The sequence below is a fragment of the Herpailurus yagouaroundi genome, unplaced genomic scaffold, assembly GCF_014898765.1.
Source record: "Herpailurus yagouaroundi ecotype Mexico unplaced genomic scaffold, PumYag 182, whole genome shotgun sequence".
Lineage (NCBI taxonomy): Eukaryota > Metazoa > Chordata > Mammalia > Carnivora > Felidae > Herpailurus > Herpailurus yagouaroundi.
The window spans coordinates 23,627,057-23,762,958 of record NW_024412413.1 but is presented as its reverse complement, the minus strand read 5'-3'; the positions used below and the strand labels follow the sequence as shown (position 1 = coordinate 23,762,958).

Sequence of the window (135,902 nt, the reverse complement as noted above, 5' to 3'; positions counted from 1 at the left end):
GAACTAATGGTCCCTAAGGTCTAAATGATTAAACATCTAATTTTTTTAAGTTTTTAATGTTAACTTACTATTGAGAGAGAGACAGAGACAGAGACAGAGAGACAGAGCATGAGTGAAGGAGGGGCAGAGAGAGAGGGAGACACAGCATCCAAAGCAGGCTCCAGGCTCTGAGCTGTCAGCACAGAGCCCAACACAGGGCTCGAACCCACGAATGTGAGATCATGACCTGAGCTGAAATCGGACACCAACCGACTGAGCCACCCAGGCACCCCTAAACATCTAATTTTAAATTAAAATTTTATTTAAAAATTAAAATTTTTTTATTTTTATTTATTTATTTTTTTCAACGTTTATTTATTTTTGGGACAGAGAGAGACAGAGCATGAACGGGGGAGGGGCAGAGAGAGAGGGAGACACAGAATCGGAAACAGGCTCCAGGCTCTGAGCCATCAGCCCAGAGCCTGACGCGGGGCTCGAACTCACGGACCGTGAGATCGTGACCTGGCTGAAGTCGGACGCTTAACCGACTGCGCCACCCAGGCGCCCCTAAAAATTTAAAAATTTTAATTTTAATCTAATTTTAAGTTAAAATTTTAATTTTTTGTGTTTTTCGTAGTAAAATTCATAACACAACTAGAAATAATATTACCTTAAGCTGTCAGTGTTTGATAACCCAACGGTTTCTGAGTCTATTAGTCAAAAAGTGTTTATGGCTGTATAAAATCAACATATGGTTCAATCAGTACCATCAGTGTAGAATTAAATCCAAGCCCACCATATGATTAGTTTTATTTGGAGTGTCATGTCTAATTGGAGAGATTCTAATAGAAAACTCACCCTAAACTATGTGATTTGGAAATAAGAGGAAAAAATCTTCAATGGAATTTTCAGAAATACTATCCAAATTATAATAATAAATTCAGAAAAGACACTCTATCACATTTCCTCTTCCGCCGTCTCTATTACTGAAAACCCTTAAACCATTTCCCATTCCTCTTAGGATAAAAAAAATCAAAACTTCTTAACATAGCCAACCACATTTACTGGTTCTCCAGTTCTATCTTACATCATTCCTCTGCACTACGTTTTTTGGAACAGAAGATCTTTTTTACTTCCCTTAAACTTGGCGTGTGCTTTCTCACCTCAGGGCCTTTGCACCTGTGTTCCCTGCCTGCAGAAATTTGCCCCCCTTTTTTTTTTTTTTTTTGCTTGTTTAACTAATGCTCATCCGTCAGATCTCAATTCAAGCGTCTCCTCTTCAGGGAACCTTTCCCTGGCGTCCTTTACTAGGTGCCCTGTTACATTTTCTCACAGAATCTATGCCTTTCCTTTGCAGTTTTCTTGTCTCCTCTACTAGCCCAATGGTAGTTTTCATGTCTGGTCCATGAGCATGGCTCCTTTTGTATAGTATTCTAGTCCCAGTGCTTATCATAGAACCTATTACATAGTAGGCACTTTATAAATATCCGTTGGAAGAATTAATAATGATACTTAGTATCTATTGGGCACTAAATTTATCAGGCACCTGTGTTATCTTACCACAGGAAAAGCCGATTTTGCTCTTAGAAAATAGGAAGTAAAGCAAAGGAAAAAAAGGAAAGAAGTGAATCTAATTAAGTGTCCTTCAGGAAGAATTTTTGATCTTGTAAAGTTCTGCATATTTACTTCTTACATTGGTTGAATATGAAAGGTACCCAGGAGTCTAGAATTTGCATCAAAACTATATCAACTCTAAAAGTTATAAAAATGAGCAGGGAATATAACGATGGGTTTTAGAAGATGTATTTGGCATTTTCTGCTTATAATTGGATTAGAATTACAAGTAGATCAAAATTTCCCACATATTTCTTATTTCTACCCTTGATCCTATACTAAATCAGAAAGCCTGAGGTAGCAAGGGGGAAATACGTTTTTTTTAAATGCATTGTAATCAGGCCTTTGTCTTCTGGAACCTAATGAGAAGTTTGCTTCGGGTTTTGATTTTTAATTTCTCATATTTATTCCACTTTGCAGTGCCTGCTTGATATGGCCCCACATAGAGCTACTCTGAATTTTGAAAGAAGAAAGTGCAGAAATTAAAAATTATAGAAGGTTAGAGCCAGAAGGGGCTGTAGAAATGATTTGTTCAAAGCCTCTCATTTTGCAGATGAAGAAACTGCTACCCAGAGAGCATATGTATTGGAACAGTGGTAAGAACTCTGGTCTTCAAACCTCCTTCCTAAAGTCCATTCCCAGCCACAGTTGGTCATAGAGAAAGAAAGGGTTAGACCCCTGTTGAACCTTGCATATCAAACTCTTTCTTGTTGCGACACCCGGGTGACTCGGTAGGTTAAGCATCTGACTTCCGCTCAGGTCTTGATCTCACGGTTCCTGGGTTCAAGCCCCACATCGGGCTCTGTGCTGACAGCGCGGAGCCTGGAACCTGCTTCAGATTCTGTGTCTGCCTCTCTCTCTGTCCCTCCACTACTCATGCTCTGTCTCTCAAAATTAAATAAATGTTAGAAAGTTTAAAAGAAAAACTTATTTCTTATTGATTTGACTTAGTGATAGAATGATTTTTAAAAAATCACACCTTGAAAATACATGAAATTTATATAGACACCATCGTAATAGCATAAAAGTATTTTAACTTTTAAATCTATTTTCCTAAAATTTGAATTTTTATATCGTATAGAAGGTACCACTTTGACCCCTTTGGTACCTGTACAGCAGAAAGAGCACGCAGAGCTTTGGCATAAACAGGTCTATGTTCCATTCCTGGCTCTTCCACTTATTAGCTGAAATGCTGGGAAAACTGCTTACACTTAGAACCTTGGTGTCCGTATATGCAAAATTAAAACATTAATACCTGTTTCATAGACTACCCAAAATATTCTTTGGTAACCCAGCATGCAGATAAATGTGTATTTAAGAAATAAAATGTTTTACAGATTGCTACGAGGAGTAGATGATATGCCAGTGCCCGTCCTATGAAAGTTGTCTGCCAAGTCTTCATTTCCTTCCTTTTCTGAAACGAGTGGAGCTGCTCAAGTCAGCTTAGGTGAAATTTTGCTTTTCATCCTACAGAGTCAGGCTATGTGAGATTTCATAGGAAAGGCACCCTTGGAAATATTTCATGTCAGCGTTACCTGACATGGAACACATACGGAGATTTTTTTTTTTTTTGTACTGAGTATTTAAGTGGTTTATAAAGTGACCCCTATGGTGGTTGCTGCTGTAAATGACAGGAAAATGTGCACGCCTTTGTGATTGAAAATTGCTACTTACCGGCACACCAAACTTTCGTTAACGTATTGTTGGAGAGTATTTGCATACTAGGTTTAAAGTTCTGTCAGTTTAATAGATTTGACTATCAACCAGAAAATAACAGATTTTTAGTGTAAACCAGCAAGTCAAATTCAGTCTGCCTCATGAAGCAGATTAAATTCTTTGGAAGGAGGCAATTTCTACATGACGTTCGATGAATATACCACTTCAGGCTGAAATATTGGTTCAAATGTACAGATTCTGGCTTTTTCTGCTTAGAACCCTGTAGCCTTTAAGTACCATAGTAGAACGTAGTAGGACAATTACCACTGTCTTTCTCTAGTTCCCAGAACCATGAAGAAGGAGCTAAATTAGCTTCCAGGTGTCATAATGTTTTTGAAAAGCCATAGAACTAGAAACTTGGAATCTTAGGTTTTCTCCTAGTACTATGTGGCATTGGACAAAACTACTTACCTCTTTCAGTCCTCAGTTTCCTTATTAGTAAAGTCATAGACTTGGGTAGACTCTCACTAAAGGAATACAATTGTGAGTCTGCCTCACTTACTGGAAAGATATCTTTCCAACAGCCATGAGGGTCCAGCACCTGGGATGTCATTGTCCCATAAGGTAGTCTATAATATGTTTGTTTACACCTCATTCTTCTTCCATATAACATGCCTTAAAGCTTTTAAAGACAGCATTTTGCTCCCCCCCCCCCTTCCCACTCTTGTCTTTTCTAGGCCAAATGTCCTTATTACTCTACATACTAATGTGGTTTCAAGTTATCTTACTGACCTGGTTGTGTCCTCTGAATGAGCTCCCAGTGCTCAGCATCCCTTCATTGCCTAGACTCCTTGACTTCAACATAATACTCATTATAGAACTTGCCCAGGGCAGAGGACAGACTACAGTTTTGTAGCTAAAATATCTATCTCTGTTTTCTCCATCTTGTTCACAAGGGGTCTTAAGACAATGACCTGGTAGCCTGGAAAGCCCTTATCAAAGAAAAAAAAATTCCATTCAGGACAACTCATTTTTTTTTTTAAAGAATCTAGGGGGATTTCCAATTATTTCCATTTCCTTTGTGAATTGCTCATAACCTACCTATTCAATCATCTCTATTAGAATTTTCTTTAGAAATTGATGTCAGATTCATTGATTTGTTGGCTCAGGAATCTAACTTTTCTCCTTTTTCTTGGGTATGAATACATTTACCCACATTCCATATCCTGGATTATTTCCCATTTGTCTATTTACACTAAGAGGACCTAAAATGGTCCTATCAGTTCATCACTTTCTTGACTTGAATTTTTTTTCAAAGTCCCTAAATGTTCATTTTTCATAATCTCACCTCTCAATCTCTCTAAATCAGAAACTGCAAAACTAGTGCTTGGAAAATCTGAATTAGAGTGCCTTTGGGTGGGGCATCCATTGTCCAGTCCACTTAATCCTTACCAAGGATTTTTTCTGTTGTGGTAACCTAGCATTTTCATATACACTGGTCCATGAAGTGTTTTGAGTTTGAAACCCTTGTGAGTTATACCTCTTTCAACTTGAAGATTATTTTCCTTAGTAGTGAAAAAGAAAGCACAAACGGGGTTGTTGCCAAAGGCTGCCTTTGTCCACATTGCGCTCTGTCTAGAATCCTCTTCTCCACTTCTTCTAACTGGTAAAATCTTTCCAGCATTATATCATATAATAGCAGTCATAACAACAGCTATTTATTGCACACCTTCTCTAACCTAGGCACTGTGCAGGGAATATGGAAATAATGAGAACTGGTCCCAAGTTCAAACCCTTGGTGCAGCATGAGGAAGTGATATGTAAATCTGTATGTACAATAGGGTGCATACTATGGTGGTTTTGCACATAGACTCAGGAGTCAGACTGCCTAGGTTCTAAACCTGGCCCTGATACCTAGTGACCATTTAGCCTGCAAAAAGTTTGTTAACTGCTCTGTGCCTCAGTTTCCTCATCTATGAATGGGGGATAATAGTAGTCCCCCTTATAGAGTTATTGTAAGGACTCAATGAATTAATGCATATAAAGTGTTTAAAATAGTACCTGGCACATATAAAATCTCAATCGGTGTTTGCCATCATTTTTTATTATTGTTAAAGTATACGTGTAGTAAGAAAAACTTCTCTGACCCTCTTTCTGTCCCCGTAACAATTCCCATGTGTTAGATATTCTTTCTCTTTGCTATATTACTCTGCATACATATTTGTAACAGCCAACGCTGAGATGATATAATGTTATGGTCTCCAAGGTACTGGCTGATAATAAATTGAAATCTGTCCTCTTGTTTGTTTTAAAAAGCTGTTGTTTCAAGGTCACCTTTTCACCGAGTGTTCTCATTCACTGTCTTTGTGGCAGCCCCAATCCCCACCTCTAGTATTCTTTGGACTTTTCTAAATACAGCAACTAAAAGGTTAATTCTTGACATAGCAGGAGGCTTTTAAGGATCCCACCCCAAAGCCAGTTTCCAGTCTCTCATTCTGATTGGCCAGTGCCCCATCTATACAGCTGTAAAATACTTTGAATTTCATCCCTCTGCCATTTATATAGTATATAGGTCCACAACCCTTTATCCATGATTCCAAAATTAGAAAAAAACAAAAACCAAGCTTCTTTCTTTCCTCCTTCCTTCCTTCCTTCCTTCCTTCCTTCCTTCCATCCATCCTTCCTTCCTCCCTCTCTCCGTCTCTCTCTCTCTCCCTCTCTCGCTCCCTCCCTTCCTTCCTCCCTTCCTTCTTTCCTTTCTTTCAATAAACTGATACTAAAACTCATTTGACCATAAATCTTAACCTGCACTGATATATGGAGTTTGCAATCTTTGTTATCCCATTTAGTATTATGTTAATATGTTTTGCTACAAAACTGTTAATAAATTTATCATAAGCACTATCTCAGACTATACATGGATATAATGAAATAAAAGTGGGGGCACCTGGGTGGCTCAGTTGCTTCAGTGTCCAACTTTGGGTCAGGCCATGATCTCATGGTTCGTGAGTTTGAGACCCACATCAGGCTCTGTGCTGACAGCCTTAAGCCTGCTTCAGATACTGTGTATGTCTGTATCTCTCTGCCCCTCCCCTGCTCTCTCTCTCTCTCTCAAAAATAAACATTTAAAAATAATTAAAAAATAAAGGTGTGTACATTGTCTGATATTCCTGAAGTACAAAAAAACCCTGAATTCCAAAACATACCCGGCCCCAAGATTTTCTGATAGATTTATGAATTCTCAGGCTGATACCTTGAATTTAAACCTTACCCTTTCTATATAAATTGTGTGATATTGAACATTTAGTTACCCTCTCTACACATCAGAATCCTCATGTGTAAAGTGGAAATAATATCAGTACCTACTCACAGAATAGCTAGTAGGATTCATTCTATAAGGCATGGAAGTTGCTTACAACAGTGCCCTGTCTCATGGTAAGCACTCATTTATTAGTAACTATTATTTTAAAATTTTGTGATGGGGCGTCTGGGTGGCGCAGTCGGTTGAGCGTCCGACTTCAGCCAGGTCACGATCTCGCGGTCCGTGAGTTTGAGCCCCGCGTCGGGCTCTTGGCTGATGGCTCAGAGCCTGGAGCCTGTTTCCGATTCTGTGTCTCCCTCTCTCTCTGCCCCTCCCCTGTTCATGCTCTGTCTCTCTCTGTCCCAAAAAATAAATAAATGTTGAAAAAAATAAAATAAAATAAAATTTTGTTGTTTTTATTTGAGGGCGAGGTGTGTGCTTTCCAACTTTATCTTTGTCCCTAGTGCACAGTGGGGACTCCAGAAGTGCTCGTTGGGTAACTGCATGAGCGAATGACTCCATTTTGCCTCAAGTAGTGAATTGATCCCTTCCTTGTTGTTCCTCAGAAAAACAGGTTAACCAGGTTAAGAAGCCTGTTTGGTTTTTTACACTTTGCACACACCTTAACTCAATCAGGCCTTTTTCCTCCTGACTGTATCTCATAGCTCTTTGTCCTCCTGTCATTTATATATGCCTTTATTCAATCATGCACTTTGAAAGCATATACTGTCAAGCAGTGCTACTTTCTTCAACTTTTCTTTGTTTTCCCTCGCCTCTTCTCCTTTTTCTTCCTTCTCCTCCTCTTCCTCCTCCTCTTTTTCTTCTTCTTCCTCCTCTCCACTTCCTCTCCTTCTCTTCTTCCTTCTTCAAAACTGAGGTCCTAAGAATTTCTCATTGTCCTGGAGACATCTTCCCTTTTGTGGTCCTCCTGGGGCACAGACACCACCACCACCCACCCCCAGCCTCTGTATTTCCTGCGAGCTTTCTGAAACCCGCATACATAGAGTGCACATTTCTCTTCTGTGGCTATTACAAACCAAAAGAAGTGGGAATGGTCTTGCTAGGATCCCATCATTTTAACCCTGAAAACATTATCTTTGGTACTTAGGTTTCACTTTCGGTTTCCAGTAAAATGTTTAATAGCATCTCAATACATTTTGTTTTGAAAGAATTTAATACTTTTAATTCATTAAGAATTTAATGCTTCCTTAAATCAGAGTGAAGCTTAGGGAATCTGCCCTGATCATTGCTTACTGCATCACGTGAGAAGTGAAATTGTCCTGAAGGTTGACTAGGAGCTATCAGATTGTTCTACTTGGAATAGAAGGAGACTTTTCTAAACAAGTTACTTATTGGAGTTAAAATGAAGCAAAATTCTGAATGTATATTTGATTTTTCCCCCCAATAAACCTGATCCACTTGATCTGAGAAGGTACCAGCATGGGTCTTTGCCAAGAAAAAAACCACCAGAGATAATTAGATAAAATGAACGAGGAGGTACTCATCATCATCATTGGATGTTGGGATTACTCATCACTGGAGTTACTTATCATCATCATGTCTTTCTTCTGTAGTTATTTATTTCATAAATTGTCTTTTCCAGTAGGGAAATATACAAGATACCCCAGTGGCATGATTCCCCCTGTTCCTTTCCTCTTCCATTTTTATCCAAGTCCTTTCTACCTGCAGGTTCATACAGTTCTCTACTGGCATCCTCTTTCTTGACATGTTGTATTTTACTTCCACTTCTTCCATTAAACTTATTTATTTTAGGCAAAGTATACCTTTTCATAATCATGAGTGCTATCATGTCAATCATCAGGAATACGTCAGAATTATATTTGCCTTTTTTGTTGAATTTTCTATTTCAATTGATGGTCTAAATGTTGCTCATTGATATCTCTGTGTTGGAAGGTACATTTATTATTTGTGACACATTTCCTATTACTTGAGAACTCAGGTACCTCATTCCTACCATTCACTAGTAAGCATACATAGATTCTTCTCTACATTTTTGGGCCTTTTACTTTCCTCCTAAGTGATGTTTTATCACCCTTCCCATCTGGTTGAAAAGCCTCTGCTAAGAACGTTCTTTCTAGAACACATTATTCTTTACCAAGAGTCCTTTATGCAGGAAATGTTTACCATGTTCCAGAAAAGCAACCCAGTCCTTGACCCCATATGCATACCTCTCAGGTCCTTAAACTTCCTTGTTGCCAGTGACCTATTTCTACGCTCAGTCTCAGTTATGTACTCTTATGGCCATTACCCTTGGCGTTGATGGAGACTACACTACCTCTGATATCTCAGCTTCAACTATCTCATTTTCTTTTTTTTTTTTTTTAATTTTTTTTAACGTTTATTTATTTTTGAGACAGGGGGAGACAGCATGAACGGGGGAGGGTCAGAGAGAGAGGGAGACACAGAATCTGAAACAGGCTCCAGGCTCTGAGCTGTCAGCACAGAGCCTGACGCAGGGCTTGAACTCACGGACCATGAGATCATGACCTGAGCCGAAGTAGGATGCTTAACCGGCTGAGCCACCCAGGCCCCAACTATCTCATTTTCACACTTCCATTCTCATCCATTCATCTCAGTTCTTCATTCAGTTTCAACCTTATCCAGTCCTAAATTCATGTACCCTAACCATTCTCATTCCTAAGAAGAGAGAGAAGGCTCCTTCTCCCTCCTTCCCAAAATAGAATTCCATAGTCCATTAACATAACCTAGCAAATGCTCCCAGTTCATTGTATCTAATTCTCTTTGGCCTTTTTTTTTTCTTGGCAAAGACCTAGGCTGGTACCTTTTCAAATCAAGTGTATCAAGCTCACTGGGGAAAAAAAACAATCAAATATGCATTCAGAATTTTGCTTCATTTGAAATTCAATATCATAAATCTCAAACTTGCCTGACAACCCTTCTATATTTATCTAGTAAATTCATCTTTTTAACCCATCACTGATAGACTGTCTCCATGACCAAGCTCCTCCAGGCCCTTTTGTTAGTAGGCCCACCTTGGGCTCTGTCCTCGATTCATTTAGTCTAATTTTAGCAAGAATCCTACTGAGTCATTCAGTGAAAATCTATCACCCTTGGTATCTGATCATCCTCAATATCTGATCAAATCCCTCTCCCCCCCCCCCCACCTGCCCCACTCTTGATATTGTATCATGTTGACCTGCCTTCAACAAAAATCCTGTCAAGTTGGTTTAGCCAGAATCCCTTGATGTTGCCTCTTAGTAATTTTCCATCCACTGACCACCCCTCTGTTCATTGGCTATAAATTCCCACTTGTCCTTGTTGTATTCTGAGGCAAGCTGATCTTTCTCCCCTATGCGAAACCTCATTGTGGTGGTCCCTCTCAAAGAAAGTCTTCCCTACTGTCTTTAACAATTGTTATGAATAATTTTTTTAACATAAGAGGACATATTTTTACTTTATTTTTAAACTTCAACATCATCTCTTCTCTCTTTGCTCTTAGCTGATCACCTGGACTCACACTTCAGTTAGAACATAGAAGTTCTTGGTCGGTCAAGAACTTGCCTTGCCCTTCTTACCACCAACTCTACACACCTATCTACTTCTTCACCCGTCTTCTTTCTTCTCTCCTGTTATAATGGTGGAAATTTCTCTTTTCCTAAAAAAGGGCAATCCTTCAACTGATGCTCTAAATCTCATCCCTTCTTGCTTTGTCAAAGACTTGAGTTCTTCCCTCATTCTCTTTCTCCTCAATCAGTAAACACTTCTTTACTGAATGGATTAATCTCATCACTATTAACATGCTCCAGAATTTTACGTATTGAAAAAACGAAGGAAAGCTCCCTTGACTTCATCTCCTCCCCAACCACTACTGTACCGTATACTTTCTTTTATGACCCAGCTTCTTAGAGATTTGCCTAAATGTGAGATCTCCACTTCCTTACCTCCTAGTCATCCCTTAATTCATTCCAGTGTAGCTTCTGCCTCCAACAATCCGTAATGTCACCAATGAACACTTGATCCAAAATACTTTTTATATCCTTGCCTTACTTGACCTCTTAGCAATAGTCCGCACAGTTGACCAATCCTCCTTTCTGAAATAGCCTCTTTTCTTAGCTTCTGAGGCACCACAGTCTCTTTGGGTTTTTTTTTTCCCTACCTCTTTGGTTGTTTTCCAATTCCTCCTTTTGCCATACCTTTATATACTGACATGTCTCAGATCTCTAGCTCAGGACTTGGGTTCTTTCTGTGCAGACTTTTCCCAAGTGATTCTTTTTTCCTGGAAGAGAATAAAATAGTCTTTAAATACTGTCTATAATCTGACTCACAAATTTATGTTCCCAACCAAGACCATGTCTTCAATGTACGTGTAGGTGTCTAAAATCTAACATGTCCAGAACTGAACTTTTGTTCTTCCCACCCCATCAAAGATTTCCCTTCCTTTGTATTCCCCATTTGCAACGACTAGGAATTGTTGGCTTCTCCTCTGACTCACCAGCCACAGCCTATCCATCATCACATGCCGACAGTTGTCCCTCCGCTATCTACTCAAATCTGTCTTCATCTTCTCATGCTGACGTTTCTCCCTAGTCCAGGCCATCAGCATCTCTTTTCTGGGTCTCTGTAGTAATCTCTTAATTTGTTTCCTTGTTTCTACATTTGTCTTGCTCTAGTCTATTTTACTCAAGGCATCCAGAATGATCTTAAAAAATAGAATTTGATACTATCGCTTGTTTGCTTAAAACCCTTCAATGATACTCCTTTATGTTTAGATCTAAATTGACTTCCAGCCACAGTCGTTCCCTGTCTAAACAACTCATAAGCCACCATCACCCTTGCTCACCCTGATGCATTCATAGCGGGCTTCTTTGACTTCTTCAAACATGCAGTGATCATGGCATGATCTCTCTGTATCTGGAACTCCTTCCACACAGCCTGTGTGTGGTAGCTTCGTTCTTTAGGTTTCAGATTACAAAGATCCTTCTCAGAGGCACTATAATTTTCTTTAACACAATTACATATTATATTTGCTCTCTCCTTTTTTTTTCACCTACCTCCTCCCCAGACTAGAAGCTCCACGAAGGCAAGGATAATGTCTCTGTCCACAAGTGAAGATACATCTACCAAAGTGTCTGGTATGTGAGGTGTTTTAAAAGAATTTGTTTAACAGACAAACAAAAAGCAGAAACAGACCCATACGTACAGAGAACCAACCGATGGTTGCCAGAGAGAAGGGAGTGGGGGTGGGTGAAATGGTTAAAGGGAAGTAGGAGGTGCAGGCTTCCAGTTATGAAATGAGTAAGTCACGGAGATTAGAGGCACAGCATAGGGAATACAGTCAATGATATTGTAGTGTCGTATGGTGACAGATGGTACCTACACTTGTAGTGAGCACAACAGAATGTATAGAGTTGTTGGATCACCATGTTGTACACCTGAAACTCATGTAACCTTGTGTCAGCTATACTTCAAGAAGGAAAGAAAGAAAGAAAAAGAAAAAGAAAAGAAATAAAAGCACCAAAAAAAAAAAAAAAAAAAAAAGAAAAGGAAAAGGTTTTGTTCCGTAACTGAATCTGTAAATTCTAGCTGACAAGATCTCTAGTGCTGCCTTGACTCCTGTTTTAGTCTCTATGAAGTTCGGAAGAATGAATCCGAAGATTGGTTTGAGAGTTACATATTATTACTTTGTGTCTTCTCACACTTAACCATGACCTTGGCCAAGATACGTTAAGTCAAGAGAGTCGCTATTTCTTGACCCTCAAAGAGCTTAACTAAAATAGCCGTCCATTTACCATGTCTACCCACCCCACCATCTCTTGGAATTTTTACCATATACATCAATTTATATTTTTCTCTTTCAAAATCCACTTTACAGCTTATTTTCTCTGATGAAAGTGAGATGAAAAGGAGAAGAAGAAATCTTATTATGGCACATAATTTTGTTCACACTGAATAAAAATTCAGAAATAGCTAGCCTATTTAGGCTATATGTTCTTTGGAAATTAAAAAAAAAATAGCATGAGGCTGGGATAAAATATGTGTTGTAATAACCGTAGGGTGAAGTCCATAGATCTATATATCTTCTAGAAACTCAAAGATTTCATTATGAAATATATAAGAATATATTATATCTTAAGTACTTTCATAGAAGTGTCCTTTTTCTAAAATGACAATTATTTTTATACTTATTACCATTTTAATAGCTTATTATATATAAATAGAACATGAACTTTAGCGGTAATTGGCAACGGTGTTATTTTTGTCACAATCTTAAAAAACACATTCAGAGCTAAAAGTTTACTTGTAAAACATCTACAGCATCGTGACAAGAATTCAATATACTTAATAAGTTGTTAGAGTACAGACATTTCTCTTAGGATTATAGCAACCTATGACTAGGATTATTCAGGTGCCAAGATTATTAAATAACATGAGAGTTGGAAGAAAAATCAGTATAACAGTTAACATTCATTTAAATGTTCGGTGTTCATAGGGAGAAGTACCTAAAACAACACAGAACTAAATTAAGGACTGAACCCTCACTTCATGAAGTGCTAGGGAGACATGCGTGTGTTTCTTCCACAAGTTTTTACTGTTTTGCTGTGGACAGTCTGGATTAATTTAAAAATGCAGTGCCCTTTTTTTTTTCTAACAGAAAAAAAAAATAGAATCAGCTGAGAGATAAGAAGAGAATAAACACTGAAATAAACATTGCAGCTCAAACTAAAGTAAGTGAAGTAAGAATGTTTTCATAATGAACTTTTATGTTGAACAAGCCCAGACACTTGGAACAGTGTAAGCTATATTAAACCCTTTTATGAAAAGATTATGTTTTGTATGATGAGTGTTTTAATATAAGTACGGTACACAGCGTAAAATACTACTACATTTAACTCAAAGTAATTACGAGAATTCAGTCAAAATTATTTTCTCCTGCACTTTCACATTGATACAGAAGGAAAAAAAATGCTTCTGGAACCTTTCACCAACATGTCTCTGTTTCAATTATTTTTGGCAGTATATATTGCGTCTCTGCCTCAGCTACCTTTTATATCGACAGTTGGTAGCACAAGCCTTTTAACGCACAAAGGGTAGCAGCTCTTCAGCCAATCTGTGATAAAAGGAAAAAAATGAAATCACTATGGAAACTGCAGGAAGGATCTAAAAGCTCTCTTTATAAAGTAAACGTCTGATGTTTGTGACTGCAGGGGTAAAAAATTCATAAATCTGTATGATGCTATCGTTTCTGATTTGTTATCACTGCAAATGCCAACTCAAAGTAGCCTGACCTTAGCTTCATTAAGTGCCGTCTATTCAGAAATAGTTACTATTCAACAGGAGGAAGACGTGGTCTGCAGAGAGGTCAGGGGTTTAAGGGGATAGTGTGGGACTGAGCGAAGAAACTAATTTGCTTAGAATGTTTCCTTTCTTTTCTCATTTGATTGTCTTTTTCTTTTAAATCACAGTGATTTGATGGAATCAGGCACACCGAATTGTTCTGCTCTGCGTTTGATTTTGATTTGTTTTTCGTTCAGAAATGGAGCAAATCTCAAACCCAAATTCAACTTAGGAAACTATGTCTGTCTGTGATTTTGAATTGAAAAAACAAAATAGCTAGCCTTCTCCTTCCAATCAAAAAGCCAATAAATATGAGGGGGAAGCCATTCTCACTTCAGCACCCTGGACCCCCAGGAGGAAGAAAATGCAGGAAACCGCAGCTACGGAGACAACTGATGAATCTGATCTGACGGGCGGACAGCAACAGACACCTGTGTCATGGAGGAAGTTTCAGGGTGTCTCGACAGTTCTCAGAAGTTAAGTGACTCTCAAAAGATAGTTGTATGGTTGTTTAAATAGGAAGCTTTTTATTTGATAATAGGTCACCTGTGGAGGAGGGACGATGAGGTCAAGAGGACGCTGAAAAATTCTCAAACACAAAAGTCTGCAAATTCAGTAATAGTCTTGACTGAGAGGAAGACGAATATTCAAGTAAGTAGACCAGTTTCAGCATTGCATATGCTACTATGCTTATTTCTCCAGTGTTTACAAGTGAATACTGCTTCATTAGTTAGGTTTTCAGGCAATAGAAACTATGGCTTTTTAAAATTTATTTATTTATTTATTTAGTTAGTTAGTTAGTTAGTTAGTTTATGGCAACTTTACCACAGTTACAATGCATTGAAATGTCAAAGATTGATGTGCATGGTAATTGATTTCCTGTCGTCATGCCGTATTTAGACAATTATAAACATTGCTAATCTAATGTTTCAAGGTACTTATGAACAATTAGTGATTCTGCACTAGCATCTCAAACACACTTTTGATGATAATAATATACTGAGACAAGTTCTATAAATCCTAAAAGGGCTGTTGTGTAAATGATGATTAGGACAAAATTAGTGTTTTTTTTCTCCCCCCCCCCAGTGAAATGATTAAGGCTTTGAAAATGAAAACACAAGTATTTTGGTTGTGAGCATGCAAAAATTCAGCACAATTAGCAGGGAGAAGACATTACTTTATAGTGATATACTTGTTTAAAATGAAAGAATATGACTAACTTTATTGAACTTCTACTACCACTAATGACTAACTCAGCTGTTTGTGTAACCTTTACAGTCTCATATTAGGAGAATGTTAATGGTCAATGATACAGAATCAAATGGAAGTATATGTTTGGGTACCCAAACATAAGTACATGCATACTTTCATTTGAAAATATTTAAATGCCTCATACATATTGACTACACTGATGCTTTTTGTGCATATAATGAAAACCAATTATCTGTGGAGAAAACTTGACTGGGTGGAAGGAAATTAAATTGGTTTTTAAAGACTTTCTTAAACAGCAGTAGCTAGGGAAAGGTCCACTAACATTTTAGCTCAGGATTATAATGACTTTGCTATATTAATAAATCATGTTTTATCCTGACTTTTATCATGGATCAGGCCACTCTCCCAGTCCCTGTGAAGCCTGGAAACCACTGTAGGAGAAGGCAGGTACATCCTAACTCACTCAAAGGATGGGATACAGGACAACGTATGTCTGTTAACAAAAACTTTCAAATTGTAATTCTTGAAGGAAATGGTCATATCCTGGAATATTCTGTGATTTTTTTTTAAAATGCTGTACAGGGAAATCTTTACCAACTTTTCTCCGTAATTCCCTTCTGGGAGTTTCCCAACTTCTATGAAATGCTTTTGTGTTGAGTATCAACTCTCATCAATCAGCTCCATATTACTTTTTTTTTTTCATTGTGCTTAAGTCTGAGACCACTTAGGAGGACATTTATGGAAACATGGAGAAACATTGTTTCACTTACACGTGCAACAATGCAAATTCTTATCCTTTGTTACTATGCAAAATAGTAACATTCTGTTCTCTGTGGGCTCTCAGAGTTGACTTCCAGCAGCTATTGTAAACTAAGGAAGGCAAAATACTTCACTATTACCTCAAAATGTCTGACGGCTTATACTAACTGAAGAGTAAAATATTTCACTGAGTTTTTCTGAAATCAAATATTTAATTAGTTTAAACTGTATGTCAGTAAGTTGGTCAGGTGGACTCTGTGAAGTATATACATTATTGTACTGCAGTGAGGGGCTTGTTAGGGATCAGTGTGCGTCTTTCCCTCTGTTAATTATCCAATGGCTAAACATTAAATATTGCAGGTGTTTGGGTGACGTAAAGTAGTCCCTGATCCTTTCCGTTACATTTTCGTTGCCTTTTCAGAGCAGTGCTCTCAGAAGTAGTGTTTAATTTAGTGGATTAAACCCAACTAGCCTTTACCCCATCCTGGATCTTAAATATTGAAACCTTTAGCTCTTATATTTTATGATATATTTTCTAATTACCCAGTTTTCACAATCACATCTTTAAGGTTTCAGGTTGGAATGTAATCATGGTTAATATTTTACTCACACCCCACAGAAATTTCACCTCTCATGTCTGTCTCTCTCCAACTCTCAAGAAAGTCAGGTTCTGTGGGATAAGTCACCAGGGAATGCCTTCATGACACTGAATACCCGTGGTCTAAAGGGGGTCTTGGAAGTTGTTCGTAGTTTGGTATTATTTTCTTTCCGTTAGAAATACTTTGTAACGCTGCCATTCACTTCCAACTTTGCAACCATCAGAAATCTCAATTGCATATGAGCTTTCACTCTGAAATTTACTTTCTGATCTCAAATCGGCCAACTGAGATAAGACAAAAAGTTTTAATTAGAATTTTAATATGTAACCGAAGGCATTTATAGATCATACACACAGGTGATCTTCTATGTATTTAATAACTGTGTGGAGAACTTAGATAATGTTTAATTTTGTGCAGAGACTATTTTTAACTTTACTGGAATCGGGTTACCTGCAATGTTGCCGGAGCGTCTCTTAGAAGTTTTAACAGTGTGAGGTTTATTGTGTGAATGAGTAACTGTAGGTGTCTCTAGCAAGGCCTGGGGGGGGGGGGGGATTATAAAAATTGGAATATTCTTTAATATAAAGAAGCTGTTCTGTTTTCCTTTCACATTTCTCCTGGAAAATCTAGCTTCACATCCCTCAGTTCAAGCGTTGTAGATGAAAAGAGATAAATGCCCAGCGGAGTACCAGGGGGATTAGCCTCCCCCTTGCTACTATTAATGAGTGGTGCCCCTAACCTCATGTGTTTATTCCTTAAAAACCTAGCACATGAAACAGTTTTTTTTCTTTCAAGAAATAGTTGGCACTTTATCTTGGACTTCTGCTTGACATGAATTATTTGGCAAATTGGGGACTGAAGTGTGAACTATAAACTTGGGACTGTGTAATAGGCTTCAGGGGTATTCTAGGGACAAAGACATCCTGGTAGGGATGTCACAAAAACAAACTTGGTTGAGAAAAAAAATGATCTTTTCCTCTAATTCATGAGACAACAACAAAAAAAATGTATACATTATACAGATACCAGTATCCATACACACACACACACACACACACACACACACACACACACACGCACACATGCACACACACACACACACACACACACACACACACTTTGCTGGAGTGTATCCTCTGTTTTTTATTTACATGTGCACATGAGTCTCATTAATGTTGATAACCCTCTTCATATGCCTCCAGAAAATAATGGACCCCGACTGTGAGAACTGTCTGTATTCAGACATGTTAAGAGCTGAATATTTAAAATCTGTTTGGCACACTAAGCTTGGTTTTCTGAAGACAACAGAAGTTGGACAGAAAGATCAAAGGAAAAAAAAAAAAAACACTGTAAGAGATAATGACATCTGGATGGGGCCTGGGTAATGCTCTAATTAAATGTACTTACACCTAAGTCTTATCACATGCTCAGGAGTGAGAGCTTAGATGCTCCTTTTAAACTGCAGCCTTAGAGGCAGTCATGGGGGCCTTGCCTGGGAGCTGTCACCTCTGCTGTGATCCAGCTCGTTCTATATGTGGACCCAGAATCCATCCTCCTTTCTTTCACTGAATGGGCTTCCGCTATTTTGCTATTCAGATAGTCATGATAAATTAGGTTATCCCTTAAGCTTACAAAGATATGCATGTTCTTTAAAATAGATTTGAAAAAAAATCCGTTTATCCACTTAGAAAAAAACAAGCTACAAGATTTCTTGCCTTGTTGCTGGTCATAGGTAAAGATGAGCTTCATAAGAAACCTTGGATACTTTTTTCCCTGTTTGGGTAGTCATTTGACATCCTTTCCCTTCTGAACATAATAGCAGCTCGCCCTGAGTACAAAACACAAAGTAGACTTTCAGAAGTCACTGAATCAGGCAATTTTAACTTCTAAAAGAGTTTCTAAAGCCTATATTAATTGCACAGAGTTCTTTTTAAATTGGCATGACTTGAACTGATTTCAGAATTCTGGGATTTAGGGCAAGAAAAAGGAGGGAACTGTTTTTTCTAAGTCTTTTTTCTTTCTTTTTTTAAATGGAGTTTTGAAACATCATGATGCAATCTCTGATTAGGATTTTATTTTTTAATAAATAAAACAAACCCTACATATTTAGAAGAAACAATTGGGCAATGCATAGACATAAACTGCATATCTCATTACTATTAACAGCCATGCATAGTTAAACCTCCCCCTATTGCGCAGAGCATTTACCCTCTGGCTTTGTAAAGTGATGCTTGAGTGTGGGTTTTACAAAGGAATTTCATAACCATTTTATAGACTCTGCAGCACACCTACAAAATCAGAATATGCACCACGTTTCTTGGTTATATGGTAACAATTAATGAAATTGGCATTCATTCTAGAAAAAAAGTCTAAAGTGCTTGTATATTGAGTCTTTTGCGGGGTGGGGGGGGGTGGAGAATAAGTCCATCTCTTATTTTAATTCAATGAGAAACTACTTTTTCTTTTTTTTTTCTTTTTCTTTTTCTTTTGTTTTTCCATGCTCTGCCTTCTAATAGTTCCAAACAATCAGATGCAAAGCATTTTGCCTTCTACCACTCCTTAGGAGAAAATTAGTTCATTAATACACAAAGGTGAAAATTAGAAACCCACTGTAATCCAGGAAGGTCCAAGAATTTAAACAATCAAATATACCCTCTGGATCTCAGAATTCATCAGGGAAAATTTAGAACAAGTTATTTTTCTCTGAGCTCCCTTAATTTTGTGTTACTGCCTTAGACATAATTTAAATACTAATAATTTAAATACTGGTGAGGTTTGGGGAAGGCAGATGGTTTTTTTTTGGGGGGGGGGTTGAGAAAGCAGTAAAGTCTAGAAAGAGAGAGTTCAAAACCCTCCAGCCCCTAGGAAAACAGAGGTCTACCAGGTTAGCTTTTTGAGCGGGATGTATTCAATATGCCACACCCCTGTGCAAAAGGTTGGAACCTTTTGGCTAAGGTAACACCACTCATGTTCTGAAGTATATATATTTATATTCAGGGTGCTGTGAATAACCCCAGTTTTTGCCTTCCTTTGAAAATTGGCTGTGCTATTACTCATCTTGGATGTCAAGATTTTCTTCTACTGGCTAGGTCGTCCTGGTTTAATCTAATGTTTCATTTCCTCCCAACAAAATAAGATATTTGCATCAAATTCAGCATTTCAATAACAGTAGTGAAAAGTCCCTCTTTGTAAAAAGATACAGCATTACTTCCTGCCATGAGTTCATCTGCATCACCCCCATTTATTTCTCCTGGGTGATGAGAAGACCTTTTGCATTTGACCAAAAAGCGCTAGTAAATAAGGAGTTAAAATGAAGGCAGGCTCACTGGTTTGCTGAGATCTGTCAGAGTCTGACTGGCTGGCTACATATCTGTCTCTGGAACAATAGGTACCTGTATTCTGCACGGACTGCTGGGCAGCACTGACACTCTGGAGAAGGTCTGCCTCTGTCTGCGCTTTCCTGGTGAGAATCCCCAATGACAGTTCCACTTTTCAGTGGAGGAGAAAAAAAATATCTGTCTACTCTCTTGATGAAGGACAGAGCTTTGATCATTTTTATTCAGGCTTGTCGTGGCCGGAGGTTTTAGGTTCTTAGTCTCAAGTCAGCAGTCTCTCTCTCCCTCTCCGTCTCTCTCTCTCTCTCTCTCTCTCTCTCTCTCTCTCTCACACACACACACACACACACACACACACACACACACATCCACTCCCTCCCGCTCTCTTACTCTTCCTCTCTCTCTCCCTCCCTTATTTCCCCTCATAGGTTCTATGCAGGCAGATGAGTGCCACAGCTGTAACTGAGGCACAGAATGATAAACACAGTGAAGCCAATTTCCAGGATGGCGAGAGGGGGCACCGGAGGTGACAACAATGACAAGGACCCAAGGACCGCCCTTTGGACAAGTTTTAGGTAAGAAAACGTGTACGCCCCGATTCTTGCATTTTTGCACGCTTGTGGCTGAGAGAGACGTTGAGATAGAAAGCGAGTCTCAGTAGGAAAATATTTTCGCGAGGGTATCATCTGTGCTGTCACTTGCCTGCAAACCTGTGTTCTCAGGGCTTTGTGTTACGAGAATCGTTGGAGGTGAGGCGTGAGCAGGGCTGGGCGGACGGGTGAGCTGCTTTTTATGTCTGTCTGCTGACATTTATCATGCTGTTTAAATTTGTATCTGGAAAAAATTCTGTTTGATGATAGTTAGCAATGTTTTGTGCAACGTAGAGCATATGGCAGTGTAGAATTCAAGTGATGCTCTTTCATTCTTAATTTGAAATTATTTTTATACTCAACTGTACTGAGGTCACAGAGTTTTAAAAATTAATGAGATTCCCTGTGGAGTTCAAATAGTAATGTCTACGTGAGCTGACACAAAAAAGATAAGATATAGCTGGTATATGTTTAAGGTGGATTTAACTGTCTTAATGGAACATACTCCATTTGAAATGTATCAATTGTACAATAGTTTATGGAAACCTAAGTATTGGGGGATATTAGTCCTTAAATTTTTTTTAATGACCTGGAGACGTTTTGTCAAAACTAGCTATAGAAGAGGAGTAGATTGTGTGGAGGCATTGCTAAAACTTGATAGACATAATTGTTCTGGCAGTGGAGAATACCTTACACTTTCGAGGAAATGACAAATAATGAATGAACCACATGCTAAAAAATATGCAAGAGTGTGCTTTCATCTTAAGTAATATATAAAAATTCAGGAGATTTTTAGGGTGAAAAACTGCTGGCACGAACAAAGAAGCAAGTGTACCCATAGATGAGAATTCTTTGTCACAAAAATGAATCCCGGGCATGGATTTAGGAGGTTAAGTGATTTCTACATTCTCAGTGCCCCACAGAAGGGGTGAGTCCAGACATTTAAAAATGTACTGAAAACTTTCATTTCCCACAATTTAAAAACATTGTTTATGTTCTTGATACAACACATTGTTTAAATGAAGGGGACTGAAAAGCAGTCTGAGTATACAGTAATCGGGGCTAAAGATGCTTTTTATCTGAGTTCCCCATTTACAAGACCCATTCTGAGCTTCCTGTGATATATTGTTATGTAAATACTGTGCAGCCGGGGAAAGCAGTACTATGGAGATTCAATTTACTTTGAAAGTTGTTCATTATAGCAAGGATGAATGTTATTTATTTGATGTGATTCAAAGGCTGGAAATGACTTTTTCATTGTGGCGCCTTTTGTAATGGGTGCAGGGTGATCTAATCTTTTTAATTTTGGCTTTCACACCAGTGGAGATGAAAAGAGATCTGAACTCATTTATCGGTTGCTAGGTCCTTCTGGAGACCCAAGTCCTGTTCTTGGTTGCTATGGCCAGGCTGACCTCAATCTCTGTGGTTTGGGGGACTTAGGGAGCCTTTTCTCTCTCTTTCTTTCTTTCTTTCTTTCTTTCTTTCTTTCTTTCCTTCCTTTCTTTTTCTTTTTCTTTTTTTTTATTGAGGAGCATGCACCTTGATTTATGTCCAAAATTGTGGCTGAATGTCTTTGTCTGTAAGTGATAAATGGTGCCGAACAATTCATCAGTTCTTACAAGTAAACACCGCTGTCCCACTAAAAATATGTTTTGTTCTGAGTTAATGGTATGGAACAAGGCAGCCTCCACAAACAGCTATCTTTTATTGCGGAGGGGCCTCTGAAACTTGGAGCAAAGTGGAGGAAATTGGCACGTATTTTCTTGTGCATTAGCATTTCACTTGTGACTCGGTGATACCACTTTAGGCGGATTGAGGCTGAGAGGGCAAACCTTCCGTGTCCTCACTTTCTCCCTAGCTGGGGCCGCCTCAGACACAGGCCCTCTCCAGACGCCTGGATTCGGCCGGGGGCCCTCGGAAGTCAGGCGGAGTCCCTGATGGGGATGGGGTGGGCCTCCGCTCTGCAAGCTCCCTGCGCTGAGGCATAAATGGGCAGATGTGGTGCGGCTCTGCTGCCTTCAGTCACGGGCTGGTTCTTTGAGGGAAAGTTGTATCCAATACTGGCGACTCCCAGGGATGTTCTGCTTGTGTGCTCCTTAATGGTCCCTGGATGTGCTTGCATTCTAGAACCTTGTTAAGAAAGGAGCCGCGCTGATTAAGGGATTGTGGAGTATACAGCCGTGCTTAGCAGATGAGCCCTCCTGTATTTCCCGCTCCCTTAAAAAGTGCTTAATTGATGCTGCAGGGAGCATACAGTCCGCTAATAAGATGATGCTGACAAAACAGCTACCAGAACCAGGCACTTACTCCTTATAAGCACCGTCCGCTTCCCTCTGAGAGATTGCAGCTTTGTAGGGTGGTTTTTTCTTTTAATAGTAACATGCTAATGGTTTTTATCCTAAATCAGCCAGCGCTGAGTATCTTCAGGAAAAATGAGTTCCATAAGAAGTGGCATCCTCCTCCAATGGGAAGGTAAAAAATTAAACATTTTTTAAAGTGCAATTTTCAAGCCATTTCATGTACTTCTTGCCAGTAGCATTAGAAAGCCGCTTTCTAAATAAAACTAAGATTTGCGCCATTCTTTCTAGCCATAAGAGGTTTAAAGAAGAGAGTATTAGGGAATTTTATCGTCAGTCATTTTCTAAGGATTGTCTAGCTTTTGTTAGCAAAATGCAATCAGGTACTTCGTATGTTTCCTGTCAGCCTTGAAAACCAGCAGGTTTTTGTTTTTTAGAGGACATTATCCTTGGGGGGATCAATAAAAATGATCTTTATTTTATGTCGATTTTATTCCTAGGACTGGTAAATAAGCACAGGGATTGGGTGATGTCGAAGGTCTTCTGTCAGCCTGAAAATTCCTCAAAGAGCACTAGTTTTCAGAAAGAAGGCATAAGGACGCCTTTATTAGTGTTAATTGAGCTTCTTCAACTGTTCAGCTCTTTTTCGTTGAGCAGCAGTTAAAAGTTCTGTGCTCTGTGGGACAGGTAACCATTGTGGCTGGAAGTCATTTTCAAAAACTGGATTTTTGGAAGTATTTTTTTTTTTAGTGCTTTATGAAGACTTGGGTTTTGCAGAGCCCAATAGGGGCTCCTTAACTTGGGTTTCTCACTTCAGGTCTTCTTGAAGGTAATACTTTATATGAGTGGCTAATTTCACGAGAAATGTTTAATTCTAGGTATCCGAAGGCAAATGTTTCCCAGTGTGTGGTATGTATCTCTGTGTGTATGTGAACATATTTTAATATAAAATGTCTTATAAATTTTACATCGTGCTTTGCTTTGCTGTTATTTCAAAGGATTTAAGTGAATGTTGGATAGCGCTCAATTTCCTGAAATGATTAAATTCCATCTCTGAAGAATCTGGGGAAAAGGCCTATAATGACATTTTGATGACTTTCATTTTAAGGAATAATAGAAATTGAGTAAAATATTTTAATAGCTATTCTCTAATATCTCATTCCAAATACAATGTTTTTATTGCTCATTCTAGCTTACAATTTTCTGGTGATAATAATGTTGGCTGGTAATTGTTTCTTATGTAGAAATCATTCTATCCTTATGTAAAAGTTATTTCAGAAAAGTCTTCATGCATTTATCTCAGCTGAAGCAACCGCATTGAACTCTTGAGATAAAACAGTGAGTATTTCCAGATTCCTCCTATTTTAATTTGGTACTTCCTTACAAGAATTAGGTGTATCTTAAAGGGAGGAATATGACAAATGATAGTTTGTGGTATAAAGAGGGAAAACAATGAGACAAGTCAGGAGAAGGCTGAGAAGACAGAATAAATATTATGCGCTATCACAAAATTGACTTGGCATCTCCCAGATGTCAGGTACTTTTAAAATTTAAAAACAGACTAATATCAAATATATGTATGTAAATATGCAGTCATTATATCTGTCTATATTGAACAGGTAAATGCATGTATGTAAACTTACTGCAATTCCAGCTAATGTTACCAGGAACACCTTAGCACCTCAATTCTTTCAGGAGATGTAGACACGAGTAAAGTTAATCACATAGCTTTTAAAGAATCAAATCTTTTGGGAACTGGAGTTGTGACATGTTAGATCAATTTTCACGTAAGTCAGAATAAAAATCTTAAATCGGGTTTTCTGTGCAAGTTACACAAAGCCATTAGCCTCCAAACTGCGTTGTTCTAAACACTAATTAGAAAAATTTGTATGCAATTTAACTTGATTGTAGTGAATATTTACAGTCAGAATATTACATTATTGCCGAGTTAACACGCCATCCATGCAATTTTTTATAGAAGCAAAATTAAGCTCTACTATCTGCTTATTCTCCTCTCTTAATATGTTTACCAGATTTCCCCAAGTTTGCTTTCTTTTTGCACTTCATACTGCCTTCCAGATACCAGTGTTGCAGGGAAATTAGTTACTCTTAGTTTCTTTCTGCCTACTATAATTCTGGGTTTTGTCTTTTTTGGTATGCCATTATTCTTATCTGTCATCTAGACAGTTATATTGACTTTGAAGCTATTTGTGTGACCTATTCGTCTGTGTTTGGGCGGGAGAAGCTTATTTCATTAGAAATTGTGTATCGAGTGCTGAAAGATTTGAGTTGCCTTTGGGATGTTGTGCAAGGGCCTCATATTGGGATCTAGAGTTTCCCAGTGGTAGCAAGTTACTTGCATAATTCAATAAAATCTTTCCTTCAAGCTACCTTACCTTATTTTCCACCAAGTGGCAAGCCTCAGATTTTCACTGAGCATCATCTAGGAAACTTAGTATGAGAAAAACTGGCAGGGGTGGGACCCTCTTGGATAGCTAGTGAAGGTGTCACTCTAGGTTACTCTTCTGAGATGTTGGCAAGGATACATTGTAAAGTTTTATCTACTGGTGTGTTGTGTTTAATCACCTCTGTGATCCAACAGCAGATTTTAATTTGCATTACCATCAGTCAGATTCTTTTGTTTAAAGAGTACCACAATGATTTAAGAAAATGCAAGCTATGCTAAAAATCTTAATTACACACTCTCTCACTCACTAATAATTAATCGAAGCATTAAAAAAATTTGTTCAGATTTTTAAATGTGAAAATTGTAGCTTGCTTAATGGTATTTATAATTTTTTTTTCATCAGGAGATGGCTCGTATAGAATCATAATCCCTGAGACTCTCTAAAGTTGGTAGACTTTATGATCCTACACCCTATAGTGAACAGAACTGTTTTACATTTTTAATAACATCTCTGAGCCATAATTTATGTTCTTAATGTTGCCTGGCATTATTTAAGCACAACGTACTTGTGATCTATAAATCTTTGAAATTCCTGTATTTTTCTGACGATTGAATTCACAGTTCAACTGCAGACTGAAATATACCATAAGGCTAAGAATTTCCTTAGAGAAAGAAAGACAAGGTAGCAAGCACGCCATGGTCAGGAACATATGGTGTACAGTTAATTATCAAAATCTCAAGGGTTTTAACATAGTTTACTGCAGGCATCTTCAACAATACTGGATTTTCAGAATATGTTTGAAGACGAATTTGATTTGCTAGAAATTTGAAACCGGGAAACCAAATAAATTATTTTTAAAATGTTCTCCCATAAGGATTTAGAAAATATTCATTCATTCATTCCATAAACATTTATTCAGTGCCTGCCTTGTGCCAGACACTATTCTTGTGGCTCTTAATTTAATATTCACCATTAATTCAACAGTCATTATTTGCCTGGTTTTGCAGATTATAGGAGTCTCGCCAGTTAGTCATACCCTATCAGCTAATCACATCACAATCCATATCATTTTGGAACTTGTTCTTCAATGATCTGTTCTTTAAATGGCTTAAAATATATTCTCTGCATATATACCAATTTAGAAGAATATATTGGCAAAGCAGTCAGAATATGTTTTAAGAAGTTATCTTGTCGATGCGTATTTAGAAGTGTCCAAATGCATCCTTCCCCCCCTCAGTAGCTAGGCCCATGATGCAGCAAATACTAAATGGGTTTGTTACATTTGCTTCCTTCTATTGCTGCTCATACTATGTTCAGGGACCTCTAATTCTAATTATTAATGGTTAACATTTATTTTCTATATGCCAGTCAAGGTACTAAATCCTTTACTTTTGTACTCTTGTTTAATCCTTCAATTACATTATGAGAAAGGTGGTGTCACTATCCTTGCTTGTAGAAGAGGAAACTGAGGTTTTGCGAAGTTAACTCCCTCGAGGTCACAGAGCTTGCAAGCAGCTGAGATGACTTAAAATCCAACCGTTTCAGATTCTATTCATCCTTCCAGTCATTCAGCCGATGTTATCGAGCTTTGATGATGTCCTAGGCCTTCTCAACATGTTTAGAATAAAGCAGTGGCTAGAACAGGCAAGCCTCTGCCCTTAGAATAAGAGCACGTAGTCACTTGATACATTCATTATGTTATTTCCCTTTGCATCTATGGATTCCCCAGAACCAATAGCATAAAACATTTGAATTTCAAACCTTCTTTAGACCTCTCACTATTTGGCTTCAGTCTTTCTTTCCAACTGCATTATTTACAGATTTCAAAAGAGGAATTTGCTAACCCGGAAGACCGGTCTGCTCATTGCCTCCGCGAAGTTTGCCTTGTGTTTCCTCCCACCATTGCTGCCCCGAAACACTTTTGCCACTGCTTTCCCAACCCTTCCCATCCTTCTGCGTCTGGGTCAAAGCCCACGGTGCCAACGAAGTGTGTCTTAGAAACGAAATCCTCAAGTTGTTTCATCTGCATTGATCATTTGACACATGGCATTTGCAACAACTAAAGAGATACGAGGCTAGGTAACATTTCACGTGTTTCCTATGTCCTGGCTGCTTTAGTACTTGTACATGTGCCCAGCTGACGCGTTAGCAAAGAGTTCAGGGAACCAGCAGTAAAATAAGAGAAGAAAATAGAAGAGGAAAAGGACTGGAAAGCTTGGAAACAAGAGCCCCCCCGTCTAGCACAGTGCCTGGCATAGAATATGCAGTTAATGTACATTTGAGGCTGGGAAGGGGAGAAGAGCAGCACAAAGGAAGGAGAGACTGACAATAGGAGGAAAGTTAGCAGGGAAAGAGAAAATAATATTCCTAAGTTGATAGCCCCAGGCCTTGAAAGATCTTTAAATACTCAATTGGTGTCAGAGAGCCCATTAAGGAATGCATAGATATGCAAAATCCTGAAAGATACACACTTGCATGTATGTTTTTGCCTTTTCCAGGAATAAACTGTCCCTCTTATCAACATTAATACTTTAGATATGGAATGAACTTTCTGGTGTTTCTAAGAGCAAGGGCAATTGTGTTATGTTTGTGTATGCGTATCATCACTATTCAGGCCCACGGTACAGGGGACTCTAAGTTGGTTGTGTTGTTTTATGCTGTGTATGATTATTTCTCTATCCCTTGGGACATTATTTAGTATCACAGAAATTGCTGGCCACCGGGGGGGCCCCCCCCCCCAAAGAGACTTCCTCTTAACCATCATAAAGTTTTATTGGTTAATACTTTATGTCAGATTTTTTTTTCAATAAAAGCTAAGTTCGGTATTCAAAATCCTAATGCAATGTCCCCTCTACCAACAAGCAACTCTTGTGATTAAGTTTATTTATGTTTTTCCTCCATTGTATTCAAAAGCATAGCCTTGAAATCTCTAGAAAAATATATATGTCTGTATTTTGTGTGGGTTCTCAAATCAAGTGCTTAAGGTAGAAATTTTATTTCATAGGAAAATCCAGGTAGATATTTCTTAAAGCAACTACTATACGTGACCTTTGCCATGGAGTTATTTTACGGGCTCACTATAAGAGCCATGGCTTGTATACGTAGTTATGACTTGTAGGGCTTACTTCAAGGATGGATCACTAATACATAATGTATTTGTACCGTGTATTAATCTCCCTGGGTAAAGTAAGGTAGAAAGGCTGCACCTTGAACCAGGAAACATGATAGCCTGTGTGTACCCTCTACTTTTATGGGAGTACTCTGTTGAAGCAGCCCCATTCTTTGGAAATCCCTACTTGCTAGTTGAGGTAAGTGAGGATAAAGCTTTCTCCGTGAGGCTTTGAGCTACATCCTGCTTTTAGGAAACAAGGAATATTTCCACAGTCTGTATTTGTAGTAGTAGCAGTTGAACAGCCCATGAGAGTTCCAAAAACGAAAATGTGCTCCAAGTGCTTATCACATGCCGTATTGATGTCAGTAAAATGCTGAGGATGAGCTCGTCTCCCCCTTAACCCTGACTTTCCATGGTCCTTTCATTTTGACACTAATTTCAGGCATGAACCTTGGCACTTAGCTATAGTGTGTAATTGTTGGTATCTCGCTGCCACCTGGGTGCACAATGGCGAACAATATTTAGCCCCTGTGATTTGCCATAAGAACACACCACATGCAGTTGGAGAGGGAAATATTTAATCAGCCAATTTTCTCCATGCAGTCGTGATCCGTTGAGTTGGTTGAAGACTCTGTTTTCTCTGAATTGACTGTTTGTTTTGTCACTGCAAAAATAAAACCTTTGGCTCCCTCCCAAATTCTTGTCATGCAAATTGGGGGACGTGGTCTATCAATTTGAATGTCCAAACGAAAAGAAGGTATTTTAACAATGCAAAATTAAAAACTCATTTTGCTCAAAAGATCTTTTTTTAAGTTCCTTGAGTCCTCTGGTTTGTTGGCTCACTGTGGACGTAACATGTGAAAGGCTGTGACGCATGAATGATACTCTTCCATTTTTAGGCATGATGAGGCTGTTGATCTTTAAAATAAATTCCCTTTGGTGACATTTACAAAAATAGTTTCACTTTAGCAGCTTTTAATTTTAATTTTTTTTTTAATTTTTTTTTTCAACATTTATTTATTTTTGGGACAGAGAGAGACAGAGCATGAATGGGGGAGGGGCAGAGAGAGAGGGAGACACAGAATCGGAAACAGGCTCCAGGCTCCGAGCCATCAGCCCAGAGCCCGACGCGGGGCTCGAACTCACGGACCGCGAGATCGTGACCTGGCTGAAGTCGGACGCTTAACCGACTGCGCCACCCAGGCGCCCCTTAATTTTTTAATAAACGACAAAAATGGTATAACTTCCCAGTGACGAGGAAGTCACCTAGGAAGTGGGTACTTACTTAATGGAAACAGGAAATACCCATTGCTTCCCATCAGATGCTGTGCTTATAATCAGTCCAGAGAAATAGCTTTGACTAATAGGAAAATGGTATAAGAATAGGATTGTCTGTCTAAACAGGCAGCATATCATCTTAAAGACTAAGGTCTATTTTTTTAATCCTGGTGCTTTCAAAGTTCTGGAAAGATTTGAATCCAGAACTTAGTCCTCATTATACTTTAATTCTGCTAATTCAGTGTAGTGCAATGTGATCCAGACTAACCTACTTCAATTCACTGTTACTCATTGGATTTCTGATATTTATGAATATTTTAAACTTCCTTCCGTCAATTATCTCTTCGATAGTATTTATTTTTTTGGCTGGGTAAGGATAGTAAGAGATGTTAGTACATAGGACAAAGAATTTCTCATCTTTACCACAGAATATAATCTTTTAAAGAGTTCAGAATTTCTGTGTAGTTTGGGGGCTTTATTGTTTTCATTCTAAGCTGAATTGAAGTTGGTACAGTGTGAGACCTTTCTAACTAAAATGGTATTGTTTTTACTTAGTAATCATGATTATTGTCATAAATTGGGAGAGACTTCAAATCATTTATTTACTCAATTATTCAGTTGGCTTTTTTCCCCCTTAATTATCTTGTCTGACCAGTGTTGCTAAAGGCACTGAGGATTTTACAACAACAGGCAAAAATATGATGTTTCCCTCATCAACTATCATATAATTGGAGAGAGAAAAAGAACTTTCAAGAATTAATTGGATAATATCATAAAATTACTTTTAGCAATCATACTTCAGTTCTGTGAAGAGAGAAGCTATTCCCTCACAGGAAGAAAGCAGTATTAACAATCAAATGTAGCTTTTTGGCTCACAACATTGTTTCAGATTATTTGTTGTGAGAACAGTAATGAGTATGTTCAGAATAAAGGCTAGTTCTTGAAAATGGATTTTACAATTTTCAATTTATTTCATCAGCGAAAAGATTCTCATTTCAAGAAGACTTAAAAAAAAATTAACCATGTCACAGGGTTAGTTATGAACGGTCCAAAACTTACAAATACTTTATTGAAGGTTTATAATAAACAATGTGTGGGTGGGTGGGTGGGGGTGGAGTTTATTTACCATTGCCTCAATTGTACATCATGATAGTCTTTTAAAATTTGGACCCAAATGAAAATTGAAACGTTTTTTGAAATACTTCAACTTCCTTGCTGTCTTGAGAAGACAGACTAACCTATTCTAGGCAATGGAAAATTTTTCAAAGCTGTATTTAACAGTATCCTTAGGTGTGTAAAGCCCTGCCCGGACTTTGTTCCCTGGCAGAAATATTACACCACTCACCCACATGGCTGAAAACACTGGGCCAAGCAACACCTAACATTAAGCAAAGAGCTTTCAGATTTGTTCCTTATTCGTCCTTACCACAATTATAAAATTTGAGGATTTTCAGGAAAAGCAACTTCGGATGTAGGTACTTGCCATTTACCAGGGCAGCCAAAGATCAGCTAGCCAAAAAATTGTTAAACTTTAATTTACAAACCTTGAAGTTGTTGCCCTTAGTTATGTTAAGACCTCCATATTGAAAAGCCCAGTAATAATCCAATTATTCTTACTTTTGATCTTGTGGAGTTTATAGACATAGAGAAAAGAGCCTTGAGCGTTTCTGCCCTCTCTTCTGAGGGAAGGGAAGAAATGGAGACAAATGAGCACCCCAGTCCTAGGAGACATCGCCTGTGGACAGTGTATATAGCATTTGATAAACCAGGAGGACAGATGCCCTCATATTAAGGGACCAGGGGGAGGGTGCAGCAAAGGACTCATTCTCCCGAGTCTCCTATTATGAATGGACTTGTACTAGATGCATCATAGGGAGACTCAGACAGAAGGATACTTAATGATCCCCACTCAGAAAATAGAGAGCAGCTTCCTGTCTAAAAAGTGGCAGCTCTGGGTTCTCAGTGTCTTTGAGAAGCAGGATCCACCATCCGTCTAAACAGATAAAGAGAGCAAAGACACTATGCACCTTCTCTCTGTGACTTGTGAATGCCTTTGGTGTCCCCAAATAAGGAAGTCCTTTCACTGCTGTCTACTCTAAGCTGTATTTCATTTTTGATAGCCATTTGCAGAAGACATTTTCAGACTCCATGATATGTAAAGAAAGTATGTCTGAGAAATTCTTCAGTTATATTTTTCCTACCTCCCCCAGCAGGTGATTTGGAGCATGAAGTTTATAAACTTAGATACCTCCTATCAATCTCTACCTTTAAAACTATACATTAGGGATGCGTGGGCAGCTCAGTCGGTGGAGCGTTCAACTTCGACTCAGGTCATGATCTCGCAGTTGAGGAGTTCGAGCCCCTCGTCAGGCTCCGTGCTGACGGCTTGGAGCCTGAGTTGGATTCTGTCTCTCTCTCTCTCTCTCTTTCTCTCTCTCTCTCTCTCTCTCTGCCCCTCCCCCACTCATGCTCTGTCTCTCTCTGTCTCAAAAATAAGATGAACATTAAAAAAAACTACACATTTAGGCTCACACCATTTGAAGAAAAAAATGAAACCAACAAAAAAACTTGAGAAGGCAAAAGCATTCTGTATTGGGGAACACAATATATGGTTAAATCTGTGAATCAGAAGGGATGAAAGACAGCGTTTAGAAACAAAGAGATCAAGTTTTTATTGAATTATGGATTCATCTATTCTCAGTTTCGCTTCCCAGATCATAATGTCCACTGTCTTCTTAAAATTTGATTTACCTCTAAGTATGGTTCAGCGTAGACATCCTTTCCTTGTTTGCTCTTTCTGGGGATGACACCTTTCTGGCACTTCTCGAGGGTGTTCATACATGACAACTTAACGTTGGTATAATTTGCTTTTTGTCATCCAAGTCTTTACCCCAGAGTATTTTGATTAATAATGCTTCTGATGGCAAATACAAATTCCTGTGCTTCATCTTGAAATATTTAAATATGAAATCAATATTACAGTGCTGTGTCAATGGCCAGGAGCACAGAGCATTTTTCTCACACCTATGGTGAATCCATATCTTGTCAATAATTGACCGTTAGCTTTTCAGGTTCGTGTTCATTTTTTAGGCTACATCAACTGGTCATGTCATTGTTATGTTTGAGCTTAATGTCCTGTGATTTGAGGGTCTCGGATGTTTTTCGAAAGTCTGATATTCTAATATCTGAGCACACACTTTGAAGACAGGGTGATAAGAACTCAGACCTCCTTAAAGGATCATCCAGATGGCAGTTGGAGCATTTTCTCAGTTGATGTCTCCTGTTCTTGTTCACTCTAGGGCCCTAAATTAAGCAGCAACCTTTGAGGCAGGGAGGAGATAGTCTTTGGAATCCAACCAAATTAGATTCAAATCCAAACTTTGCTATTACTTTGGACCAATTGTTTAGCATCTTTGAAACAGTTTTTTTCCTCTGCAAAATGAGGATTCTAACACTCACCTTACTAACACTTCTTGAACATTTCCCACATGCCAGGCATCAGACCGCATGGGCTATAAGGCAAATACTGTTATTATTCATGGTTTACAAATTACCACACTGAGGCTTAGAGAGGTAAAGCAAATCCACTCCAAAATACACATTGGTGCTAAGTAGTGGGGCCTCTTGTTGGTTCTTTTATTTCCGTAGAATTTCTTTTTAAGAAAGGACTTGCAGGGTCAAAAGGTACATACATAATAAATTTAGTTCATTTCTAAACATCTTATAGTTTTAAGCCCTTGACTATGAGAAGCAGTATTAAAGCTGTATTTTATATTTCACCATGTTGCTGCATTGCAGACTGTTGCTGTTTGAGAGTGTTCTTTGTAAGTGGCCGTGGAGAGCTATATGCTATGAGAACTGCTTTATATTTTTCTTCTTGAAGATAGTGATGATGCTCTCATCTTGATGAGCACAGTTCCTTTTCAGTAACGATTCTGGATAAATGGCTGTTGCATGGAATTGAATACTAGCCTACGAGGCAATTGTTATGCCTTAGATGAAGAGTGGATGCCATTTCCAGAAGAGTTTGACATTCTCAAGGAGGAGTTTTATAGCCTTGAAGAATTTTATATTTGTGATTTGTATGGCTCTTGATAAAGAAAAAAGGAGAGTTGTTTCCTGGGAATTTAAAACTTTGATTCTGTTGTGCTTCATCTCCTGCCCATTCCCCATTCACAAGACCCTGCTAACTTCAGCTTCTTCTCCTACTTCATCTGCAGGCTCTTGAAATCTGTGGGATGCCTAAGTGTGTACGGAAACACGGAAATAGCACAGTCCCTTTGGTTAAGAATAACATGTCAGTTTTCTTTTTTTGCTTTTGTGTGCTCTCTGGAGCTCACCCATGCATGATGTTCCAGTTGACTTCAAAGGCAAGTCTGTGGTTGGATTAGCTCCACAGGACAGAAAGCAAGGTAAGAAACAGGCTTAGTGCTTTCAAGGCCCACTGGGGAGCTGATAGAGCCAAGCTATGTGGTTACCAAGACGATTTGTTCATTTATGTCCTCGTGGAAAAACAGGAAAATTCGCATAATACTTTCTATCTTATTGTCACGATTAAAATCATTTTTAAGTGGTGACTGGACAATCCTCAAAAGGTTGCTTTAGAGCTATATAATGCCTATACTTGGGGAGTTTCAAGTCTAATAAAGAAAACATGAATATAACAACGATTCGGAGTGAGAAAGTACTACTAAAGTCACGAAGACATGGAATATGCAAATAGGGTGATTTTAGGGTTAAAAAGGGATGGCCTAGAGAATAGTGTGTGTTTGAGAAATTGCTACTAAGGCACGTTTGCTCTCCAGATTTTGCCAGCAAAAGCAGAGTCCTGACAGAAAGCTAGAGCCAGGTGTTGCTGAGGGAAGTGTGGAGAAGGCATCATCACAAATGAGGGCACACTTTGGGAGAAGGCTGAGAAATGGAAGAGACATGGCTGGACGACGTAGGCATCAAGATGTCATGCTGGAGAAGAATATGGCAGACTGGAAAGGGTGGAGAAGAATATGGCAGGCTGGAAAGGGTGCGGAGGCAAAGCAGATAGGGCAGGGTGAGGTGCCCATGTGGGCTGTGAGGCTGGGGAAACCTCCCAGATGAAACGTCAATGTGGAAACCTAAGGAGGAATTGGAAGACATGAGGTCCATGGAAAAGCATGGGAAACAGCCCTGGTGGTTCTGCTGTGTATTGACAGTAGGCTTATTCAGGACATCTGGAAGCGGCACAAAGGCAGATGAAGAGTCTTAAGCTGAGAAATCAGAGGACCCGCTGAAAGAGGCCACAGTCATCCAGGTGAGGGATCACCAAGCCCTGGACTAACACCGAGGACACCATGTAAAAACGAGGGTAACGTGGTAGTGACGGAGGATATAATCAAACAGAATAACAATTACATCCACAAAACCCAACATCAAAGAAGGAGGGCTCCGAAACAGTAAAGGGTGGAAAGGGACTAATAGTTTGAAGGTCTTGCTTCTCTGATGGAGAAATGATGGATAGAGCAAGTCCAAAGATAGACAGGATCCGAGCAAATCCTAGAAAAAGGACCAGGCATACCTATTGTTATGTTTTTGTTTTTGTTTTGTTTTGTGTTTTTTCTTCTGTCTCTGGAAAGAAGAAGAAAGAAAATAAGATTATTTCTTTGCACTCTGACTTACTCCATTTTATCTCCAGGATCACAAAATATGTATTAGTTAAATTTATATTAAACTACAAGCATTTTTTTAATTTCCTAGTCCCCACCCACTGGAGTTCTTGGAGATCATTTTATTCCCCATTGTCTAGGGAGACACTACAGAGAAACTGCTGTCTTTGTATTACTGAACCTCAGATTGAATCTTGACTGTAGTTATGTTCTTCTAGTGAATAGAGCAGAAACAGAAATGAATCATTTGTCTCCAGAAACTGTCATTCTGACTTTGCTTTTGGAGGCACTGGCATGTGTACTGTGACTGGAACAATCCTGCTTTGATTTGTCATCAAACACTTGTTACTGGACTTTGAAAGGGAAGAAAAATATTGTGAGATTCAAATGAGCTTTTCATTTGGAAAAAGAAAAGGCTATGTGTGTAGCTCTCTCTTCTAATTATTATCAGTAGGTGTTTCTCTCCCAACAAGTATGCCATAATTTTATGACCTCAGTACTGCTCAATATTTGCTTCAGTATCTACAAACCATATTTTGATTTAATTTCCTAAATCTTACAAAATATAACGGAAGTGTCGGTCCTAGTTGTCTTTTGGCTGGAAATTCTAGAAGAGGAAACCATTGAGTGGAAGCACCTCAGTTCAAAGTTACAAGAGAGGCTGAACTTGGAGAAGGAGCTTGTTTAGAAGGTCACAGGCCTACGTAGTGACAGAGCCAGGAAAAGCTCACATCTATTCATGTCTAGATGACCCTCTTTTAACTATGCTGTGCTGTCCCTTTCCAGTGTAGGAATTTCTGTGCTGTAGAAGGCTAACTGCACATATAATTGCCATCCACCAACAAATCAGATTTCACGTGTGATATCTCATAAGGTACCTGCACATCTGTCTCAACAGCATTACGCCAAAGTACCATATAAGCGCTCTGGTAACGACAGGGCTTAAATAGGAGTTAAAGAGGTTTGGTTTTTTTAAATCCTGGGACCAGGGCAAATTGCCCAAGAGGTTTCTCAGCTGGGAATGTGGTATAACAGAAAGCATAAGTAGAAGAGGATAGGAGGGTGGAACAGCCACTGATGGAGCCACGGCTGAGTTTGCTGTGGGCTGGGTTAGCAGTTCAGAACGGCAGTTCAGGGCTGGGTTAGCAGTTTCATTCTTTAGCACAGCACAGTTCATTAGTTCAAGTGTATCCCTGTGTTTCTCCTGTTTTAAGTTTCCTCCCCTTGTCCTGGTTCCTGTCCATCTTCATTCCAATATCTCTCTCCCCATCTCATTCTAACCACTTGAAAATTTGATGTATATGTATTTTGTGCATTTCCTTGTCTCCACTTTGCAGTCCCCAGCATCTGGCACCTGCTCTCAGTTCACAACTGAACTCATGGTTCCTAAATTGCTCAACCAAGTGGGTGTTTTGAGCCTTTCCTGGATCTCTCTGCACATTTGGACTGATGGATCACTCTCTCCTTATATTAAAGTTTCTCTGGTTGTTCCTTCCCCGTCTCTTTTGTGACTGTGTCTTCTTCCTCCTTCTTCCCCAGGGTTCTTCCTCAGCCCATTGCTCCCCTCCCGTATTCTCATCGACTTTCAAGATTTGCAGTTACTCATAATTTTATTTGTAGTTCAAATACCTTTTTTTTTTTCAAATATACAACTGTCTGCTGTATCCATCAGGCACTCTCCAGTTTAATGTGTAAACTGATCTTATCATGGCCCCCCTTAACCTGGTCTCTCATTCTGTGCTCATTCTACATCATATTGTGGAACCACGTCCACGCGTTCACCTGGACTAGACGCCTGAGACTCATTTTTCGTTTCCTTTTCACCACTGTTGTTATCTTCCGTGTCCAGCCCATTGCCAGGACTGGCTCGTCTCCCATCGTAAATACTTCTTGCATTCGTCTGTAATGCCCTTCATTACTACCACTGGTGTAGTTCAGAACGGCTGCTATTTGGCTATGATTTCTCCTTTTCTTGGGCATCTGCATTATTTAAATGGCCTTTCTTCCATCAGCCTTATCACCATCAAGTCCCCCTGACATATTCATCCCAAGGCAGACCTGCCTCTTGCAAGCTTAAAACACGGGTGTGTTTTCCTGCCCTGCTGGATAAAATCCAAAATAGTCCCAACTTAAATTCTAGCCTAAAAAACACTACATCCTGCCCCGCTCATCTTATCTCTAACAATTTCCTGTTTTAAACTTTGCTTTCCAGGCACAGACAACAGCTGGGAATTCTGCCTATGAACCCTATCATTTCTTGGCTTTTTCTGTCTCATTTGCCTTTAAGTCACTTCTCTGTCCTCTGTCCTGGCCCACTCCTAGGTCTCTTTTACTAAACACAAATGTGTCACCTCTTCTAAGAATCCTTCTTTTGTGTGTTTTCTCACCCTCCACCTCAACTATCCTTACCCATGCCCTGAGCATATTCCAGTCATGGCATGAGCTACATCATATTCTAGTTTGTGTTTGTGTGAGCTCTACAGTCGATTGACTGTTGTGAACAACTTGTTAGCAACTGATTTCTTTCAACTAAATTCAGACTGACTTCTTTGGATGAGAACTTGGTAAGTATTGGAAAGATCTCTGTTCCTCTGCTGATTTCGAGTCAGGGAGCTCTTCATGTAAGGAGTTATATGTATATAATTTACCTTTAATTTAATTTTACCTTTCATTCTTTAGCGAGCAGTAACCTAAGTCACAAATATACAAGTATCTTTATTTTACCTTCTCTCCCAACATCCACACTTTACCTACATTTTACTGCCAAAACAAGCTGAAATTGAAAAAGATGAAGTTGGGGCACCTGGGTGGCTCAATCGGCTCAGCCCCATGCGGGGCTCCATGCTCCCTTAAGATTCTCTTTCTCCCTCTCCCTCTTCCCCTCCCCCCCCCGCTCCCCCCTCCAAAAAAAGAAAAAAACAAAAGAAAGAAAGAAAAAGACTAAGTTATTGGCTTGCATGGAACACCCCTGTTCGTTTAGAAGGGTCACAGGAATCTATTTTCTCAGTTTCCAGATCTAGGCTCTTACTGCTTTGTGACATTGCTTCTCTGTGATTTTTAAAACATTTAAAGATACATTTTATATGACCTTCATTCACTCACATGTCTAAAACATTGATTTTACAGGATAGTCCGTTACCATGCCAGAGGAAAAATTTTAAAGCTTTATTTATCCACATACACTTTTTTTCATACCAAGAAGTAGCACACTGAACTTTGCTGTCCCCAAAAATACTATAAATGCTATTTTCTCAGGAAAAAGAGTGAGGTTTATTTTTTGTTAATGAAGTGCCAAACAAGCTAGCCAACTTGCTGGGCATAATTAAATTGGAGCATCTTTGGCAGCACACTATGTAGCTCCCTCCATGCAAATGTTTTGCAAAAATTTAGCTTAAGCAATTTTTTTTTTTTTTTGGACAGATTCTCTTCAGGAAGAGACATTCAGGAATTGGGAGCAGTTCTCCCGATATTATAAACATTTTCAAAGGCTGGTTAAATAAGCTCCATTATTTTCCTAATCACTTAATTCAAGTCTTTTCTTCTATGCCCACCTACACACATTCAAATTTCAGCACTTGACCTATATAGGTGCGAATAAAGTGGTGGCCAAGTTCAGATTTAAAAACGTTGTTTGTAAAGTCCCTCCATTTCTAGTTTATATTCCTTCTTCCTGTGCTTTACAGTACTGTTTATTCACTATCTCTTTTTGTTCTTCCTAGAATCAGAGAGGGAACACACACATTCCTTAAGAAATCACTCTTAGAATATCCTACAGAAATAGATTTCCAAAGAGAACATGCCAAAATGGAAGACAAATAGATACTTTGTTTTTTTTAAGTACACCTTCTGATTTCACTTAATACATTCTCTCTTGTGTCTGCTCACCTCTTCTCTTGTAGCTCAAAAGCAGGCACAGATAATACATAAACAGATGAGCGTGACTATGTCCCAAAGAAATTATTTACACAAACAGGTGGCAGGCTGGATTTGGCCCACTGTCATACTTTGCCAACTCCTCATTTAACTCGGAACTCTTTTATTTTGATTTTTAAAGTCATGGACATGAAAATTAATGCTTCCTTCCTTAGTAAAATTTTATAATCAGAGACAAATACGTGAATTCTTCAATGATTACAAAAGATTAATACTTTTTAACATCTTTTCTATATCTGAAGTTATTGCTTGTACAGTTGCAAGTTTCTTGAGGGAAGTGCAGGGATGATAATTTATCACACACTTTCACCATGACCAAATGCCTGCTTCATGATACAGGCATCTTTTTTTTTTTCTTTTCTTTTCTTTTCTTTCTTTTTGCTTTTCTTTCCTTCTTTCTTTCTTTCTTTCTTTCTTTCTTTCTTTCTTTCTTTCTTTCAAGTGTTTATTTATTTTTGAGAGAGGGAGCATGAGCAGGGAGGTGCAGAGAGAGAGAACAGAGGATCCAAAGCAGGCTCCGCATGCTGACAATGGAGAGCCTGATGTGGGGCTTGAACCAGAAACCATGAGATCACACCCTGAGCTCAAGTCTGAAGCTCAAAGGACTGAGCCTCGCAGGCACCCCCAAGCATATTTTCAAACAAATGAATGAATGATTAAGGCTCTGTATGACAACTGGTAAGTCAAGCTGATCCTGTTGCAGACAAAGTATCAGACCCAATCTTTAAGACTTAGTCCCCTGTGCTCTCCTATTTCCAAAGATGCTGGCTTAAATGCACTGATAATGGTATAAAGAACAAGGCCATGGTCAGTGGCGAAAGTGGTGTGTGCTTCCACCCGAGCCCATGTTCTGCAACAGCTGATCATGGGAATGTTTTATGGTAAGCATGTATGGATAAGATTTTAACAAGTATGGTGTGGTTTTTTCTTTAGCGCTGTAATCTGTCACATTAAAAACAAGAAGGAAAACCCTTTTGCCTGTGAATGTGGGCTGAGGAGCATGATGGATTTACTAGTATTTTTGACTCCTTACATTTGAGGTTATCATGGGCATAGCATCTTGGGTAGAGCTTTGGAAGTACTTGTAACAGATAAGTGGCCATACGCCAAAAAAGATGCTATTTACATAGGTTAAGAATATCTACTCTACAGATCTCAGTGAGCAATAAAGATAGTGGTAGGCTCAATTACAAAAGACCTGTAATTACATTCAACATTCCTTGAGTATAGGTGCCATAACTTGTATTTCTTTAAACTTATGTTTCTTTAAAAATTAATTACAAAAAATAATAATAATCACAGTGAAATTTTAAGAGGGAAAAGGAGCTCCCTCTCCTCCTCCTGCTCCCCCCTCCCTAATTCTACTTCCCTTCCCAGACAGGACATCTATTAACAGATTGAGCCTCATCTTCTTTTTACACTTTATCATACATACACTTTGTTTGTGTGTTTGAAACCTACCTGGGCTATGTTTCTACTAGTTGCTTTTTATCTCTTTGTCTGTCTGTCTATCTATCTATCTGTCTATCTATCTATCTAGTAACCATTCCATGCTAGCTGATTTAAAGCTCCTTCATTCTATTTAGGAAAGGAGTGCCCATTATACAACCACTTTATACTTTTCTCCACTGCCCCCTTTAAGCTGTGTGCTGTGCTTATAGCCGTTCCAAATATACTTGCATTAGAAATTAAGGAGGTGAAAACAGCCCTTTCTGTGTGGAGAAATGAGCGCCAACTGTAATTAATCTAGTTGTACTTTCAGTTGATTTTTGGATGATTGTTGATCGCTTTGTAGAGTTTTATAGCACTCTGCCAAATGTGTCCTGGGTTCTTCCTGTGGCATATTTTTGTATAACTGTGTGTTTATAATTATTCAACCATAAGGACCCATGCCTGCACACGCATGCCCATGCACATGTGCAGATTTGTTTATTTCAAAGAGGCAATTCAGATGGCTAAGCTCAGAGTGGAAATCATCATGACATGAATCTGCCTTTTGTGACAATGGCACCCTAACAGATACAGTGTGCAAACACTGAACTTTCAGAACATTCTACTATCCTGCAATAATTGCTACATGCTTTTGGCCTTATTAACAAGAAGTTTCTTTCCCCTTCTACGTACAGAAACCTTTATACCTTACCATTCAGAGACAGCTATTTTTAAAATTTCCAAATTCACTTGCGGCTCTGTTCACTGCAAGATCTTCCCATCTATTCCAACTGTGTCAAACTATGACAAAAACAGGAGAAAACAAGAATAGACTATACATGTCACTCATGTTGGCTGAGAGTTGAGCTGAGAAAGCAAGAACTGGATGATGGAGGAATAAACATGCCATCGTTTGAAAAAGAACTCTTCTCTTTCAATCTATATATAACATCCATCATAAACTGAGCAAGACTATTGAGAGTAATAATTACAATACTATCTTACACTTGTCTAGTGCCATATAACTTGCAACGTCTTCTTCAAATTTTAACTCATTTCATCTTTCTGACAGTCCCATCAATTAGTCAGGACCGAGCTTATTATTTCCACCTTCTCTCCCAGCCCTGCAGTTACTTCCTGCTGTTCTTTCCAAACCTGGTACATCCGATTCAGAGAAGTAGAACTCCCGGCCTTCAGTGCCACTCAAAAGTCATCATGTTGGGCAATATGCTTGGTGATATGTTACACTGTGTACCTTTCTGTCGTGGTTCACATCGCCCTAGAGAGAATACAAATCACTAATAAGCTGAGGTCAGATAATTTAGAATTATTGAGGTAATGCTACTTTTTTTTTTTTTTTTTAAATAGAGACCTGTAGTAGTATCCCAAATAGGTAGCAGGGATTAATGCCTAGGATTTATTCTCAGTTGTATCGTAGAGTCATTTGGATTCCATCCATTTCTCTAGGAAATTAGCCACTGATAATCATAATTATGACCCCTAGGTGTAGTAAGACAATGAAATGCCTCCTGAATTATTAAGAAGTGTTAATTTATGTCTACTCTGTATGTAGTTTCAAATAGTTTACTGCATTGTCATTTCTTGAAAATTGGTCACCTGTATAGATGATATATACATAAGATTAAATTTTAAGTAATGGTAATATTTCTTTAGAAAAAAGCCCTGTTATCAGTGCTGAATAAACATGCCATTGTTTTATATGGATTTTTTCCCCGAGATTTCTGTTTGATGTCCATCTTGACATATTTCCTCATTAGCTGCAGGTCGTTATTTGAGAAAAAAATAATGCCCAGCATTTGTATCCCATTTTATTATGCTATATATTGCTTTCACTGTCACATACATTGTCCAATTTATTATATAAAATAAGCCTCAGGGAGCGTTGGTGGTTTGTTCAAAGACACATGGCTAATAATAAGTGGTAGAGAAGAAATCCAGTTCCATCTGTCCAAGTCAAGAACTTTGTCCATCAATCTACAGCCATCTTGGAAACCAGTCTCCCAGAATTTACATCAGGAGGTGTCAGCTGGCCGTGGGCCTCTCCACTTGTAAGCCCATCTGGCTGAGTTTCTTTCAAGAGCTTGTCAATGTAGCTAATATCAACCAACAAATCAGAGATTCAGGAAATTTGTTGTGATCCTGATTACAGTGAAAAGGGATAATGTTCCCAGTATTAGATTGCTTTCCATCCACTTGAAGAAGTGCATAGGATACACCATTTTAGAGGCAGATGACTTTATTCATCCTACAATACAACCAAGAACAGACACCTTTGTTAGCTTTCCTTTTTTCTTTTCTTTTCTTTTCTTTCTTTCTTTCTTTCTTTCTTTCTTTCTTTCTTTCTTTCTTTTTCTTTTTTTAACATATATGAGAATAGTAAGCCTTAAAAGGAAATATAGGTGTGGACATTCTCCATTCACCTTGGATACAAAATAGATTTTCAGCCTTTGATGAAAAGAACAGGCAGTGCCCCATTCCAAGGAAAGAGTGTGAAATCAGAGAGAGAACTCTGAAAAAAAGCTCGGGCTTACCCCTCATTCTAATCAGAATGTTTTTAAACAAGCTGCCCGGATATTAAGTGACAGAGCAAAGTCACTGCTTTTATGAAAAGTGGCACGAGAAGGTGAGGGACACCTCTAAGGAAGAAGGGCCTTTGCCATTAATAATTATCTATAAGGAACAAATAGTGCCTGGGAAGTGGGGCTGGATTCAGAGAAATAGAAATCTAAAACATTAGGGAGACCTCTGCTTTTTCATGAGATATTGCTGATGCTGAATGCATATTTCCAACGAGAACAAAGCTGATAACAAAGCCATCTTGCACTCATCCATTCTGGAATATTAAAGAGAAATGTCTCCCATGTTATTAAGCCACTTATAATTATTTCTGACATGTCAAAAATACTGAGGATACAGAGAATAGTCGAAGATTGGGGGTAACATTTTTTTAATATGATGTCAGTCTTCAAAGAATTGAACAAGTGGCCCCAGAAATGATCATTTCTTTAAGTATGACACTGCCACTTAATAAACCAGCAGAGAAAATATTGGAAGGAATTCTGCCAACATTCTGAGACTAGCGTAATTTTGAACAATCAAGCATAATGGCAAGATCAAGCCTCGTGTCAGGCCGTATGACTTGTAATTCTGTGAAATTATAAAACTTGTGAACAAAAGGGAATGAGAAATATGTGACTATGGAATGGAGGTAAAGAATCAGGAAGCATGACATTCCAGTTCTGTCCCCTCTGACCTTACTGATATGCAAATTGGCTCATTATGTCAAATCGGCTGAGTTGAAACAATAAAGGTTTCCTAAGAAAAGAATTTCCAGTTTTACCACAGAAAAAGATAAGTTTTGCATTTGGAATGTCTGAGAGCATCTGAAGTGTTGTCTCATTAAAATTTATGATCAGAATTAATTCACATTCATTTTGTTAAGAACCAAATCACCTGGGTTGAATTTGTGTGGGGAATCTTAAAAACAGATAATGAGAAGCGACAGCAGGTCTACGGAGTGGCCAGTGAGGACCACTCATAAATCTGATTTTTTTCTTTTTCTTTTGTTAACTTTCCATTTGGCGTTTAGAGACTGGTGTTGGGGAATCAAAGTCATTTATTGGCATTTGTGTTTGTTATGAAATAAGTAGAATCTTTTTTTTTTTTTAAATAAGTAGAATCCTTTATAAATCACTCAGGTTGAAGGATTTTAACAGCCTTAAATAAGACCCAAACATGTGGCAATAAGAGAAAATAAGACTGCTGGAAGAAAATAATAATTTTGTGCCTGGTACTGTGCTCAGGTGACTTAATGATACCCGCAGACAGAAAGCCTGAGCATGAGCGTGGAATGGATACCCTTCCCACAAAGTTGCTGAAATGGTCTGTTTCCTTTGCTGTGGATGGCTCATCATCTCAAGTGAGAGACCAAATCGTGGCTGTTAGGCTCCAAATCGTCCCCTATTCTCCACATCCTCTTGGTGGCAAAGGGCTGAGCAGAGCATTTCCTCTTCATTCCCTTGTTGTCCTCGTAGATAATTCCTAGTGGAGGATGCTGGCATCTCTTGCCAGTAAAAGTCGCCGTGCATTTCCTGGCCCTCCATTTCCCTTCTAATTGAATTACTATCAGGAAATGTACTTCTTCTCTAACACTTTAACCACCTTCTTCTACCTCCGTGAGTTCTAATCCTAGAACCATCCCTCACCTGATAATACTATAGGCAGATGAGTATTTCTGGAACACACCTCCTCGCGCATCTACAGAACCAGAGGCTAATTATTGCTAAAATCTCATTTCAGAATGAAAGTCAGCTGGCCTGGGGAGTTTAGGAGTCCATGCCTTCTGAATGTTGATGGCAGTAAGCTTTCATGGGCACAGATGTAGGATTAAAAATGGAGATCTTGTGGGCTTTCTTTCACCATTCCATTTTCTGTCTACTTTCTTTATGCCAGATGAGGCTGCACATTGACCTCTCTATTCAAAAATTTAAATCTTGACTGGGATGCTACACTACACATTAGTACTTCCTTCCCCTCTGGATAGCCATGGAATATGCCATCTCTGAGGTACTGGGACATGAGTCAAAGATTCTTCTCCTCAAGTGGTTCCCAAGTCTCACGGCACCTGAACCACAAAAAGGTAGTTCTGTGCATCCTGGAAGTCTACAGGCAGAAGTTTGAGCTTTACCCAGAATAGCTTCTCTCAGGTTCTTCTGCTGGGCCTCCAGCCTTCTCACTCTCTCTCTGGTGACAGTGTCCATTTTAGAACCAAAAAGAAGAAAAGTTTCAATCTGTTCTTTCTGCTTTGTATAACACTTACCAAATAGCTCAGTGCAGGTGGGTACTCAGTGAGTCATTTTCCTCTAATACTTGTGTTACCCTCTCTTTGCAATGGAAATGTCTATTTCAGGTTCCTAAGCAGCCATTTGTAAATCACCCATGTGCCCTCAAAGAGTTGGGACTGAACCATAAGCCTAAGCTTTTAGAATATAGAGAAGGTAAAGGAGCGAAGAAAGAAACAGACAAGCTGAATATGTGGATAGTTTTACTACTGTTGAAGTGCACAATTGTTAAAATTGCATCCCTGCTGTCCAGGTCTGTCCAGATCAATTTCACTTCAGCAGCTCTGGGCAGAAATCTGGATTGTGTTATAAAAAACAAATAATTAAGCAAACAATCCTTTTATGTGACTTAAAACTTTACTATATAGAAAAATCTATTCTTGGCTTTTGAGGTGTCTGACAACATTGTTAGCTCTGATGACTTTTTGAGTAGTTCTGTCATATTCTGTGATTTGCCTGAGCTCTTGCAACATAAAGGGGAATAAAATTATTTGTGGGATCTGTCACAGTGAATTTTTAAAGCCAAATCGTCCCCAGGCTGAAAGGGTTTCCTGTGACTACAACTGATTTTCCTAAAATCCATGTTAATACTTGCAAACCCAAATGACAAAACTTTTGATTGTTAGTGCTTGGTGGCCGCTGAAGGCTATAGGCTTAGTTGCAGCCACAAACTAGATGTAAGAAAAGCAATGACATGTATTTATTGAGTGCTTGGTTGAATCATTTTACGTGGATTAGTTTATTTAATCCTCATAACTCTAAGCAGTAGTACTATTTTTATTCCCATTTTATAGATGAGGAATCTAAGTCATGGAAAAAACTACCTGCCCAACTTTAGCATCAGGATTTGACCTGAGGAGGCCTGATTCCGTGAGGCAACAATTAGGTACATGCTCTATTCAAAGCCCCTATTTAATTAACAATTTTTATACTAGCATTTTATTCCTTATTTGATATTTTCCACATTCAGTAAGCATCTTCCAGAATTTAAGTTTCAAAGGAGTGAATGGTGGGGGGCCTGCGTGGCTCAGTTGGTTGAGCTTCTGACTCTTGATTTCTGCTCAGGTCCTGATGTCACAATTTGTGAGATCGAGCCCCTGGTCGGTCTCTGTGCTGTCAGTGTGGACCCTGCTTGGGATCCTCTCTCTCCCTCTCTCTGTCTCTCTCCTGCTTATGCTCTCTCTCTCTCTCTCTCTCAAAACAAATGAATAAACGTTAAAAAACAAATTAAGGAGTAAAGGGTATCCTGAAATGATGATCAGTGAGAACTGATTTTGCTTCTGACTACATCTAACTTATTCTGAAAGAAGGAGATAATGGCTCAACATGGAACAAAATGCCTGTGAAGAAGAAGCAGAAAATGAGCCAAGGGGCCAGAACAGTTCATAGAGCGAAGCTTTTAGTTCCAGGCAAATTAATTCCACGCATATAGGAAAGAAAGTACCAATTTATTTTTTTTTTTATTTTTTTTTTCAACGTTTATTTATTTTTGGGACAGAGAGAGACAGAGCATGAACGGGCGAGGGGCAGAGAGAGAGGGAGACACAGAATCGGAAACAGGCTCCAGGCTCCGAGCCATCAGCCCAGAGCCCAACGCGGGGCTCGAACTCACGGACCGCGAGATCGTGACCTGGCTGAAGTCGGACGCTTAACCGACTGCGCCACCCAGGCGCCCCGAAAGTACCAATTTAAAGGCATCACCGTTTGATATAAATCCCTGTCCATAATGACATCACTTTGGCTAGCATGGCTGGGCAAGGACAAGAGCAGCCAAGTAAAGGCATAGACTCTGGAGCCAGACTATCTGGATTCAAATCCTAGCCCCGCCACTTTCTAACCATGTGATCCAGGGCAAGTCCCTCCTTGCCTCCTTGCCTCTTTGACTCTGTGTTCTTATCTGTAAAAGAATAACAGTACTTGCCTTATAGGGTAGTCATGGGGATTCAATGAGATCATGTATATAAGGCATGTAGAAAAGTGCCCAGCCTATGCTAAGTACCAGAAGGATGTTTGCTCTGTATGTCCTTATGAGGTACTCAGTGTGCGACCAAGATACAGACAGTGGTTTTATATTTAGACATTCTTAGGGCTTTCATATAGGAAAAGGACACAGTAGATTTGATTCATCTTAGATGCACTTTGCTAAATAAAGTAATTTTTAGATCACCTAGATTTATTTTAGTTTTAGAATTTGAGTGTTAATTTGTAAGGTCAATCAACTAACCTGTTGCCGTGACTCAGTCTGAAGGTGGAATTTTGCTCCCGGCAAAAGGGGATTTAGCATATAAACTGAACGATTATCAAACAAAGACAGACAGACTGGCCACTATCTTGAAAATGGGAGTGGCACAAAATGGGTGATAATCCTGCCTGCAAAATCCAAGGGATTAGGGAAACCAACCAGGGTTTAGAGTTTGACGTAGCAAATGTATTTTGAGGTGATATTGATAGAAATAAAGTGTAGCTCATAGATTATAGTTTGGATAGACTTCCGCACATTTAAATCTTCCCTCTTGCTTTCTTCAAAGAGTTGGAATGGATGGTCCGTGACAAAGCCTTCCATGAAGGTAAGAGAGGCTTTATTCCTTCAAGGCAATTTGGTCCAACTCTGCTAGTTCATCCATGGGGGAAGCCTGGCAAAATTCCAAAGGTGATTAGTGTTGTATCTATTATTTCACAGGGTGGAGTGTGTTTGGGTAGATGGAGGGGGAAACCTATAATTTCATAGCTGCTGGTTGAACATTTCTGCTAAACTTCTTTTTATTTTAAAAATTGGTGAAAAGATCTCAACATTCAAGATGATACGAGGGCATTGAACTATCCCCAGGATAGAATGTACCCACAGTGGTTGCTAAATCTTGGGGTGGTGCAGGTTGGAAGTCTCTAAAATATTTCCTGCAAAATATGAATTACTGTTTTGGCCCATTTTTCTGGGAGATTTAAATCAACTTTTTAATTACTTGAAGTCTGAAGGTTTTTCCCCATAAATATAAAATCAGAAGTGAAAGCTTAACCTAGACCTTTTAGGAAAAAAGGTTGCATTTTAAAATCATGCCACCACTGTCTTGTTTGGGAAGAATACAAGTTGGGTCCAATCAAATGTTGAGTCATCAACTATTTCAATGCCCATATTCATCATGCCTGAGAAATATAAGCATTCTTATTTTTTTAATAGGCTCTTTGAATCATATTCTAAATGAGTACCATGTAAATAAATTAGCACAACAATCACGCCATGCTTTTTTGTCATCATGGGTCATTTTCATCCGGATGCTTAGTGATTTCATTGCACTTGTGTAATCAGATGAAGAAGCTCCACCACCGGAGCATCCATGGGTCAGCTATGTAGACTCTAGCTGCCAAAGGCGCTTCTCCTTCTGAACAGAGCGCTTTGCTCAGCCAGTGTAGACATGGCCTGATAAACAATGGAACTTCTCCCTTGAGCTGGAGTTTGGATTGATCTAATTCTTTAACTCAAACGTGTGCACAGGTTTGATGAGTGTTTAAATGCCTGCATTTTAGTAAAACAGGAACTTAAATTGACAGTAATGTGAGGAATCGCATAATTTATAATGAACTTGAAAGGCAGGAGCACTCACTGTTGCTCAAGCTAATCAAGGGACTATCAAATCAAGGGTTTAACATGAGCTTAAATATATGTGGCAGGAGGGTTGTTCTTGCAGGCTTATATCTGTCAGATCTTAACACTAAACCTGTCAGGGTGCAACATGGCCGTGTCACTTTTAACCAAGATGTCACATATATTGTGAGAAACAACCTGCTTTGTGTTTTCTTCTCTGGGATTTTACTGGGAAAAGCAAATGTAAAAGGGATTTTTTTTTTTAACACTGCATTTTTATTTTGCAGATTCTCAGGCTGATGGAGAGAGTGACGAGTGGGTTGCCAGCTATAGTCAGCGTGCACAATGGCTGCGGGGAATATATTCAGACATGCCCAAGGAGGTCTGCCCAGGGGGAAACACATACCTTTGAGGTTTAAATCAGGTGTGTGAAGAATGCTAGAACAGTGACTTCTACGATTTTTTGTTTTGGTTTGGTTTTTGCATTTATGTTTTTCAAGGAAAACAGGATGGATGGTGGCTCTTGGCTGTTCCTCAGACTCTTTTAATGCCACGAAATACACCCCAAGTTTAACCTACTCTCTCTCCTAGGATGTGATATAGTCTACTTGCTGCTCAAAAGGGTTGTCCTCTATTTTATCAAAACTTTAGATTTTAAAGAGGTAGTTTTTCATCTTCAAAAAAGGTTTTGATTTTGGAGCTATTTTAAAACTGAGAACTGAAGTTTTTCAGTTTGTTTTTTTACCACTTGTCTATTTGCTGGGAAAAATAAATGCTATTTGTAATATAGGAGTTAGCCACAAGAGACCTAAGAAAAATTATGTTCACATTATCTTTAGAAATACGTGTTCTCATTATCTTTAAAAAGTTGTTAAATGTCTCAGAAATGTCAAGAAGATGTAACATTGTTTAGAAAATATAAACCACATTTCCTTGCAGGATGAAGTTGTGCTTAATAGCTCTGTTTAATTCATTCAGAGACTACACGATTTTTGTTGCTATATTTTGTTAGAAAGGAAGGAGAGGCTGTTTCTACAGGTGTCATAGAAAAATCAATATTGAGCCACGGATTATTGGATCCCATAGAACCATGGAGACTTGGCAGTGAAATTCTTCCAAAGGTGAGTAGGGGCATTGATTTTCCTTCTCATGCCTGAAGAAATATGACACAGGAACGGAGGCTAAATTTAGACTGGAAACAAGTCTGATTTGAAACTATGTGCCTTTAAAAAACTTTGTGACAGTTTTTTTTTTTAATTAAACGAGGAAATTGAATGTGAGCATATAAAATTTTTCTCATATATTTTTCTTAGATTTACTTTTTTTCTTTATTCCTTTGCGTGCTTTTGAAAAAAAAAAAACGACTATTTGACCAACATTTTGTCTATAATTAAGATCCAGTGATTTCCTGTACAACATAAAACAGTCTCGCTCTTAAACCTCTAACCACGACTGCAATAGTCCTTCACCTTCTAAGAAAAAGCATATTATTTATACAATCACACTTAAAAATATGTGCCATGATTTTTAGACGCGTACTTGCTTACTTGTTTCTTTGTTTTACAGTTTCTCCTAGACTTTGAAAAGTTGAAAAGCTCCACATAACGCATTGGTTGTTTTCCTGCATTGCTTAGCATTCCATCCTTGCAGGCAGACGGTGTTCCTAGGTTTGGAAGGATAAATCCCAGGGGAAGTGAGCTGAAGAACATTTCATGCATCACTCATCCTATTATGAGCCCTGTGGTGTTCCATCTCTCTACAAGGTAAGAGATTTATTGTGAGTTGGCTTCTGCCAGTGGAAAATGACATATGCTAGTGGCTCGTGCTTCCCAGTGTGTGCTTGTGGAACTCATAATTGAGAATGTAGCAATTGTTTTATACGCTGAAGAATAATTGGAAAATTTAAGTTACTCATACACGCTCTATCATGCACATCTGTCCCCAGGTAGCATGCGGTTGCCCTATCCTGGGACCCACATTCTGTAGTATTGTCTTCCACATGTGAGGTGGGGTGGCCAATTGGTCATTTTTATAATGAATTTGAGCAGAGTAGATGATCAAGAAGGATAATTCATGTCCTAAAGTAGAAAATGGCCAAATTACCACTTTGCTATGTCTGGGCATAGATACAATTTAAGTTTTAATACTTTGTGGGATCAAGAACTGATCATAAGAAAGTTAAAATATAAAATGCTGGGGAGTTCATAGTAAGCATAGAGTTATATTAATATTAAGCTTTCCTTTCTGCTGTCCAGTGGAAAATTCGTAATTCTTTATCCTTTCCTGAACTTGCAGGCTGGCTGAAACAACAACAGAAATTGGTGTGTAATTCGTATTCTAACTTTGGATCACCTGGTTAATACTCTGACTCTGACTACCCAGAAAGACAATGTTCTATAAGAACTATCTGTTAAAAGGTCTGCTGCTGCATTATTAATAAAATAACAGGGAAAATGCGATGATCTGGATGTCCCATCTGATGAGGTAAGGTTTTATCATGTCCCATAAAATGAGATTACATTTGATTTTATTTATCATTATCCCAGCCCCAAGAAAGTTTGCATTTGTCAATTTGACACAGAAATCTGTAATATAAAGCTTAATATGCACTATCTAAACTGCGACCAATTTCAGGCATTAAAAGCCAGGCTATTTAATGTATTTTATTTATGTGTAAATTACATTATCGTTACTGTTTTTCTATCCTTTTCAGCTTGGAAAATTGTAACTCAGTATATCGCACAACATACTTCAATAAAAATAAATTATGTATATTATAGTTCTTATGGGGGGCAAAGGCATACTATTTTACTGACCTTTGGTGAGGTTTCACTTTTGATGTGTGAATTTTTAAATGTGAACAAACCAAAAACAGTGGCATACTTGGAAGTAATCTAAAGCTAAAATGGGAAATGAAGATTTTGTGGTAAGTGCCAGCCTCGTGTTTGCTATTGCCATACTTCGGCATCTGCCTGAGAAGAAAAAAAAGTACAAAAGACAATGGAGAGATGATGGAGGAGCTGGGCATATGGAAAGTTCCAGGTGCCTGTGGATACAATATGAGGATACTCAAATATCTAGTCCTCTTTTTTTGATACCTATCCTGTAATCCATCAGAGTGGCCACGTGCTCTCTTTGTAGTTCAAAAATATTAGTGTTTTCAACATCAGTGCCCATTATGGCTATACCAAAATCCCCTTCTATGTGTAAAATATATCTTACCCATATCTGAGCAACATGATTGTAGCCCTTCTCTCTTTAGGTTAAGCACATTGTATGACTTCTCTTAAAATGTTGCAAAGATGAATTTCCACTAGATAATTTGTAGTTGGTAAAATATCATGAATTTTTCAGGGGAAAAGTGGCAATTAATGGAAACATAATTATCTTCAATGTGAAAATAGTCTGGGATGCTAACTTTGGCGAGCACAATGTCTCTAACTCATTATCATTTTCTTTGCTTATTTTGTTGTCATTCTTCGGGTTCTTTCTGGATCCATCTCTCTTTTGTTTCCCTTCGACTCCTCTATTGTATTCCAGTTGGCAGTTAAAGAACCGAAACAGCAATAAGACTGCGCAGGCACATTTTCCCAGTGCCACCAACTGGGCGTTAAGCTGACTAACGTTTTGAAAGCCCAGCCCATTTCGTTCACAGCAGGCAAGGCAGGTAAAAGCATTTCTGTATTAAAGTACACACTTTGTTTCTGTGGGTTCTTCTGATCTAAATTGTCTTGTTTGCCAGTTGGGGGGAGAGAGACGAAAAGTAGGTTGGGGACCAAATGTCTGGGGTATTTAATCAAATGCCCAGCAACTCCTGATTATAGGAGGCAGAAATTTCACTTTCCAGGATAACTATGGTGGATTTTGTCAACCCAAATGGGTGTCCACCTTCACCCAGCATGTTATTGGGCTGCTCCCTACCACTGTCTAAATACAAAGCAATGGAAGAATTCCAAATAGTTTTAATAGTAACTCCTGGGTTAGAGGAAGCTACATATGCAGGGTGAAAATTCCCATAAAACATAGGTATACGGGAAGTTCCTCAAACAGTACATTTTACATGTTGTTGTTTTCTTCTACTAGAAGAAGAATGTGAGCATTTATTTCACTATGTTTTGTTAATTTGATTACTGTTTCGTAAGTGGTAAGTATACACCTCCTTAAATGTTTTATGAAGCTCACTTAATCAAGCAAATATGCTAAAGCACATCACTGTATTGATCCCTGACCTTTTGACCCGTCTCTCTGCCATGCTGGCTGCCTTTTTCTCGAGTTCTCCCAAATGAGAGCTTAGGGAGCCGACAGAGTGAGGAGAGGCGTCAGCCTTCTGTCTGAGCAGCAGCAGACTGTAGAGTTGTGTCACTGGAGGGGATTTCCTTGCGAGTGACAAAATTGGGATGAATAATATCAGTTTGCATTTTAAGGAAGCTTATGAGCACTATACTGAATTGTCTAGGAGGGATGAACGTAACATACATTTAAGGCGGGAAGATTAAAGTTCTGAGATGTGTTAGATTACTGCAATAATGCTATCGCTCATTTTATGAATGAATCAACATATTCCCCACCTGGTGCCCACATGCCATATATTGAAATAAATTTAACAGAGCCTCTTTCACTGGAGTCAGAGCCTTTACACACACCATCTTACCACGGAGTAGATCCCTAGTTTGTTTTATGTTCTATGACCATCGTATGGCCATTTCTCACCAAACGGGATCAAAAGTTAATAGAAGGTGCAGTGGAAAAATGCAATAACTTTGTCTTTGAACTTTTAGTGAAAGAAAGAAAGAAGAGAAAGAAAGAAAGAAAGAAAGAAAGAAAGAAAGAAAGAAAGATAGATGACAGTCCATGGATGCCCATACCATGACTATCCATGGAATCTTTTCAAGAATGTGAAGTCCCTTCTACTTTAGCAGTTAGACAAATTCTTCAGCCAATTTGACTTCAACTTGGCAAAGATTTTCTATTTATAAATGTCCCTTGGGGGGTCCATGAGGAATTTCAGATACCCACTTATTTTCTAGAAGAGAGTTCAGAATCAATAAGTTCAAAATATTTTAAAGTTACCATGTACTTTGCTTGAATGAAGCAGCAATGCTGTGGATATGGCCATATCCTTTCAGGCGCTTGACCCGGCTAAACTCCACTGCACTACATGGCCTTCTGGAGGCCCAACAGCATGACGTCTCATATTATTCACTTTCTGGTTTCACAACTCTTTCCCAGGATAGTCATGGTTGGGGCCAAGGGGTACAAGGGTAGGGGATAATTTTTGTGTGTATATTTCTTTTCCAATTTGTTAAGTGAAAAATGCTGGAGAATAAAATGTCCTCCTTTTGTTTATCGTTCAAATAATTGCATGAAATGCGAATCAAAGCATAATGGTCACGGTGAGTGAGGGGAGGAGGCAGTTACCCTTCAGCTACTATGGTTCTCAGGGGCCCACTATACTATCTTAATAAGCTGAAAGGAATGATGTACCATTTCTCTCTAACATGACATAAAGTTCCTTTAAATGGAACAGTTCCTTTAAATGGATTCATTTTTAAATCTGAAAGGCAATGGCCGTGATCCAGGTTGAATACGTGCACACACGTAGTCACATGCATGTACTTCTTGTACACATTTTTTAGCCAAGTAATAAAACTGGTGGAAAGGTGACCACGAGGACTCCTCTAAGGGTCTGGGGGATGGGTGTTACCCTAAACAGGTACAAAGGCAGGTCCGTTTTTTAATTTGAAGCTTTGGGCTTTAGCTTAGAAATTCACTGACATTTTACATCCTGTCTCATTATATGTCAAGATTGTTTTACTTAAAAGAAAGTTTTAATTTGCTTACTGTTGAGTGAATCTGATATTTGAGATGAGTGTGCTGCATTTTCCCTTTCATGAGTCACTCAAAGAACACGTATTGAGCTTCTGCTGTATGCCAGGTACTATTTTACCCCCCTTCTCCAACACCATCACATATCGCAGACACTCCTATTTGAGGCTGAAAAGCACAGAATAGAGACACACAGAGATGTGAAATAGGTGGACTGGTAACAGATCTGTGAATTGTAAATTACTGTAACTCCTTGATACTGGCCACGTTTTTCTACCCAGGGATTTTAGATGATCATTGTCAGAATTTCACAGAAAGCCCCATCAAATCTGTACGTTTTTGTTGAACTTAAAGCAATTCCTTCAAGTTCTAGAGGGTTCCCTTCTTACTTTCGGTTTTTCGGGGACACAGAAAGGTCTTCGTTTCCCATTTCTACTTTGACACATGCTCCACACCTAAAGACTGACACCCTTCCATTTCCCTCTTTCCCTCTTTGTTTCCCATCTTTTCTGAAGATAAACTCCTGCATTTTTTTTTTTACTTCTTTGTCTAATTTTTGTCTATTTGACATGTGTAAAGTGAAGAGATTAAAAAAAATCAGTGGATGGGGGGGTCTGACCTCTCTGCTGCAGGGTCTAGAATGTTGATTGGTGTGTGTGTGTGTGTGTGTGTGTGCACGTGTCTGTGTCATATCATGAAAATATTGCAGCTTACGTTTAGTGCATAAATGCAATGGTTACACAGGAACTGGATTGACTGATGTGAATTCCTGCTGTACTGCTTACTGGCTGTATAAGCGGTTTCTAACCCTGCTTTTCAGCTATAAAATGAGGAAAGTAATCGTACTCACCTCCATTGGGTTGCTGTAAAGATTACAGGAAATAATGAGTGTAAAGCACGGTGCTTGGCATATGGTGGGAGGTCAATAAACGTTAGCAATGATCTTTAGTGTTGCCATTACTTATTTCGTGTCTATGCAGACACACACATACCCCCAAATACACAACTTTCCTATATGCTGCATTCGTCAAAGAATGATGGTCTTAGCCAACATTGTGAAAAGGCCTTCAGAACTGTCAGCTTTTTGTTGTGAAGGTGCATTCTGTCTTTACCCCCTTTGAAGGCCCAGTACTCTGCCTCTCTTCTTGCCATTACTGGTAAAACCTCCTTGCAAGCAAGGACCTGAGATTTATCCACACAAAGGTCTAGATGACGGAGAACATTTGAGGTGTTGCCCTTGTAAAGGTCACTGACCTCTTATCAAAGATCAAATACTAAGCTGATGAGATCGCAGTCATCCAGCAGCAGCTGGAGAAATGTATTCGCCAGTGTAATTTCTCCTGGTCCTTCTGGAGATCTCCCCAGAGTAGGAATGGTTAACTAGGCCAAGAGGTGAGGTTAGTTCTGCTGTGGAAGGTGCCTGCTGGGGCTCTCCTGGGGGTTGTCTGACATCCTCAAAGGCTGCCTCTCCAAGCCTGGGGCCATTTAGGAATGTCTGTCAGCTTTTCCATTTTTTTTTTTTTCCAATTGTAACTCTGGGTTTTGAATCTAGTTATGCTTTAGACCACAAGCTATAGCCCTTTGAACATTTTTTTTCCTAATACTCGTCTTTATTTTGGGGTATGTATCCATTTTTTTTCTGTACACACCCCATCCATATATTTATTCTTGGTTGCCCGTTGTATTTCTCTCACAAACACCCGTGTTTGTGATCTAAAGTTGTTTGCATGTCAAACTATTATGCTGAGACATTCTCCTAAAATATTCTCTCTCTATATATAACAGTACTTCACCTGTATTTTTTTATGCCTATATTTGAGAGTTTGAAGGGCTGGGTTCAAGTTAAGGTGTGCCTTCACCCCCAAAATATGCTTGGAAAACCATTTAATTCTCAGCCTCAGCTTGTCAGTGAAGTGGTAATAAAAGGATTTGCCATCGGGTTGTAAGAATCAAATCAAAGTGTTCACTAAACTCAAAAGCAGTGTAGAACTTTTTGGGTCTTCCCTTTATCCATCAGAACTACCTCCTCAAGCAATTTTTTTAATAGAGGACATGAAGAAACACATTATGTTTAGTAATTTGTGAAAGAAGAGGTCGAATTACCTTTCTTTGACATTTTCCCTCATTATCTGAAATCGCTCTTCTGTGTATTCTTTTATCACTGTCATTTGCCCTCTGTGGTTTTTTGTGTATTTTTTTTTTATCACTGAATCAGGATGGTCCAGGGGAGAATGTTCTCAGTGAAAATCTTAGAAGAGACATGTCCACTGGTAAAGAAGGGCCCACACGGATGGGCTAGGTCCACAAACAGCTTCTCAAAGGATCCAGATCGTTCTATAGAATATGTGGCATGGTCAGGCTATGATGCCCCATGTCACTCAGAAGTTTGAACTAAAGCCATGAAGCTTAACATTTTCAGGATCCTCTACACAAGTGAGAAAATAATAAATAAAAGCTAATATTTATTGAGTAGCTACTATGTGCAGATACGTTCAATAATAACAATTAACTCTGGATTTTTGTAGACACCAAGTAGGCACTGAGGTACAAATCTTACCCAATTATCTAATCCTTACAACAATTTAGGGACAGTGCTATTAGGTCCATTTTACAGATGAGGAGACTGAAATCTCTCTGACACCAAACCATTGTTTTCTGGATTTCCCCAAGGATCCTGAGATAGAGGCAGGATTAGGTGCATTTTGTACATGAGGCAGTTGGGTCACATAGGGCTTCAGTAACGTCCCCACAATTGTAGGTAGAATCCCATCCAGGTCAGCCTCACCCTGGACACTATGCCACACTGCCATTCTGAGTGCTTTAATTTTCAAAAAGGACCCCTTTTTTTTTTACCCCCCTCTTAATTTGTAATCTGTTGTGGATTGATACTTTTGTAAAATATAATAAAAATGCATTACTGGAAAAATAAAATTAAAAAAGACATACAAAACACAAACTCAATTATTTATTATTAGATTCAACAAACATGAAATTACCCAGGTTGAAAATAAAATTAAAAGCCAAGGCCCCTATTTTTTGTGTTTTTTATCTCACCAAAGTTCAAAAGCATGTCTTAACAATAGACCTTCACAAGCTAAATTAATTTTGTATGAGATATGTCTATTGTTGGAAGGCCTATCATCTCAGAACCTACAGAACCAAGAAAACGTAGAGCACTGTAAATTAGCTTACTAGATATAATGGAGATACCACTGTGTTACTGGTATATCATTCTCTCTCCAGAGGGCGGGCTCATGGTGGTGTTGATTAATAATATTCTCTCACGCTGCACCCAAGTAGTTAAAGAAATTAAAAGGAGCATGATAACACAAAGCAGCAAAGCAAACTGGTTAGTCCCCACAGTGACTAGTGCTCTGCTGCGCAGAGCAAGTTAGCTTAGTGGATTCCACTTTTCAACATTCCTGAAAGCAGATTTTCAAATAGAATGGCCATGAAAAATAGCAAATGCATATTTCCCAAGGGAGAACAGGATCTGTAGCAGGTGCCTATCTCCATATCCATCTGTAGAAGTGTCTGCAGTAAAGATGAGAGAAAAAAGGCTTAATAAACAGAAAATGTCAGAGTCTCTATTTTTGATTTTTATTTAGCAACATCATATCTCAGATTTCAAGACAAAACTGTTTTCGCCCGATTCCTGGCCCAGCCCTCCAGGCGAATCCCTGCTGTTAGGAATGCGGCATCTACAGGCAGAAGTGTTGGTATGGTTAATCTTAATTGGGTTTTAACTTCAAGGAAGAGATGCTAGGTTAGAGGATCTGTTTGCAGCAATCACTGTGTCACCAGTGTTATGTTAATGTAGAACTTTCTCTGCATTCCATGGAGGTAAAAACAATGACAGAATACAGGGATTCTTATTTGCACTTACAGTGGGCCCTTTGCTGACCATTACATTGATGACCTTAGTCCCCTGAAATTCAGATGGAGCTCCATTCTTGTTCTTGGTATCTAATCCATTATTGAAATATAATATAATCATTTATATACTAATCATTCATTTATGGACTACCCACTAAGTGCCAGGTCTTGTGAGAGATAGCTAGATGGTAAAGAAACAATTGTGGCAACTTGGTTCCACCTTCAAACAGTTTCCAGCCTGGTGGGGAGGCACAGGATACAGAGGTAGATTTGGGACATTGCAGCACTGGCCATAATGAATGAAGGGACTGATTGGCCTGTGAATGTAGAAGAAGTGACAAACTCAGGCAGTGGAGTCAGAAAATGCTCCACAGAATAGGTGACATACAGCCTAGAGCTGGAAAAGTAAGTTAAGAGTTTAAAAGTTAGTAATGGTGGGGTGCCTGGCGGCTTACTTGGTGGAGCACGTGACTCTTGATCTCAGGGTCATGAGTTCAAGCCTCACTTTGGGCACGGAGCCCACTTTAAAAAGTTTAGTAATGGTAAATACTTACAACAGTATTTTTATACAGTGTGATTTCTTTGAACTCTTTTCATTGATTGGGACTCGTGTTTGGTCTCCCAGTGGAATTAGTGTCTTAATGGATTATTTCATATTGTTTCTCTGCTTCTCCACATCACATTTCTTGTGTGTGGACCGTAGCTAAAAGTCAGAGTGGTTAAAAGCAAAATTTTATTTATGCTTCCAACATCTCCCTACTGTCTTTGCCATACTGACTGTCAGGAGTTTCCTTCTAGTTTCAAAAACTCAGCATCTGTGATGATTTTTATTTCCTTGTTCCCCCATGATAAAATTCATCAGTAGTTAATGGGCTCCTACATATAAAATAGGACTTCATGGGGCGCCTGGGTGGCGCAGTCGGTTAAGCGTCCGACTTCAGCCAGGTCACGATCTCGCGGTCCGTGAGTTCGAGCCCCACGTCGGGCTCTGGGCTGATGGCTCGGAGCCTGGAGCCTGTTTCCGATTCTGTGTCTCCCTCTCTCTCTGCCCCTCCCCCGTTCATGCTCTGTCTCTCTCTGTCCCAAAAATAAATAAACGTTGAAAAAAAAAAATTAAAATAGGACTTCAGCCTTGCCTCAAGGATCTAGGAGACAAGGCATACCTAAGATAGCTTTTGATTAAGAAAAAGAAAAAGTAAGCTTATGCTTACTCAATATTAGCTATGGGAGCCTTGACAAAATAAGGGCTTTTGTTTTAGAAAATGAAAGTAAGTAAGCAATCTGTAAGGAGATTAGAAAATGTTTTAAAATACTTAAAAAAAAAATAATTCCAGAGAAAAAGAATGGTACAAAAAATAAACACTTTTTAAAAAATGTCTGTTTATTTTGAGAGAGAGCAAGCATGAGCTGAGGAGGGGCAGAGAGAGAGAGAGAGAAAGAGAGAGAGAGAACCCCAAACAAGCTCCACGCTCAGTGCAGAGCCCAATGTGGGCCTTGATCTCACAAGATCATGACCAGAGCTGAAATTAAGAATTAGACACTCAACTGGCTGAGCCACCCAGGTGCCCCAATAAATAAACACTTTAAAGAATAAAAACTACTGGGGCGCCTGGGTGGCGCAGTCGGTTAAGCGTCCGACTTCAGCCAGGTCACAATCTCGCGGTCCGTGAGTTCGAGCCCCGCGTCGGGCTCTGGGCTGATGGCTCAGAGCCTGGAGCCTGTTTCCGATTCTGAGTCTCCCTCTCTCTCTGCCCCTCCCCCGTTCATGCTCTGTCTCTCTCTGTCCCAAAAATAAATAAACGTTTGAAAAAAAAAAATTAAAAAAAAAAAAAAGAATAAAAACTATAACCATGCACTGCTAATTGGCAAACTAGACATGGCCAACAAATAAAAAAGATAATGTTGAAGAGCAGGAAAAATTGCCCAAGTGAGTTACATTGGCTGCCTGACAAAGCTTAGCTATGAACTAGACATTGGATGGGGCCACATAGAATTTAAGGGTCATTGACAAGGAGTGCCACGACTATGGTCAATGTCAGCTAAAGGATGAAGTAGCATATCCCCGTGTACAACAAGAAAGTGGCAAGAATAAATCCCAGTATCTTATTTGTGAACAAACATACACTCTGTTCCCATCCTGAATCCTACAACTCTGATATGAATTAAGACATCTGAACATCCGAAAAAGTTGATAGTAAGTACTCAATAAATGTCAGTCGCTATTCATTTAAGGTAGACTGACACAATTAAAACACTATTTTTAAAACCAAAACCAAAACCTTGACATCATCCCTTCACATGCCAGTACTGTTATTCTAGGGATGGAGACACTGCAGTAAATGAGAAACACTTATTCCCCATTCTGTAGCACTTATAACTCAGACAGGGAAACAGATATTCATGGGGTGTTAAGCATGTGACAACAGGGTAAGTAGAGGCACAATGGGCGTAACTAACAAGGAGAGATATAGCCAAGTGAGGTTTCAGTTGGGAACTGCAGGATCTATTGAAGCTAGCCAGGAGTGAATAGAGGCTAATATTGGGCAGAGTTTGGAGTCCAGGAATAAGATAGAGTGGGGGAAAATGTTGGGCAGATGTGAGTGATAGGCCTGGATGTCATAATACGGTAGACCTGTTGGCTAAAGCCCAGGATATAAGCATTGGGGTCTAGCACTGGGAGCTCACAGGAGTGGGAAGACCAATTACCAGGGGACGAAAGCCCTGAGAACTGGTGCCAAGTCAGACACTTACCAGGGGTCAGCTTAGATGTCTCTCTTGATCTGTTACAGTTGCCTTTCTTTCATCTGTAAAATGGTGGAAATATATACCTTGCCTAGTTCTTGGGAGACTGTGTGGATTGTATTATGAAAGTTCTTGTAAGTGATAGTCCGTATATGAAGATAGGTTTTCTTTATTAGTAATTTACATGGCTGGGGAAACCATTGGGGAAAATTCTCTCAAAATGTAAATCCATTTGGAAGATCTAGATCCAAGATTGTGAACTCAAATGAGCCAGGCAGGTCACATTAATATTGAAGGGGGCTCAAGCAGAGTAATGATATAGAATAGTGGGGACGGTGGCAAAGTGGAGAAGGCATGCCCTGTCCGAAAATCAAAGTAATGTGTTGTTATCTAGGAATATAGATCTAGCGATGCCACATCTTCTAGTTTTAACCTCTAAATTTTTAAAGACCTTCTAATTTGAAACCTAAAAATTCAAATGTTTATGTGAACCTAGTTGGTGACTAGTTCAAGTATTCAATGCTGGTACCTTGGGTCAATGTGAAACGATGTCCCTCTCCGCACACACCCCAAAGAGCTGTGAATTCTGACCTGTGGACTGTGATGTCAGGTTCAGATGAATAATGGAGAGTAAATATATCTCTAATCATTTGAAATTAATATCAATGTCATATAAGTGAGCCACATTCTTTGGTGCATAAAGACAGTTATACGAGGGTAGACTATTTCAGGAGGTGCATGATAGTTTTTGTGTTTCTTGTCACTGGGCTGCTAAGACGCTTTGCTTACTCCTTCACCTTTTTTCCCTTCTATAAAAGCCATTGCAGTCCTCGGAGTCCTACCTGCTGACTTCTGTATTAAATATGTCACTCCCTTGCTCGAGAGTTTCAAGTGGTAGCTCCCATCACACACATCCAACACAGATTTGACCTCAGCCTACTTTCTCTTGCTTTGTTTTCTTCACTCATCCCACCTAATCTCTTCTTTCTGTTCTATTCTTTCTTGTCTACAGCTTACTGAAAGCCAGCTACATGCCTTTTTCCATGCAAATTGAGCCTTCTGAACCCATTTCTTTGGCTGTCCACTCTCAGAGTTCTTTAAAACCACAAATAGACAATTGCAGAGCTTATAGTTGCTTTTCAAGGGCTTACAGGAATTTTCTTAAGCTGAGCAAGAAATGTGGATCTTGTTAATCGTTTATTATTATGGCTCTGTCTTATTAAACTTTATTAAATCTCAAGCCAACTGAAAGAAGATGTAAACACCTGATTAAGAATGCAAAGACACACACACTTTAATGGCTAGGTTTAATCCAAACTTTAATGAGTACGTTTCCTAAAATACACTTCCTATTTCATCTTAGCATTTCCATCATAATATTAAAATATCAGCCTAAAAGTATTATTAGCCCAATAGCCTACATGTGTAATGGGTGTGATATCATAAAACCTCAGCTTTTGTCTTTGGCTTTTGCGTTACCAATAAAGGAGGACTCTGAGTATTGTATGCCTTTCTTAGAAACATGAAGAAAAATGTTCTTAGAAAAAAATTACATGTGCTAAAATGGGTCACTTATATTTATTTTTCTATTTATTTTCATCCTAATACGTATGGTTTCAGACTTCAGTTTGTTTTATATCCAGGATATGAGGATGAGAAAAATGAGTGATTTCCTTTCACTTATTGCTGTACTGAGTTCTACCCTTTGGAAACATGGAAAATGACTCTTAGACTTGTTCTGTATGATTGGAGAAGGAAGTGGTAAAGGAAATAATAGAAGAAGGATTACCTTCCTGGAAACCTTGTCACCCCTGTTTGAGAGCCTCTCATTTTTATTTTCATGGTGTGTTCAGTATTATTTCACTTTGCTGTTGATGGCCTATGAAAGATTTTACTTAGAAAATGCGAGGTTCTCATTTCTTTCTAGGATTTATACTCGAAATGGGTGAAATTTGGTTGTCATGTACGTGCAAATTATTCAGAGGTGTCAGAGGCAAAATCAACGTGATGGTTTCCCTTCAGGTAGTCAATTAGAAAAATAGTAATACTTAACTCCCTATTATTATGCTCTGGGATCACAAGTGAGCATAGAAACAGTTTGGAGTTAAGAATACCTAGGTAATCGGTGAGGAACACAAATCTCAAATGAATGACTGCTTGCAAAGAACTTGGGTTTTGACAAAAATTTACACAGAACGTGACAGCTGCATAGGACTGTGTTCAGATTTCTTCTACTGTGGTGCAGCAGATGCTTGGATATGACAACAAAGACTGAAAAGGTTTACAGTGAAAACTAACTGAGAGCAACACTTGTCTTTGGCAGTAATAAATACATCAGGCTTTTTACTGTGAATTGCAAATGGTCTCTTTCATGAAAACCATAAATACATGTGGTGCCAACACCATGCATTACTAACTCGCTCATTCTTTTCCATTAACCGACAAGGCATATGTAGTTGTGGTTGCACGTTCACAAGGGAGTGGATAATTCACAGGTGGCTTCTGTTTTACTAAAATCACTTTTATTTTTATTCTTCTAGAGCTCTCAATATAATCCAAAGAGAAATTTCAGAGGTGGATGTAAGTTTTAATACCACTGCCACGACGGAGTGTTTAAAACAACTTTAGGAAAACTTCAACTTTAGGAAAACTTCTACTTAAATAATTCTTATTGCAAAAAAAAAAAAAAATCAAAGTTTGATAACTGTCCAATAGGATGGAAAGAAAATATGGTCAGATCTAAGTATCTGAAAAGTAGTTTATTTTCCGATACATCGCCAAGAGGATAAATACACAATACATTTAAAATAGGAAGCTATGGATCATGTAAAATGTTTAGTGACTTCTATATGTATGAAGTCATTTTCTTATTGAAAACCATTTATCTTAATAAAAGTAGCCATTAAGCTATTGTAAGTTAATGTAATGGTACATTATATTCTCTTTTTATTTATTTATTTTGAGAGAGAGAGAAAGTGCACACAAGCTAGGGAGGGGCAGAGAGAGAGGGAGAGAGAGGATACCAAGCAGGCTTTGCGCTGTCAGCACGGAGCCTGGTGCTGGGCTTAAACTCATGAACCGTGAGACCATGACCCGAGCCGAAATCAAAAGTCGGATGCTTAACCAACTGAGCTACCCAGGTGCCCCTATGATACATTCTATTCTTAATATATGTCAGATAGACAGACTGAAAAATATAAACATGCACGACCACCCATCAAGCTCTCTTGTCAACTGTCCAAATTTATCTCATTAATATAGCTTTATAAAATGACTTAAAAATCTACTTCCTTTATGACCTCTTTACCTAATTTGTGAAAGTAGCCTATGTATTTAACACAATAGACATATTGAAATGAAAACAGTAGTGAGTTACTTTCCCTGATTTCAATTTTATAGGTACTCACTGCTTCCTATATCCCAGGCACTGTGCTATGTTCTGGAGATACAGAGAGGAGTGAAATAAATTCTCTGTCCTAAAAGACTTCACTGTCAAGTCAGAGTGACAAGAAAATGGATAAATTGCCACACAAAAAATTAGTGAAGATTTAGTTTCAGTTACCCACTGGGGTAACTGGGACAGGTTTTACCTAAAAGGATGACATTGACGCTGATTATTAAAGAATGCAGAATGAAGACATGGGGGAAATCATTCTAGGCGGAGAGAATAATACCCACAAAGTTTGCCCACAATTACAGTGAGAAAATCAATACGGTGAGGCTTTGGGTATATGTACCTATGAAGGAAGAGAGGTAAACAGTGACTTAGAAAGATGTGATGCGGCCAGATGGTGATGAGCTTTGAATGCAAAGGAAAGGAATCTGAATTTTTAATCTTGCAGAAAATGGCCAACCAAGCTACATGATTGCATTTTTGTTTTCCAAATGGGCTAATGATTTGAAATACCCTGTTTTTATTACTTTTTTTTTTTTTTTGAGATAGCTAAATATGCCAATCATGGAAAAAATATACATATTGCCTGTAAGGAGAAACACGAAGGGAAAGATAAGAAAGATGTTATAATTTTCTATCCCTCCAAATAATAAGGAGCTGATTTTATGCATGGTGATGAGAATGAAGAAAAGAAGCTAGATACAATAAACATTTCTGAGTTTGATAAATGTTAGTGACCAACAAATGTGATGGAACAGAAAGAGGGAAGAGTTAAGGACGGTACCAAATGTTCTGGTTCAGATGACTGAAATGGATGATAATGCCATTATGATTAGTATTAAAAGGGGGGTAATTTGCCAGAGACATGGAGAGAGAGAAATATTAAGCTTGAAATACTTAAAAGAAATGCTAGTAGCGATCTCCAGAGGTCATGGAACTCAAAAAGAATTGTGATTATTTCATTATTATTTATACCTTTTGAGGCAGGTGAATGTTGGTTGAACAGAGGAGGTAGAATTTATGTAACAGTAGAACACCTTTCTCTTCCACCTCTAATCTAGGAGAATGAGTTAAAAGCATTGAAGAGTGCCCCCATGGAAACTTGGCAAACCACTGCACATTTAAAGGATGAATAGGATGACAGAGTCTACCGAAGGAGACAGAAAGAAGCAAGGGAACTTTAGGGAAGAGTGATGCCGTGGGAACCAAGGCATAAAAGAAAAACACGGATTTTGAACAGAAGGGAGTCTTACTGGTGCCAAATTTCACTAAGCTGCCGAGCAGTATAAAGATGAAGCATCCAACCTTTGGTTGGAAATAAGAAAGTTTATGGTCATCTCAGAAAGATTGAATTAGTGGGAATGTAAGCCATATTATACTAGGTGGAAAAATAAATATGACTGAGGAAGTTAAGAGTAATAGTAGGCAGTCTACATTTTCTACACATTTGGTGTTGAAAGAAAAGAGGGGAATAGAATGCTACCGACAAGGAGTGGTAGGCTCAAAGGAGGTTTCTGAAAAAGCAAGAGAATTGAGCACATTTGAAGGGAAAGATACTGATAATTAAAGAGAGAAACAGAAGCCAAGCAGATTACCTAATGGAGCACCTCCTGGGAGAAGTGGAAGAAGTTAATCCACCTGGAGGAGAGACCTCAGAAAGAAAAAGGCATACCTGGGGTGCCTGGGTGGCTCAGTCGGTTAAGTGGCCGACTTCAGCTCAGGTCATGATCTCGTGGTCTGTGAGTTCAAACCCTGTGTCGGGCTCTGTGCTGACAGCTCAGAGCCTGGAGCCTGTTTCAGATTCTGTGTCTCCCTCTCTCTGACCCTCCCCCGTTCATGCTCTGTCTCTCTCTATCTCAAAAATAAATAAACATTAAAAAAATGTAAAGAAAAAGGTATACCTTTCTCCTCCAAGAGGGGACAAAAGAAGCTAAGGACACTTGTCAGCTGGTACAATGAAGATCTTGCCACCTCACGGGCTCTTTTATCCTTTAGGATGTAGGAAGCAAGGTAGTCAACTGAGGGTGGACAAGAGAAGAGTAGTAAAGGTTTGTAACATCTCTCTTGACAACTAGGGCAGGGAGACGTGTTGGTGCAAGCGTAGGAGTTTCCGAAGGCATCCCTTTGTACTGGCATCAATCTGCCCATTAGTGTAAGCTTTTACAGCACCAGCGAATGGCTTTGGAGCGGGAATAGAGAACATCTATTAATTAAACTACCCAGAGTTAGAAATCAATCCAGGGATATGACAGAAGGACAGCGGGGCAAAATATAAAAGTCTGAAATTGATGGTGCAGGGATGTAGGCTGGCAGAGACTAAATAATCAAGACTTACAACATTGCTTTTATTTTTTACTGCTATCTTGGAGGTTTAGGTGGAAAGACTTCATGTATTCTAAGTCAGCTTTAAAAGAAGACACATATTTAGACAGGAATCAGCTTGTCTTCTTCACTAGATTTATCATTGTGGAAGATGGCTTTAGTGGAGGACACCTCGACTCATTGGCTTAATTTTTTTTTAAGTTTTTGTAGAAAAATGAGTTCTTAGAAAGTTCATCGTTTGAATAGGATCTTATCCAGGAGACCATTATTACTTTGTCTCAACAGCTTTCTTTGTAATTGCTTGAATTCTCACTCACATTCTAGTTAGTAGGAGAGAATAAAGATAGACCTTTGAGAAGGCGTAATTATTAATTTATTTGTAAAGACTGTTGCAGGTATACAACCGATACTAGACCTACTCTATTCTGTTGGTGTCTTAAAGTCAAATCTTTAATTTACTGTCACAAAAATTTGTTGAAGTCAGCCTTCAAGTATAAAAAGCTTTTTCATTAATATGTTCTCTGGGATGTGACATAGTGAACTATATGCTGAACTTGCTGGCCCCGTTCTGCTCTCAATCACTTAAATCCAAATACATCACTTTGTAACTTAGGGCTTCGGTGTAATCGGTATGAAAATGACTGTGCTTTCCTGCAAGGTTCAGGTTGAGAGCCTGCCATTCAGGAGAAATCATCTTATAATAAAATTGTCTTAGATCGACACTTAAGATGGCTCTATCTTCTCTGGCTCCCTTTCCCTTTCTCCTTCCTGCCCCCATAGTGAATGAGGTCAGAATATTCTGGAAACAAATACAAGTCAAACATCTCCTCATCTGTCACTCTAGTCTGCAGCACAAGTGTCCTAGCTTGATGTAGGTGCCTCCCGTGTTTGTTTCTAGTGCAATCGGGATTCATTCAATTGTTCATCTAGTCAACAAATAACTGTTGAGTGCCTACTGTGTGATAGTCACATTTCTGGGTGACATCTATGAACTTAATTCTCTGTGATGCTATTTTTATCCCACTGAGTTGAAATTTTATGCTCATGTTTCTGTCTTATCCACTAGACTGTACCTACCTGAAGAAAAGGATTGTGCCTTAAGTCTTCAATTTCCCATGATGTAGCATAGTGTTTGACACATAGAGGGTCAAAGATTTGTTGAGGAAGTTACTTAGCATAGTTAGATCAGTTAACCTGAGCACATTTGTACTCTGAGACTCACAATTGAGGAAACATATTTAGTTTATACTAAAGAAGACTTAGTATAACTATCTCTCAAGATGTCAAGATCTTCCATGTTAAATACAAAAAAATAATAATTTTAATTAACTTGCTTTGTTTGGTGACCTCAGAAATGAGGCAACTTTGTTATTTTGGTGAAAGTTACAGTTAAACTTCTATGAGGAACATTTACTGAAAAGTGCCAACAATAGATGGCAGTGAAAAATCCTATTCATGAAAACCAGAGAGGGGCAGTTTAAGTCCATAAAGAAAATAAGATCTTTGGTTTTCATTGTTGTCATCTAATAAGTAATTTCTGCGAGTCGCTTATTTACTTTGTAATTGAGCAAGTCATGAAATGAATTGAGCATCCACAGATTTGTTGCAAATAAAGATGAAGCATCCTGTGCTTTTATTTAATAAGAAATTGAATTTTCAAGATAGTTAAAAAGGTTGGTACATTGTATGGTCATAATGCCATTATTCAAACAAGTGATTATCCAGTTTGCCTCAGTAGAATGTTAGTTAGCCTGTTTGAGGGGAATATTTCTGTAAAATTGGCAGTTGCTTGAATTCCTTGGTCAAAATTGCCTTGATCTTTTATCACATAGGGAGTTACTCCTGAAAAACTGGTGATACAAACATTTGTCATGCATGTTCACTCTATGTGACACCCACCAAATGGCCAACATTTTTTTTTAAAAAAATTCAGTTTACCACTAGTCTCCTTTGGCTTATTTTCATCAAAGAAGGAGAAGCGCTGAATTTTTTTTCATGCACAATTTTTTGAAATTGCATTTAGTAGTTCACTTGCCATTGTGGAAACATAGTTTCTTCACACGAGTCCGTGACTGGGATCTTGTTTCTCCTCTCCTGAAGTGTTCTACTGTTTTCTAGCTCTACCAGTTTTTTCAGTAATAGGAGTGAAAATTCAAACTTTGATGTAAATTTCAAAGTTAAAAATTTATTTTAGTATTTTAATCTCTAATCTTATAGACTGTAGAGCAAAGAAGGGAAATATCTTAAGGAAAAATGATTTTCTACTAGAAATTTATAATAAACTCTTTGGAAACACGATACTTCTCTTTGTCAGGAAGGTAAAGGGTCTCTCTTTAGAAATTCCTTGCCATTGTTTTCCCTTTCACGTCATCTTCCAATTTTATAAAACAGGGAGCATGGAATGGTGAAGAACATATAGGACTTGGTTTTGAGATACCTGAATTTGAATCTTGATCCTGGAATTTACTTATGGTATGAGCCAAGGTGTCTCAGGTAGGAAATGATAACTATCATTTGAAGAGTAATGAAGTAACTATTTACAACAGGAATAAAAATGAAGTTAGTTAACATATAGAGAGGTGTTTACTTTGCACTTGAAAACTATAGGGTATGATAATGACTAAGCTCATAGGCTATAATAAAGCCCATTGTTTACAGTAACATTTTGTTCGTGCATATGCATTTGGATATAGTTTTAGCTCTTGCAAAGGCTTGATCTAATCCAAGACAATATTTAGCAGACACAAAACCCTGTGTTTGGATTTTTAAAATCAGTTCCATGAGTATAGAAGTGACGTGGCTTGTTAACAGTGCAGATAAGCAAAGATCTAGCCGCTTTAAATGACCGTTTTATTCCTACATTTATTCACCAAGTATTTATTGAGTGCATATGTCTGCTCAGTGCTGAAGATGGAGCAGTGAACAAGAGAGTCAAGAATTCCTGCCTCCATAGTGCTTCTGCTCTAATCGATCATAAACTCAACCGAAAACAAATCCAGTGAAGGTGCTGTGAGAAAGAAAGAAGGAATCCGCTTTTATGTTGTAGTTTCCAACTACAGTAAATCAGGTCTCTGATGGATTTAATCCTTCTTGAACATACTTGTTTTCTTATGTTTATTTTTGGTGGTACCAATTAAAAGGCGTATTGAGAAATTGGACTATCTTGGGAAGAATTTTCTGAATTCACTGTGAATTTTCTGAAACCATGTGCACAGTGAATAGCGTAGTAGGAGAAATGGGTGAAGGAACTAGAAAAGAAAAGGGCCAGAGGAAATGATAGTTGACCTCAAGCATCTAAAAGGCTGATGCAAAGGAAGGGCAACAGACTGACTTTATGTTGTTCCAAATATAGGACTAGAACCAAAGAGTGGCAGTTTTTTAAAAAGTAGATTTCAGCTCAAGACAGAGAACTCTCTATTTAGAAGAGAGTTATTCTACAGACAGGACGTTGTCAAGGGGCAAGCTTCCTTTCTGCTGAAGGTAACAGGAAGCTGGAAGAACAGGATGAGAGGTCCTCTCTGAGAGGGAGACTGGCAAGATGTGCTTTGGATTCTCCAACTCTACAACACCATTGTGCCCTGTAGTTAACCACGGCAACAGATTACAGCCCCGAAAAGCTCAGAGCCAAAATATTTCCAGTGGCAATATCCTTAGAGTTTTCTGACCTCGAAGGTGTTTTACATTTATGCAACTCTAAAAGCATTCCTCTATCTGGCACATTTTATAAGGAAATGAGAATGAACTTATCAGCCACATTCAAGAAATGTTTTCTTGGTATATGGATTTCACTTTTGTTTTTTAAAATGGTGTCCCCTTGGAGATTTCCCATCTAAATCCATTTTCTTATCAGGATTGGAGATGGCAGGTTATTCTACTGCCCAAATATTAATTTCTATGGCCTATGTATATATTTCATTGGCCAACTTTCTGTGAATTTTCTGGATTTCTATTATCTCGTCCTAAACTCCTGGCAAGCCAAATTTCTCTAATAGTCTTCAATTCATTGCATTAAATGCCTGTTCAGCCTTGGAAGATATATTGATTTTTTTTTTTCTCAGCAAAGTGACAAATACCATTTTCATGACCATAATAGAGATTGATTACATTTTATAGAACGCAGAGAGAGAGCTGATCTTAGTGAGACAACCTTGGAGCTTACACAAATGAAAAAATCATTTGAATTAATAATGTTCATAAATTCATCTGTTGCTGATGAAGTAGAAGTGTTTTGAGAAAAAAGCCAAAAGTTCTTTAGCTGCACAATCACTGTGAAGAATTAAGATAATTTCAGTACTTTGGAGATGCTGGTTTGTGAAACCTTTAGAAAAGTTCATAGTAATTATTTTCCAGTTTAAAGAAAGCTATGACATTAACCCCAGGCACACATGGATATGTTGCGGGATAGTATTCATATCGAAGACCATTTTCAATTAAATCAGGACAAAAGTAAATCTCGATCAATGTCAGCTAAACTGGAAATGTTAAGAAGTCTGTGGGGAGAAGTTTCTGTTTCTGATAAGATTTGTGTAGCCTAAATTTAACATTGAACCAATTTCCTTTGCGTTCAAAGCTTTTTACAGTTAGGCCTAAACTAGAACGAACGTTAACACGTTTGTATTGTTCTGCGTTGCTTGTCAGTAGCTTTTGCCTTGTGACCTAAAAAGTATTTTAGAAACAAACAAAAAACCACGTACACATATCATAAGCCTTGCACATGTAAAGGGTACCTACTGTGTTTTTTAGAGCAAATAGAAATGAGAAACAAAGGCTAAGTATTTTGAGGTGTTGAAAAAAGCTATGATGGACCCGGAAAACATTGCTACAGAAGATTATGGAATTACTTTCTCTGAAAAGAAAGAAAAAGAAAACCTTTAAACCAGGAAAACCAATTCATATCTGTTTAGAGACCTTTATCCGCTTGTTCATCTTCTATCCCCATCATCCAGCTTTATATCAAACATAGTATGCAGCACATAGTGGAGTTCATTTGCTAAATGATTTTCTGATAGCAAGATTTTCTGATAGCAGAAAGAAATAAAAATCGTCATAGTAAACAATGTTGTTAAGCTACTAATACATGCCATGGAACTTTACTATTTTTACCTCTAATTTGTGGAATTCTTACATGGCTACAAGGTGATCAGACTCACCTGGGGTGAGTTCGGGAGGGGGGACAGCTAGCACTGGTGTAGCTGAAAATAAATGCAAATTCTAAAATATGTGCTTTTATGTTTGTCCTACTTAAGAGGCAAAATGACCATACCTGAGGATTTGAGAAATACCAGAGGAATTATGGATGTTTTTGTAGCTCACTTTTTTATTCTATGATTGTACCACACGTAGTGACACTCAAACATTTGTAAAATATTTTCTAATTGTTTCACAGGTAGATGTTTCGTCTCTTCCATAAGCTCCTTGTTGGTAAATCATTTTTGGTCTTTCCTAGATGTTCTGTATCAACCTGGGCATAACTTTGATCATACATCTAGAGAGAACATTTATATTGTTTATCTTACTGAACTTTCTAATTTTACATTTATGGAAAGAATACTTTGTTCAAGAACTTAATGTTTACTTATGTATTCTCACAGTTTGTAAAACAGGACCTAAAAAAAGGTACTTTAAATAAAATAATAGCTGTAGGACTTGCTAATTGCCATCAAACTCTAGGAAACTCTGCAGTAAGTAGTTTTCTCCTTATTTCCTCTCTGAATAGGCTTGATAAAGTTGTTCCTTTCACTGTGACAAAGTATACGGCTGACTGTATACAGTCAGCAAAGGATACGTGCCGTGTGTCAGTGCTATGAAATATATGAAAATGAGATTTAATTTACTCCACAACTGTTTCATATTTTATTTTTCCTTTCATATTTCTTAGAATTGGAATGGAGCTAGAATTCCACTAAAGCCAAATGAGATCTGGGAAATACATAACTCTATTCAACTATAGAGGATTTTATAATGAAGTTATGGGTTTTTTTTCCATGATGTTTAAAAATTTTCTGTAATGTTTAAGAATTAAAAGACTTTTTTTGACTTTTAAAAATACACAAATTAGCTTTATGTTAATTTTTAAAAATCACCATGTTGGTGTAGGGAAAACCCACCTTGTACACAGTATGAAGTTAGTGATTTAAACAGCATCTTTTGGAAGCGTTTTGAAAACAGATTGCTATTAAACTTAAATATAAAATAATTGTTCATGTTCAGCATCTCCATATACTATAAGTTATGATATTTTGTGGAAACCAAGTGTCTAATAGTGCTAAGTCAGTGAAGGTGGGTTTATGAAATATATCTAATGAATAATCAAGTAGCGTAATTACCCAATTTAGCCTCTAAGCTCTGATATTATGCGGATCTACTTATATCAGACTCTGGTCTTTAAAGATGTGAATATAAAGTTTTCCCCCATCAGATGGAAAGATTGATAGATTAATTAAAATAGAAAGGCTTTTGTAAAGTAGAAGTCAATACTTAAATCGTTAACGTTTCTGAATGGTTTTTAAAGGCTGTAAGTCCATTAAATTTTGAGAGTTAATTAATCACAATGAAAGGAAGCCAGTTTCCTCTCTACACCATCTTCAAAAGTGACACTTATTTTCAGAAGTTATTTACAATCCTTAGCAAGTACTTAATAGATTTTGCAAATACTGCGTAAATTTTTGTAGCTACTTCAAAGATAAATATTAATTTTTTTAAGTTACAGAAGAACTTTTGCTTGTTGTTAGAGAAAAATGATACAGATGTGTAAATTAAAGAGTGAAAACCCTTCTTTTACTATTTTTCAATCCTACTATTGTTAATGAGCTTTTTCTATAAACAAACATGCATAAATGCACTTATTAACACACTTTGCGTTTTTCATTAAAAATTTGATTATTCAAGGTGGCCCAGTCGGTTGAGCGTCCGACTTCGGCTCAGGTCATGATCTCACAGTCTCTGAGTTCGAGCCCTGCATCGGGCTCTGTGCTGAGAGCTCAGATCTGGAGCCTGCTTTGGATTCTGTGTCTCCCTCTTTCTGCCCCTTCCCTGCTTGCTGTCTCTCTGTCTCTGTCTCTCTCTCCCTCTCAAAAATAATAAACATTAAAAAAATTAATAAAAAAATTGATAATTCAATACATATTTTTCTTTTTTTTTTTAATGTTTATTTATTTTTGAGACAGAGAGGGACAGAGCATGAATGGGGGAGGGTCAGAACGAGAGGGAGACACAGAATCTGAAGCAGGCTCCAGGCCCTGAGCTGTCAGCACAGAGCCCGACGCGGGGCTCGAACTCATGGACCGCGAGATCATGACCTGAGCCGAAGTCGGACGCTTAACCGACTGAGCCACCCAGGCGCCCCAATACATATTTTTCTATAATTTGGTTTTTAAATTATTTATCTTGAACATCATTCAACAACACAAAGATTTTCAGAATTTGTGGCTGTAACTACACCATTTTCTGTAATGTATATGTACCTTCATATACCTATTCCCTTCCTGATGTTCTTGTAAATTATTTCCATCTTTTTTCTGTAAAATAATGATTATATAAGCATGTGTGTGTGTGTGTGTGTGTGTGTGTGTGTGTGCATGTACTATCTATCCTGGTACATTTCTGGAGATACTTTTCTAAGCTAGACTTTCAGAAGTACTTTTTTTGTTGGACATTTAAATTTTTGTTAGACATTACCAATTGCTCCTTGAATAGGTGTATAAATTTAAACTCTCAAAAATAGTTATTAATAATCCTCTCAGTACCTTCACTAGCACTGAATATTATTTATTGTCTTAATTTTTGGTCCATATGATAGTATTTATGGATGATTTTGATAACTACTCTAAGGATTAATGAAACAAATATTTATTTATCTGAAGAGTCAGATTTGAATGAGAACTTCTGAAAATGGGCACTAAAGTAGTTATTAGAAGTAGACTAGTGTACTTTTAATATATATATATATATATATATATATATAATTTTTAATTTGAGAGTCAGAGAGAAAGTGAGAGAGAGAGAGAATCTTAAGCAGGCTTCACGTCCAGCACAGGACCCCACATGGGGCTTGATCCCACAACCCTGGGATCATGACCTGAGCCAAAATCAAGAGTCAGAAGCTCAACCGACTGACCCACTCAGGAGCTCCTAAAAAGTTTTTTTAAGGTGACAGTAATGTCTTACTGAAATGAGTTGGACTTCAACGTCATTCTTAAAAACATATTGGAATATTGTGGTGCCAGGGTGACTCTTTCGGTTGAGTGTCTAACTCTTGATTTCGGCTCAGGTCATGATCTCAGGTTTTCTGAAGTGGAGCCCTGCATCAGGCTCCGTGCTGGCAGAATCGAGCCTGTTTGGGATTCTCTCTTCCTCTCTCTCTCTCTGCCCCTCCTCCCCTTGCTCATTCTCTGTCTTTTTCTCTCTCTCTCTCAAAATAAAAACTAAAAATAAACATATTGGAATATTAATATGTAGGAAATTTTGATGAGATTTGGGATTAAGGGCTTCTGCTTTTGAGAGAAATGGAAATATGGGTGTTTATTTGGATGTTTATTCTTACCACATACCTAGATTAAAATGAGAACTTCTGATTTGGACTTCCTGCCCAGAGTTTTTTTTTGTCTCCCAATCCACCCTTCCCAAAGTCCTTCTAACCTATCCTTCAGTTCACTTCTTCCTGAATACTTTAAAGGTTTCCCGTTACCTCTAAGAGATGAAAAATAACATCCACACTTGTGAATTTGTTCAAAAGTTCAGTTTCTCCGTTCTCATCACCAAAGGTTCTGATTCACAATGTCTGGATTGTGAGTTTTTAATAGGAAAGCCAAGTGATTGTGCAGATGACATCTAGAGAAAGACTGAGGGGAAAGCAGTTTGTGTGCTAGTAAAGACTCCTCAAAATTACCTTTCTTTCCTTTTCAAGCTTGCACATAAGGTTCTATATCTGCTAGTTAAGTGCAACGGTGAGTCTTCTCTCTCCAAGTGGAGCGTAGGCCCTTCTATCTCTGTACTTTCCCCCGGAGAACCAGTTCCCTCCTCTTCACCTCATACCTCATGTCCTAAGTGAGATCCCATCTCTTAAATGAAGACTTTGAGCTCTTCATCCCACAGTGTTTTTCGCTTCTACAGCATTTACCCACATCACGCATTTGACACTTTCCGTTTGGTATTGTTACGTACTGTTTGTGTGTAATTCTCTGTATCCCTCACAGTGCCTTACACATAATCAACACTGTAAAAAGGTTGGTTGGTTGGTTGGTTGGTTGGTTGAGTGAGTGACAATGTAATTAGACTACCAGGGAGAGGGTCAAAGACTGCACTTCAACCCCACAAAGCCACTTCTTGACATTTTGCAGCTTGTTCTACTCCTGAGAGACTCTGTTGCTCTCACTGCAAATTGGATTGCTTGTTTTGGTGAATTAAACAAAAGCCATTGCTTACCATATATTTGTGTCTATTAATTGCGTGTTTAAATCACCCTACATGCTGTGCTTGAGAAAGTTAATCCATACCAAAGGTAAAGTTTTTAAATTTTATTTGAAGTCTAATGTTATAACTCCAGACGATCTTTTCCCAGTAGGGTCCAAAGGCCCAGCGTGCTTAGCTTAGCTTTCTTAAAAGAAAATTGTATTTATGTTCAGAATAATTTCTTATCAGTAGCTACAACATAACATTGTGAAGAAGTCATTAGAATAAATGTACCATTTGTCACGGGCCCAGAGCCTTAAGTGCATTTGATTTCTGTGCTGTATTCTTGCTATATGGAACTGAATTGTGTAATTTAGCATAGCTCTGAGTATAACCTGGCACGGTGTTCATAAAAATTGGGATATACTACTAAAAATGATAATTTCCTGAGAATGGAAAACAGAATTAGCATATATTTACCAGTGTTACTCAAGATTGTCTCAAGAAAAGCACCATTTATTGGAAAAAATATTGATCACAAGGTAGGCTTCTCCCTAACACAGTTTCATGACATAGGAAAACATGCATTCTGTTTTTTCTCAATTTCGAAAAGTAAGCACTTGGTAAGTCACCTTGGAAAAATGGAGGCAACTTATTAATTTGTCATTGTTCCTGGACTGAAAATACCTTGACAAATTAAAAAAAAAAAAAAGACATTCTTAGGACATACATTCCTTTTTCTTAAAACTAGTACATTAGTGGAACATCTTTGGTCAGGCTGGTCTCCTGTATGTTTGACTGGAGGAGCAGGTGTGCTCTTCCAAAGTGTCTTTACAAGTGTCTCAGTGGGGCTTCCCTCCCACGCCTCTGCAGGAGACAGCTCATCTGTTTAATCCTTATGTTTTAGGCAACCTTTCTTATTATGCAGACAGGGCTCCAAGGCTCAGCTGGATTCTGACTCTCCGAATGAATTGATGGGGCTCTTTGATCTTAACTGTGTTTTCCATCTGTTTCATCTCCTCTTAATGCATCCTCTTCCAAACTCCCATCTTCACTGGTGCTCTTAAAATAAATGGATAATTATACAAATAAACAAATAAAAATTGCCATTTAAAACTCAGGTACAAATTTCACTTTTCATTTTGAATTTTTTTTTTTTTTTTTTTTTTTTGGCCATAATAAACTTTCTTGAAAAAGTCCCCCAAATGATTTAATTATGTGACTCCGTAAAGGACCACCACACTTGAGAGTGTTTAACCACGTGTGTATGAACGTGCATGTGCTTTGTAGGATTAGATTTGCGTAGAAAGTAAGAATGACTGATCTTTGCAATTTAGTAAATTGTACAGTAACATAATATCTTATTAATATATCATATAAGAGCGAGAGGCATGCAATCTACTTAGAAAAATCTACCATGTAACTGAAAGATCTTGCTGGGAATATTTCTTTTTCTTTCTCTTTTTCTTTTCCTTTTCCTTTTTTTTTTTTTTTTTTTTTAATGAGAGTGACTGAGGCTGAGTTACAGAGAAAATCAGTTGGAATTAGAACTAACCCACATTAAGAAATCTTTCCAGGATGTTAAAATGTCATCATTTCTTTTAAACACATCTTTGAAATGAGACGTATGTGTTTTTGTGTGAGGAGGAAGTGGAGGGCTGTTGATGGAACAACATGAATCATTTGCTTACCTGTATAAAGGTGATTAAGTGAACAAGAAGTATCAAATTTTTATCTGAGTAACCTTTGATATTCTAATCTCAAATTATGGAAACAGATATTAATTCTTTCTGTTTTTAATTCTCCATGAATCCTCATTTATCTTTAAGTATACCCCGATCTCGTAATGATAATGTAATGTCAAAGCTGTCAGAATAATTTCAGCTGAGAGCAAAAAAAACTGATGTTTACTAAGAGCCAGAGGCCCTTGAGAGAGTTATGAAAAGGTCTTTCTCTGAGAGGAGTAATATTGCGATATGCCCTGCTAGTCTGTACAACATATCTTTATCCCAACATATATACCTTAAATAGACCAATAACTATCAGTGAATTGTCAGAGTACACATCTGCCTTAGAAACATTGACAGATAAAATATATAAGGAATATGATCTCTGATCATCACTAAAATATTGCTGTTTTAAAAATATTCAGCTAATTCTTTTCCACTCAAAAGTATCACTTAAGCCTCTGCATGGTACCCGACTCTGAACTAGGGAGATTTTCTTCACTATTTTTGTACTCCCCATATGGAATCTGAGAATAACTGTGCAGGAGGAAATATAAAAGGTTACCCCATCTTTCTTCATGCAGAACAACTCTTGAAACCCACTAAAGATAGCAGTACTCCCCTCTAGCCTGTTTGTCTCTCTTGCTACCAACTGGGGTGTGCTTTGTCTTTGTTTGCTTGCTCGTGTTTCAATGGGAAAGAAAAGATCGAGCAAGTAGCCAGGCATGGACGTGTGGCTTCAACATACTTCATTTAGGATCCATGACTTCATTTACTTGAGTTTCTTATCTCACACACCTGATTCCTGTGTTCCTTCTATAAAATGGAAACTAGAATGCCTGCCCTCTCAGTCTGTAATGATTCTGTGCTGTTGGAAATTCTGAAAGGGACAGGTTGGCTCTTCCCTCATGAAATGGACAAACACAAACCAAAATCTCATTTTCTCTGCACTTTTTGTGATTGACCGGTACTTAAAAGTTCCAATTGATTTTAGAATACTGTCTCCTTGGTTCACCGATGTGACTCCCAGGTCAATGCAGCTAGCTATATTCAAGTCTATTTAAAAGATGCTAAATTGCTACCTGCACGTTTCCTTGTATTCATCGGTTCTGGTCCATAGTCATTCTTCACTTGCTTCCTCATTACTTCCTAATAGTAATTGGATAAGTCACTGAAACTCCATGATTCTACCTAATTGTCAGAGGCGATTTTCTTACATTATCCTCCAAAGAAGGGAGGGAAGAAAGCATTTATACTGAATGTATTGGTGGAGATATGGTTAACTGCCACTAAAATGCCCCTGTACAGTCTCTCTGACCAGGCCGTTGGTCTATGAATGTCGCAGCATGGCCACAGTTCCTGGACATCTCTTGCATCCATAAACCACTAGAGAAGCTGCTTCAGCTCTCAGACGTTTCTCAAGGTTTCTGCATTTTCAAACGTGGAAGTTTGAATGACCCATGAGTGGTCTATGAAATCACCTTAGTAGGTCATAGCCAGCATTGAAAATGAATAATAATAAAATAAAGTAAGAGAAAGAATAGAATTATCAGAGTACACTGTATGTTATAAATATTGTTTCATGAACACATTTTTTTTCGCCAAAAATATTCTTGAGTGTGTGTGGTACTTAGGTCTGTTGTAAATATTTCCTTACCACGGATCTCACTTTTGAAAACGACAACAACAACAAAAGCCTGAAAAAAACAAAAACAAAATTGAGTTGGATCATATAACCCATAGTTAGCTTTTGCCTGGATGCTGGGTTTTAGAATTTAGAGTATTACTTTACCATATTCAAATGCTATTATTTTTTTTCACCCATTATCCTCAAGCATATCAAGGGAACTAGGTCATGGCAATAGAAATGATAATGAAAGCTTAGCAAATATTTCCAGAATTGTTAAGAGTTAGGCCATATCAGCTTATGAGGGTACAGTATTCTTACTGATTAAACTGTTTACCTTAAGTAGTTGTTTCAAGAAACAGATGTAAATATTTAGTTACACAAGAGAAGCAACACAGATCACAGAAAAAAAGATTTTGTTAATACCTTATTTTGTTGTTGGATCAAATAGAATGAATGTAAACATTGACTTGGGTTATGGTAAGAAAGGAAATAACAGTTATCACTCACTCTTTTAAATATCTCAAGGTGAAAATCTTTGCCTTTTCACTTAAAAGATTTTTTTTTTTTTGGTAAATGCGCCCCTTCCTTTATGAATGATAGCATTGATTTTTTCCTCTTGCCTTGTATCCACCTGTGGTCAGCATAGAGAGGAAACTAGTTGTACTTTTATTGTGTATCTGCATTTTGTTTGAAGAATGAGAAATGCAAATGCAGAGAGATAAGCTTGAGAGAAAGAAGAAAGAAACATTACCTGGTTGCACACATAAGTATATAGTTTAATATTCATTGCATTTATTACCAAGCATGTCGTTCTTACCCTGTGTAAAGTTCAGGGTGTGCATAACCCTGGTACCTAGCAGCCAGCAGCAGCAGGGTCCCTCCAGATCCTGTCAGAAATGTGGCATGACAGGCTCCGCCCAGATCTACTGAATCAAAATCTACATTTTAACAAGATCCCTAAGCGATTTTCATGATCATGAAAGTCTGAAAAGTGCTGACATAGGAGTATTACCAGTCGCTGTATGGACCTGTATTCATTTCATGGATAAGATTTACTCTGGAAAAGAAAAATTCACAAGTGGAAAGAGCCAGCAGTTTTTCATATCCTAGTGCAGCAATTGGCCATCTAATGGTGTTTAAAATTAGTGATGATGACAATGAGGTTGCTGCTGATGAAAACACCCATTATTAGGGTTCCCAAGTGCTGGCCATTGAGTCTACTGTATCAACTAACCTGTTTAGCCATCATCTTTCCACTGTGAGTTCAATGCTGCTTTACAGACAGGCAGGAGAGGCCACGGGTTGCCTATCATTTTGCAATGCATTTGCCATTGCAAAGCCAAGCATTCTGATGGCTAACATCTGTGATTGGTAGCTGCACCTTTCAAAAGTAGGAAAGACTATTTGTTCCATATAAGGAGAAAACGTGACACGTGAAAGATTCCTATGAAGGTATCAATTGCTGTTTGTTTAGATAACATTTATAATTATCAATGAATCCTCAAATCTGCATATTTGAAAAGACAAGAACAGTCTTAAATTTGAAGCCCATACCAAACTTTCAAGTTATCAGTGTAGAATTTATTATATACCAGGAATATGTAATGTTGCATCTTGTGACCCATTGGAAACCCTTAGCTCTGAGCATTCTGCTGGCAACCTAGGGAACCTAGCCTTGAGAGTGAACTGCCTGTCTGATGACAAACATTTGTCCATTTGTAACATGAAGACTACTCCTGACTTGAAATGATTCTAGAATCATCCAGAATGTAGGAATGCAGTTAGTCTCTCATGTGCTGAATTAAATCCTTGATAAGGAAGACATCCTTTGAGAAAGGAGAGGCTGCAAGAATATTAACATTTAGGCAGTTATTGGGTGGGGAAAATCCACTCCTACAACAAATGCTATTGAAAATAGCATGGAAAGGAGAGTTGGAAGGGAAAGGTCATGCTATGGTGCAAACAACGCTATGGGGGAACCTGGCTGTCAGTCACTGGAGTGTGCAGCTCTTGATCTCAGGGTTCTAAGTTTGAGCCCCACATTGAGTATAGAGATTACTTAAAAGTAAAATCTTAAAACACACACACACACACACACACCCCAAAAACCAGCACTCTGTGTCCTGCAGATCAACTGGGCAGACATAAGCTGGTGAATTGTGCCTACTAGCGTGGGAAATGAAGGGTGTCTCTTTTTTATAAAGAAACTAAAATAGACTGCACATTCAAGTAGGGATAATGACTTTTTTAAGTTGTTAAATTTGTTAATGTTTTTAAAAGAGAGCTACATATGTATAACACAAACTCATACAGTAGCAAAGAATATATAGACAGTCCCTGACTTACAGTGGTTCAGCTTACAATTCTTTGATGTTAAAAAACAGTATTTTGAATTCTGAATTTTTATCTTCTCCTGGGCTAATGAAATAAGGTAAAATCCCCTCTCATGATGCTGGCCAGCAGCTCCCAGGCAGCCACTGAGGGTGCACAGCCGACACACTTACAACCCTTAACTCTTCTCTATCGATACAGCCATTCCGTTTTTCACTTTCTGTACAGCATTCAGGAAACTACATGAGATATTCAACACTTTATTATAAAATAAGCTTTGCGTTGGGTGATTTTACCCAACAGTAGGCTTGTGTGAGTGTTCTGAGCACAGTTAAGGTAGGCGAGGCTAAGCTATGATGTTTGGTAGATGAAGTGTATTAAAGGCATTTTTGACTTACGGTATTTTCAATTGGCGATGGGTTTGTCAAGACGTAACTCCATTGTAGATCGAGGAAGATCCGTACTGTGAAGAGAACTTTTCCATTCCTGTCCCTCAAGCCCCACATTCCTTACTGAAATCACTGTTCGCGATTTCTTGTGTATTTTTTCAGAGATTCTCTAAATATACAAACATTATGTGCAAATCTTTATTAAACAAAATGATAACGTGCAATACACTGTTCTGTGCAATTCTTCCTTCCCTTAAGATGTGTCATGGAAATAATTTCATACCAGTACTTCCTCGTTCATTTTGATGGCTGCTTTGCCCTCCACAGCATGGATATAACCTTATTTAACCAGTTATCTTTGGTGATTTTTTAGATCTTTCTCAGCCTTTTGCTACTGGAAATAGTGCTGCATTGAGGACCCTTGTGTACATATTTTCAAGCACATATGAATGTATGTGTCCTCAGGTCTAAACATTCTAAGTTATGATTTATTTTTACAACAGTTAAGCAAAGGGGAAGAAATAACCAATTGGCATGATAGGCAGGATAATAATAATACTTACATACATTATTTACTATGTGGTAAGTACTTTATAGTAGTCATTTAACTCTCATAACTCCATGAGGAAGTTATTAATATTCTTACTGTTTTCATTGTTGTTAGTAATCACCGAAGGAAGAAAACCAGGATGTAAATTCACCCAAGGAGGTTGATTGTGGATCTCTTGCTCCCCTTACCGAGCTGTGTTGTTTCCCAATGATTTCACCGTGACTTCAATAATGACAGAGCATTTTTGAATACCTACTGTGTGCTAAGCAACCGATATGTATAATTTAATCTTCACAATAGCACTACAAGGTGGTGTTATTTTTTTAAGAGTGTTGATGAGATTTCATAACTTGCCCAAAGTCCCAGAGCCAGTAAGCGGGGAGCCAGGAATGGAATGGAAGCAGGCTGTCTGATGCCTGAGACCATGGCACAACAGAGAAGGGACATTAGGCATTTGATTCTACATCCAGTGGGTCAGAAGGCAGAAATGAAATAAATATATGTATGAGATTTAATTTAAACATATTCAGGTGATCAGAGGGATTAGGATGGGCAGTTTCAAGGGCCAGTGGAAGATAGTTTATGGGACACGAATAAAAGCGTCCTGTAGCAGAATAGGATTTAGTGGTCTGTGTGGATCCACAGTGGCCACTTCTACATGCTTCTCCATGGACAGTGTTTCCAAGGCTAGATTGCCTTGTTCTCACTGACTGTTTTCCATCTGTGCAGAAGTCCATACCTATGCAATGCATTTGTATAATAACCCATTGGGAGGTATGGCACTGGCGTGCCCCAGGGAGAGAGCAGCTCTGATGATTCTGATTCTGCTCTAAGTTGGAATTTGTGCCCTTGGGGAACAGAAATCAGCAGGTACCACGTTGGAAAAATGAAAGGAAGAGCACTGAGATTCTAGGAGGTGTGTCAATTCCTCCAGGTCAGTTTCTCCTATTCCCACTTCAGTTTTTCCAGCAGTCCTGCTTCTTTACTGGCATGTCAGAAGTTGAAACTGGAGCCGTCTTTATAAGACCTCTTGGTCTTCTAAAAATAATAACGGTCTTAGAGGTCTTATGCAAAATATAATTTGCAACTGATCACATTTCTTTGTTCATTATTATTATTGCCATTAGTTTTTTATTGATGTATATTTGACATACAATGTTATGTTCATTTGTATGGTGACAGGTGGTGACTACACTCATGGTGAGAATTGAGTAACGTATAGAATTATTGAATCAACATGTTGTCATTATTTTGTAAATTATTTTATAAACCAGTTTTATCATCTAGGCTACATTTCTATGCCTGGTGAGTTTTCCTTGTTTCAGATTGCATCATTTATTTATTTTTTTAATGTTCATTTTTTATATTAAAATTTTTTTAAATGTTTATTTATTTGGAGGGAGAGAGAGACAGAGTGCAAGCAGGGGAAGGGCAAAGACAGAGGGAGACACAGAATTTGAAGCAGACTCCAGTCTCTGAGCTGTCAGCACGAAGCCCAACATGGGGCTCTAACTCACAAACTGTGAGATCATGACCTGAGCTGAAGTCGGATACTTAACCAACTGATGCCCCTGATGTTCATTTATTTTTGAGAGAGAGAGAGAGAGGGCAAGCATGAGCACATGGGGGAGGGGCAGAGAGAGAGAGAGAGAGGGAGACACAGAATCCGAAGCTGGCTCCAGGCTCTGAGCTGTCAGCACAGAGCCCAGTGTGGGGCTTGAACCCATGAACTGTGAGTCATGACATGAGTGGAAGTTGAACACTTCACTGACTGAGCCACCCAGGCGCCCCAGATTGCATCATTTAATTCAGTGACTTTTTGGTGATATTTCATAGGAAAAAATAAAAGATGCGGTATAGATAGATGTGTCAGGATTATTTATATGGTGGTTATAGTAAAGATAATAACTAAGATATGTTAACAAGTGTTTACTGCAGGTGACGAAAGATGCAGAAGGTTTTATTCCCATTATCTGATTTAATACCAAAGCTCTTTCAGGAGGGTATTATTCTTGTTGTTCCCATTTTACAGATGGGGCCTTTTGTTCATACTTTTTGAGATTAACAATTCTAGTGGTGTTAAAGCAAGCTTCTGTGTAAGAAGAAAACACGCTGTAACCCCGCGGAGCGCATATTTTCTTTTTGGGTATTTCTCCTTCCAATCTTTGTCCAAATGTACTCAGTCATCAGTATATGTGCAATTCTCTATTTTGCTCTTTTCATTCACTATAGTGGTAAGAAGATGGTTTTCTTGGTCATCTTCATTTTCACATAATAACTGCATACAAGTAATTGCCCTAATTGATTTAATAATCTCCCTCTTTGGGAATGTTAGATTGTTTTCATTTTCTTTTATAGATGAAAAACTCTGTGTAAGTAGTATATTTTATCCTCTTTGGATTTCCAAAGAAAAGGTCTTATTTTCAGTCGAAGAGCAAAAAAGCTTTTGACTCATTTTAACTTTGAGTTAGGATTATTTTCACGGGAGCAGATAGTGAGCACTATTGAAACACTTATTATGGAATCTTAAGAAAAATTTTTTTTTTTTTTTGTATCTTGAACTCTGTAGGTATGGACTGTTTTATTTGGTATTTTAAAGATACGATTTTGAATGTATATATGACGATTGATATACAGTAACATAAGGCCTAAAGAATGATTTTTTTGCATCACTTGTTAAAATGTGTCAGTTGGGCTTTGAGGAGGATGGTGTGTGCCACAAAAGTATTCATTCTTTATCGACATGTATTTCTTGAGAAACTACCATGTGTCAGGCCCCATGGTGGTCACTGAGTCTGTGATGGGGAAGGTGAAAGCCCAGCTCGTTTCCTAATGGAGCATTACGAAAGTCATGTCTAAGATTGTGTTGTTGTCGTTGTTGTCGAGATTGTGCTGCAACACACGCTCATCCTCTGATATTTCCGACTCCTTTGTTCTTTTGCTTCCATGGACTCTGCCATATTTCTTAACTGCAGCCCCAGACATGAAGGACAAAAAAATATTTTCCTTTCAGAAAGATATTTACGTAGATATAATTTCTGAGAATTCCTGAAGCCCAATTTTCCTCTCTCATCTCTGTTCTGGTAGGATTTATCTTCCTAGAATGAACCGATCTTTCTCATAGTTTGGGGGATCCCTACGTCACCTTAGCCCTGTGGCACATATCTTAGATTGCACCCAGATACATTTGTATTTTCAGCACTTTGTGCTAAATAAACCAAGTGCAGGCACTTTGGACTTTCTGTTACTGGAACATCCGCATGTGAAAGTAAAATGTAAATTTAGGATACATCCATACATTATTTTTAATACCGCACACTAAACTGCAGTTTTCACAGGTGGAGAACCATTTTGGTCCCTTTAGGGGACCAAATGTATAAAATTCCTATTTAAAATGCAACTCAAAATTGCATTTTAATTTTTCACCAAATTCTTCCATCCCAGAAAGACCTACTAGTTTGTTGATGAATATAATTTTATTGTTGTATTGTATAGTACTCTTTTTTTTATTGTTTATTTTTGAGAAGTGGGGAGGGTCAGAGAGAGAGAGAGTCTGAGATTCTCTGAAGCAGGGCTCAAACTCACGAACCCGTGAGACCATGACCCGAGCTGAAGTCAGACACCTAAGTGACCGAGCAGCCCAGGTGCCCCATAACTGTTTTTTAAAGTCTGCAGTGCAAACTGTTTTTACTTCACTGATGTTTAAACATTTCAATGGGGAAAAATAATCATTTAATAAATATTACATTGATTTAATGGCTCACCATGCAGATCAAACTTTTTACTGGTCAACTGGATGTTGCACTTTAAAGAATATTGTAACGTCATTTTGTAGGAATGTTATTATGTGTGCTACCAATATACATTTAAATTTCAGTAAATTCCTTAATGCATGTGTGTGTATATCTACCTATCAACTGATGGATCCATAGATACACACTTCTATATGATTTCAGTAGACTGATATTTTTGAAGGAAAATTTTTGAATAGAATGTTAAAATGTCTGTCTCTCAGTCTCAAGTTGCATAAGTTATTCTTAACTGTGATGCCCAAATTAGTTTCTCACCTTTTTGTGTATAAATTTGATTTCAACTTTTATGTGAGGATAAGTTCCAGGAATGGGAATTTATAGAGTACTCTTCTTGACGAAAAGGGGATAGATGGAGACAATTTCATAATGTCAGAATACCGTTTCCAATGGGTTGACTTAAGGCCACTTTGCTGTGAAGCTGTCTCCGCGGGGTAACAGTCTGTCTGTAGACATTACCAAGGTAGCACAGAGGTGGAAAAGGAAATACAAAGGCATCTGAAAAAGGAACTCTGATAGATTTTTTAAATTCTCCTTAAATTTCTAATATCCCATATCCTTAACATTGGGATTAAAGTACTCTCTGTTGCAACTTTGCACATACCCTACTGTTTGAACTCAAAACCCTAAGAACTACATGTCTGAGATCTGAATGTATTCTGGGTCCCAAATCAATCTTGTCACTCCTCAGAAAGCAATGCAAGATAATAAGTAGTATTCACCTGATTGCTTTCCTGCTCCAAGACAGCTGGTGACGCGTGTCTTCCTGATAACCAAGAGTTTCAGATCTAAGGCAGGGATAAAGGGAAGCCGGGAGCTCGCAGAATCTAAATTTGACAGTCGATGGCTGAGGAGAGGGTCAGAAAGGATAGAATCTGTGACACGTATGAGAAGGGAACAAAATTTATCTGCTCTGGTTGCAATGATTAGATGTCTCTTTGTCTGGCTTTCTTACAGCGGTTGACTGATTGTACCCGCCAGCTGGCTAATATCATAATTAACAAAGTTGCTACTACATCTGCAAAGTTTAATCGAAAAATTTGCCAGTGATGTGATGGCATTGTCACAAAGATCACAAGGGACACGGAGTTGACTTTTGCTCAAGGTGGAATGGCAAAGCTGTATGGGCAAGATGAGAAATCGTGCACTTGTTCAGCCAAAGGTATGTTTTGTTTTTGGTTTCGTTTTCCATAATTCTACACCTGGGCTTTCTTACTGAGATTTTCATTTGATGGCTTGTGGGCTCTTCTTTGTTTTGTGACCAAAATGATTCATAAAAAAAAATCCATATCTATCTTGAGCATTGACGGCATGTTCTCTGAAAGCTTTGGGGTTATTTTTTTTTCCAGATCTGGAAATTCAGAAATATAATGAAATGGCTTTTGATACAGAGAATGGAGTATAAAGCAATGTTTTGCCTGTTGTTGTGTCTAATCTTTATCAGTTTTCAGAATAACCATTTGTTAACAAATATCAACTGAACATGTATATCGTGTAGTATTGGATTTATTTTGCTCAACAATAAAAGCCATTGCTCTGCTTTATTCTATTGTGTCAACCTAGTTATAGGAGTGAAAAAAAAGCAAGCATAGTTATAGAATATGAAGAGGTTCTATTTCAGTTGCAAGAGATGCTCAAAGCAAGGGGAAGGAAGGCTGAGGTCTTGACTTTTGTCAAAGTAATTGGGGCTTTTTACATTTAGAAAGACCAGTATTTCTTAAAATGATGTGCTATTCCTCAATGCCAGTCTGGCCATTGACTGTTATACCTGTATTTTCTTTTCACTGTCATTTGCTTTGCCTGATTGAATATTCAGGCTCTGGGGAGTTTCCCAAATTATAGCCAGCACATATTCCTAATTAATGAACTTGAATATTGATGGGGAGGAGCACATGTGCCTCTGTGTACATGCCTGTGTGCTTCCTCTGAGTACAAAGAGAGAGGAAGGTATCTCAAAAAATACGCAGAAGGTGAAGTTTGGGTTATTTATGCTGTCACACCACCACTATAATACCAAGGTGATCAATTTCCAGTATAATTGGGACTTACGCTGAGGTCCTTTACTTTCCCTCTGTGTTCATCCAGACCACTATATCATGGCAAAAATAAAGCAAGAATGTGTGTGTGTGTGTGTGTGTGTGTGTGTGTGTGTCTGTGTTTTACCAACGCCATTTGTTGTGTGTGTTGATAGAAGTTTTTAAACATAATGAAATAACATTTTCGAAACAAATTAGTGCACAGCATGCATATTGTTAATAAACCCAATTAAACTTTCTCATGGCTTTATTCCTAGTCATGGGAGACTAGCTACTCTGAACGTATTTATTTTAAAATGTGGCAATCAAGTTTCATATTCTCAAATTTAAAAAATAAGCCATTTATGGGACTGTGAATTCTAAAGCCGTTCAGTGTCCAAATAATAGAAAAACCTGTTTGTTGAAATTTTGGTTAAAATTTGACTTAACACGTTTCCAATCTTCACTAAAATTTAATGATGACAAGAAAAGCTGAAAGTGGAGGTTTAAGATACTGTTTTATTGTATTTTGGACATCATTTTCAAAAGAGAATATTATTCTCATGAGAGAGACTCTTCTTTCTTTCTTCGGCTTTTCATCTCTCCCCTCCTGGAATCTGGTATGCAATAGGCACTCAATATATATTTATCGAGTGAGTGAATTAATGAATTTAAGTCCTTCTGTTGCTATTCAAATATGGTTAACATTGGCTTCTTCCAAATCAATAACTTTTGAATGCAGTGAACAGTATGGATAGGAGCAAGTAGATGAATGGCATAATCACAGACAACAGGGAGGATTAAGTTCCTAAAATAATATAATGTTGTTTTAACCTAAACCCCCATAATATTTTGTGTAATTGAGATTTACTATTGTAAGAACTCAGTTGGAGTAGCGAAGGTCTATGAGGATTAGAAGAGGCCAGGAAAGTAGTTCACAGCTGATGCACCCGTTCTTTCAAACAGGATTATCTCCTGAGATGTGTAGAAATGAACTCTTGACAGAGTTTCAAAGGAATTAATATTTTTGGTAAAATGTGCTAATGTAAAGAGTTAGAAGATTAGCGATGCATAATGAAAGCAGTGCGTTCTTTCTCATGGAAATAGGAATATAATAAATGTCCTGCAGGTGATTGGGGCCGTGGCAATTTTATTGAAGATTAAAGTTTGATTGACCTTTGTTAGGGTGATTAACCCTTCTGAAATTAAAAGCCAGAGCTGAGTTATTCTGGCCAATTTAAATGCAAACATTGAGCAGGTCGCATGTCATTCAAATAATAATAATAATAATAATAATAATAATAATAAAACGTCCTATTCTAATGTTCATTTGTGCACATCTGGATGGGATGCCGCTTTGGAAGGATCTCTGGTGAGAGCATCCCAGTGGCAGAGAGTATGGAATAATGTATAGATAATTGGGAGCACGTGGGCAGAGTCCCAGGCATCGCTCCCCCATCCAAACACAAAAACCACCACTCAGAAAAAGCAGGGAGCCTGAAGGCAATCACCACACACTGAAAATGCGTGCTCTCGATAGAAAACCAATCTAGGAATATCCTGCAAAGGTTAGGAGTAAATAACAGTGACATCTTTATTCTAATCTGCTGGCAATCACCTAAACTGTGTATTATATCCGTGTTGAATCTGTATGATGTCTCCTGAAAATGGGGGCTTTGTCGGTACAGTGGCTTATGAAGCTGTTTGTAAAAGTTGATTGTTCCCAGTGTCTAGAATTTTATTGCCTGTGATCTCTGACAGTCTATAAATACTTTCAGCGTCTTTATTGTTAAAAAATGTTATAGGAGGGGCAAACTCTAGTTATTTACAAAGTCCCGTAAACGGTTTGGTTTTATTTTTCTTTGTTAAGTTTTTCAGACACGTTTGTGAAAAGTTGCATATGCATAATCACTTCAAAAAAAAAAAAACTGTTTCCATTTTTCATATCATGTTAAATTTTTTTATTACTCAGTCGGTGAATATTTTAAGTCCCGCCACACAGTGAACACATCTTCCTTTTATGTGTCTGTGGACTATTAAAATGATAATACAGGTTCTCTTCATTCTATATGTAATTTACTACTCTCTTTTCATCAAAGCATTCACTCTGAATGTGTCAAGGTAGAAAAGTCCCAAGTATTATAGTGTAAAAATTAAGAAGCCTGAGGTGCTATGGTTTATTTTTGCACAAGCTTTTCATGTACTCTTTTAACATTTTTTCCTGAAAGATAGGCTTCTATTCCAGGCCTATGAAGAAAGTCAAAGATGAAAAACCTGCGATAGAGGGACAGATAATTCAGCTAGCAAAGTGACTCTGGCATCCTCCAAAGAGCTGGCTAATACCTTGCAGCATAGATTAATAATATGTTTAGCTAAGATCTGTTTGTCATAAAGATAATTTCCTAATTCTTAATCTTGGGGCTAGTATTCAACCATAAATTGTAAACAAATATGTTGTTCTGTACCTTGCCTGATAAAGTGTAGATTATCAGCTTTGGCTTTGGTACATTCAATTGTCAAACTTTAAAAAAAAAAAAAATCTAATTGTTCCGTGATAATACTCGCTTTCTTATTAGAGATAATTTTCACTAAAAAAAATAAACTGCTAAACGAAATCTCTAAAATAAGCACTATTAATTCTTCAGCTATAATTCAATAATCTCCTCTAATTTGATTCTTCTTGTTTTACCTCTTACCAGAACTGAATGAAAATAATTGGGGGCATTAAAATGTGTTGTAAGAACGACGTTCTCTAAACATAAAAACCGAATATGCCAAACTACTGATAACATCCCCGCATTGCCATCCATTACCAGCAATCTTTCCCATAAAAGAAAATCATGGCTCGAGAAGGCGAGATACATATTGTCGTAGTGCAAGGAAAAGACGTGCAGAAAGAGCAGAGGCAAATAAGATTATATTTTGTTAAATCCCAAATCCAGTCATTTGTTTTGCTTCAGTGTATTTAGAAGGCATTTTTATTTCTTTGTTGCCTTTGTTTCTAGCAGTCTGTTCCCCTCCAATCCACCTAATCCCAGACCTGACGTTTTCTCTTGTGGCTGTAAAATATCATTCTTTACCATTAACAAGCAAAATTAATCTGTTTGCTATTTTCTTGGGGGGGAGTCCTTCTGTTTAAAAAAGGGACCGTTCAGAGAGTGACCAGTGGTGTCATTTTACTCATTGTATATTGTACTGTTGACGAGTCAACAATTTCATTCAATTCCACAAAAATTTACAGTAGACCTACTGGGAGCATTTTTATGGTGCCGGGCTCAAGAGACATGACAAGTGGCAAATGCGAGGATTTTCAAGGGTTTTAAAATCACTAACAGTCCACCACGAAGGAGTCACGTATGAAGTTTTCAAAATGTTATTCTCCCTAACAGAGAGTACTTCTAGCATAAAATAAGTCGGCTAATGTTGGTCAGATGATTTTTTTTCTGGTGATTTGTGTGACAAAATAATAGAGATGCTCTAGAAGCAGTAAGCGCTCCGATGCTGACTTTCCGGCTAATTGTGAAAGTTTTGTAGCATTCGTGTTCAGGCGAATTGGAAGACTACCAAATGTAGTGTGGCGGCACATGGCCTGGTGATGCATTCCATGCTATTTGTATTGACACCACCTCTCCATATGACTCTGGAACATGGAGAGCTGCTTGATAAAATAACTCTGACTGGAATGCCTCTAGCATTAGTATTTCTGGGGCCATCACTACTCTGTATTGGGTTTCAGCAAGCATTATTTGAGCACCCCCTCCTACGTGCCAGGCATGCCCTCCAACCCAGTGAGGTGGGTCCGTGAGCCATGTTTTATGGACCAGTAACCAAGGCTGGGGGTGGAGAAGGATTTGCCTAGGTTGAAAGTTGGCGCCATACTTCAAGGCCTTCTTTGCCAGAGCAGGTGTTGCCATATCCATCGCATTCCACTTTGCTACAGACTTGGGGACTGTGATCGTGGGAGTTTTAGATGAATTTAAACTCTTTCCTCAGACAGAAGGATTTGCTAAGTTGCAGGGACTACGGGGAAAGAATTTATTCTCCCCTGCTTCACTCCTAAGGAAGTAAGAGAAGAGGTGCTTTAGAATGACATAGATTATTCACAGGCACATCCATGCAATAAACTTCATTTAGCTCATTTTGTGGAGACTAAAAATTATCCTCCCCAAATATTAATCATTTAGTTCATTTAAAGTCAGCCGTTAGGCTTTAAAAAAAATTGTCTTTAAAATGTTTGTATTTACATATCTTTCACTTGAAGTTTGTAAGTAATTCTGTTAACAGAGTCGAAGTCAGAGGTACCCCTTCTCACCTCATACACTTTCATTGGTGGAAGACAACCAATGATAAATGTGCCTCCATGTTTTATTATCCCTGCTCTCGAAACCAGATATGAGCAGAGTCTGTCAGATTTCTATTCCATAAGGAATTGTCCAGTCGTTTATGCCAAATGAGCTTAAGGAAGTATGTGGAAAAAATCTTTTTGATAAATATATACGTATATGTATGTATGTAAATATATATGTATGTATGTAAATATATACACATATTTATATAAATATAAATATGTATGTATATTATATATATATATATATATATATAAAACACAAGTTGTGTGAGGTTACTGAAATATGAGAGAAAGACATCACACTACTTGCAAAACCCATCTTAGTTCTCGTTTCCTGATTTATTATGAGAACAAAAAATTATCACGGGTTAAACAAAAAGTAAACCTTTGCAAAATTAGCATAGGAGGTTCTAAAAGTTTGGAATGGAGAGATATATTTTCAGTTGGAGATTTGGTCCCCTTTTTAAAAGATGATTCTTTTGGTCTGTGAACTCTCAGAGTTTGGCTCAGAGGAGTGTGATAGGTCTAAAGCCATCTCTGTATCCGCCCACAGGGCCTCGAAGCCTGCCTGAAGCACAGTAGGTACTGAGGAAATGTTTGTTAAACTAGATTGCGACTATTACCATTAAAATAAAGCTAGGAACACTGAACTCAGTACTGTATTATAAGGTCCTGGTGTCTGCATTAAGAAAGAAGTCTAAGGTTCAAAGTTAGAAAAGAGAAAGGTGAAATTGAGATAGGTAGATAGAAAGGTAGGTAGGTAGGTAGGTAGATAGATAGATAGATAGTAGACAGATAGATGATAGATAGATTCCATATCTACTATAGAATCCTGTTGAAAATGACCCAATTTTCCCTTTACTTTTAGCTCTAACTCTAAGCCTGCCAATTCCCTCCCACCCTGAATTGGTTACTGATAACTTCCCAACCGCTGAACTAGTTTTTCTGAACAGACTAGAAAATCTAATCAAAGTTATCAGATTGGTTTATGTTTATAGGAAGACAGAAAAATGATTCGCAATATTCATTTGGGGAATGAATGAAAGGCAGCTAGAGGGGATTGTGTAGACTCCGTGGCATAAGAGCATTCACAAGAAAATGAGAAATTGCTATTGTGATTCTCACTGCAGCCCAAGTCCTTCGCAGCAGAGAACATGAAAGTGTGTAAGAAAACAAGACCTACTGAGAGCATCCTCCCTAAGAGATGCTAAGCAAGATGGAAGAGCAAGTTTGACCAACATCTCTTCTAAGTACATAAATACTTGACAATTCATTAACCATTTGAGTCCTGCTTGATGATGATTAAACCCTTAGGTGGATGTGAATCAGCTTTACTATGTGGAAACATGGAGAGAAACAGTTATGAAAAATATGATCCAATTTCTGAAAATACAGGCCAATTAAAGTTTGAGATTTAATTTAGGAATTTTTACTCTGCCTGCATGATGTATATGTTAGTGATGATTTCTCTCCCCTCATTCTTCATCTTCATAAGCAAAAGGAGATTTTTTACTTATTGACGTATTACTGAAGAATCTAGCTTTTCTCCAAAATTACACATTTTTTTGCATAAATGTGCCTAATTACCTGAATTCAGTTTTGATTAGCAGTGTTAATTGATGCAGCTGTGGATGGTATCTGTTTACCTAAATTACCATGTGCAAACAGCAATATGTCTGGAAGTGAATATGCTAAACTGAAAATACTAATTAGCTAAGACAGATTGTTATTCAAGTCACATCGTGGAGCTTTCTAATGAAAGCCTGGATGTGTCAGGGTTTTATGATATTCAGACAGAAATGTCTATATTACATATGATTTCTAAATTTAATTCATAAGAACAGATGGGATGTCAGCCAGGGTTCTTCCTCCTTATTCCAGTATTAATGTGAATATTTGACTCAACTGGAGATATATTCAAAGGTTTTTTTGTTAAGAAACTCATCATGTGCTTTGGTAGTGTGCCAGCCCTGCTCATCCAGACTCATCTATTTCTTGACCAATGTATTTCCAGATTACATCCACCTACTGTCCCAAAGATGAAGATAAATAAACCACCTTGCAAATTTGATCACATCAACTGATTAATTTAATGAAATCCAATAGTAGGAATGTTAGTTAAACAGACAGCTTACAGTGAGTAGCATTTTAGGAGGTGTTTTCTTTTTGCATCCCAAATAACTACTGCTAATAATAACTTGATCATACGATTCTTAAGAAGCAATGAGCGGGTTGCAGTGCTAAAAGGTAAGTTCTCATTGCCTTCCTGTTGTCTCATCTTCAATCATTTAAAAATGGATAGCAAAGCGGCACTTCTTTTCAGGTGTCCAGTTTTAAAGTATTATAGCTTTTACTGTGTCTTTGATTCCCATTACCTGTGTCCTAAAGCATGACCTGCTTTGCTTAAGGTTTCTCTCCAAAGAAAGCATTAATCTTTCACTGTCTGCTGTGGCACTCAGCGCTCCTTAATGGCAACGTAACTTAGAGGTACCCAAAGATTAGAGTACAAATCCTACACATCATATTGTGAAGAATAATGGACCCATCCTCCCTTTCCCAAGAGGCTGAATAACTGTGCTTAATACATAATAAGTCTCCTCTTCCCAAAGGCTGTGAAAGTAAGGCCTCTTGACTCAGACTTAAGAGTTTAAGATCCCTTATTAGATATTTTAAGATGCCATGAGCAAAATGGGGATAATTTTCATGATGCAAATTTGAACATAATTATAGTTTGGCATATTTAATTTAGGTGTAAGTGAGAGTTATAATTACCAAAAATTGAATTATTTCAATTATGCTAATTTCTACTCCCAAAGTTTTGTGTCACTTGGGTTCTCTAAGATAGGTTTAGATCCAGCAAAATTACAATGGAATCTATGCTAAAAATAAGGAATTTGTGGAAATGACTCTGCTCCCATTACTTTTTGGCCCCAGAAATGTTAAAGTACTATTAAAAGGCCCAGGAAACCATGAAGTGCTTGAAATAGCTTAAATCACGGTGGAAAAGGGGACTAGTCCTGCTTGGGCCGGTAGTCTTCCATTTTCTGTATCAATACCAATGGTAGCATGATTGCTATTTGCTGTGTAATCAATGAAGCTAATCCCAGTATTTTTAAAATAAAATGTGTATAATCATTATGGTAATTTAATAGTGTGCTTTGAGAAATCACCTTCATCATTGTCTTGCCTTTGTCATTCTAGCGTTCGTCTTTTCAAAAATGCTTAGTGCAAAATTCCTTTATTTTTTTAAATGTCTCTATTTCTTGAGAACTTGGGAGTATTGTATTTCCCAGTAGTTAAAGGTAGTAGTTAAAGGTATCCCCATGTTCTGTGGATAGTCTCGGGAGTTCACTGTTAAAGAACCAAAATGTGTGTGTATGCACGTGTGTGTACATTCATTCATAAAATCGCCTAAATGAAGAGATGAATGTAGACATTATAGTCCACCCACCCGTTTGATTGTCGGGTGCGTTTACTTTTGTGCTGCTGTGTTCACTAAAGCAACTGCTAAATAAATATAAGTCTTCTTTCAGAGCATAGATAAAAGAAGAAAAATCCTCCCTGCCAAGTTCAGCCATCTCTTCTATTCCAAGTGATGTTTGGGGCACTCTTTGCTCGCCATGAGATTTCCTAGAGACTTCCTAGATATCCACAACCCAAAAGTTGTGGGCTTTTTGTCTCCATGTGTAGATGTGAACTTGTCTTGTGTCAGAATCTTTTCTATCATCTTTGTTGGCAAATGTCAGCCCTTCTACACAGTAACCTTAAAATAGGAAAACAGGTCAGTGATGTGAAAGGTAAAATAGAGTTATGGAGTTTTATCAGAAATTCCAATGAATTGTCTTTAGGCAAATCACTTAACCTTGGTGTGCAAATTAGTTAATTTTAAGAATAAATACAGCTATCTTTCTGACTTATTAAGGATTTATCACTTGTGCCCAAGGTTCAATAGATCTGTAAATGAAGTGTATGAATCTTTTCTTTGAACTCTAATTGGCATGTGGGGGAAGCAGGTCAGACTGAGTTAAAGGCTGAGAGACTTAATCCTTTGAAGAAATTTTGATTTAGTTTTATTACTTCTAAGTATTGCTAATGTATTCAAAGACTAATTTGACTCTTTGATGGCTTCATGTATGCTGGTTTCTTTTCAAAAGGGTAGACTGTAGACTCCCTGAGGGATATCTTTGGCTTTTTTGTTAAGCCTTCCCCTGTACCTTCACATATTTCTATCACATGAAAAATGGTATGCACACAGTAGGAGCACTCAGGGTACACCTTGAGTGAACTGTGGGTGCCAATGAGTAAAAGTCATGGCCATTAACCCCTTTTATAACTCTCCATAACCTGCATTGTAAGATACTATATATTACCTGACCCAGAGGTAATAAACCCTCTGAAGATACATGAAAAACTTTTAAAGATATATTTTGAAAAAGTTGCATATTTTTTATCAGTTTATATTTGGTCAAAGGAGCCCTAACACTTTACAAGGACAGAATTTATCTGAATTTGCTCTTTGAGAAGTGTAACATATGCTACACTTGAATTAATGCAAATTTCAGATGAATACGATTTGACTTGGTAAGCAAAGCTTTGTAAATAGGGAGACCTGAATGTAGATTTGGCCTCTGTCACTTTAGCAGTGTGACTTTGGGGCACTTCTTAATTCTTTTGGGCCTTAGTTTACCCATATGCAACAGAGAGATAATAATACCTACTTAAAGTGGTATTACGATGAATAAACCACATGATGTATATAAACACCTTAACTCAATGCCAATCATCAAGTTGACTCTATAAATAATAGATACAATTATTTTATAAAATACGGCTCTGCATCAAAAACCAACAGAGATAATTAGAGAAATTTTCTTAACGTGGCATTCATTAACTCTTAAAGTCTTAGGCAGTATAGTGGTTCAAATTTCCCACCAGTATATATAAAAGCCCATTTTGTCCCAGGTGTATACGTGTGCGTATGTGTTCATACACATGCACATATCACTTACGTAGAAAGAATGAAATTAAACATCTGGCTTTTCAAGGTATGTTGTACATGAATATACCTTCCTTCTTTTCTAATAATTTCTTACAGCTGTGTAGCATTTCATGCTCCAAAATTATTCTGTACACATTATCATATGTAATCTTCACAGTACTGAGATAGGACAAGTGACATTTCATTCTTCTTTATGAATGAGATATGCGGAGATGTGAAGGGACCTACCCAGTGTCTCTTACTACAGTGAAGGTCAGGGAAGAAATGAAGATAGGAGAATACGTTCAGAGACTTTTTGTGGACTGTTTGGAAAAAAGAAGCTAGTAATGCTGTTTTCTCCATGCAATATTAACAGAGCAACGTCCTATGAAATATTACTACATTTAAGTATAGGGCCCAGGGATGAGTATATTGTGAAATCCAGGACATTATCCAGGTTTTGACAGGTGGTGTGGAATTTGTTTCTCCTCGATAAAGATGTATTAAGAAATTCTGACTCATCGCATTGTTCACGACAGTTAAAGATTATTATTTTCATTGTTACTGCTAGGGTTTATATGGAAATGAGGCGAGCCATATTTTGAAAAGCTGGGACCAGGAATTTGGGTCTCCCTTAGGCCTGGCCAAAAGCCCAGAGGTCGAAACATGGGTGTGTGTCTAAGGATTTCTTAAGAAATTAGCACCGGGAGCCAGATGTTCGAAAAACCTATTCTTCCTTCATATAAGGAGCCGGTAATAGGAAACAGAAGATGACCCAAGGAAAATCATTTCAGTCATCATCATTTATTATGTGTTATGTTGGGTTACATTATTTCACTGATTCCACAAATATCTTATAAACACTTTGTATTTGTGAGGTATGGCAAAAGGTACTGTAGGAATATAGAAAGTATAAGACACAACTTCACCTTGAATAACTACCGCATTATTATATACCTACTATTACAACAGGATATAGTTTAAGTGGCAGATTCTGCCTCCTTTAACTTTAAGGATATTAAGTGTTACATTTATTCATTCAACAAATATTAGTTCCTCCTTGCATTGGTAGTGGAATGCAAATATGGTCTGTGAAATTAGATGACCCGGGTGTAGATCATTGGTTCTCCACTAATTAGAGGTGGGGCAAATTATTTGAATCTCCAGCTTGCTTATCTATACAATTGAGTTGATCATAATAAGATCAATATGGGGTTAACAATCATTATAAGGCGCTTCCCACCGTGTGGGGCACACGCAGGTGCTATCATTTCATGAAAGTGAGTGCTTCTCCGCTCAAGGGATGTAAAAGTAGTTGGAGTGGAAATCCACACACTTAGGGCAACTGGAGATTTCTACATGGCATTTAAGTAAGTACAGTCTAACATGGTCAGACTCCATAGGTGCTGACAGAATTTAGAAATAGGAAAGGTCTTGTAGAGAAAAGGAAAACAATAGCAAAACTGTTTTCTGAACCGTGTCGTGTCTAGATTCCAGCCATGCCGTTGTTCAGTACATACAGCCTGATGAGCATCTCCCTAGAGACCACTGTTAATTTGAGAACCTACAACATCTGTGTGGTTTAAATAGGACCAGAGTCCAAACCTACAGCCACATAGAACACGATTTCCTATTCAGTGTGGTTGAATAGGACAGCGTCCATCCCTGGGCTTTGATCAATGAACTACATGGACCTAATTGATGCTGGGTTGTTGCCTTTTCAGACTGCAGGCATGGTAGAGTTTTGGTGTATGTGGACTCTTTCTGGGTTCTTATGTCCAGAAATTCCAAATGAGATTTTTGTCATTAGCTCGTCAAGCTTGTCTTAAGCCCACTTAATGAGGTCTGCCGGTGGAATGTCTTTTATGTTCTGTGGCCTTTATGCTTAGTCTCAGCTACTCTCAACTGTGGCTGAGAAGTTAATGAAGTCACCACAGTGCTCGCTTGTCTGCTGCTTTTGAAAACACACCTCGTATGTGTTTGGGTATTTAAATTCTGTTTTCTAGCTTTTAGGGTTTATATCCTCGTGGTGCATTCAAGTGCTATGGAAATAAGACCAGATGGATGTGACAACCAGCCATTCGGGAAATTACATACACATTACATTTTAGAAAACCAGCGTACATATGTCTATCTGGATGCGTTCATATGCTGGATTATTTTTGTTGCAGCCAAATGGTTGAGATTTCAGTGAGGCAGTTACCTAGAATGTCAGCTTGAGAATTCCTTTCAGAGGAAAAGCAGGGTCCGCAGTGAGCTGTTTTGTCAAACACAGTGAACGTGGGGACAGAGTTAAAGGTCCCGCTGCATTTCTCTACCTCCCTTTAGTTTTCTCCAGAGTACTCATCAGTCCAGACATTATATTCTTAATTTCTTTACTGCCTACCCTCCCCCCAGATTCAAGGAGAGGAAATTCTTCTGCTTTGTCTAATACTTGTAGTGCTTGCCACATAGTAAGCACTCTACATATGATAATGAATAAATTGGCTATTGCTGAGATAATGAAATGGTATTTAATCTCCCCTTGTGCTAAAAGCCAGCAGAACGTGGAGGTTTTCTTTTGTCTCTGAAATGATGAACATGTAATCGTGAGCAATGGTGATGATGGGCATGATCATGCCTGTCACTTGCTACGTGCTAGGTACTGGTCCAAGTGCTCACAGACCTTTTGTGTGGAGGCTGTTTGTCTCCCTAGCTTATGGATGGGGAATCTGAAGCACAAATACTCTGACATGCCAGAGCCAAGATTCAAACCCTTGGGCCTGCTCTTCTACACCCCGTGTGTTGTCAAAGGCTACTTTTAGGGTTGGAAAATAAGTTATCTCAGGAATTTATGCATCCTTTCATTTAACAAAAATCATCCTGCAACTATGATCTATTAGTTCCGTGCTGTTCTTAAATATGCTATTTTGTGCAAGTATTCCCCTTGTACTCTAAGAAGTAGAAATGTGTAAAGGCAGTCACTTCTCTTATTTTATATTACTCTCTCCATTGATTTGCCCACCTACTTGGCTCTTCTGTGGAAGGGGGAAAAAATGATGATAAATGCTGTAAATAAATACTCTGGGTTTCTATGCCAGTTAGGATATTGTGTTAACAATCCCAAAGCATATTGTCAAGCTAAACGGAAAAATTGGTACTGGGGATTCTACCTTGGCTTACTCATGGTTACTCAAGTTTCATTCTTACTGACACAAATGGGGATCGAATATTCAAATTTAGATCTGAATTCCAAATATATTAAAGAACTTTCAGCAACAAATGTGTCTGCCCAATTGGGGGTGGTTAAATTAAGATTAAAGATTGGTTTCTGTACCTCAGCACAGACCTCCCATGGTGGTGTATGCTTTGTCCCCGGCGAGTGCCAGAAGAAATGGAGAAGACAAAATAGAATTGTAAATCCCCTACAAATTGGTGAAATCACCTCCAGACACATAGGTCATCAGGAAGTGGACAGTGTATAGCATTCAATGACTAATAAATCTTCAGAAGAATGGCAGTTTTTAGGGATAATTTGTGTAGTGGGGGAACAGTGTTCCATAGGAAGAGGGACCATATCCTAGTAAGAATTGGGAATTTTGTTCATGACCTGTGCATGTCCCTGAAACCTTTCCTGTTGTCCATCCACACGGCCACATTATTTTACCAGTTCATTTTTCTGATACTTCTTTCAGTCAGTCCAGATACCCAAGTCAGTCTTCCTCCATTCCTTCTCTTAAATTTATCAGTTCCATGAAATCCCACTCAAAAATGAAATAGCCTTATTTGGGGCTTACATAATTCTATTGATTCCTTTTATATAATATGCATTTATATGTTATACATTCGTGATATTACCTAATTTGGTAGAATATCAATTCCTTGCCCCTACTGACTGAATGAGATAATTCATGCAAAATGTTTAGCAAATTAAGTACATGGTAACAAACCCCAATAATGGCAACCATTACCTGTAAACATACTCAAATACATTGGAAGAAACTTGGAGAAATCCATTTTAAACAAGGACTTTGGGATGAACTCATGATTTTTTCCGTTCAGGGTCAGATAAACAAAATCATAGGTTTCTCTTAAATTACACTCCAGGACTTTATCTCCATACTCTCTCTAGAATGCTTCCTTATACCTTCCGTTTCATACATTATGAAATCAACCGGTCCTCATGTAACAATCATCATCATCGTTATCATCATCACCATGATAACCATTTCTCCAAAAAACACTTAACAATATTTACAGAGTACTTTACACTTTATAAGGCACTTCCCTTTGTGTTTTCTTCTTCCCACAACTCTCTGTGGTTGACATTGCAAGTACAGAGGAAACAAATCACGTTGCTAGTGTAGGACAGATCTAAGATTCAGAGTCTGATTCTCAGATTGCATATCACAATGATGAATGGGAGATCTGTGCAAAAATTGTACTGCAGACAATTTTTAATAACACCTGCAGGCATATCTCACCTTCAGAGAACAAATTTTGGAAATAATATTTTTGAACTAATCAGTGATTGAGCCTGACCTTAAGGAATGTAGACATTCTCTCTTGTATGTCTCCAGTTGGTGACTGTGGAAAGGGTTCTGAGACCTTGGTTTCCAGCTGCCCCCAAAGCTCTTGCAGCAGACAGAAAAGCAAGCAGGTAATCAGGGTATAGAGTTAAGAACATCTGCTTTCTTATCAGGACTGTAATGTGACAAGGCCAGAAATATGACGGGTTATGGCATTTTTTTAAAGACTTAACAGTTTTAGAGCAGCTTTAGGTTTACAACAATATTGAAAGGAGGGTACAGAGACTTCCCATATACCCCCTGCTCCACGCATGCACAGCCTCCCCCGTTATCATCACTTGCTAGAAAGGTGCTTGTTTTCTTTTTTTAACCAAGGATGAACCTACATTGACACATCATAATCACCCAAATCCATAGTTTACCTTAGGGTTCACTCTTGGTGGTGTACATTCTGTGGGTTTGTACAAACAGCATAATGACATCTATCTATCATTGTAATATCATGCAGAGTGTTTTGTCACCCTATAAATCCTCTGTGCTCTGCCTCTTCACCTCTTTACTCACCCTACCTTTGGCAAACACTGATTTTCTTTCCATGTCCATAGTTTCGCCTTTCCAAAGCATCATATAGTTGGAATCAAACAGTATGTAGCCTTTCAGATTGGCTTTTTTCATTTAATAATATGCATTTGAGGTCCCTCCATGTCTTTTCGTGGCTTGGTAGCTCATTTCTTTTTAGCACTGAATAATATTCCATTATCTGGATGTGCCACAGTTTATTTTTCCACTTACCTGCTTAAGGCCATCTCAGTAGCTTGGGTCATGGATTTCGATGAAGAAAAAATTCTAGGGATGAGCAAGTCTGTTCATTAACATGTCTAATACTGCAGTGTTACCAGGACTCCACATAAATATGTCTAACAGCTTTACAGCGAGAGATAAATGAGGCATGGATGTTTACAAATTATTTGTGTCGTTGGATGGGATGAGAAATGGGAATATGCCAGTTTCCTACTGAAACAACAGTTCAGCAGTTGACAAAACATTCCAGATAACAGGAAGGACTGTCTGTGGGTGCAGTGTGAGTGCTTAGTCACTGCCAGGTAAGACAGGAAATGGAAGCAGATGATTAAATAGAGCTAAAGGAGATAATGCCTCAGCCATTATTATTATTATCCACTAATTATTGCTGTGTTTCCACGATATACCCCACATGTGGGTGCCGTCTTCATCCTCGAAGGGCTTATATCTGGGGTACACGAACAGTGCTATTTTTGACTTGTTTTCCTAGTCATTGAGAATATTTGAAGAACATACTTGAGGGTTGGTGGGAGATTTAATGTTTCACATCTATGTTTTTAATTGAGGAAATGTTAGCGTCAAAGTAAATTTTGGAGATTTTGACTATTTTGCTGTGGTGGAAATGAAGAGAAAATATTTTGACCACATATGAAACAAATGAAGAAAAGCTTACCAACTGAATTTTAAAAATAACCATCGAAGGGCTGATTTGGAAGGTTTATTTTTATTTTATCCAGCCCTAACAGAACCCTAAGTTCTGAAAGCAGAAACTTTGGGGAGAATGATTTGGGTGGGTCGACAAAACAGAAAAAGGGTACAGAGTTTGCTGGAAGACAGGCCTGCCCATTCCCTGCTACTCACCTGGAAAGGCTTTAAACTCTGAAAATAACATAGAACAAACACATCTGCACATCATTAGCATTAAAATAAGGTCCTGTAAGAAGTCAGAATATCCTTTGGGAACAAATTGGTAGAGTCTCAAATCCTTTTCAAATTGCAGAAGAGAACATGTGTTACCTTCCCATCCTGTGACTGGTAGAGCCTTGAGAATACCTTGTGTATACATATGTATTTATTTGATTTGTAAAACAGGCCCTTTTCCTTCATAGCCAGAGGAGCCATTCCCAGAAAGCGTGCAGGCAGTCAAAACATTTTCAAATCCCAAAAGCCAAAGGAAACTAGCTTTTGGTTTATTTACCGGGCTTTGTCTTTCTAAACATTTTCTTTTTTAAACTGGCCCTAAAAGGGCAATAAACTGAGTCCCTAGTAGGCCTGAGAGGAGAAAAAAAAAGATAAAGATTAAAGGACATTCAGCAGGAATGTCCTGCAAATGATGTCTGCCTCAAGATGTATGGTCAGTGAGATAAGTCTAAACAGAAGAACAGTCTAGGACAATCTGTGCTCTCACAAAGCAGCTAAATCGTCTCGGCAACATGCTTATCACAAACTCAACCAGGTAGCATATTTGTCAAAAAAAACTTACATGAGGGTTTTTCTCCATCCCAATCTCATTACTATGTGTCAGCAGTGCATTAGGTATTGATGAGGAAATATAAACATTCAAGAAATCGAGTGGTATTTTTTTGCTGGACATGTAGCTGTTGACATAGCAGCAGGTATTAGAAAATGAAGGGTAAGTTCAAGATCTGTGTTCTACAGAAAGAGAATGAAGTGACTTAAACCAAGTTTGGAGTTTCAAATCTCTACAGAATTCCATATTTTGTAAAGAATGAGTCCTTCCCCTTTTAAATGCCAAGAGACCAACCCACACAATGTTTAAGTAATTAGCTTCAATCAAAAGTTCAAAGTTGAAAACAAATCGAGAAAGTCGAATGGTATGATTGGCAAAGGACCCTTTCTTAGTGTCCTAAATGCTGTACTGAAGCCTTCAAAAATAACTAAATATTATAAGAACTGAAATAATGTAGATGGGGGTGCAGATGTAGGGACATTGACTGTGTTATGACAGTCCAGAAAGGGGCTTCTTCAGGGAATTCACCCAGATCAGATACTTTAAGGTGTGGTTGGATCCCGTAGATCCAGAACAAAACATCATATTTTGTGGCATCTCTCCTTAATAAATCTCTTTAGACCATACATTCATCTGCATATGTGCAAAGTGGGGGTGGGGAAGTAGGCTTACCAAATCCCAGAATTTAAAATTTATGGAGTTTTCACGAAAGTCATCGAGGAGGGAATAGGGCTACCTTTACTGAGTCTCTGCTGTATTCCAGGTATTTATTATTAACCTCTACTTGTCACAACTATCTAGAAAAATAGATAACACTATCACTATTTTGTAGAAAGAGAAATATGAAGCTTGTTGTGTTTAAGGAACTTTTCCAAGGTTACTCAGATCAGATTTTTAAGTGAGAGTTGCTTTCAAAGACCGTATTCTTCCACTGACACCAAACGTGCAAGCTTACCACCTTGAGAGGCTGTCCCAACTTGAAATTTAATCAGGTCACCTGGTGGCTCAGTCTGTTAAGCAATCGAACTCTTGATTTCAGCTCAGGTCATGATCTCACGGTTGTGAAATTGAGCTGGGTGGGGAGCCTACTTAAGATTCTCACCCGCCCCTCCCCCACTCTCTCAAAAAATAAATAAATAAAAATAATCAGTGGTGGTTTTGGTCCATGGTTAACAAACGCAAAGTCCTGACCCCCTTTTCACAAAGCTCCTTGGGTCCTCTTGATAATTGAATTACCAGGCCTGGCATTTCTTATGCCATCTAGGGAAAGATAGAAAGGTAGCCAAAGGAGGGGAAAAAACAAGAGAAAGAATATTGGATCTGTCTGCTTGGTGGTTTCTCTTAGAGGAAGTAAAAGGAAGACACTTCTTTTCTTTTCTTCTCTTTTCTTTTTTTTTTTTTTTCTTTTTTTTTTTTTTCCTGTCTAAAAGGGAAAGGGTAGCATGGGGTAAAGGTAAATAGAGAATAGTGATGTCGTGACAATGAACCAAACAGCACAGGAGAATTGGCTTGGGGGTAATTTCTCCATCTCCCTGATCATCACATCCTTCACTGAATGAGAGAATATTCTGTTTGGCTTTCAGGCTGAGGTTGTCATGCAAGAAGTGTATATTAATTTCACATTTTCTCATAACTTTCTTTTGAGGATAAGCGTTTTGGTTTTCTGCTGTTTATTATTTCAAAGGCATCTATATGCTAATATATCTTATGCTAATTATTTTCATGTTTTCCCCTTAGGTTATGCTTCATATCACCCACCGGGGAGGATCATCTCTCATGAAAACTTCCAAATTTGATTTTGAAAATTATTCAGAAAAATTTAAGCCACGCTATCTCCCACTGTAGGAAAGAATATACTCTGGAGGTTCCTATAATTCAAAGAAAATGGACTGGGATAGCATTTGGGTTTGCATGCCACCAAAATCCTCTCGAGAAGGACATCCAGGTACACAAAGCATTTAACATTGTGACACTGAAGTGTTGGAAGAATAATTAAAATAAAAATCTAATAATGGTCTTTTTAGAAATTGCTAAACGACTATGTTTGATCCAGGGACGAGAAAGGGAAAAGCTGTTTTCATTCTCTTGGCATCTGAGGTGTAACTGCTTTACTGCTATAAATACCATATTTTAATTGTGTGTCATCACTTCTTAGCATCATTGCTGGAAAGTTCATTCTAATAATATTAATGCCTGAAGCTGAGTTTCTGCTGAAAGAAAGAATCCGGTAAAAAAGGAATTTCATATAATTAGCCAGTTTGATGTTTTCTTCCAGCTTTTTCTTTACAGCGTTTTGTTTTTGTATTTTGTTGTACTTTGTTTTGAAAATAGGTTGCAATTTTGTTAAAAAAAAAAAAAAAGGAAATTAGCCAATTAACCTGTCTTAAAAATATTTTTTCAGGCATCTTCTTTGGAAGATAAGCAAGGCCTAAAGAAATGATTTCTCAACATGAGATACTAAAACTTAGATCACTTTGGAGGGTAGTTTACATGTCTCCCTTGGTTAAGAATTAGGCCCCTCTTGTCCACAAGCACTGTCAGAGGCACAAGGAAAAGCCCCCCCCCCCCCCCCCGTTTCCCCAACCTCTGAATTGTGCTCTGTCCTGCTCAGCACTTAAGGAAACCCAAGAATCAAGCACTGGGGGGGGGGGGGCTTGATACTCCAGACTTAAGTTCATTTTGTGCCCCAGCCCCCTCTTCACCTGCTCCTGCTCCTCTCTCCACCTCTCGGTTGCTGCGCCTAATTTCATTTCTATTTTCTAAATGCTTTCACTTGGAGGCCTCCACAATGACTTCATTCTGGCACCTCAGCTGCTTGCGAATACCTCTTGAGCTCCAAGACAGCTGTGTCAGGAAGAGGGTTTCCTTTGAGGGTGGGAAGAAAGGTCTCCTTCTGCAAGGGTGCCGGACAAGCAAACGTGGCTCTCCTCCAGACAGGGGGGTGCTCAGAGCACCCCGACTAAAGACAGGTGTAGACAGGTACCTGGGCAGCGCGTGCTAGGACTGCAGCCAGCATTTCACCATGTACAGTCATCACGTCTCCGTGAACAGGGAGAACCAGGGCTGGGGATACATTTGGTGAACTGGTTAGAAAAAATGATCGTCAGTTAAAGGTACAACAACAGTTTGTTGAAACCTGGCTATGTTCGGTACATTCTGATGAGATAAAAGACCTGCCGTAGTTGATGTGCTAATAAGCCTATGCGACCCCTCATTCTTTTCTTCTCGTGCCACTTATTTGCCCGTGACTATAACAAAATAGCCACACATCTCCCCTTCTAAGATTGTGCGCAAAGAAGGATTCGACCTCAGTGCAGCCCCAGCTAAGAAGAAACTTTCTCTTCTCGCTCTTCTCTGAGCATAATTCAAAGACAACTCAAATAGAAAAGCAATTTGTGTGCAATTAGGCTCCAAAATTTATTAGGTGTAGGTGAACCATGCAATGCGATTAAGGAGGCTGCTGTGAGTATATTATTCCCTTCATGTACTAAATTCCATAAGGACAGGAAAGAGATCTATCTATCAACAACTGTTAGCCTGTAGCTCTGGAAGGTGGCTGCATTTTGTGGACTGTCAGTAAATACTTGGTGGGCATGACTCAGTCTGTATTAGCAATGAAACTTGGTTCAACAACGCCCCAGAAATGCTGTGTGACCTGCGAGGAGTTGCATCCCTGGGTCCTGTAATGCTCATGGGGCATGCTTCAAAGCACAAGGCTTCGAATAATAGGGACTAGCATCACATAAGCCTGGAGTTGAGTTCCACATCAATACCTTCTAGTTTTCTGACCCAGATGAGTTTCTTGAGCTCCTTGAGCCTCGTGCTCCTCGTGGGTAATATGGAAGGGGAAAAAAATTTAAGTTAGCTGTGCAGATTAAGTTAAGCTGTGCAGATTAGTAAATGCTCAGCTAATGGTCACTACTTCTATTATCATTATCATTTTTACTAGTAATACTACTTTTAGGATTGTTCTTCTTATTATTAATGACATTAATGTTTGGGTGAAATGTCCAGAATTTTTCCTCATAGAGAACTTAGGTAGTGGGGATCAGGAGATACACACGTGAGATAGTGTTTTTGCTATGAAATGAAGAGGTGGAAACCTTGAGTTTTAAGGGTGATTCACCGGAAGCCTCTGTACCATCACAAAGTGTCCGTAAACACTTTTTGTGGTTAAATCTACCGTGTTGCACAAGGTAAAAATAATTTTAAATCCAAACAAACGGTACCGCTTGTATCTAACCAATGCCAGACATTCAGGTAATATAGGAAAACAAGTCACTTGGAAGATAGATATTTTTATCCTCCCTGCCAAGAATTCAAATGTCCAGCTAATAAAACTGGCCTTTTCACTTGTCTTTGGGGTACCTGGGAGTATGAAAAGCCATTTTGTGAGTGGCTTTTTCCGTTGCTGGTAGCGGTGGTCGTTGATTACAGGATACAATTTGAAACTCCTGAAGGTTGTGAGGCATGGCATGGATCAGGACGAAGGCTTCCTTTTAGAAAAGCCATCTTGCTGGTTGAAAAGCCCTAGTGAGCTGCCAGGCCATCTTTGTGGAGCCGGAACATCGTAAGAAAGCCTGCGGTTGGGTCTGTAGGCCACTAAAAAGTTTCAGCCTCACTACTAAACAAGAGAAAAGAGTCTTGCGTTTGCCTCAAAAACACACGCCCCTCACAGACAGAAAAGTCAGATGTTAATTAAGCCTTTGAAGGGTTAGAGTGGATCATGCCATTCCATATCAAAAAGTCAGTTTTGACTTCTAATTGCATGCCAAAACAAACCAACCAATCAACCTGCAAACGTATTTGCTAACAAAGGTTCTTATTGCACACAAGTCGCATTTAAAGTAAAAAGACAAATCTTTTTTTCTTTGTATTTGGAATGGTTTGAAGCCCAACAAAGCCTTCATTGAGTCTATATTTGTATGTTCCATTTACTTTTTACCATTTCCTGTGGATTTCCTTCTTCATGAAGCCATCCCTCAAAGGAAATGCTGACAATAAATTAATGTCCATACCTTGGTATATTTTATGGTGTTTCATTTTAAGTATTCACACTTGGATTCAAGTGCAGCATCCTTTACCTTTGCTCAGCATATAGTAGAGGCTAAATAAATAGCAATTAAAAGAGACAGGCTCTCTAAAGTTACAGCAATATTTCCCTAGATTTTCTTATCATTCTGTCATTCTTCTGTGAAGTTCGTGTAATTTGTCCTCAAATGGGCAAGATTTGGGATTGTTCACAGTCACAAGTGAGAGAACAAAATAAGAGATTTTCATTTGTAAGATTGCCTTTCTCTTATCTATTGGTCTTGCCTCCCAGACTGTCTGTCTGTCTCTGGAAAGCAAAGTCAATAAAAATGATTAGAGCTGGCATCTCACAAATGTACACCCTTAAACCATGAAGCAGTAATGCTGTGCAGGAAATATTTTTCTGACCTTTTCAAATTGCATCCAACTGTCTCGGGAATTTCTCAGTGACTAGAGGTAATAAGGTTCAATCCGTTTTACTGGCTGGCTTCAAATTTAGTTCCTCCACATCTCTAACTTATCTATTCTTTGCATCTTGGCTCTGGCATCCATTCAGCACAGAAATCCATGCATCTAATCTTTTCTCCCTCTTCTCAGGTTTTGCTAAAGGATCACACTGTGGAATCTACAACCGTGACAAACTTCTGCACTTACTGCCCCTTGAAAAACAAAATATTGGCATGGGAAGGTTAGTGGGCATGTTGTCTTTTCGGAAGCCCTTGTTGAATGTAATTAGCTTGTAGATTTCATCCCTGTCCTACACCACAGTTTTTACCTACGTGATTTATGCCTCAGTAATCTTCATCGTGTGAAACTTTTCCAACTTAACTATATCACAGGCACTCTGTAGAATATTAAAGGGGCAAACCTATGCGCATTTCTTTTGTGTTAAATTGATTTTGATTTTTTTTTTTTTCTGCGAGTCCAAACGCAATGGGCATACTCTTCACCAGCAACCTGCACCCGCCCCCCAGTAAGGACAGGAGTCATCCAAGTGTGACGCGCTAAAAGGCAGCTGGGCCGCCCCATTCGTCACCATGTTCCCTGACGGAGAACAGAAAACAGAAGCTGGGGACACGTTTCTTGACCTTACAAAAGTGTTGGATGTCAGGAAGCCTTGACAAGGAGTTCAGAAATCTTGTCTTACTTTTCATATTTAGAGCATCTCCGTGCTGTGATTCTGGGGAGCTACCAGAGTTTCCTCGTTCCTCCAGATTCAACACACACTGTTGTTCCCACCCATCGCCTGCGCCCTGCCTTCTGCAGCGGTGATTAGAATCTTGGCCGGAAGGTCCTGTGGTCAGTGGGGCTTGGAGCCTCTTTCTGGAGCCTCTCTCTGTTCATGGGCAAATAGCCACCAGGAGGAAGAAATCTTTTTGAAGTTGCCCTTCTAAGAGTCTGTGTTTGCTTGTACACTAATTGTCAAGTTTGATCATAAGATAATTGGCTTTATAGAAATGAGATCATTTCAAACATCTCTATTCAGAAAAAAAGTTTAAAAAAAAATAAGTTTAGAGGGTAGAGGATGAAGAACAGGCTGGTTTTTTTCACTCACGTGCCGCAATGTATTTTTTTTTCTTAAAAGAAAGTGAGTAGACTTATGCAAAAGCTCATCTTCATAATATAGCCTATTTTTTTTTCATTTGACAAAACAAAAATAATGGAGTTGGTGACAGTTAAAAGAAAAGATACAAAGTATGTTTAAGAATGGGTGTTTTTTGAAGTTGCTATTTTGTCATATGAAATTCAATCCATCTTGCTACTAGATGTTGACCTGGAAAGGGACAACAGTCCTCATGTTATCCCTTTACAGCCTGGGTGTGGGTAGCTGGTATTTTGTTCAGTAAAGACGAGGTATTCGGGCAGTTTTGCAAAGTCAGACTTACCCACTGTTTGCCGTGCAGGGCAGCGTTTTTACCACCAGCCGGGGCAGAGTGAGGGCTTCCCGGGTGAGTCGCTTGAATGGAACTGTGTGGTGCTCCTGACGGTGGTTCATGTAGGTGCGCATACGCCTGTGTGCACGCGTGCAAGCGCGTGTGAGGTGCGCAAGGTGTGCACACGAACTTGAGTGTGGCATCGGAAGACACCAAGCAGCTCCAAAACCAAGTGGCCTCTCAGCTCTGCCTGGGGACCTCAGGGTCTCAGTGGATTGCAGACTTTGCTCTGCCCAGGAACCCTCCCAGAACAGAGGGGGCTCGGCCTGCGGGCTCAGATTATTGTACAGTTGGCACCTCCTGTTTCCCGTTTCTAAGATCTTTCCTACTGGGGCGCCTGGGTGGCGTAGTCGGTTGAGCGTCCGACTTCAGCCAGGTCACGATCTCGCGGTCCGTGAGTTCGAGCCCCGCGTCAGGCTCTGGGCTGATGGCTCAGAGCCTGGAGCCTGTTTCCGATTCTGTGTCTCCCTCTCTCTCTGCCCCTCCCCCGTTCATGCTCTGTCTCTCTCTGTCCCCCCCCCCCCAAAAATAAATAAAAACGTTGAAGAAAAAAAAAAATTTAAGATCTTTCCTACCGTCGGGACCTGGAGGTAGAACAAAATCGGTGTCCAGCCCTTCCACTGCAAGTGTAAAGTGACTTGAATGTGGTGGGACAAAGGCATGAGGCAGCGCGGGGCTCCATTTGCCATGGCTTGTTTTGGTTTGCTGGGTAGTCTTAGATTTGGAGCGCGATTGGGGAACGAAGGCGGAATTGCCAGGTGGAGAGGGTAAGGGGGATGAGAGGCCTGATTAGCAGTGCGGTGGAGACTAATTACTAGTCCTTCCTTATTGGGTAACTGCTATTTCCTGGGTGTGGCCTGCATCGCTCAAAACCACCCTTGCTCTTCCGAGGCCCCCCGGGAAGACGGGTTAACTACTCGGTTTACGGAGGGGGGCGGGGCGCAAAGTGAGGCGTGAGACCGTTGAAACGGAGTTTGTTTCTGAGCAGCAGGGCCTTTGTGTGAAGAGAGTTGTTTTTACACGGAAAGGAAGGAAATAACTCGTACCCAGTGGGCTTTGACCTTTCCTCTTCCTCTTTCCCCCTCCTCTGTCACCTCCTTCCTCCTCTCGCAGGGCTTCTCCTCCTTTTTCTTTTCTCAAAGAGAGAATCAAAGGAGACCCGGCTGCTGAAACGCCATCCCACTGTGCCTCCTGCGACAGCGCATTCTTCTTTTCGAGCTTGCTGTTCAGCTACTTACTTGTTTTGAAAGTTTGATAAAGGGCGCCGAGTTCTGCCTCTAGTGGCTTCTATCATTTTCACATAAGGTAATTTTTATTACCTGAAAATAGTACCACAGGCGGCAGAAGATGGCGATTACAGGCTGTCCTCACAAGTTCACATTCTGCCCCGCCTAATCTCCCCTTCCTTCGTCCGAGTTAATGATTTATCGGGGTGAAAGAATGGATTGAGGGAGGCAGAGACGCAAAGGTATTTTTGTGAGTAGCCCAGCAAAACCTGTTTCTCCAAATATTATGTTTTCTAAATCAGGATTGAACTCCTTCAATTAAGGTCTCTTTTCTTCTTCTATTTGCCTCACATATCAATATTACAAAAATAAACACGTATGATTGCCGAAGCAGGCTTGTTATTGTGGCCTTGGCTCGATGGAGATGTCGATGCCCGAGGATTCAATTTCGCTCTTACAGTGATAACTAATACGCTCCAATTTGTTTCTCAGGGAAGGAGCTTGGTTATTTATTCCAGGTAAACCGGGCTGCTTCTGTTGCCACAGCATGGAGTAGTCCCTGAAACTGAGGCTGGCCACCTGATGGGGCCTCCTTTGTTCCCAGGCATATCAGAAGACAGAAAGGACTCAAATCTTCAGCAGAGTGGTAGAATCTCAAAAGCTCAGTCACCACCGTTCACTGCAAATATATCTCTTCCTAGAGTGGGTGTTCTGGAAATTCAGACTGCATCTCACTTGCAATAAATAGCCCCCTTTAAAAATTTCAAACAGAACCCCACAGGAAAAGCAGCATGGCTTTAGATGGAAAGATGATTTCAAGCTCTCTCTCTCTCTCTCTCTCTCTCTCTCTTTCTCTGAGGTCTCTTGAATATGCATGTGATCCCAGCCCAGAGTTCTTCCAGGAAAATCTTTATGTTTGCACAGGTCTCCTTCGATTCCCACTATCATCCTTATTGGAAATAAATCTAAATAAATCAAAATAATCTAAACAAGGATAAATTGTTCCGAAACAATCTGCCACACACAGTTCATCTCCCACACTTTGCTTTCCATTACTGCTGAAGGAAGGGAACTGATGGCATCAGCTTTAAATCTATAGATTTAGTAGCGGGCACCTGCCTGTGCCTCTGTGATATACTGGCGATCTCCACTTATTGTTGGGGTTGCAGTAGTATTTATGTTTCCTTAATTGGAACCCCGCGGATACCCCATGGGATTTCCTCCCTTTGGCTAGACAGTATATCCATATAGACATAGAGCATAGCCACCGTGGCCTATTGTAATATTATAGTCAGAAATATCAACATGGGGATCAAAATTAAACCAACACCTGGGCTAATGGAGTTTCTAGACTGGCTTTTGATATTATTAAGAAGACACCATTTTTCTCAGTGTTCATCTTTGGAGTTAAAGCAATGTCAGCAGAAATTCAAATTGAATACGCTTTATCACGATGTTTCCTCTTCTGTTTAATTCTTCATCGGGTTGCTTCCAGAGGTGAGGGATGACTGATAAAATTACCAAGTACCCCACGTAATGGACAAGTAAACAAGAAACACAAGAGGTTTGGGCACACTATGTGAAAATGTTACCCTTTTATCATATCTTCTTCCTTTTTAAGTGAATGAATATGTTAAGATCAGCTTTACACAAATGCTTTGAAAGCTCAATTTTCTTAAAATTACATTAATTACGATGAAATTAACAAGTAAATCCCCTTTATGTTAACTTAGTGTCAAAACAGGATTCATCACCTTGGACATCAGAGGGCCCCTTCATTGTCTTTATTTGTGCTTCCTGCATTTGCATTTGCTTATCCCTTGTGCTATTTTTATTTTTGTCATTGGAGTTCATGAAGACTTAATCATCAGCCCTCTAATTTTCCAGAAAAAAAAAAAATGTTGATTTATTGAACTGACTGCCGAAAAAGAAGAGGAAGACGAAGATGAAGAAGATCAATCTGACATTGTAGGTTAATAGTAGGGAACAAAACACATTCATAATTAGAAGAGAAAAGGACTTTCCTTGTTCATTCCAGTTTATAATAAAAAGCCCCTCGCCAAAGTGTCTTAGAAAATAATGCATTCAGACTGAGTCGAATTACCGCCTAGCAGATTCTATTTATCTGTAGCTTAAAAAGCAGCTGCGTTTTTGTAAAAAGCAATGAATGTGGCAGTCCTACTTAAAGGTAGAAGAAAAAGAACACCCCTTGTTTTGTAATAAGGGGATTTTCAATTTAAAAGAGAGAGCGAGCCTGTTGTGTGAAGTACGGTTATTACATTCACTGTATTCTATCTCACCCACCAGGAGGCTAATAATGAAGGGCCGGGGAAGGAGGCCAGTGCTAGGAGGGTTATCTCACTGCCTCAGATGCTGGATAAGTCCAAGGAAGCAGAATCGCTTTTGGATGACATTCAGAAAGGCCGGAGTGATTATTTGGGAGAGAAAAGCCTGCCTATTCTTTTCCAAGGTAAACAGTTCATTTCATCTGTCGGCTGCATGTTTCGATGTAAAAATATGTTTATGTAAAGATATCTATAAAGTTTGCCTTTAAAAAAAAAAATCATTTTAGGTGCGTGACTGTTCCCCTGGCCTGCCCATCCACTGATGAATTATTAGCAACGTGCCTTAGACAAAGGACGCACGGGAGCCCCACCACACCTAGAGCCACGCTTTGAAGGATCTGCCAAGCTCACTTTTAATCATGAGAAAGAAATTACCCACATGGAGTCAGCAGAAAATGAGAAAGTAGAGCTCGTGCTGCGAATAATTCCAGCAAGTGCCAAGGGGCTAGTTGAGGAATGGCTTCATGAAGTGAATATCTTTAGCTTGTACTTAGGGTTTGGTTAGCGTATAATCATTTTCTCTTTTAGGAGCGTTGACTATCCTCAGTGTCTTTCCTCACTAAAGAGTGCTCAGAGCATTCGTCAGGATGTTGACAGATTTAATATCAGTCTCGTCCTTGTTGTTATTTACTATGACTAATTTTACATGTGCAAATATGCAAAAATCAATTTAGGCGGAGAGGCGCTCCGGAGCCAACGACTGTTAATCGCTGTATGTGTGTGTGTCTCGCTTGCGAGTGGATGTCCAGTAATTTCTGTCTCTGTGTGTGTACGTGCCCTTGTTCTTGTCTTCTCTCCGTTGTGCCATAGGTCGGGAGGTTTGGCCGGCCAATGCCTTCTCAGATGTGGTCTGAGGCTTTCATTTGATTTTTGGACCAGGAAAAAAAGAATGTGTCACATCATGATTAATGGTCAATCTGAATTTTCAATTCATAGGAAAGGAGAAGGGGGAGGAGGATATGAGCCCAGTGATGAGACTAACCTTTTCCCTTTGGGAAGAGCATGATTCAAATTAAACATCACTTTCAGTGTGAAATTAGTTTGAAGGCTTCTTTTTTTTTCCTCCCCCCCGTGCCTGGTTTAACTCCATGGTGGCTGCTCCTGCGGAGAGGACCCTTCCATCCGGCCTCTGTGCCCGAATCTGTTCCCAGTAGGCCATAGTTCCTCTTCTTTTGTTTTATTTTTCTAAAGACCAGGTCCAAGAAACCAAAAAAAAAAAAAAAAAAAAAAAAAAAAAAAGAATATTTTACTATAAAAGCATCATTATTCACAAGATAAGATTTTCCCCAAAACATGTTATTTCTTTGTGTCCCACTTATGTTTCCAAAAAAGAAAAACAAATAAACAAATAAGTAAAGATGTAAATAATGTTCTTCTTTTGAGGATAATTTTGCCAGGGAGGAGGAAAAGGGAAAGCGAGGGATCCTTTCCAAAGACCTTTGAGTGCCCTCGGCTTTATGCCAGTTTCTGCTAGCCGAGTGAGCCACATTGGAGAACAGCAACCCCAAACCCCAAGCTTTCCCTCAGTTCTCTAGTTCCCCACGTAACCGAGTCACAGGATCGCCATGTCAACCTGCAGCAGCTCTGGCTTCAAGCAAGCATATGCCGGGACAGTCTGAAACTACCCTTCAGTACCTACCAGAGACTCAGGCCCAAGCTTGTAGAAAGAACCCACTGTCCATGGAAACGCTGGGCCGCTTGCCCATCTGTGCACATTCTGGATGCCACGGTTAGGCGTCATCAGGATTTGATGTTCCATTGATGCTCTTTCTGGAATTTGGCGGCTTGTAGAGAAAGGACAAGTATAGAAAAGGCCAAGAGACAGGCTCCTTCTTCCATGTCTTTTCAAAAAGAAGATGCTAGGGCTTTGTAATCCCTTTCCTACAGGAAGAGAGGTGTGGTGGGGGAGGGGAAGCAGCTGGGTGGGTGAGGTAGGGGAGGGGAGGCAGCTGGGGGCAGAGGTAGAGGTGGAGTGGGGGAGGTGGAAGGTGGAGGCAGATGAGCAGCTGTGTTTATTTTAATACATATCATTTAACCCTCACCTAAAAACAAATTGGAGAGGTTTGGGAGTGCATTAATCTGGACCCAATTAGCATGTCTTTCTCCTTCAAAAGTGCAACCTGAGATTAATGAATATAAAGTAGAGTTTCAGATGCAGTGCTTAAATCATTTGCATGTTTCATGCATGATAATTGAATTTATGTATGCACTTCCTATCATTTAACTATTTCCAGTCTCCTCCCTGTGATTCACACAAACCAAGATTTCATTACAGTAACCTCCAAGTGGAAATAACTTGCCTAGACCTTACTCCTAATGAGGAACTCAAGTTCTTGTTTCTTTTATTTGAATTTGAATCATACGATATTTTTTTTAAAAAGCAGAGGGAAGTTCTTATTAGTCTGGGACACTCTTTTAGGAGGTGGTAAATAGGCATTCTGAGTTTATTTTTGGAAGGCCGGAAAATCCATGCGAACTTATGGCATTGGCTTATCAGTGGTCACAGAGAACTGGGTTTCAGTGTGGTCACTTATCAATATATTAATAACTCTGAGAGCAATGTCACTTTAATGCAGCATAAAGAACGTTCTTGGGCTCTGGGCCTGAGGTATTTAGATCCCTGGGAGATTTAGTGCACCGGATTGTTTCTGGCATAGACCCTGGCTTCTATAGATGTGGGTGGGGGGATGGTGTCAGCCTCCATGAAGGTCTGTAGATGGGCAGTTAGCACTTGTGGTCTCTTAGTATGTTGTAGGGTTTTTTTCTTTTTTTTCTTTCTGTTTTGTTATTTAGGTGTAGAAGGCTTAATGCTGACTTAGTGTGAGCAGGTGCTAAGTTTCCCCCTCTCCACCTGCCCCAGAATGAAAAGTCTGAAAGCTGGCAGTGGGCATGGAAGAGAGCTTCCTGGGGAAGAAGGTGAAGCAAGCGGCTTAACATAAATCCCCTGGTTTCAGTTCGTATCAGTGATTTGTCTGTCTTCTGTCTTTCCTCATGTGTTTCCGAGTCCGATGTCAAAGTGATGAGCTTTTCTGCAGGAATTCTTCCCAGTGTCCTTTGTTTTTGGTGAATTCAATGGTTGAGTGTCGCTGAGTGTCTCTGGTCTTGTTTCCTGGTCCTTGTAGCTAAGAATGTCGTTGAAGGATAAACTCTTGTTAATTTGTGATGTCACAATTTAAGTGTGCTTCCTGTCACTTATGTGTAGTTTAAAATGTTCCTTAATGTAGCATGAAATGATTGGTTAGCTTTGAAATGGTTGTGAAGTCATGTGAAGAAAATAAGTTTTGCATCCGACCAAGATAAATTCACTCTAGTGCTTTATGGCTTTTTATTCCTATGTGATAGTAATAAAGTCTCATGTAGGGATGGAAGCCATGAAATACATTGTGAAAAATCATCAACTAAGAAGGGGCCATCAGTATAGAAAACGGTAGCCTGTGCAGCTGTGAACATGATGGAGAAATGACTTAGTGCATAGCTCTGCTACATGTTTGGTGTCTCTTTGAGTTTCTTTATCCTTAGGTTTTTGACAGCTAAGGAATCTAGGTTACAAGAGTTGATTCATCTTCGTAATCATCGATTTACATGCACATTCGGGTTTGCACATTTCTGTTTATCATACATTTTTCTCCGTGTCCTATTATCCAATGCGCTCTAGGAGAACTGTTAATAGCCTACCAGTCTGGTAGGCAGCGATCAGTCCTCCCATGGCTTCTTTCTCCTGTGGCAGTCTTTATTCTGACACAAAGAAGGAATTGTCAAGTCAGACTTGACCTCTTGGAAATGTGGTCCAGATTGCTCTACTCCCAAGCTCCAAAAGGGTGTACATTGCATGGGCTAGATCAACGCCTCCTCAGATCCGTAAATCCACCAGGCCAGTTCCATGTACAGGTGTAGTTCCGGTAGGGAAACACCCACTGTCGGAGAAGGAGGAGGGCTTCAGGGTGGAGTCAGGTTCTCCTCTCTGCCACTTGGAGCCCGGGGCAAGTCTTTTCACTCTATATCTTTAAGATTGGGAGAAGTAACACGGCTGGCAAGGTTGTTGTAAGGATTAAATGAAGAAATGTATACAGGACCTAGCAAATTATTGAGCATGTCGGAACAAAAAAAAAAAAAAGCCCGTGAGATTTGTTTTTCTATTTTCTTCCCTTTCTTCCCACTCTCCTCCCCCTCCCCTTTCCCTGCCCTCCCCTCCCCACCCACCCCCCCTTTAGACCCCCCCTTTAGACATTGGTCCAAAAACAGAACCTTTGAGAGAGCAAAGAGTTCTTCTAGAATGTCTAGTTGTACCTCCTTTCCATATGTGGCTTAAATGCCTTGGTTGGGTTCATAGTTTCATTTTTTTCTAAATGAACTATTTTAATGTTGATGATTGACCTATTTCACTTTTCTTTTTTTCTGTACATACATTTTTCCTTGACCTGTTTTGACTATTGACCTATACTCTTTTTTACTGGTTTTCTGTATTTTTTTTCAATGAGAATTCTAATAAAGATTATTTGTGTTATCTTTTGCCTCTCCATTTCCTCCACACAATGGGATTTTAGCTTGTGCTCTGAAAATGTCTGGGCTGCCCCAGTAAGATAAATGCTGCCTTTTCCTTGGAAACTGCCCAGGGCAAGGCAGAGAGAACCTTATTCTCCCTGCATTTGCATATCAATGGACTTGGGGAAATTTGTCAGTTTAGTTGTAACTTTGGTGCTGGTTTAACTTTTAAACATATAGAAGTTATTATTTGACTTTATCATGAAAGTCTATAGAATTACTTGTGAATAAAGAAAAGGACTTCACAAGTACACAAATGCCAAAACTTTAAAAAAAAAATTGTAGAATGATGTAAGTGTATTACATGCTGTAAAAAATAGAATATAGTGCAAATCAGTGACACCATGTGTGTATCTAGAATTATTTTATTATAACTGAATATTTCTTTATTCTCTTAAGTTTATTTTTGAGAGAGAAAGAGAGAGATTGAGGATGCAAGCAGGGGAGGGGAAGGGCAGAGAGAGAGGGAAAGAGAGAATCCCAAGCAGGTTCCCCACTGTCAACACAGAGCCTGACACAGTGCTCAAACCCATGAACCATAAGATCATGACCTGAGCCTAAACCAAGAGTTAGATGCTTAACTGGCTGAGCCACTCAGGTGCCCCAAACTTTGTTCTTTAAACCCCATGCTTACCTCTATATATCTATCCAGAACTTAGTAATGTCTCTGATGCTTAAGGACATTAGGTAGGTATTCAAATATTTGTGAATAAATGAATGGGGAAAGAGGGAAGGAGAAAGATGGAAGGAAATAAAGAAATAGATGGTCATATCACCCTAAGAAATATATTGAATGGTTAGGGAAATAGAGTAAACACACATACACAGTTAAGGGTGAACTGCAAGAAGGAGAGTTTAATTCTGTAGCAGAGTAAATATTCCTAAGTCATTCAAGATAAAATGTAATGAACGGTGAATGTAATGGACAAAATGTAATGAACAGAATTACCATAGGGATCCAGAGCAGGAAAGTTCCCTAGATTCAGGGTAAGATCCATGTTAGGATTTAAAACATCAGCCAGATTTCCATAGGCAAGAGTCAAGGATTTAAACATTAATTTATCAAGGAATTTATGAAAAGCTCAAGTGAGTGGTTCTCGGAAAATTTTCCAACGTACAAAGTATTCTATCCTGGAGAACATATTTACTTCTAAATATCTTCACAAGTACCATTAAAAGCAGATAGTGGATTTTAATGGACCCACTTGCTTAGAGTAGTTAATTACTGCAGAGTCTCCGTGGGCTGCAATCAGCTATTATCCATGTGGGGAAGTCTAAGTTGCCATAAGTCTAAGTTGCCAGCATGCCCTTGATTTCAAGGGTGGACATGTATTGGCTCAGTTTCTCCCCTCCTTTCCTTGTATGGTTGTATTTAAACTCTGGCACTTGATGGAACCTCGAGGCCACTTGTGCAGTAGTAGTAGCCTTCGAGAAGGACTCAGCCTCCCCCAACAGCTCTGGATATTGAGTCTGCCACGAGACATGGGCCTTTTCAGGGTTATTGGTTGGCAATAAATCTCACAGTGATGCCTGTGTAAAGTGCATATAAATATGTTGACCAGTGGAACAGGATGCTGCACTCACTCAGCAAGTGAACGAGCCCATCTCTGTCTTGCCAGTGGTCATGGATAAGCAGGAGATAGGAGCACCAGCAAAGAGTGAGATTGTGATTAGGGGACAAACAGTCCTTCTCCTTTCCTCTCCCTCCATGTTCTCATCTGAAGTTCCACTTGGTCAGAGCCTTTACCAACAACATCACCCTAATCAACGGAAGATACCATTCGTGGGATCTGGGTTTGGGCACTTTAAGAAAAACCAGATCGTCTTACACATTCAAATCACAAAATGTTGCAATTGTTGGAATTGTGAGGCCTCCTTACAAGGCGAGATAGAGAGCTCAGAATGATGCTTTTATTTTTCCGATGGTCCCTGGTACTCTGAATCCGTAGTTCAAATAGCAAAGCCCAATCTTTCTAGTCACAATTCGAACCTCACCAAGTAGGCATGTCTTCTGAGGTGTTTTTGCCAGAGTGGGGATGGGCTCGGGCTGGCCCTGGCCCACACACTCGCTCACCTGCCTTTGTCACCAGAGTCACCCCCATCTATGTGCAAGGCGTGACGAAGGGGGAGGTCTACCCAGCAGCTCTTGATCACAGTGGTGTCTGTACAGGAGAGCAGAGCCCAGAACTCAGTGAGCACCACATAACATGACCCTCTCGGTCATGGCCTTCAGGTGTCCCATCTCCAAACCCATTCTTGGAATCAGATCTCCAGAAAGGGATGCCCCAGACCCTGTTCTTCTAGATTAGACTGTCCTTGAGTTTGAAACGAGGATGGTAAAAGGGTGGAGTGGAATGGGGTCTAAGCGGATCTCTCATGATTTTACTGAATGGCTCTCCCCACACAGCCTTTCATAAAGCAGGCACCAAGACATATGATCCAGAGATTCAGGCCACTGATGCCAGGCCTCCTTACCTTTCTTTCCACCATCAGTCCTTGTCAAGAATGTAAAATAAATTACTTGGTTTAAGTTAATAACATTAGCCACGTTTCTAACCAAGAAACATTAAACACATGAAAGAGATACACAAATATTCTGGGAGTATGTTGGAGTAGAGAATATATAAGCAACTTACTCATCACCCCAAATTAGGTTACAAAATAAAGGCTCAAAATACACTGATGACTTAATGGCTTGCTTAATTAAATTCAAGGTCTGCAGTCAACCACAGGGCCCCACATGCCTGTATTCCCTCCCCCTCTCCAACCTTATCACCTGTCCGTCATTCATCCAGTCCAGCCCCACTGACTTGTGGCATTTCATGAATGTACCAAATGTGCTCCTACTTCAGAGCCTTTGGAATTACTGTTCCCTCTATTCAGAACACTCTTCTTGGATATTTACATATCTCCCTTCTCACCGCCTCAGGTCTGTGCTTTAAAGTCTCCTTATCAGTGAGACCTGCAAGGACCTTCCTCTATAAAATAAGTCCCCTCCTCCTCCAGACACTGACCATTCTACTCTTATCCATCTTTCTCCACAGAAGATACTTTTCATCATCTGATATACAACATATTTGCCTGCTTTTAAAATAGTGATTGATCATCTTTCCTCACTAGAACAGAAGCTCCAGGAGGCCAGGGGATTGATTTGTGTCTCTTGTTGACTGCCTTATCCCCAAAGCCTAGAATTGTATCTGCGCATAGTAGACACTCAAATATTTGTTGAGTGAGGTAAGACTTATCTGGCACCCCCAGGCATCTATGTGTTAAGAGACAGGCATTATGTATCATAATAACAAAGAATCGCTTCTATTTCTCACCATCTGAATTAACCATGCTTTAAGCATTGTATTCTCATAAGATGTGTAGCTTTGTTTTTCCAGTTTCCTCCCTTATAATAATGTTATGTGCGTCTCTGCCCTTGACTTTTATGCCAGTTCTTGGTTAGAATAATTTTTCTTTGTTTTGAGAGAGAGAGCGAGCACAAGTAGGAGAGAGAGGTGGGGAGAGAGAAAGAATCTTAAGCAGGCTCCACATTCAGCATGGAGCCCGACATGGGGCTCAATCCCACGACCCTAGGACCTGAGCCAAAATCGAGTCAATTTTCAACCGACTGAGCCACCCAGGTGCCCTAGGATAAATTCTTAATCATGGAATGACAGTATCAGAAGTTTATGGACATTTTTATTGTTCATCACATACATTACCAAATTCCTTTCCAGGCACGCTGTGCCAGTCCACACTCCTGGCAGAACGTAGATGTCAGAAAATTTTTGTTGGACTTCTTAAAAATCACTGTTATGCCATTTCTATCAGGTTAGACATATTCCCTTGCTCCCTTGGTTCTTTTGCCTTATTCTTCCGAGAGTCTCAAATTGTACTATGTTTACTTTTTCAATTTTGGTTCTGGATTTCTAGGATGAAATAAATTATTTTAAATTGTATTTATTTATTTTGAAAGAGAGAGAGGGAGGGGCAGAGAAAAAGGGAGAGACTCCTAAGCAGTCTTTGCACTGTCAGCATGGACCCTGACATGGGGCTTGATCTCATGCCCCTAAAATCATGACCTGAGCAGAAATCAGGAGTTGGACACTTAACTGACCGAGCCACCTAGGTGCCCCTGAAATAAATTATTTTAGAAAGAGAAGTAAAAAATCATCCTTTTCAATTCCCTTATTCTACATATGAGGAAATGAAGTCCCAAGATCATTCCAGTGGTTGTAAGCAAGGCTACAAGTGAGGGACCCAGGACTGCTGTCGAGTCAGCACCTGAAAATATTTAAAAACCATGAGTCAACTAATAGGCCTCAGAGTACCCCATGCTAACTCTTAACCATCAGAGCTACCTATTCCTTATTAAAATGAATGTCAGAATATCCACAAGAGTATCTCTTGATGTTGAGAGATTAGCTATATTTACGGTGTGTAGGATGTAACTTTTAAGTTGAACTACCTGTTCTATTTGGCTGTGTTAACTTGTTCTAGAATCTTTTATTTTAGTCTCTCTTGCACAATCTGGCTCCTTCACATTTATCTTCTTTCTGAATTTCATAAAATTACAAGGCAACCAAGAAACCAGCAGCATTCATTGCATTTCTTTAAATACAGGTATAACAATTCGATTGTTGGTCTGTTTACCAAAAAATAAGATCTTGTGCTTCTCTGGAACTGACACAAAACTGCCACTTAGAGACTTCGTGGGAATGACTATTCAAATCAGCATATACATTTATAAAAAGCTCTGGAGACATCTATCTACACAGACAAACACACATAATCTCCCAAATCTTTGTAGAAAAATGTACACTAATGAAAAATTTGGAAGTATACGTTGCCTTTCCTTTGAGATCCTCAAAACTGGCCCTATACATTTTTTTTCTCAAGTGTATATCCCTTCATAAGATCTCCTTTCAGATAAGGTGTTCATACTTTATTCATGAATTGAATTGTTATGAGAATGCCATAGCTAAAGATCAAACCGTGGCTAACATCCATGGTAAACAAGAACAATTAACAGAGCCCTCTTTAATTCCAGACACATCTTGAGGGATGAATCAATTGACAACTTAAATAGGACACTGTGTCCTCATAAAAAGCGTTAGTATACAAATATATGTCTTATCCTGGTGCCTACTCTAAATTCAAGAAGTCGGAAATTCCAAACTGTTTATGGAGAATACACTATTATTTACTGATAGGCATTAATGGCTCTATAGAAAATGTAAGAGCCCAGGTGAAATAAATAACTCAATTGACAGGAGACCTCTCAAGGGAACCAGAATGAATGAATTTAATAGTTGTTCACCATAGTTGCATGGTGTAGATGTGTACATGTGGGTGAATCCCACTCCCATTGTTCAGGAGAACAAACTTATTTTAGATTAAAGGGCAGAGAGTAGGCTCAGCTGAAAGAAACCAGACTATACACAAATAATACATATGGTTTTACAATTTTTTCATTTTAAATATGTATTTCTTGATCCATATTCCTAGATTATAGAAAATAATTTCACTAAATACTTTTCTCATTTTTATCAAATCCAGATCCTTAAAGCCAGCTGGACCCCCAACATCTGTCAGAAGCTATACCCTCTCACATCTAGAAGTAACCTTCTCTTAAGACATTCATGGCCTCTTCCCTTCTCACTTCATTTCCATACTCTCTCCCCCGACAAGGTGCAGAGGAGCTAAGAAAACAATAATCCACTCACAACCTGTCTCAGACCATATCTTTTACATACTTCATCTTGGTTCATCCTCTCAACAACCTTACCAGGAGGATTTTATCCTTATTTTTTTTTCCAGGTTTGAGAACTGAGTGAGAAATTGTGAGTCACTAGGCTGCTTTTCACAAGATTCTCATTATACCCCCAATGTCCGTCCTCAGACCCAGGGCATGACTCACAGTAGGTGTGCCGGTTATTAAGATATTGTCTCTCAGCTCCAAATCTACCTTCAGTGCTTTGTATACAGTGATACAATATGAGCCTTTCCTACTTCTCTTCAGAGGTTTGAGATCAGAGGGAGTGCCCAACACCACCACCACACCACCCCTACACACGCGCGCGTACACACACACACACACCTTTCCTTATTTCCTGTAATGGCTAACCTGCCCAGGAAAGGGAGGACTTGGGACTCTCAATCACTGCCCCCACAGCTGGTTCTTTCTGTTCATTGTTGCCAGCATTTCCCCATAATTCTTGCTAAAGCTCAGAATGATGCTAGAAAAAAGCAGGGATGGTCCTATCAAGACAAAATATCCTCTGAGTACCTGAGTGGCAAGCTTCCTGCTTCCCATGAGGGAAACAAAGTATCAAGGTTACTGAGCCCCTGTGGGGACACTTTCTAGACCATACCCACTTCCTTGTGTAAATACTGCAGTTGTGGGAAGTCTGTATCCTAGGGCAGATGGCATCTAGACTAAAGGAGAATGAAGGAGTAGGTATTTCAAAGTGACTGAGCCATCCTTTTGCAATCCACACAAGCTTTCGATACTAGAATACAGAGCACATTGTCCAATGATGGCTGGTGAACGTGACAGTAGAATTACAGTCAAGTGCCCAATGCTGCCCCTGGCTAGATGCATGACCACGAGACGTTCACTTCCTCTCTTGAAGCTGAAATTCCTCACCTGAGGAATTCATCCTTCCCATTTCAGGTTGTTTTGAAGCCCAGCTCAAGCTCTGCATAAGCAGAAATATTTTGGTAAACTACCACTTTGGAAACGTAGCATCTCCAAGGTTGTTAGGTTGGAAACTGACACAAAATGGCAAAAATATAATTTCACTTGAAACTTAATGTGGAGATTTTAAATTCATTCACTGGTTCACACACTGAGCCCTGTGTCAGGGGCTGGGGATAGTGCCAAGAACAAGGCAGTCACAGTCCTCAGTGGGGCCTAATGGCATGGGGGGAAGACACGGACTGAACAGGTGGTCACAGTAGGATGAGCGTCATGAAAGGGGGTGACCATGACTCAATGGATACATGGCAGTTTCCTTGGGGGAATCAGAGAAGGCCTCCTAGAGAAGTGATATTTAATCCTGGTTTCAGAGGTGGGAGGCCACAAGTTCCTGAATATCATAAACTAGAGTGCACAAAGCTGATACTCTCCTATCCTTTGATTGCCACATCTTCCCTAAAGAGTCAAAGTCATTCCTTTTACTCTCACATACACATACAAATTAAAAGGAATTCTTAGGCTAAAGATAGCTGTTTACACAATGCATATCCCTTTCGGACCCTCTTTGGCCAGCTGAACAGGGATTCAGCACCTCTGGAACCATGATTACGAGATGCAACTCCATTTCTCATGGTGGGTATAAACAGGGGCCATGTCTCCACTTCTCTGGAGGATAAAAATACATTTTCCTATCACTGCATAAGCAAATCAAGGGCTTCCCATCCAGCTACTTTCCTAAATAAATCTCTCCTCTCTATGCACAAAACTTTTTCAGAGAGGTGTTATTGTGCATGACCTCAGACAAGGTATTGAACCTCTCTATAGAGGAAGAGTAAAACCACAGGGTGTTTCTTGGAGGGTTGTTGTAAGGGCTGAATGAGTTATGACTTAAAATAGAGCCTGGAACATACATAGTAAATGTTATACAAGTGGATGCTAATGTTACTATGATTACAATCACTGTTTCCTTTGTGTTACCTCCTACTTACTCCCGGTTTACTCCAATTTGCTTATACCCCATGACTCATAGCCCTAAACAGCTCTTGTTAAGGCCACCAATAGCTTCTATGTAGCTGGATCTGAGGAACTATTTCAGTTCTCATTTTACTAACTTCTCCATAGCAATCTACCCTGTTGATCAGTGCCTTTTGAAAATGTATAATCTCTTCTATTGATGTGATGACACAACCATTTCCTGTTTTTCCTTAGATGTCTCTGGTTATGGTTCAATTTGCTTTGCTGACTTTTCCATCTCTGCCTAGACACTTAATATGAAATTACTCAAAATTTGGGCTTGGGTCTTTCCTCCTCCTTGCCTTAGGTAAGTCTTTTCAAGCTTGTGGCTTCAATAACTTCTTCCCCGATCTCTTTTCTGAGTATCAATTCATATATGTAACTACCTTCTAGATATCCCCACTAGGACGTTACAAAGGTACACCACTGGCAATACGTTCAAAACAATTAATTATCTTCTGCTGCAAACCTGGGACTCCTCTAAATTCCTATCTCAGCAAATTGTATCCATTGCACAAAGTAGAAATCAAGGAATAATCCTTGATTCAGTTCTTTTCCCATTTTTTATCTAATTTCAAGTTATCTCTCATATGTATTTCTTGAATCCATCCACTTGTTTTTGTCCCACTGCCATTACTCAAGGTCAGTGTGCAGAATGACTACAGCAGCCTGCAGCTTGGCATTTCCAATCTGTTCTGCATTCTCTCTGGGTCTCCAGCCTCAGGGCAGCCAACCATAGTCCTTCAAATTCAAGTCTGACATGTCAGCTTCGTCTCCTTCTGAAAACCTTTTAAGGGTTTCCTACTTGCTGTTGGAATAAAGGCCAAAGTCATCACCATACCTTCTAAGGTACTGTGGGATCTTGACCCTGTCTTCCTCTCCTACCTCTCTCTCCCCATTGCCCTGTGCACAGTGTTCATTTTAGTATCCATTGGTCTTTCAAACGTGTTAGTACTTTCCCACCTCTTTACACTCATGCCTGTTTCCATCTGGAAGTTTCTTCAAGCTCGCTACTCCACCTCCCTGTTTCTAGGGAGGGACTTCTATGCCACCTTCAGATTCTCCTCCTCCTGTGTGCCACCCACACCCCCTAGCTTCCCAGTCTAGATCAGTTTCATCTGTTACATGTTCCCAACAAAGTGTGTTTCTTTTTTTTAAGACGATTTGATTCAGCTTGTAATTATTTATTAGGTGCATTAATTAAATGCTCTTATTCCCAAAGATAATTTAGGTTCCATGATAGAAAGGACTGTTTCTGGTCTTGCCCCTGTTTTCCCCAGTACTTACCAGAGGGCCTATCACATAGAAGGAACTTAGCATTTGTTGAATAATTGAATGAATGATTTCCACATCCTGGCCTATCAAACCATTTCATGTTTCTTTTCAAAACTCTCAGATCCTCTCCAAAGCTTGATCTTACCACATTCCAAGAAAGACTTGAAGATTATAATTCAATTTTTGGCTAAAACGTAGTGAGAGTTCCTTTTTAATAGATGTGATTTTCCTATAAAAGTGAGGTTCATTAAAGCAGAAGTTGAAAGAATTTGTGTAAACATCCTCAAATCAAGTATACAAGATTCAAATAGGATCGCAGCTGCAATGAATTGGAAACCTAAATTGCATTTTTACATCAACAACGTTATAGAAAAATGAGTCATTAAGTAATTGCTATTGTGACACAGATTCATGCTATAGTTGAAATACTTTGCACAGCTGTAATCTCAAACCACCTTGAGGTTTGCCACATTCTTTAATTTTCTGATTGATTAAATGGATTATTTGACATTTTGGCAGATCACAGAAATTGCTGAATAACAAAGACTCCTTTCATTCCTCATTATTTGCTCTCTCTGAGCCTAATGCAAATTCTTTAGAAACAATGGTGTGATACTTCCTTTCCTATAATTCTATTTCAGTGTTGTAGTTTTACTGATAATAGTAGCAGTTCCTACACAACAATTTCACATCATTAACTTAGCATTGTCTGTAATTAAAATGTAATGCATAATGAGATATGAACTTCATATCACATTCAGACTTTTATATTCTTGTCATTGTACAGGGGAGTTAAAAAAAACACTGGTGATGGAAAATTTCTTCAGTTTTGGCTGCCAATGAATCCTGTGGGAAACTAGGTATTTCCAGGTGGCCAGTTAAATGATGGTTTGGACAGTGTTTACATTGACTAGACTGGCCAGAGAAGGGCTTTTTTGTTCCAAGTTCATTTGTTCTAGTCTATTCAGTTAGTACTGATTACATAAATATTGCATTATTGTCCCTCATTCACTGGGATAACCACAGACCTTCGTTTGCAACCTACATCCAACTTCTGACTTGGGTAAGTTTCCCTAAGGTAGCCTCTCTAATTAGATTATCATGCCTTCTTCTCCAGGAGAGAGCTTATTTGTTATGGGGCTGATGGCCTAGAAAGACTATCCCGAACAAGCATTCACTGAGTCCCTACTAAGCTATAGGAGCTGCACTAGTGTTAGAAATAGACACTGAAAAGACACCGAATTCTCTTTAGCACAAGACACTCATACTCAAGTGGGGAAAGTATAATAACTGCTATATTGGAGGATTTAACCATCCCCTTCCCAGTCTTGGCAAGCAGGGAAGACTCGTCAAGAAAGAAACATGTCAGCTGAGATTTGAAGGATAAGTAGGAGGAAGCCTAGTGAAGAGGGGTGCAGGGGAAATGTACAGCATTTAGAATGAAGCAGCCGGGGCGCCTGGGTGGCGCAGTTGGTTAAGCGTCCGACTTCAGCCAGGTCACGATCTCGCGGTCCGTGAGTTCGAGCCCCGCATCGGGCTCTGGGCTGATGGCTCAGAGCCTGGAGCCTGTTTCCGATTCTGTGTCTCCCTCTCTCTCTGCCCCTCCCCCGTTCATGCTCTGTCTCTCTCTGTCCCAAAAATAAATAAACGTTGAAAAAAAAAAAATAGAATGAAGCAGCCACATATGTTAAGTGCGGAAGCATCATCCACCATGACAAGATTCTAGATCAGCAGTCAATTCCAACTCAGTACGTCCCAAGCACAGACTATAAAAGAGGTAGCTTAGAAGTGACTCAAGTAGAGACATGATGGGTGTGTCAAATATGGAACTCTGTGTTATATTTGTATGCAATCGGGAGCCACTTAAGATTTAGAGACAGCGAGAACTATGATCAGCTTTGCTTCTCCAGAAGATCTCTCTAGAGCAAGGGTGGAAGGAAAAGACAAGATGGTAGCAGGGAAACTCATTAGGAGGCTGAAGCAATAATCCAGGAGAGAATTTATCAAGACCTGAAGTATATGGTAGCAAAGGAGAAGGCAACAACAGGGGACAGATTAGAAAGCCGCGTAGAAGCAGTATTAGGCAGGAGTCTGCAACCATTGAACACAGGTAGGGAAGGAGGAATGGAGTTGAGGACATGTTTAGGCTTTCTTGGGCTCCTGCATGGATGGCATTACATTCCGTGAGATAACACATGCTTCCTGTTGGTTGTGCTAATTAAAAATAGCTGGACACACGCCTGGATTCTGGAAATTTTAAGCAGAAGGGATCTGTAGCATTCCCTAGCTGGAAAGTTTCCTCTTTGTGCAAGAGGTTTGCAACTATGGCCTTTTCCACCACAGGAGTCTTCTGTTAGGTGGCCTTTTATGTCCTCATGCTACCCTCCTCCCTGGGCTTATCTCTTTTATAATACATAGCAGACTGTGCTGTAATTGTTTCTTTACTTAACTCTTTTCCTTACCAGACTGTGAGCACCTTTTGAGCAGGGACTGTGTCTTATGAATCATTACTCAGACATTCACGAACTCAAAAAGTTTCATAGTGTCTACTATGTGTCAGGCACCGATTCACTGTATGCTAGGACCTTGCATTGTGCCTGGCACGTATGGGATCTTGAATGAATACTTGATGAATTGAATTCAGCCCAACATAAGGTTTAGTTGGTTAGTGTTTCAAATATTTTTACACTAATGTGAGGAAATCTCAGTATAAGTTCTGTGCAGACAGGTTGTGGAGTCAAGCCTTTCTGTTGACCAATAGCATTGGCATGACCTGGGAGCTTGTTAGAAACACAGAGTCTCAAGGGCACCTGGGTGGCCCAGTCAGTTAAGCGTCCGACTTCGGCTCAGGTCATGATCTCGTGGTTCGTGGGTTCCAGCCCCAGGCTGGGCTCTGTGCTGACAGCTCAGAGCCTGGACCTTGCTCTGTGTCTCTCTGTCTCTCTGCCCCTCCCCCACTCTCTGTCTCTCTCAAAAATAAATAAAACATTAAAAAATTAAAAAAAAAAAGAAATACAGAATCTCAGTGCCCCCACACCCCTCACAACACACACATTTACTGAATCGTAATCTATGTTGTAATAAGAGCCCCAGGAAATCTGGGTGCATAGTAAAGTTTGAGAAGCCTGCCTCTGGAAAATCAGTATGAATTGCTTTAGTCCTCAGGTGAGCGGTGTGCAAATGATACCACCCCGATACTCCCTGATTCTGTCTTAGTGTGCTCCTACATTTAGTCCAAGCTAAACTTTCTTCTCTACTCAGCCACCACCAAACTCTAATTACAAGGAGGCAACTTTTTCTCCTGTCTTGTTTTATCAATCTCTTACCCATCTGGTCAGACTGCTTTGTGGTAATGCCCAATATAGAGAGTAATAATGTCTGCTGTTTTTCCAGGATAATAGTGGTTATCCATTAGTACTCTGCAACTAATTCAGTATGTGTTTAAATCCAGAGTCTGTCACTGATTAGTGGATCCATTTTCTCATTATTAAAATGGGGATAACTACTAGTATCCCCATCAAAGGATCATGGTGAGGAATAAATGAGGTATTAAAGTATCTGACTCAGTAATTGACACACAGAACTCATTACATGTAAATGCAATGGTTCCTCTCATGGAAATCCTTTCAACTTTTCAGTAGCTATGTAATAACAGTAAAGATCTATAATGTGTAAAGCCTTATAGCATGGAGGATGCAAAGATCTACACCATAAGACCAGTGAAGGAGATAAAATAACAAGTAGACAAATTATTGTACCGAAAGAGAGCACCTACTAAGTGCCACATGTATGATATGTTGCTATAAGTCAGTGGTCCTCAATGTGGCTTTTATAAAATACTGATGCCAGACCCTTCCCTAGAAACTTTGGTTTAATTAACCTATTTTGCATCTGGTATTTTTTGGGTGGTTCTATGTACAGCAGGTTCCAGACCACAGACATAAGAAATCTCATGAGAAGAAATCACTTCTGGTTGAGATTCCTAAAGAAAACTTTATGTAGAAAGAGGTATTTTGAGGGCATCATATGATAATTATTAAGCTTAATTAAGAATCATACTTTTTTATTATAAAATTTTTAAATGGTGAAGCCTATTTTGAAAAAAAAATAAGCAAAAACCTCACCCTGTACCCCATAATTCTTTTATTTTGTATAGTTTTCTCCCTTATTTTGTCCATATGCATATATATTTGTCATACTACAGCAGAACTACTCAATAGATATATAACGTGAGCCTGAAATTCAAGCCATACATATAATTTTAAATTTCCCAAGATCTACGTTATAAAAATTTTAAAGATTCGGGTAAAAATAATGTTAATAATATATTTCATTTAATGTAATAATGCAAATATTATCATTCCAACATGTAATCAATATAAAATTAATGAGACAGAATTCGTTCTTTTGCATACCAAATGTTCAAAATCCCAGTGCGTATTTTACACTTAATGCAAATCTTAATTCAGACTCATTTCAAGAGCTCAATAGCAATATGTACCTGGTGGCTACCATGTTGGACAGCACATTTCTAGAAAGCATGATTTATATAAGACATGGAAGGGATTCAGAAGTAGTAAATATTTTTTAACTATTATTTTTTTGTAGTTATTGCTGATATAACAATCTGATATAAGACAAATCTTATAGAGTCAGACCACAGTGGGAATTACCTCAATACTGGGTTAAGGTATTTTAATTTTGTTTTATGGTTATGAGAAAGAACTTATTTTGAATAAGAATATTAATTTAGCTGGAATGTGTTAGATGAACTGGAAGAAAGGCCAGTTGGAGGTGAGAAGGCCAATTAGAAGTCCAAGGGAGAGCTAATTATGGCATGGATTCCAGCCAACGCAGGGGAAATAGAAAGAAAAGAATTAATAGGTAATATTCACAAAGACATGGTGATTAGAGTAGAGAAACAGTAGAGTCAAAGATGACTCCTTGGCAGATGGGAAAGCCCAAGGAAAGAGTCTGTCAAGGGGGTACAGGAATGATTTTGTTCAATTTTAGTCATGTTGAGTTTGAGATGACTTCCTGATCGAGACATCTAGCTGGCAATGATTGGAATGTGGGCTTGGAGTTAACCAAGAGCAAGGGGTGAAACCAAAGAAGAGAATAGAGAACATAACAGAAGAGTTCTGTAGGGCAATATGAAAGCTGTCTTTAAATACCTAAGGAACTGATATCTGGGGAAATGAGCACCAGTGTGGCTCCGAAAAGCAAAAGCAGCATTAGTCAGGAATGTTATACAGAGGCAGAGTTTAGCTTCACATGTAAATAAATTATCTAATACTTAGACAATTGTCCATACATAGAATAGATGGCCTCAAGAGGTAGTAAATTCCTTGGGCCTTTTTTTAAACAGTTAGAAATCCAAGCACACGTAAACTCAAATCACATGCCTTTTTTCCTTTCTAACTAGACTTTACATCATTTCTATAAGAGCTTATTTAAACCTCTGTCTTAAACATACAACCTGAGCAGACTGTTAGCCTCTGTTAAACTCCCTTACTCATAGGTTTCTGGGCTTCTGCTATACCATTCGTAGTTTAACCATCAGCAGGCAGGTTTTATTAGCCTCCCTGGACTCATCTTTCTTCTGCTTGTTCCTGAGTCTTTCTGACAGAGAGTATTCTCTCAACACATGGTTACTCAGTTTTCCAGCCAGGGATCGATCTTCTTTTGGCTTTCTTCTCTCCATCCTACCAATGGTAACTATTAACAGGGCATAAGTGTGTTTTGGTTTCTAGAGAGAGCCTATTCCCTTTACTCCTCCTACCTCTTCTTAGACTCAATTGGAATCAATAAAAAGAACATTTAATCAGTTACAGGGTTAAGTTGTGGTATGATTTTTGTATGATGTGAAAAGAAGTAAAACCTGAACCTGCATGAGGATGCATTGGCCTCTCTCTCTCTCTCTCTTTTCTCCCTTCTCCCTCTCCCTCATTTCTTTCTTCCTCCTCTTCCCTTGAATATTTTTGCTTATTTTGGCTTGACATTGGAAATATTAGTGGTTATAAAGGGGCCTCATCCTTTTTCCCAAAAGACAGGAGGATTATTTTTCTTCAACCTTCATCTTTTTAGAAAACAAGCAGGACTCTGGGAGGATTTGAGACATACCGGATGATGCCACTGTATTTTCTCTTTTGGCTTTAGGCCCAAATCCTGGAAGCAAAAGAAGTATTGTGGATACTCATGGCCCAGGCTATTAACTAAAACCCCATCCGTTAGGGAGACTCCAGTGTAGTAGTAAGAGTATAGACTCTGGAGTCAAGCTGCCAGGTTCAATCCTAGCTCAACTACTAACTAGCTGTGTGCCTTGGGTCAGATTGTTTCACCTCTATGTTTCTTCCATTCCAGCCTATAAAGTAAGGATGCATTATTTCTGTAGTTATGTGGCTGGCACTGAGTATGGAACAGTAACAAAACAGATAACATCTCTATTCTGATAGAGCTTAGATTCTAGCAAAGAAGACAGAAAACAAATATAGGATTTATTGAGTGGTGATAAGAGCAAAGAAGAAAACCAATACAAGGTAAAAGGATAGAGAGTGATGGAAGGGTACCATTTTTATGGAACAATCAGATAAAGCCTTCGTGAAGAGTGATGTTTCAGCAAAAACCTTGTACATATTTGGGCAAAGCATATCCAAACTGAGGAAATAGCGGGTGTAAGGCCGTGGTGAGGGAAGCTTCTTTGAGTTCTCAAGGAAGAGCAAGGAGACCAGCATCACTGGGCTAGAGTGAGGGGAATAAAAGGGTGCCAGGAGATGAAGTCAGAACGTAGAAGGCAGATCATTTATAGCCTGCAGGCCATGGTAAGAGGGTGGGTGGT

General features: G+C 38.9%; 1 long non-coding RNA gene across 5 annotated transcripts; it reads left to right on the top strand.

Moving 5' to 3' along the window:
• Positions 1-19,818: 19,818 nt before the first annotated feature.
• Positions 19,819-120,049, top strand: LOC121040569 (uncharacterized). 5 transcript variants are annotated; one of them, XR_005795358.1, is made up of 11 exons: positions 19,819-19,900; positions 20,201-22,834; positions 49,190-49,326; positions 49,915-50,023; positions 50,553-50,665; positions 51,198-52,569; positions 87,846-88,050; positions 106,747-106,954; positions 110,638-110,728; positions 115,508-115,670; positions 115,773-120,049. It is a non-coding gene; the product is annotated as an uncharacterized LOC121040569 (long non-coding RNA). The 5 variants fall into 5 exon arrangements; XR_005795359.1 differs by having other exon boundaries at positions 49,915-50,665; positions 51,198-51,386; positions 52,443-52,569; XR_005795361.1 differs by having other exon boundaries at positions 49,915-50,665; positions 51,198-51,386.
• Positions 120,050-135,902: the final 15,853 nt, after the last annotated feature.